General features: G+C 52.2%; 3 protein-coding genes across 15 annotated transcripts; all 3 read left to right on the forward strand.

The window, feature by feature from the left end:
• Window positions 1–9,284: 9,284 nt before the first annotated feature.
• LOC105489478 (microtubule associated protein 1S) lies at window positions 9,285–26,194 on the forward strand. Its single transcript, XM_071087501.1, has 7 exons — window positions 9,285–9,413; window positions 10,730–10,831; window positions 13,892–13,974; window positions 14,814–14,954; window positions 15,647–18,002; window positions 24,875–25,104; window positions 25,947–26,194. Exons 1-7 carry the CDS (start codon window positions 9,296–9,298, stop codon window positions 26,106–26,108), a joined length of 3,192 nt encoding a protein of 1,063 aa, XP_070943602.1. The 5' UTR covers window positions 9,285–9,295; the 3' UTR covers window positions 26,109–26,194.
• An 18,955-nt stretch (window positions 26,195–45,149) lies between these two features.
• LOC105486730 (FCH and mu domain containing endocytic adaptor 1) lies at window positions 45,150–97,168 on the forward strand. 11 transcript variants are annotated; one of them, XM_071086716.1, is made up of 29 exons: window positions 45,151–45,229; window positions 51,738–51,782; window positions 52,013–52,179; window positions 52,539–52,612; window positions 59,858–59,949; window positions 61,485–61,559; window positions 64,122–64,263; window positions 67,610–67,762; window positions 67,972–68,076; window positions 69,656–69,754; window positions 69,844–69,940; window positions 71,643–71,687; window positions 71,801–71,885; window positions 72,463–72,487; window positions 72,861–72,918; window positions 73,387–73,565; window positions 73,650–73,674; window positions 74,038–74,089; window positions 75,547–75,638; window positions 76,007–76,282; window positions 78,488–78,600; window positions 78,709–78,796; window positions 78,967–79,075; window positions 80,260–80,415; window positions 81,354–81,486; window positions 81,975–82,174; window positions 84,095–84,150; window positions 85,183–85,347; window positions 85,784–97,168. In XM_071086716.1, the coding sequence occupies exons 4-29, from the start codon at window positions 52,586–52,588 to the stop codon at window positions 85,804–85,806; spliced, it is 2,670 nt and encodes an 889-aa protein (XP_070942817.1). In that variant the 5' UTR covers window positions 45,151–45,229; window positions 51,738–51,782; window positions 52,013–52,179; window positions 52,539–52,585; the 3' UTR covers window positions 85,807–97,168. The 11 variants fall into 11 exon arrangements, with proteins under 11 accessions (XP_070942825.1, XP_070942824.1, XP_070942817.1 ...); XM_071086725.1 differs by having other exon boundaries at window positions 76,124–76,282; XM_071086717.1 differs by having other exon boundaries at window positions 52,013–52,102; window positions 52,543–52,612.
• Window positions 97,169–100,666: 3,498 nt separating this feature from the next.
• LOC105489382 (UDP-GlcNAc:betaGal beta-1,3-N-acetylglucosaminyltransferase 3) lies at window positions 100,667–121,038 on the forward strand. Of its 3 annotated transcripts, none has more exons than XM_011754258.2 (3): window positions 100,667–100,754; window positions 113,241–113,730; window positions 116,920–121,036. In XM_011754258.2, exons 2-3 carry the CDS (start codon window positions 113,362–113,364, stop codon window positions 117,469–117,471), a joined length of 921 nt encoding a protein of 306 aa, XP_011752560.1. In that variant the 5' UTR covers window positions 100,667–100,754; window positions 113,241–113,361; the 3' UTR covers window positions 117,472–121,036. The 3 variants fall into 3 exon arrangements, with proteins under 3 accessions (XP_011752560.1, XP_011752477.2, XP_070942087.1); XM_011754175.2 differs by having other exon boundaries at window positions 100,675–100,754; window positions 113,112–113,730; window positions 116,920–121,038; XM_071085986.1 differs by lacking the exon at window positions 100,667–100,754 and having other exon boundaries at window positions 112,324–113,730; window positions 116,920–121,038.
• Window positions 121,039–123,191: the final 2,153 nt, after the last annotated feature.

The following is a 123,191-nucleotide window of genomic DNA, read 5'->3' on the forward strand; positions in this document are numbered from 1 at the left end:
GGAAGAGGCTACAGTGACCTGAGATGACGCTACTGCACTCCAGTCTGGGTGACAAAGTGAGACCCTGTCTAAAAGAAAAAAAAAAAAATCTGAGTACTGAAATGTTGGTAGGAAACAACCTAGATATTTGTTATCCAGCCGTTCCAGCCCTGGGCACTCACTAGAGAGAAAGGGAGTATATCACCAAAAGATATGTATAAAAAGGCTTAAAACAGCTTTTTTCTTTACATATTATTTGAGACATAGGATCTCATTATGTTGTCCAATCTGGTCTCGAACTCCTAGCCTCTAGCAATCCTCCCGCCTCGGCCTCCCAAAGTGCTGGGATTACAGGCGTGAGCACCCACGCCTGGCAATCAAAACAACAACTTTATCCACAATTGTCAACACCTTGTTGAGGCTCAGAAAACAATACCCCTAAAATGAAGGCCTCAGAAACAAGAGATTTTCTCTGAACTTCTCTCCTCTGTCTCCAAGGTCCATTCTCCCCCCAGGGTTACCATAGAAACTAGAATTATTTTCCCCAAAATAGGACAGAGAAAACAGAACCCCTTTTCCCCAGAGCCAGCCATAAACCCTAAAAATATGACTAACTTGCCCTCTGACCTTCTGTGTAAAAACTGGCCATAAAGAAATTGGCCAGGCGCATGGCTCACGCCTGTAATCCTAGCATTTTGGGAGGCCAAGGCCGGTGGATCATTTGAGGTCAGGAGTTTGAGACCAGCTTGACCAACATGGTGAAACCCCATCTCTACTAAAAGTACAAAAAAAATTAGCTGGGCACAGTGGCATACGCCTGTAATCCCAGCTAATTGGGAGGCTGAGGCAAGAGAATCGCTTGAACCTGGGAGGTAGAGGTTGCAATGAGCCGAGATCACACCACTGCACTCCAGCCCGGGTGACAAGAGTGAAACTCTGTCACAAAAAAAAAAAAAAGAAAGAAGGAAAGAAAGAAAAAAGAAGGCCGGGCGCGGTGGCTCAAGCCTGTAATCCCAGCACTTTGGGAGGCCGAGACGGGCGGATCACGAGGTCAGGAGATCGAAACCATCCTGGCTAACACGGTGAAACCCCGTCTCTATTAAGAAATACAAAAAACTAGCCGGGCGAGGTGGCGGGCGCCTGTAGTCCCAGCTACTGGGGAGGCTGAGGCCGGAGAATGGCGTGAACCCGGGAGGCGGAGCTTGCAGTGAGCTGAGATCCGGCCACTGCACTCCAGCCTGGGCGACAGAGCGAGACTCCGTCTCAAAAAAAAAAAAAAAAAAAAAAAAAAAAAAAGAGGCTGTGTGCAGTGGTTCATGCCTGTAATTCCAGCACTTTGGGAGGCTGAGGTGGGTAGATCACAAGGTCAGGAAATCGAGACCCTCCTGGCTAATGGTGAAACCCCGTCTCTACGAAAAATACAAAAAAACTAGCCAGTCGTGGTGGCGGGTGCCTGTAGTGACAGCTATTCAGGAGGCTGAGGCAGGAGAATGGCATGAACCCAGGAGGTGGAGTTTGCAGTGAGCCAAGATTGTGCCACTGCATGCCAGCCTGGGCGACAGAGCAAGACTCCGTCTCAAAAAAAAAAAAAAAAAAAAAAAAAACAAGAAATGATCTAACCTACCTTGTTTGTACATCATAAGATGCCCATTCCAGAGAGGGTCCTGCCCCTATTCCCAGAAGGAAGGAATGCTGCTCAGAGAAGCCAAGAAGAATCTAGACAGACAGGCCTTGCAGGGTTTCCCCACTCTGTCTCTGCACATTGAATCTTTTTTGCCCAATGTTTGTTTTTTGTTTTGTTTTGTGTTTTGGAGACAGCCTGTCACCCAGGCTGGAGTGCAGTGGCGTGATCTCAGCTCACTGCAAACTCCTCCTCCCGAATTCAGGTGATTCTCCTGTGTCAGCCCCCCAAGTAGCTGGGATTACAGGCATCCACCACCATGCCCAGCTAATTTTTTTTTTTTTTTGAGATGGAGTCTTGCTGTGTCACCCAGGCTGGAGTGCAGTGGCACGATCTCAGCTCACTGCAAGTTCCGCCTCCCGGGTTCACGCCATTCTCCTGCCTCAGCCTCCCGAGTAGCTGGGACTACAGGCGCCTGCCACCACGCCCGGCTAATTTTTTGTGTTTTTTCTTTTTTTTTTTTTTTTTTAGTAGAGATGGGGTTTCACCGTGTTAGCCAGGATGGTCTCTATCTCCTGACCTCATGATCTGTCTGCCTTGACCTCCCAAAGCGCTGGGATTACAGGCGTGAGCCACCGTGCCTGGCCACTGATTTTTGTATTTTTAGTACAGACGGGGTTTCACCATGTTGGCCAGGCTGATCTTGAACTCCTGACCACTGGTGATCCTCCCGACTCCGCCTCCCAAAGTGCTGGGATTACAGGCGTGAGCCACCGCGCCCGGCCAGCCCGATCTTATCTCTACACCGCTGCCCATACTCTGGTAAACCAAAGCATAAAAATGGACAACTTCCCCGGTGTCTTGGGGGCTTCATTTTGAAAGCTCCCGCATATACACATTAAATAAACTTCAGTGCCTTTTTTCCTAGTAATCAATCGGCCCCACGGCAATGACTTTTCTGTGAACCTTCAGAGGGTCAAGGAAAACTTAACCCCTTATCCCTGCAACCTGGAAACAACCCAACAGCCCACCAATAGGTGAATGGATAGTGAAAAATTGGTACCCAGTGGTTATGCTTTTTTGTTTGTTTTGTTTTGAGACGGAGCCTCGCTGTGTTGCCCAGGCTGGAGTGCAGTGGAGCAATCTTGGCTGGCTGTAAGCTCCGCCTCCTGGGTTCACGCCATTCTCCTGCATCAGCCTCCCGAGTAGCTGGGACTATAGGCGCCCGCCACCACATCTAGCTAATTTTTTGTATTTTTAATAGAGACGGGGTTTCACTGTGTTAGCCAGGATGGTCTTGATCTCCTGACCTCGTGATCCACCTGCCTCAGCCTCCCAAAGTGCTGGGATTACAGGCATGAGCCACCGCGCCCACGCCCAGCCCTTTTTTTTTTTTCTGAGACAGAGTCTTACTTTGTCACCCAGGTTGGAGTGCAGTGGCATGATCTCAACTCACTGCAACCTCTGCCTCCTGGGTTCAAGTGACTCTCCTGCCTCAGTCTCCCAAGTAACCGGGATTACAGGTACCCGCCACCATGCTCAGCTAATTTTTGTACTTTTAGTAGAGATGAGGTTTTGCTAGGTTGGCCAGGCTGGTCTTGAAATCCTGACCTCAAGTGATGTGCCCACCTCGGCCTCCCAAAGTGCTGGGATTATAGGCATGAGCCACTGCGCCCCGCCATAATTTTTTTTTTTAATAGGAAAACCCCACCGAAGTGTTGTTGAGGATGTGGGCATATTAGAACCCCCATACGATGCTGGTGGGAGCGTAAAATAGTGCAGCTGTTGTGGAAAACAGTCTGGTTCTGGCAGTTCTAAAAAAGCTAAACATAGGCCGGGTGCTATGGCTCATACCTGTAATCCCAACACTTTGGGAGTCCAAGGTGGGAAGATCGCTTGAGGCCAGGATTTTCAAGAGCAGACTGGGAAACATAGGAAGTCCTTATCTCTAAAAAAACAAAAACAACAAAATAAAAGTTGAAGGGCTGGGCGCGGTGGCTCATGCCTGTAATCCCAGCATTTTGGGAGGCTGAGGTGGGAGGATCACCTGAGGTTGGAAGTTGGAGACCATCCTGACCAACATGGTGAAACCCCGTCTCTACTAAAGATACAAAATATTAGCCGAGCGTGGTGGCATGCGCCTGTAGTCCCAGCTACTCGGGAGGGTGAGGCAGGAGAATCACTTGAACCCAGGAGGCAGAGGTTATAGTGAGCTGAGATTGTGCCACTGCACTCCAGCCTGGGTGACAGAGCAAAACTCCATCTCAAAAAAAAAAAAAAAAAAAGTATTCAAATGAAAACTTGTACACAAATGTTCACAGCAAAAAAAAAAAAAAAAAAAAAAAGCCAAAAGGTGGAATCACAAGAGCCAATAATCATGATAGCCAAAAGGTGGAAACAACCCAAATGAGGCCGGGCGCGGTGGCTCACGCCTGTAATCCCAGCACTTTGGGAGGCCGAGGCGGGCGGATCAGGAGGTCAGGAGATCGAGACTATCCTGGCTAACACAGTGAAACCCCGTCTCTACAGAAAATACAAGAAAATTAGCCGGGCCTTATGGCGGGTGCCTGTAGTCCCAGCTACTCGGGAGGCTGAGGCAGGAGAATGGCGTGAACCCAGGGGGTGGAGCTTGCAGTGAACCGAGATCGCACCACTGCACTCCAGCCTGGGGCACAGAGCAAGACTCCATCTCAAAAAAAAAAAAAAAAAAAAACCCAAATGTTTATTTTTTTATTTTATTTTATTTTTTTTTTTGAGACAGAGTCTCGCTCTGTCGCCCGGGCTGGAGTGCAGTGGCCGGATCTCAGCTCACTGCAAGCTCCGCCTCCCGGGTTCACGCCATTCTCCTGCCTCAGCCTCCCGAGTAGCTGGGACTACAGGCGCCCGCCACCGCGCCCGGCTAATTTTTTGTATTTTTTAGTAGAGACGGGGTTTCACCGTGTTAACCAGGATGGTCTCGATCTCCTGACCTCGTGATCCGCCCGTCTCGGCCTCCCAAAGTGCTGGGATTACAGGCTTGAGCCACCGCGCCCAGCCCCAAATGTTTATTAACAGATAAATGGATAAAGAAATGTGACCCATCCATACACAGGAATATTTATAATTCAGCCATAAAAAGGGAATAACGCACGGACACAGGCTACAACATGGGTGAAGCTGGAAAACATTATGCTGTGAAGGAAGCCAGCTGCAAAAGGCCACTTACTGCCTGAAATGCCTAGAATGGGCAAATCCTTAGGACAGACAGTTGATTTGTCACTGTGAGGGACTGGGGTCGGAGGGTAGTAGAGAGTTACTGCTGTTGAGGATAGCATTTCTTTTCTTTCTTTTTTTTTAAATTTTTATTTAAAAAATTAGGCTAGGCATAATGGCTCATACCTGTAATCCCAGCACTTTGGGAGGCTGAGGTGGGTGGATCACCTGAGGTCAGGAGTTCAAGACCAGCCTGGCCAACATGGCGAAACCCCCATCTCTACTAAAAATTAAAAAATTAGCGAGGTATGGTGGTGCATGCCTGTAATCCCAGCTACTCAGGAGGCTGAGGCAGGAGAATTGCTTGAACCTGGGAGGCAGAGGTTACAGTGAGCTAAGATGGTGCCACTGCACTGCAGCTTGGGTGACAAAAACAAGACTCCATCTCAAAAAAAATTTTTTTTATGAATAGAGAGATAGGGTTTCCTTATGTCGTCCAGCCTGGTCTCGAACTCCTGGGCTCAATGAATCTTCCTGCCTCCACCTCCCAAAGTGTTGGGATTACAGGTGTGAGCCACCACGCCCAGCCTAGGACAGAGTTTGTTTTTAAGAGGATGAAAGTATTCTGGAACTAGATATTACCAAGGGTGGCAGGACGTTGTAAATGCACTGAATGTCACTGATTTGTACACTGTAAAGTGGTTAAAATGGATGCCAGGTGCAGTGGCTCATGCCTGTAATCCCAGCACTTTGGGAGGCTGAGGCAGGTGGATCACCTGAGCTCAGGAGTTTGAGACCAGCCCGGGCATTATGGCAAAATCCCATCTCTACAAAAAATACAAAAATTAGCCAGCAGTGGTGGCCTGCACCTGTAGCCCCAGCTAGTCAGGAGGCTGAGGTGGGAGGACTGCTTGAGCCCTGGAGGCAGAGGTTGTAGTGAGCTGAGATTGTGCCACTGCACTCCAGCCTGGGTAATCTGACCCTGTAATCCCAGCATTTCGGGAGGTCAAGGTCAATTGCTTAAGCCTAGGTGTTTGAGAGCAGCCTGGACAACAAAGCGATGTCATCTCTACGAAATATACAAAACATTAGCCAGGCATGGCGGTGCATGCCTGTAGTCCCAGCTACTTGGGACGCTGAGGTGGGAGGATTGCCTGAGCCCTGAAGGTCAAGGTTGCAATGAGCTGAGATCAAGCCAGTGCACTCCAGCCTGGGTGATAGAATGAGACCCTGTCTTAAAAAAAAAAAAAAAAAAAAAAAGAGCCTGGGCATGGTGGCTCATGCCTGTAATCCCAGCACTTTGGGAGGCCAAGGCTAGTAGATCACCTGACATCGGGAGTTCGACACCAGCCTGGCCAACACGGTGAAATCCCGTCTCTACAAAACATACAGAACTTCCTGGGCATGATGGCAGGTACCTGTAATCCCAGTTACTTGGGAGGCTGAGGCAAGAGAATCACTTGAACCTGGGAGGCAGAGGTTGCAGTGAGACGAGATCACACCACTGCAGAGAGAGAGAGAGAGACAGAGACAGAGAGAGACTGACTCATTCTGTCAAGCAGGCTGGGTTGGAGTGCACTGGTGTGATCTCAGCTCACTGCGATCTCCACAGCCCAGGCTCAAGTGATCCTTCCACCTCAGCCTCCTGAGTAGCTGGGATTACAGGCGCCCACCACCACACCTGGCTAATGTTTGTATTTTTAGTAGATATGGAGTTTCACCATGTTGGCCAGGCTGGTCTCAAACTCCTGACCTCAAGTGATCTGCCCGCCTCAGCCTTCCAAAATATTGGGATTACAGGTGTAAGCCATTACGCCCAGCCTGACCATATCTATATTAAACCTCAATAAAAATGGTAAAATGAGAAAATGATTGTCACGAGAAGATGAGAATATCCAGCAGTCCTGAGGGTCCAGGGTTCCATTTTCCCCGCAAATGCCATCAGCTGACCCCTCTGGGGATGGTGACCTTGAAACAGTCATGGAGCTGGGCCAGAAACCAGAGACCTGAGTCCCATGCCTGAGATGTGAGCAGTGGTCTCACAGGCTTCTCAATTTCTAGGAAAATGCGCCCCACATGCCCCACACCAGAGTACTCAAGCCTGGGAGATGCTTTGGGACAGGAAGACGTTATCCCCCAAAAACCCAGTGGGGGAGACCTTTGCCCCCAAATCAGATCCCCCTGGTGGAGACATTTCTTCGCACCTCAGGCCCTGTAAGACCAACTAGTAATAGAACTAATACCAACAGGCTGGTGCAGTGGCCCATACCTATAATCCCAGCGCTTTGGGAGGCCAAGTGGGGCAGATGACTTGAGGTCAGGAGTTCGAGACCAGCCTGGCCAACATGGTGAAACCCCATGTCTCTACTAAAAATACAAAAATTAGCCAGGCATGGGGGTGGGCACCTGTAATCCCAGCTACTCAGGAGACTGAGGCAGGAGAATCCTTTGAACTGAGGAGGTGGAGCTTGCAGTGAGCAGGCGAGATCATGCCACTGCACTCCAACCTAGCCTGCTTGACAGAATGAGACTCTCTCTCTCTCTCTCTCTCTCTCTCTCTCAGAGAATGATTCTGGCATGGGCGACAGAGTGAGAATCCGTCTCAAAAAAAAAAAAAAAGCATTATTACCAAGAATCATAACTCAGAGCGTGGGCAGAAGGAAGTGGATAGCCTTCCATTCAGCCTCCTGGGTTCAAATCCTGGACCCATCCATAAATACACAAGGAATGAATGAATGAATGAATGAATGAATGAATGAATGAATGGTAGACCAATAGGCCTTTCAGCCCATTCCAAAAGACTTTATCGTATCCCTTTTCAGATGCCCAAGCCTTGTGTTGCACAAGGCCAGGGCCCCAGAGAGGCCTCAGGCTTCCAAAAGTTTCCAGCCTTGTAGGGGAGATAGTGCCCGAAACAGACACTCTCACCGGTATTACTGCTCACAGCAATGACAGAAGAAACTACAGGCAGGCGAGACACAGGGAAGGGAGCCAAGGGGGAGGGACAAGGATAGAGGAAGGATGCCAGAACCAAAAAGAGAGAGAGGAAGTGTAGTGCAAGAATGGTAGACGGCACGTGGCCAGTGGCTGTTACACACTGGCCAGGGAGGAAGTTGGGCTGAACAACCCAGATAATAAACGGCAGCGGGAGGCTGATTCTCCTTCCCAGATCTTTCCCATTTCTGTCCTGCTTTGCTTTGCATAGTCCCAGAGATGGGGAGCTCACTCCTGAGGAAGGCGGTTCAATCTTTCCTGGGCATGGGCCACTGTCCAAAAGTTCCATCCAAAAGTTCCAAGCAAGATGATTTGTCAAGTAGTAGCTCCTATGCGTCAAAGGGCTGAAGGGGGCCAGGAGCAGCAGCTCACGCCTGTAATCCCAGCACTTTGGGAGGCCAAGGCAGGAGGATCACTTGAGGTCAGGAGTTCCAGACCAGCCTGGCCAACATGGTGAAACCCCATCTCTACTAAAATACAACAATTAGCAGGTTATGGTGGTGGGCGCCTATAATCCCAGCTACTTGGGAGGCTGAGGCAAGGGAATTACTTAAACACGGGAGGCAGAGGTTGCAGTGAGCTGATATCGTGCCACTGCACTACAGCCTGGGCAGTAGAATGAGACTCCATCTCAATAAAACAAAATAAAATAAAATAAAATAAAAGGGCTAAAGGGGATTATCTGGGGGGAGAGAGGTATCCAAGTGTGCAACACAGGCAGTCCCTTGCATAGGCTGGATCGAGAGTAAGACCCACTTGGGTTCAAACCTGCTCTACCACTTAGACAGGCTTGGTGACTTCATCCCTCCAAATCTCAATTTCCTCTCCTTTCCTCTGAAAGTGACCACAGTAACTGTGCCTACCTCATCGCTTTGTGCTTGTATGTAATGAGCTAATGCAATAAAATGCCTGGCGCACGGGAGGTGCAGAATAACTGTTGCCCTGTTCCAGGCAGGCCCAGAGTGCTTCGGTTGTGTCCCAAACACACATGTACTTTCTTACCTCTAAAACTTTGCACGTGCTGTAAACTTCTGCCTCAGGTGCTCTTGCCCCACCACCCACACAAGGCAAACTCCTACACATCCCTTAAAGCCCTACCTACAAGATAGAGCTCTTTTCTCTGTTCAAGTCCTGACCTAGAGAGCTGGGACCATCCATAGGCGCCGGGTTCTGATCCGGCCTACTGTCATGTGATGTGAGTTCCTGGGGGGCAGGAATTCTGATCCACATGCACCAGGCACGCGATCAAAGCTTGTTCAATTAAAAAAAAAAGTGAATGAATGAATGGTCACTTGGGAGAGGCGGCTCCCAAGCGGACACCCGGGAGTCCGCCAACCCCTTTAGGCCCCGCATTCCCTGCTCTCCACGACCTCAAAGGGCCTGTAAGTGGTCGACAAAAAGGGGCGGGGAGGGGGTGGTTCCGGGCGGGGTCTTCAGGCCTTCCGGTGCGGCCCCTTTAAGAGGCGGGGCCTGCGGGGTGGGCGCTGAGAACGCCGGGGCGGCCCGAAGATGGCGGCGGTAACTGGGTCTGGGGTTGCAGCGGCCCCGAGCTCGCTGCTCCTCGTGGTGGGCAGCGAGTTCGGCAGCCCGGGGCTCCTCACCTACGTCCTGGAGGAGCTCGAACGAGGTCGGGCTGGCCCGGGGGCGTGCGGGAGCCCGGGAGGCGGACACGTTCGCGCGTCTGGGCCCGGGGCCGGGGGGGTGGGGCGGCTGCGGCGGGGCCCGGGCTCCGGGGCGGGGGTCGCGGGCCCGGGGTTGGGTCCCCTTCACCGTTAGGCGCCCAACGCGAGCAAAGGCGGGTTCCTGTGGGTGCCCGTGGAGGAAGTGGCATCGGGGCCTGGGCTGGGGCAGGGCTGCCCCGCCCCAACTCCGGGTGAAGATCGGGGAGGGGACACGGGCCTGGGCCTGGGGACCCGTGCAGTTGGACCACGGCTCCCCTTGTCTCCTGATTGGCCCGCCCGGGGGGAGGGCTGGGGTCGCTTTGGATCTCTAGGTCTTAGCAGCTTAGAGATCTCCCGGAGGGAGAAGCAGATATGGGGGAGGCTGGGCCAGGAGCCCCGGGGCCCGCTTTCTGTTGCCTCACAAGGAGCTGCTAATTGGGGTGTGGGCGGGTGCGGCCTGCCCTGGGGATTTGGCACCTAGGTAGGTGAGTCATAGGTGCACCTGCCAGGTTCACCTGCAGCCACTTGGCACAGTGGTACTGGCACAGTGGGACTGGCGGGCGTGATGCGCCCGTGGGTGGAGATGGGTGTTCATCCCCCCATTCCACGGAGCATCTGGACCTGCGCGTTTCATTGCGTGTAAAATGGGACAGGAACACGCACCTCGGTTCATGTGCTTGAGGAGTGTTTAGTGAGCACCTGTTATGCGCCAGGCCTTTGGGCAGTGGGCACAGGGATGTGGCCGGGATGATAGACAGGTTCAGCCCTGCCAGCACAGGTCTGGTGGGGGGATGGACCCAAAGCCAGTGAGGAGATGGAAGAAGCTTCCAGCTCACATGGTGTCAGGAGGCATCAGAAGGCTGCAGGGGACTGCGAGGACAGTCAGTCTTAGCACCCGAAGGTGCTGAGGGGGAAGGGCCCTTGGCCAGTAGGAACAGGTGGGGGCGGCAGGGGGATGGACTTCCAGGCAGGGGGAACAGCTGTTGCAAGGGCGGCGAGTGGAAATGGGTCTGACAGGGCATAGGAGCAGCGAGGAGGTGGAGACGGAGGAGGTGGAGGCTTTGTTGCTGATGAATCTTGCCTGTAAAATGATGGGGTGTGCTCTGGGTGCCCTGGCTCAGCTGCAGTGAGACCTGAAGGTGTTGGGTACTTTTGAGTCTTCAAGCTGTGAGTGAAGGGAGGAGGCTGGGGCGCTCCCCACCCACGGGGTGCTCATTATTCAAATATTCTGGGAGCTGGGAGGCCTGGCTGAACTCCCGCCTTGATCCCTCCTTCTCACCAGGCATCCGGTCTTGGGATGTCGATCCTGGCATCTGCAACCTCGATGAACAGCTCAAGGTCTTTGTGTCCCGACACTCTGCCACCTTCTCCAGCATTGTGAAAGGTGAGGCTGGGGTCCCCCTGGCTGCTCCCTACCTCTTGTTCACTGGGCAAGTGCCAGCCGTGTGCCAGGCATGGGGGGTGGGGTGCGGCTGTAAATAACAACAGTAGTAATACAGCTGAGACCTTTCAAATGTAAGCCCTGACCTAGTGATAACCCCTTCAGTCCTCAGCAACCCACAGTGCAGGAACTGGTATTTTTGTCCCCGATTGACAGATGAGGAAACTGGTACTGAAGGGGGAAGAGGCAGGGAGCTCTCTGAGGAGGGAGTTTTTTAATGATAAATGCTATGACTGGTATGTCCAGTGGGAGGGAAGCGCCCCAGCCAAGACCCAGCAGTGGACAGAACATCTAGAATGGACTGGGCACGGTGGCTCATGCCTCTGATCCCAGCACTTTGGGAGGCCACGGTGGGTGGATCACTTGAGGTTAGTTCAAGACTAACCTGGCCAACATGGAGGAACCCTGTCTCTACTAAAAATACAAAAATTAACTGGGCGTGGTGGCAGGCACCTGTAATCCCAGCTACTTGGGAGGCTGAGGTGGGAGGATCACTTGAACCCAGGAGGCAGAGTTTACAGTGGGCTGAGATTGTGCCACTGTACTCCGGCCTGAGTGACAGAGTGGGAGGGACTCTATCCCCCGCGCCCAAAAAAAAACCATCTAGAAGGTGGAGGGGGCACTGAGGAGGCCCTGGAAGATGGAGTGTGGGCCCCTTGCAGGCAGGGACTGAACTTGGTTCACAGCCACAGGGCTGGGTATACAGTAGGTAGGGAACTGAAAAGGAGTGAGATCAAGGATGGCCCAACTCAGCAGGAGGCTCCCTTCTGGGGTGACCCAGTGTGAGCAGGGCAGCAGGCAGGCAGGCAGGGCTTGGGTTTGCCTGCAGCTGCCCCCTGCTCTTGATGGTCTCTTGAGTCACCTCCCAGCGGCTGCTGGAGAGGAAGGAAGTGTCCGTCATCTCATTGTCCCAGTGGGTCCTTGTGGCTTCCTGACACTTCATGGAGCAGAAAGTGGAGCTGGAAATCCTGTCTGCTGTGTGCGACCTTTGTGGCCGCTTCCCCTCTCTATGCCTTGATTTCCCCACCTGAATGGGGCAATATCCGTGTGTGGCAAAAAGCGTGCTAAGGCTGGGTGGGGTGGCTCTCGCCTGTAATCCCAACACTTTGGGAGGTCAAGGTGGGAGGACTGTTTGAGGTCAGGAGTTTAAAACCAGCCAGGGCAACATGGCAAAACCCTGTCTCTACTGATAATACAAAAACAAGGTGGGCCTGGTGGTGCATGCCTGTAGTCCCAGCTACTCAGGAGCCCGAGGAGGGAGGATCGCTTGAACCCAGGAGGCAGAGGCTCCTGTGAGCTAAGATTTGTGCCACTGCACTTCAGTCTGGGCAACAGAGCGAGACCCTGTCTCAAAAAATAGTTAGACCTGGCACGGTGGCTCACGCCTGTAATCCCAGAACTTTGGAAGGCTGAAGTGGGTGGATCACCTGAGGTCAGGAGTTCGAGACCAGCCTGACCAGTATGGTGAAACTCCGTCTCTACTAAAAATACAAAAATTAGCCAGGTGTGGTGGCAAGCGCCTATAACCCCAGCTACTTGGGAGGCTGAGGCTGGAAAATTGCTTGAACTCAGGAGGCGGAGGTTGCAGTGAGCCGAGATCACGCCACTACACTTCAGCCTGGGCAATAGAGGGAGACTCCATCTAAAAAAAAAAGAGAGAGGGAGGGAGGGGGAGAGAGAGGGAGGGAGAGAAAGAGAAAGCTCAATGTGATAGAGGTGAGAGAGAGAGAAAGAGAGAGAAAAGGGAAAAGAAGGAAAGAAAGCAAGCTAAATGTGATAAGGGCTGGCAATACCAGAGGGTCTTTGCCTCTCCAGACTCAGCCTTGTTTACAGTTCAGTCCTGCCTCAGGGCCTTGGCTCGTGCTGTACCCTGGTCCGAGTTGGCCCTCACTGGCCCTCCCCTGGCTCTGGTTCCTTGCCAGCCTTCTCTCAGTACGGATGTTTAAAACACAGATAGGCCCTGGGGGACAGAGCAGGGTCAGGATCCCAGAAACAGTCCCACTTCAGCCCAGGCCCTTATGCTGCCCCACCCCTAGCTGAGTCCTGCCTCAGGGCCTTTGCTCTGGATATACCCTGGTCCAGGATTGCCCTCATTGGCCCTCCTCGAGCTCTGGCTCTGTCTAAAAAATAAATGTGGCTGGGCGGGTGCAGTGGATCAATCTTGTAATCCCAGCACTGTGGGAGGACGAGGCAAGCGGATCACCTGAGGTCAGGAGTTTGAGACCAGCCTGACCCACATGGTAAAACCCCGTCTCTACTAAGAATTCAAAAAATGAGTGGGGCGTGGTGGCGTGTGCCTGTAATCCCAGCTACTTGGGAGGCTGAGGCAGGAGAATTGCTTGAACCCAGGAGGCGGAGGTTTCAGTGAGCTGAGGTTGTGCCATTGCCTGGGCAACAAGAGCAAAACTCCGCCTCAAAAAAAAAAACAACAAAAAAAAAGAAGGGCTGGGCACAGTGGCTTACACCTGTAATCCCAGCCCTTTGGGACTTTGGGAGGCCAAGGTGGGCGGATCACGGGGTCAGGAGATCGAGACCATCCTGGCTAACACGGTGAAACCCCGTCTCTACTAAAAATACAAAAAATTAGCTGGATGTGGTGGCGGGGACCTGTAGTCTCAGCTACTCGGGAGGCTGAGGCAGGAGAATGGCATGAACCTGGGAGGAAGAGCGGAGCTTGCAGTGAGCTGAGATTGCACCACTGCACTCCAGCTTCCACTGCACAGAGCAAGACTCCGTCTCAAAAAAAAAAAAAAGGAGTGTAACGGTGGCATCACCCACAGGGGTGACAGCTGCAAACCAGGCCCTGCTCATGACGGGACCCTCTGGTTACTGCCTCTCTTAGGCCAGCCGGGGTGGTTGAGTTTCTCTTTCTTGCCTGGTTCTCTGCCGTGCGCCTGTTAATCTCCGTATGTTCCCTGGGTGGGTTCCCAGAGGGGTTCGTGTTCCCTGAGGGTCACACGGGGAGGCAGGATTTGACTCCAGGATGGCCTGATTCCCCCACAGGCCAGCGGAGCCTGCACCACCGTGGAGACAGCCTGGAGACCCTGGTCCTCCTGAACCCATCAGACAAGTCCCTGTGTGATGAGGTAGGGAATGGCTGACATCCTGGAGGGGGCGGGCTGCTGGGACCCATGCCGTCTCTGTCTTCCTGTCTCGTGTCCTTGTCTTCATGCTGCCCCAGATCCTCTCGAGACACCCGGCACCACACTTCCTCGCCCACGAAGCCTTCCCCGTGGCTCCAGCCTCTGCTTCTTCCCTCCTCTGGGGTGGGAGCAGAAAAGCCTGGGTTTGGGAGGGAGGGAGTAAGCACTCCCAGCCTAGGGCCCAGGACAGCGTGGGTCTGGAGCCCGGCAGGCCAGAGCAGACTGAGGTTTGCGTCCCGTGGGTTCCCTCCGGCTAGGCCCCAGGAGTTGTCTGAATTGACTCACTAATACTAAACGGCTTGTGGCCATCTGTATTCCACCAATTATACATCAGGAAGATGACCCAGACAGAGCCCTGGGGCATCCCACTGCACACTTTCTTACAGGTTGATTCCTTGGATCAGAACTTTTCCCTTTTATTCCCTTGAGGAACTCTCAGTCTTTAGGAGACAGAGCGAGACACAGACGCCCCCAGCCCTGTGGCATCAGGGCTGGGCTGGAGGGAGAGGTGGACTGGAGAGAGCCCAGAAAGGGCAGTGAGTGCCTTTAGAAGGAAGGGACATCAGAGTTGGGCTTTGTAAGATGAATAGGAGTTTGCTAGAGTTGCTCCAGGGCCCAGCAGGAGACCTGGAGACTGCCCTCATAGCTAGTTGAGCACTGGGCTGGCTGTGGGGTGAGGGCAGGAGAGGGGTGGTTATGTATCAACTCGAGGCCACCCCAAAGAGGACTGCTGGATACGTCACTGCACAGAACAGGGCCTTTAGTGCTCACCCCTCCCTCAGCTCCGGAACCTTCTGTTGGACCCTGCCTCTCACAAGCTACTGGTGTTGGCTGGGCCCTGCCTGGAGGAGACAGGGGAGCTGCTGCTACAGACGGGGGGCTTTTCGCCTCACCACTTCCTCCAGGTCCTGAAGGACAGAGAGGTAAGCCACCCCTTTGCCATCCCCCACTTTCCCAGCTCAATCCTGGCTTGTCTGCATCGGGCTGTGTGGCCCCAGCGACCTGCTGTTTTCCATGACCTGGTCTCCCCCTCCTCTGTAGGGTGGCAGTGGTGACACGTGCCTCCTGGCTGTCCAGGGTTAGTCCCATTGCCCGGAAAGGGTGTGGTGTGAGCTGGGTCTGTAGAGCAGCTGATGTATCCCAAAGTCCTGATGTGGGATGGAGCCAAATGGGTCTTTCTGGTGCCCACAGTCTGGGCAGGACACGTGGGCAAAAGTCTCTGGCAAACCACATTTTCACACTGGAGTGGGGCACTTAAAAGTGATGAGAAAAGGTTCAGTAGACAGAGGTGGGCCGTGGAGGGTCTCCTTGGAGGAAGCTGTGCCCTGGGAGGAGAGAACGGTGAGTGTAAAGGCCCTGGGGCAGGGAGGCATTTGACGGGGAAGGAGAGGCAGGAGGTGAGGCCAGACCAGAGAGCCTCGTGGCGCTGGAGAGGGTTGGGTTTTGGCGGGAGGGTGCTGAGGAGCAGGCCTCGGGGTGGGGGAAGGCTGAGGGTATCCTCGCCCAGGTTTCCCACTGGGCTGGGTGTTGCCACGGTGGTCCCTTACCATTCCCCCTCTAGGTGGTTCCTTCCCACTAGCTTTAGGTGGTCCCTTACCACTCCCCCTCCATACAGATCCGGGACATCCTGGCCACCACGCCCTCACCTGCGCAGCCGCCCATACTCACCATCACCTGCCCCACCTTTGGTGACTGGGCCCAGCTGGCACCTGCTGTGTCCGGCCTACAGGGGGCGCTCCGGCTCCAGCTGCGGCTGAACCCCCCGGCGCAGCTGCCCAACTCCGAGGGCCTGTGCGAGTTCTTGGAGTACGTGGCTGAGTCTCTGGAGCCGCCGTCCCCCTTCGAGCTGCTAGAGCCCCCGACCTCCGGGGGCTTCCTCAGGCTGGGCCGGCCCTGCTGCTACATCTTCCCCGGAGGCCTCGGGGATGCCGCCTTCTTCGCCGTCAATGGCTTCACGGTGCTGGTCAACGGTGGCTCAAACCCCAAGTCCAGTTTCTGGAAGCTGGTGCGGCACCTGGACCGCGTGGATGCCGTGCTGGTGACCCACCCTGGCGCCGATAGCCTCCCCGGCCTCAACAGCCTGCTGCGGCGCAAACTGGCGGAGCGCTCCGAGGTGGCTGCTGGTGGGGGCTCCTGGGACGACAGGCTGCGCAGGCTCATCTCCCCCAACCTGGGGGTCGTGTTCTTCAACGCCTGCGAGGCCGCGTCGCGGCTGGCGCGCGGCGAGGATGAGGCGGAGCTGGCGCTGAGCCTCTTGGCGCAGCTGGGCATCACGCCCCTGCCACTCAGCCGCGGCCCGGTGCCAGCCAAGCCCACTGTGCTCTTCGAGAAGATGGGCGTGGGCCGGCTGGACATGTACGTGCTGCACCCGCCCTCCGCCGGCACCGAGCGCACGCTGGCCTCCGTGTGCGCCCTGCTGGTGTGGCACCCCGCGGGCCCTGGCGAGAAGGTGGTGCGCGTGCTGTTCCCTGGCTGCACCCCGCCCGCCTGCCTCCTGGACGGCCTGGTCCGCCTGCAGCACTTGAGGTTCCTGCGAGAGCCTGTGGTGACGCCCCAGGACCTGGAGGGGCCGCGGCGAGCTGAGAGCAAAGAGAGCGTGGGCTCCCGGGACAGCTCGAAGAGAGAGGGCCTATTGGCCACCCACCCTAGACCTGGCCAGGAGCGCCCTGGGGTGACCCGCAAGGAGCCAGCACGGGCTGAGGCACCGCGCAAGGCTGAGAAAGAAGCCAGGATCCCCCGAGAGTTGAAGAAAGACCCTAAACCGAGTGTTTCCCGGACCCAGCCACGGGAGGTGCGCCGGGCAGCCTCTTCTGTGCCCAACCTCAAGAAGACAGGTGCCCAGGCGGCACCCAAGACCCGCAAAGCACCCAGCACAGCGCCCAGCACATCCCAGTCTGGCTTCCCGCAGGTAGCAAATGGACCCCGCAGCCCGCCCAGCCTCCGATGTGGAGAAGCCAGCTCCCCCATTGCGGCCTGCGGCTCCCCGGCCTCCCAGCTGGTGGCCACGCCCAGCCTGGAGCTGGGGCCAATCCCAGCCGGGGAGGAGAAGGCGCTGGAGCTGCCTTTGGCCGCCAACTCTTTCCCAAGGCCACGCACACCCTCCCCTGAGTCCCGCCGGAGCCCCGCGGAGGGTAGCGGGCGGCTGTCACTGAGCCCACTGCGGGGCGGCGAGGCGGGGCCCGACGCCTCACCCACAGTGACCACACCCACGGTGACCACGCCGTCACTGCCCGCAGAGGTGGGCTCCCCGCACTCTACCGAGGTGGACGAGTCCCTGTCCGTGTCCTTTGAGCAGGTACTGCCGCCATCCGCCCCCACCAGTGAGGCTGGGCTGAGCCTCCCACTGCGTGGCCCCCGGGCACGGCGCTCGGCCTCCCCACACGATGTGGACCTGTGCCTGGTGTCACCCTGTGAGTTTGAACATCGCAAGGCGGTGCCCATGGCACCGGCACCTGCGTCCCCCGGCAGCTCGAATGACAGCAGTGCCCGGTCACAGGAACGGGCAGGTGGGCTGGGGGCCGAGGAGACGCCCCCTACATCGGTCAGTGAGTCCCTGCCCACCCTGTCTGACTCGGACCCCGTGCCCCTGGCCCCCGGTGCCGCAGACTCAGACGACGACACAGAGGGCTTCGGAGTCCCTCGCCACGACCCTTTGCCTGACCCCCTCAAGGTTCCCCCGCCACTGCCTGACCCATCCAGCATCTGCATGGTGGACCCCGAGATGCTGCCCCCCAAGACAGCGCGGCAGACGGAGAACGTCAGCCGCACCCGGAAGCCCCTGGCTCGCCCCAACTCACGTGCTGCCGCCCCCAAAGCCACTCCACTGGCTGCTGCCAAAACCAAGGGACTTGCTGGTGGGGACCGTGCCAGCCGACCACTCAGTGCCCGGAGTGAGCCCAGTGAGAAGGGAGGCCGGGCACCCCTGTCCAGAAAGTCCTCAACCCCCAAGACTGCCACTCGAGGCCCGTCGGGTGAGTGCTGGAACTGGGGCCCTGGGCTGGGTTAGCAGCTGCTTAGGCTGGAGAGAGCATAGCTCTTCCTCCTGTTTTTACTTTTTCCGTTTTTTTTTAAAAGAGATGGTCTCACTCTGTCTCCTGGGCTGGAGTGCAGTGGCGAAATCACAGCTTACTGCAGCCTCGAACTCTGGGGCTCCAGCCACCCTCCCAGTTCAGCCTCTCCAGTAGCTGAGACTACTGGCACGGCCACCACGCCTGCCTAATTTTAAACTTTTTGGTAGAGATAGGGTCTTACTATGTTGCCCAGGCTGATTTCAAACTCCTGGCCTCAAGCTGTGTGCCCACCTCAGCCTCCCAAAGTGCTGGGATTACTGGCATGAGCCACGGTGCCCTGCCAGTTCTCCTGTTCTTTTTTCTTTTTGAGACAGAGTTTCGCTCTTGTTGCCCAGGCTGGAGTGCAATGGCACGGTCTTGGTTCACTGCAACCTCTGCCTTCTGGGTTCAAATGATTCTCCTGCCTCAGCCTCCCGAGTAGGTGGGATTACAGGTGCGAGCCACCACACCTGGCTAATTTTTGTATTTTTAGTAGAGTCTTGGTTTCACCATGTTGGCCAGGCTGGTCTCAAACTCCGGACCTCAGGTGATCTGTCCACCTTGGCCTCCCAAGGTGCTGGGATTACAGGCGTGAGCCACCACGCCCAGCCAAGTCCTCTTGTTCGTAATTGTGTGACCTCAGCCATGCCCACCCTCTCTGGGGCTCAGTTTCTCCTGTGAAATGGAAACTGACCTCAGTGTTGAAGCACTTGCCATTCTGAGGTGCCTGGACAGGTGAGCATGTATGCCAATTGTGGGTTTCTAGAAGCCACAATGAGTAAAATGAAACATTTGAAAAAAAAAAATTTTTTTTTTTGAGATGGAGTCTCACTCTGTCGCCCAGGCTGGAGTGCAGTGGCGTGATCTTGGCTCACTGCAAGCTCCGCCTCCCGGGTTCACGCCATTCTCCTGCCTTAGCCTCCCGAGTAGCTAAGTCTACAGGCACCCGCCACCACGCCCGGCTAGTTTTTTGTATTTTTACTACAGATGGGGTTTCACCGTGTTAGCCAGGATGGGCTTGATCTCCTGACCTTGTGATCCACCTGGTCGGCCTCCCAAAGTGCTGGGATTGCAGGCATAAGCTGCTGTACCCGGCCCATTTGAAAATTTAAATAGCGTATTTTATGTAACTGATCGGTTAGGAGGACGCGGCCTATGGTTGCACTCATAGCAGAGCAAAATCAGTAAAGAGAAAAGGCACATAGGGTGAAGTCCAAAGGAAGAAGTTTCCAGAATCCTCTCCCAGTAGGGCTGCACACCACAGGCTGCATTTATCCAGTAGCAAGTTGTAACAATGTGTCCCTCATGGAGCTCATTAGAGACAGCATGCCCGGGTTGCTATTGGGCCATTACATAGGCCTCCCTTGCCTGGCACTCACACTCTAGACTCCCCAAAAAGGAGAAATCAGGTGTGTGGTCCAGTCCAGGCATAGGGAGCCCCTCTCAGACAGGGAATGGTGGGAACCCTCTTCCTAAGATCCAAGTTCCCAGACACCAGCCAAAGGCTTACGTTTTAAGCAGGCCTTGTGGAGGAGAGGGTCTCTGGCCTGCTGTGCTGTTTTTTCCTTGGGGTTTTTTTTTTTTTTCCTGAGAGTCTCACTCTGTCATCCAGGCTGGAGTGCAGTGGCACAAACATGGCTCACTGCAGCCTCCACCTCCCGGGTTCAAGCAACCCTCCCACCTCAACCTCCTGAACAGCGGGGACCACAGACACGCACAATAACGCCCAGCTAATTTTTTTTTTTTTTTTTTTTTTTGAGAGAGTCTCGCTCTGTTGCCAGGCAGTGGTGCAATCTCACCTCACTGCAACCTCCACCTCCCGGGGTCAAGCGATTCTCCTCCCTCAGCCTCCCAAGCAGCTGGGATTACAGGCACGCGCCACTATACCCGGCTAATTTTTGCATTTTTAGTAGAGACAAGGTTGCACCATGCTGGCCAGGCTGATCTTGAACTCCTGACCTCGTGATCTTTCCACCTTGGCCACCCAAAGTACTGGGATTACAGGCGTGAGCCACTGCGCCAAGCCTATGCCCAGCTAATTTTTAAATTTTTCCATAGCACTGGGGTCTCACTATGTTGTCCTGGCTGGTCTTGAACCCCTGAGCTCAAGTGATCCTTTGGCCTCAGCCTCCCAAAGTTTTGGGATAATAGGCATAAGCCACCACGCCCGCCTCAATGTTTAATTTTAGATGAACTGCCAGACTTTTCCACAGCAGCTGCCTGACACTAGTCAGTCTAATGGGTGTGAGGTGGGATCTCATTGTGGTTTTGATTTTCGTGTCCCTAATGACTAGTGATGTTGAGCATCTTTTCATATGCCTATTGGCCATTTGTCTGTCTTCTTTGGAGAAATGTCTATTCAATTCCTTTGCTCATTTTTAAATTTTATTTTGCTTTTTAGAGACAGGGTCTCAATCTGTCACCTATGCTGCAGTGTAGTGCAGACAGCTCATTATAGCCTCAACTTCCTGGACTCAAGTGATCCTCCCAGCTCAGCCTCCCAAGTAGCTGGGACTACACGGTGCATGCCGTGGTGCCTGGCTAATTTTTTAATGTTTTGTAAAGATGGAGTCTCACTCCGTCTTTAGCCCAGACTGATCTTGGACTCCCAGCCTCAGGCGATCCTCTTGCCTTGGCCTCCCAAAGTGTTGGGATTACAGGCGTGAGCCACCATGCCTAACCCCCTTTGCCCATTTTTAAATTGAGTTCTTTTCCGTTGCTGAGTTTTAGGAGTTTTTTAAATCATTCTGGACATTAATCCTGTAGCAGATACATGGCTTGCAAATATTTCCTCCCATTTTGTGAGTTGTCTTTTTATTCTTTTGCTAGTGCCCTTTGATGCACAAAAGTTTTTTTTTTTTTTTTGAGACGGAGTCTCGCTCTGTCGCCCAGGCTGGAGTGCAGTGGCCAGATCTCAGCTCACTACAAGCTCCGCCTCCCGGGTTTACGCCATTCTCCTGCCTCAGCCTCCCGAGTAGCTGGGACTACAGGCGCCCGCCACCTCGCCCGGCTGGTTTTTTGTACTTTTTAGTAGAGACGGGGTTTCACCGTGTTAGCCAGGATGGTCTCGATCTCCTGACCTCGTGATCCGCCCGTCTCGGCCTCCCAAAGTGCTGGGATTACAGGCTTGAGCCACCGCGCCCGGCCGATGCACAAAAGTTTTAAATACGAAGTTCATTTTGTCTATTTTTTTCTTTTGCTGCCTGCACTTTTGATGTCAGACCCAATAAATGATTACCACATCCCATTTATTTTTCTTTTCTTTTTTTTTTTTTTTTTTTTTCAGATGAGTCTCGCTCTATTTCCCAGCCTGGAGTGTGGGGGCGCGATCTCGGCTCACTGCAACCTCCGCCTCCTGGGTTCAAGCGATTCTCTTGCCTCAGCCTTCCTGAGTAGCTGGGATTACAAGCACCCACCACCACACCCAGCTAATTGTTTTGTATTTTTAGTAGAGATAGGGTTTCACCATGTTGGCCAGGCTGATTTCAAACTCCTGAACTCAAATGATCTGCCTGCCTCGGCCTCCCAAAGTAATAGTAGGAGTATAGGCCTAAGCCACCGTGCCTAGTCAAATCCAACATTGAGAAGCTTCTACCCCATGTTTTCTTCCAGGAGTTTTACAATTTTCCTTTTCACATTGAGGTCCATTTGGAGGTAATTTTTGTATGTGATGAAAAGATCCAGCGTCATTCTCTTGTATGTGGAGGCCCGGCTTTCCCAGCACCATTTGTTGAAAAGACTGTCCTTTCCCCTTTGAATATTTGGAACCCTTGTTGAAGATCATTTGACTAAACATGTGATGACTTATTTCCGGGCCTCTCTATTCTATTTCATTGGTCTATATGTCTGTCTTTATGTCAGTATCACACTGTTTTAACTACTGTAGCTTTGTAGTAAGTTTTGAAATCAGGAAGTGTGAGTTCTCTATCTTGATTCTTCTGTTTCATGATTGTTTAGTTTCATTTTCACATTGTTCATTGTTCACGTATAGAAATTCAACTGCGTGGCCAGGCACGGTGGTTCACGCCAGTAATCCCAGCACTTCAGGAGGCCGAGGCAGGCGGATCACGAGGTCAGGAGATCGAGACCATCCTGGCTAACACGGTGAAACCCCATCTCTACTAAAAATACAAAAAATTAGCCAGGTGTGGTGGCGGGCGCCTGTAGTCCCAGCTACTCAGGAGGCTGAGGCAGGAGAATGGTGTGAACCTGGGAAGCGGAGCTTGCAGTGAGCCGAGATCACACCACTGCACTCCAGCCTGGGTGACAGAGTGAGACCCCGTCTAACAAAAAAAAAAAAAAGAAATTCAACTGCGTTTTGTCTGTGGACTTTGTATCTTGCTTCTTTGCTGAATTAATTTTTTTTTTTTTTTTTTTTTTGTGAGACGGAGTCTCGCTCTGCCGCGCAGGCTGGAGTGCAGTGGCCGGATCTCAGCTCACTGCAAGCTCCGCCTCCGGGTTCACGCCATTCTCCTGCCTCAGCCTCCCGAGTACCTGGGACTACAGGCGCCCGCCACTGCACCTGGCTAGTTTTTTGTATTTTTTAGTAGAGACGGGGTTTCACCGTGTTAGCCAGGATGGTCTCGATCTCCTGACCTCGTGATCCGCCCGTCTTGGCCTCCCAAAGTGCTGGGATTACAGGCTTGAGCCACCGCGCCCGGCCTTGAATTCATTTTTTATTATTATTATTACTTTTTTTTTCTTTTTTTTTGAGACGGAGTCTCACTCTGTCCCCCAGGCTGGAGTGCAGTGGCGCGATCTCAGCTCACTGCAAGCTCTGTCTCCCGGGTTCACGCCATTCTCCTGCCTCAGCGTCCGGACTAGCTGGGACTACAGGTGCCCGCCATGGCACCTGGCTAATTTTTTGTATGTTTTAATAGAGATGGGGTTTCACTGTGGTCTCGATCTCCTGACCTTGTGATCCGCCCGCCTCGGCCTCCCAAAGTGCTGGGATTACAGGCGTGAGCCACCGCGCCCGGCTATTATTATTTTTTGAGATGGAGTCTCGCTCTGTCGCCCAGGCTGGGTGCAGTGGTGCAATCTCAGCTCACTGCAACCTCCACCTCCCGGGTTCAAGCAATTCTTCTGCCTGTGCCTCCCAAGTAGCTGGGATTACAGGCGCCTGCCACCACGCCCAGCTAATTTTTGTAGTTTTAGTAAGAGACAGGGTTTCACCATGTTGGCCAGGCTGGTCTGGAACTCCTGACCTCAAGTGATCTGCCAGCCTCAAGCCTCTCAAAGTGCTGGGATTACAGGCATGAGCCATGGCACCAGGCCTGATTTTTTACATTATTGTTCATAAAGGCTATTGAACTGTCATTTTCTTGTAGAATTAAATATGTGTGCCTGGCTTTGGTATCAAGACAGTTCTGGTCTTACGAAATGAGTTAGGAAGTGTTCCTTCCTCTTTAGTTCCTTGGAAAAGTTTGAGAGAGGCTGATGTTAGTTCTCTATATGTTTGGTGGCTTCCCCAGGGCTTTTCTTTGTTGGGAGGTTGTAAGTTACTGATTCGTTCTCTTTGCTAGCTACAGGTATATGCTGATTTTCTATTTTTTTGTGATTGTGTCTTGGTAGTTTTTGCGTTTCTAGGAGTGTGTCCATTTCGTTTGAGGGTATGCATTTGTTGGTGTACAGACAGGGGTTAGTATTCTTACCCTCTGAGCTGGGCAGCAGCTGTGATTGTAAGATGCAGGGTCTGGCAGACTTCTCGTGCCCAAGACCCGGCCGTATCCTTTGATTCCGTTGATCATTCACTTGCCCGGGGCTGGTGGCCTTGTTCCCTTTGGCCCTACGGTCAGGGTTTGGACAAGGCCCCCCGAGCTGTCTCATCCCCATCCAGCACCCACACTGATCTTGGACCCGCCTCTCAAGGCTCTGTCCACCTACCCTGGCTCCCCATCACCCTTGGGGCGGGGATTCTGTCTGTCTGGGTCACAGCCCTGTTTCAGGGCCTGGTGCCCAGGAGGTTCTGTTAAATACCCCTTGAGCCAGACAGATGCTGCAGAAGCAGCAGGGTGGCCCAGGCACTGGCTGCTTTCAGGGCTCAAACTCTTAAACCCTCTTCCAGGAAGCATTCCCTGATTGCCACCCACTCGCCCCCTGACCCTGGGGATGTCTATGTCCAGGGACTGGCTGGGGATGAGTCAGGCTCTTGGCACAGAAGGGTGGCCGGTGGTGTTTGTAGAGTGAGTGAAGAGTCACTGGAGTCAAGGCGTGGTGACCTGCACCTGTAGTCCCAGTTACTTGGAAGGCTGAGGCAGGAGGATCACTTGAGCCCAGGAGTTTGAGACGAGCCTGGGCAGCATAGCGAGACCCCATTTCTTTTTTTTTTTTTTTGAGACGGAGTCTCGCTCTGTCACCCAGGCTGGAGTGCAGTGGCCGGATCTCAGGTCACTGCAAGCTCCGCCTCCCGGGTTTACGCCATTCTCCTGCCTCAGCCTCCCGAGTAGCTGGGACTACAGGCGCCCGCCACCTCGCCCGGCTAGTTTTTTGTATTTCTTAATAGAGACGGGGTTTCACCGTGTTAGCCAGGATGGTCTCGATCTCCTGACCTCGTGATCCGCCCGCCTCGGCCTCCCAAAGTGCTGGGATTACAGGCGTGAGCCACCGCGCCCGGCGACCCCATTTCTTAAAATAAGATTCACTGGAGTCATGAGCGCACCAGGGCTCCCCAGAAAACTCTGAGATCAGGCCTCCTGCTGAGGAGGGAGCTGCTCTGAGTGGTGCAGTTCGGAGCCTCAGCCCCTCCCCAACCCCAGGAACTCATCCCTTCCTCCCCATCCCCCTGCCCGCAGGGTCAGCCAGCAGCCGGCCCGGGGCATCGGCCACCCCACCCAAGTCCCCGGTCTACCTGGACCTGGCCTACCTGCCCAGTGGGAGCAGCGCCCACCTGGTGGATGAGGAGTTCTTCCAGCGCGTGCGTGCGCTCTGCTACGTCATCAGTGGCCAGGACCAGCGCAAGGAGGAGGGCATGCGAGCCGTCCTGGACGCACTGCTGGCCAGCAAGCAGCATTGGGACCGAGACCTGCAGGTGCGTGTCACCCCAGGGCCTCTGGTGGTGAGTGTAGTTAGCACAGGTGGGGAAAACCACCCTCGACCCTCAGAGACTAAGCTGTGTCCCCCAGGCCACAGGGCAATGGGGGCAAATATGGAAGTCTCACACATCTCAGCCCTTAGGGGTCTCTTTGGACTCTGATTGTGTCGTGTCACCGTCCTCATCGGCTGTGCTGGAAGCCTGGGGGAGGACGCAGGGCCTTGTGAAGCCTCGTCGTTCTATCCCTTCCCCAGACACCTTGTCACTTAACCATTGTTCCGCTGTGAGAATTAGTTGGGATGGAATAGGTGGGCTGGGTGGTGTCTGTGCGGCTGAGAACCCTCCCCCATGGCTGCATGAAGCTGAGAGACTGAAACCAAGCCCTGCAGGGCGAGGCGCGTGTGGGCAGAGGGAGGACCGCCTCACACCATGGCCCCTGCCCTCTCACAGCTGCTAGGCTGGCTTCAAAGGAGCGTCCCTGTAGGGTGCATGACCCAGGCAAAGGCCCAGAGGTAGGAAAGAGGTTGGTGTGTTCAAGGAGCAGGGGGAGATCCAAGTGAGTAGAGGGGGTCTTAGGCCAAGGAAGGCCTTGCCGAGGAGGAGCTCCATCTCCTGTGTGCTGAGAAGGCTCTTTGGGTGCTGGTTGGGAGGAGCAGAGACCTCATAGACAGGCTGACCACCCATTGCAGACCTCAAGGTGGAGCACAGAAGATCAGGGAGAAGCCTGGAGGGGTCTCAAATGCCAGGAAAGGAAGGCGACTTGGGACCCAGGCCAGAAGGACAAGGGGCACCCCCCTTACTGGTGGTCCATCCTCCCCACACCCCCCCCCCACCTGCAGGTGACCCTGATTCCCACCTTCGACTCAGTGGCCATGCATACGTGGTACGCAGAGACGCACGCCCGGCACCAGGCACTGGGCATCACGGTGTTGGGCAGCAACAGCATGGTGTCCATGCAGGATGACGCCTTCCCGGCCTGCAAGGTGGAGTTCTAGCCTCATCGCCGACACATTCCCCCACTCAGCCCAGCCCGCCCTTCCCTAGATTCAGCTGCGTCAGAAATAAACCATGACTACACTTGGCTGTGGCCTCTCTTCTTTCTGTGATGGGAGACTTGGCATGTACCTCCTGGTCCTGCGGGTGGGGACAGCTTCCGTGGAATCCCCAGCGACCCTGCAGTCAGGCCCACTCTGACCTCCATGTCGCAGATGGAAGAAACACAGGCTTCGCAGGGCCTGGTTTGGGAAGGAAGTGCCTCTCAGAGTTAATGACCGCTGGCCAGTGGAGCTCCTGACTGCGGCCTCCACCCCGACCCAGCAACTGTGAGGGGCCCAAGCTAGAGGCGCGAAGTAGCTACCTGACTACCTGTCACAAACCAGTTGGTGGCAGGGGGAGATTGAATACCCGTCTCTGCTCCAAGGCCATCAAACAAAAGCTATTCTGTCCCTAGAGGAGATGGATGCTTGTTCCAGAAAGTCTTACTCTGCAGGAAGGATTTACAGAGGAATGTGAAACCCAGAGATGACAGAACATCCACTTCTGACTAATGCACTCTGACCCGTCTCTGCACAAATACAAGCACTTAGGTTTACTATTAGATACAATGTCATCTGTACTGGGTTGAATGGCAGCCAACCCCCAAAACACATTCAACTCCTGACCCCTGACACCTGTCAATGTGATGTTATTTTGAAAAAGGATCTTTGCAGATATAGTTTTATTATTATTTTTTGAGATGGAGTCTTCCTCTGTTGCCCAGGCTGGAGTGCAGTGGGGCGATCTTGGCTCACTGCAACCCCTGCCTCCTGGATTCAAGCGATTCTTGTGCCTCAGACTCTCTAGTAGCTGGGATTACAGGTGCCACCACCACACCCGGCTAATTTTTTTTTTTTTTTTTTGAGATGGAGTCTTGCTCTGTCCCTGAGGCTGGAGTGCAGTGGCGTGATCTCGGCTCACTGCAAGCTCCGCCTCCCAGGTTCACGCCATTCTCCTGCCTCAGCCTCCTGAGTAGCTGGGACTACAGGCGCCCGCCACCACACCCAGCTAATTTTTTTGTATTTTTAGTAGCGACGGGGTTTCACCATGTTAGCCAGGATGGTCTCAATCTCCTGACCTCGTGATCCTCCTGCCTCGGCCTCCCAAAGTGCTAGGATTATAGGCTTGAGCCACCGCACCTGGCCTAATTTTTGTATTTTTAGCAGAGGGTTTCACCATGTTGGCTAGGCTGGTCTTGAACTCCTGACCTCAAGCGATCCACGCACCTCGGCCTCCCAAAGTGCTGAAAATACAGGCATGAGCCACGGCACCCAGCCTTTGCTCAATGGAGAAGCTCAAGAGGTCACCCTGGATTGTCCAGACAGGCTCTGCATCCAGTGACATGGGATCCTCTAAGAGACAGAAGGTGCTGGGCACGGTGGCTCACACCTGGAATCCCAGCATTTTGGCAGGCCAAGGCAGGCAGATCACTTGAGCGCAGGAGTTCCAGACCAGCCTGGGAAACATAGCAAGACCCTATCTCTACTAAAAATTCAAAAATCACTGGGCATGGTGGCACACGCCTGTAGTCCCAGCTACTCCAGAGGCTGACGTGAGAAGATCACTTGAGCCTGGGAGACGGAGGTTGTAGTGAGCCAAGATCAAACCACTGCACTCCAGCCTGGGTAACAGAGTAATATCCTGTCTCAGAAAAAAACACAAGGCCATGTGAGGACAGAGGCAGAAATTGGAGTGATGTGGCCACAAGCCACTGTTAGAGACAAGCAAGCTTCCTCCCCTAAGCTACTGTGGAAGCATGGCTCTGCTGACCTGATTTTTGGACTTCGGACCCCCAGGGCAGTGAGGGAAGAAATTCCTGTTTGAAGGTTCTTGGCTGACTGCAACCTCCGCCTCCCGAGTTCAAGCAATTCTTCTGCCTCAGCCTCCCGAGTAGCTGGGATTACAGGCATGTGCCACCATGCCCGGCTAATTTTTGTATTTTTAGTAGAGACGGGGTTTCACCAGATTGGCCAGGCTGGGCTCAAACTCCTGACCTCAAATGATCCACCCGCCTCGGCCTCCCAAAGTGCTGGGATTACAGGTGTGAGCCACTGCCCCTGGCCCTTCATGAGGTCTTATGGTCACAGGGTAGGTGCCCCTGGCCCTTCATGAGGTCTTATGGTCACAGGGTAGGTGCCCCTGGCCCTTCACGAGGTCTTATGGTCACAGGGTAGGTGCCCCTGGCCCTTCACGAGGTCTTATGGTCACAGGGTAGGTGATCAGGAAGGGCAGTTGGAGCAGGGGAGCCATGCCTGTGCCTGCCGCCTCCTGTCCGATGCCTGCTGGCGATGCCAATATTGCTGAGCTCAGCCAGCCACCTCCCACTCCCACCTACCTACTCTCCACACCTCCACAGCGGAAGCTTTACAGGGATGGGAGTCCTCGGAGAAAGGCCCCAGCCTAGGCAAGTGGACACAGCAGTGCAAAGCCAGCCCTGCCCAGTCCCCCATCAGCTAGGACTCAGGTTACGGCCTTTTCTCTGTTGCCAGGGTAAGGACGGACCTCTTCTGGGGTCACCATGTATACATGAGGATGACTCTCCCGGGTTTCTTGTTTTGGCCAAACTGTCTAGTGACCCCTGCTGCCTACTTGTTCTTATTTCAATTGTCCCATTACCAGGGAGGTTTCCTTCTATTTATGGGCGTTTTTTTTTTTAAAAGATAGTTTCTCTCGGCCGGGCGCGGTGGCTCAAGCCTGTAATCCCAGCACTTTGGGAGGCCGAGACGGGCGGATCACGAGGTCAGGAGATCGAGACCATCCTGGTTAACACGGTGAAACCCCGTCTCTACTAAAAAATACAAAAAACTAGCCGGCCGAGGTGGCGGGCGCCTGTAGTCCCAGCTACTCGGGAGGCTGAGGCAGGAGAATGGCGTAAACCCGGGAGGCGGAGCTTGCAGTGAGCTGAGATCCGGCCACTGCACTCCAGCCTGGGCGACAAAGCGAGACTCCGTCTCAAAAAAAAAAAAAAAAAAAAAAGATAGTTTCTCTCTCTTGCCCAGGCTGGAGTGCAATGGTGCAATCTCAGCTCACAGCAACCTCAGGCTCCTGGGTTCAAGCAATTCTCGGTGCCTCAGCCTCCCAAGTAGCTGGGATTATAGGCATGTTCCACCATGCCTGGCTAATTTTTGTATTTTTAGTAGAAATGGGTTTTTGCCATGTCGACCAAACTGGTCTCAAACTCCTGGCCTCAAATGATCCACCCACTTCAGCCTCCCACAGTACTGGGATTCCAGGCATGAGTCACCATGCCCAGCCCGGGCCTTTTTTCCTTCTTTCTTTTGAGACAGGGTCTTGTTCAGTAACCCAGACAACTGCAGTGGCTCAATGATGGCTCACTGCAACCTCTGCCTCCTGGGCTTAAGCGTTCCTCCCACCTCAGCCTCCTGAGTAGCTGGGACTCTAGGCGTGCACCATCAGGCCTGGCTAATTTTTTGTATTTTTGGTACAGACAGGGTTTCTCCATATTGGCCAGGCTGGTCTCAAACTCCTAAACTCAGGTGATCCACCTGCCTTGGCCTCCCAAAGTGCTAGGATTACAGGCATGCAGGCATGAACCACTGCGCCCAGCCCTTTTTTTTTTTTTTTTTTTCTTGAGACAGGGCCTCACTGCATTGCCCAGGCTGGAGTGCAGTGGCATGATCATGGCTCACTGCAGCCTCGACCTCCCAGACTCAAGAGATCCTCCCACCTCGGCCTCCCAAGTAACTGGGACCACAGGGGTGTGTCACCACACCCAGCTAATTTCTTTTACTTTTGTAGAGATGAGATCTCTCTATGTTGCCCAGGCTGATCATGAACTCCTGGGCTCGAGCGATCCTCCTACCTCGGCCTCCCAAAGTGCTGGGATTTATAGGCATGAGCCACTGTGCCTGACTTATGGGCCTTTTTCTAATTAGCTGGTTTGATATTTTTCTCATTGGATATTTGTCTTTTTCTCATTCCTACACAATTTTCTTTTTTAAATTAGGGCTAATAAACTTACATGGTAAATGTTTTCCAAATGTACTTTTCCATTTTGTTTAGGCATGGTTTTGCTGTAAATATTTTTGTGTGGTGGGGTTTTTTTGTTTGTTTTTTTGTTCTGTTTTGTTTTGTTTTTTGACAGTCTCTCTTTCCCAAGCTGGAGTGCAGTAGAGCAGTAGATGGGATCATAGTTGATTCACTGCAGCCTCGAACTTCTAGCCTCAAGTGATCCTCCCACCTCAACCTCCGAAAGTGCTGGGATTACAGGCACGAGCCACTGCACCTGGCCAAACTGCAATTTTTTTTTTTTCTGAGATGGAGTCTCGCTCTGTCAACCAGGCTGGAGTGCAGGGGTGCAATCTCGGCTCACTGCAAGCTCTGCCTCCCGGGTTCACTCCATTCTCCTGCCTCAGCCTCCTGAGTAGCTGGGACTACAGGCACCTGCCACCACGCCCATCTAATTTTTTTTTTTTCATATTTTTTAGTAGAGACGGGGTTTCACTGTGTTAGCCAAGATCGTCTCCATCTCCTGACCTCGTGATCCGCCCACCTCGGCCTCCCAAAGTGCTGGGATTATAGGCGTGAGCCACCACGCCCGGCCCAAACTGCAATTTTAAATGTCTCTCTTTTATGTTTGAGAGGTGTTTCCTGCTGTTGGTACAAATTCTCCTACATTTTTTTCTTTTTCATAATTTCAACTTTTATCCTAAGATTTACTTGGGATTGAAGAGAGGGATAGAAGTTGCCTCACCCCAAAGGCTCCTTGATTGTCCTATGCTGTATACGGATTTGAAATGCCTTGTCCTCCTTAAATAAGGTCCCCTGTGGGTCTGCACCTGTTTCCAAATCTGCTCTAATTCATCACCAACTTTTCTGGCCAAGTCCTTGTTGTTTTCCTTTTTTTTTTTTTTTTTTTTTTTTTTTGAGACGTGTCTTGCTCTGTTGCCCGGGCTGGAGTGCAGTGGCGCGATCTCGGCTCACTGCAAGCTCCGCCTCCCGGGTTTACACCATTCTCCTGCCTCAGCCTCCTGAGTAGCTGGGACTACAGGTGCCCGCCACCACGCCCAGCTAATTTTTTTGTATTTTTAGTAGAGACAGGGTTTCACCGTGTTAGCCAGGATGGTCTCAATCTCCGGACCTCGTGATCCACCCGCCTCGGCCTCCCAAAGTGCTGGGATTACAGGTGTGAGCCACCACGCCCGGCCTGTTTTCCTTTTTTCTTAGATGGAGTCTCACTCTGTCACCAGTCTGGAGTGCAGTGCAGTGGTATGATCTCGCCTCACTGCAGCCTCTGCCTTCCAGGTTCAAGTGATTCCTCTGCCTTAGTCTCCTCCTAAGTATCTAGGATTATAGGCATGCACCACCAAAACCGGCTAATTTTTGTATTTTTTTAGTAGAGTCAGAGTTTCACCATGTTAACCAGGCTGGTCTCGAACTCCTGACCTCAAGTGATCTGCCCACTTCGGCCTCCCAAAGTGCTGGGATTACAGGCATGAGCCACACTGTGTCCAGCCTAGCTTTGCGTATCTTTTTTTTTGGGGGGGGGGGGTTGGATGCAGTCTTGCTCTGTTGCCCAGGCTGGAGTGCAATGGCGCAATCTCGGCTCACTGCAACTTCCGCCTCCAGTGTTCAAGTGATTCTCCTGCCTCAGCCTCCCGAGTACCTGGGACTACAGGTGCGTGCCACCACACCTGGCTAATTTTTGTATTTTTAGTAGAGACAGGGTTTCACCATATTGGCCAGGCTGGTCTCAAACTCCCAACCTTGTGATCCACCCCCCTCAGCCTCCCAAAGTGCTGGGATTACAGGCGTGAGCCACTGCACCCAGCCAAAAATACATTTTTAAATTAGTCAAGTGTGGTGGCATGTACCTATGGTCCCAGCTACACGGGAGGCTGATATGGGAGGATAGCTTGAGCCCAGGAGTAGGAGGCTTCGGTGAGCTATGATCACACACCACTGTACTGCAGCCTGGGAAGCAAAGTGAGACCCTGTCTCTAAAATAAATAAATACATAAATTTGGAGGATGAGAATGAAATGAAGACAGCAGCTGAGAATTTATCTCCTGCAGACCCTCATTGAAGGAAATTCTGAGGAAGTTTTTCAGGCAGAAAGAAAGAGATCTAGGTACAGGGCTGACGTGCAGAAGGAATCGGCGAGCAGAAAAGTAGAAAATTTTTGGGTGTGCCAGGCGCGGTGGCTCAAGCCGGTAATCCCAGCACTTTGGGAGGCCGAGACGGGCTGATCACGAGGTCAGGAGATCGAGACCATCCTGGCTAACATGGTGAAACCCCGTCTCTACTAAAAATACAAAAAACTAGCCGGGTGAGGTGGTGGGTGACTGTAGTCCCAGCTACTCGGGAGGCTGAGGCAGGAGAATGGCGTAAACCCGGGAGGCGGAGCTTGCAGTGAGCTGAGATCCGGCCACTGCACTCCAGCCTGGGCGACAGAGCAAGACTCCATCTCAACAACAACAAAAAAAGAAAATTTGTGGGTGAATCAATAAAAAATAACCACCATTAAAAATAATTATAATGTCCAATGTGATAGGGTTAAAAACTAAACTTCAACGACAATGGCAAATAGGAAGAGCTAAGTGGAGGAAGAAGGTCTTAAAATCTTTGTGGGGAGGTAACATATTACTTGGGTGAGCATAGGAGAAATAGTAAAGATTTTGCAGTAAATACTAGGAGAACAGAACTAGTCTATGACTTCCACATAGTAGAGGGAGTAAAATTAGAATGAAAAAGATATATTCCCACCTAAGGCTCATAGGGAAAGGGTACAAATAGAAAGCCCCAAATAAGATGATGAAAGTACATAAAACTTGCCAGTCATTTCAACAAACGTAAATGGACAAAAATCTCTAGTTAAAAGGCAAAAGGTGGCTGGGCACAGTGGCTCATGCCTGTAATCCCAGCACTTTGGGAGGCTGAGGTGGGCAGATCACTTGAGGTTAGGAGTTTGAGACCCCCAACCTGGGCAACGTAGTGAAACCCCATCTCCACTAAAAATACAAAAGTTAGCCAGGCATGGTGGCATACGCCTGTAATCCCAGGTACTCGGGAGGAGGCTGAGGCAGAAGAATCACTTAAACCAGGGAAGAAGGACATTGCAGTGAAGCCATCGTGCCACTGCATTCACGCCTGGGCAACAGAGCAAGACTCTGAAAAAAAAAAAAAAAAAGTCAAAGAGTAAACTTTGTTGGTATTTTAAGCCATATAGTCTGTCCAGACCACTGAATTGGCTGTTGTAGGCTGAACAGATTACAACAAATGGGTGTGGTATAAACATAGAACCAATCCAATCTGGTTCAGCTTTGTTAGTAACAAAATGTAACAAAATTATGAGTTGTTTTTCAGTGCAATGGACCCCCAGGGTGCAAGTCACATATGGCTGGAGCATTAACAGATGAACAAAGCATGCCCAATGCATAACCCTTGAGTGGAATGAAAAACTCAACCACAGGTAGAACCCAAGTACTCAGATCAAGGAATGGGGATTATGCCGGGCGTGGTGGCTCACACCTGTAATCCCAGCACTTTGGGAGGCCCAGGCAGACAGATCACCTGAGGTCAGGAGTTCCAGCCTGGCCAACATGGTGAAACCCTGTCTCTACTAAAGATACAAAAGAAACTAACCGGGTGTGGTGGCACGCACCTGTAATCCAGCTACGTGGGAGGCTGAGGCAGGAGAATTGCTTGAACCCAGGAAGTGGAGATTGCAGTGAGCTGAGCTTGCACCACCATACTCCAACCTGGGTGACAGAGTGAGACTCCATCTCAAAAAAAAAAAAAAAAAAAAGGAATGGGACAAAATTCAAAAGAGAAAGCTGGGTGTGCTCTCTCATGGCCAGGAGTTGGAGACTAGCCTGGGCAACATAGTGAGACGCCGTCTACAAAAAATACAAAAATTAGCTGGGTGTGGTGGCATATGCCTGTAGTCCTAGCTACTTGGGAGGCTGGGGTGGAAAGATCACTTAAACCCCCGGAGGTTGAGGCTACCGTTAGCTGTGATTTCACCATTGCACTCCAGCCTGGGCAACAGAGCAAGACCCTGTCTCAAAAAATAAAAGGGGGAGGGCGGTGCCTTGTTTATTGCAGTGTGGACTTGAGCACCGAGAACGCATCATCACCCCTGCACATGATGCAATCATATCATCCCCATGGTAATCCTCTGCCTATGAAACCTGCTCCCTTGGCTGGGCGTGGTGGCTCATGCCTTTAATCCCAGCACTTTGGGAGGCTGAGGTGGGCGGATCACTTCAGGTCAGGAGTTCGAGACCAATCTGGCTAACATGGTGAAACCCCATCTCTACCAAAAATACAAAAAATTAGCCGGGTGTGGTGGCAAGCACCTGTAATCCTAGTTATTCTGGAGGCTGAGGTGGGAGAATCGCTGGAACCCAGGAGGCGGAGGTTGCAGTGAGCTGAGATCGCGCCACTGTACTCCAGCCTGGGAAACAGAGACTCCATCTCAAAAAAAAAAAAAAAAAAAGAAACCTGCTCCCAAGCTCCAGCTAGAAGAGACAGATTTGAAATTCGCCTACTGTCTCCTTGCCAGTTGACTCTCAAGAAAGCTTTTTAGGCCGGGTGCAGTGGCTCACACGTGTAATCCCAGCATTTTGGGAGGCCGAGGTGGGCACATCACTTGAGGTCAGGAGTTCAAGACCAGCCTGGCCAACATGGAGATACCCCATCTCTACTAAAAATACAAAAATTAGCCAGGTGTGCTGGTGCACATCTGTAATCCCAGCTACTATGAGGCAGGAGAATTGCTTCAACCTGGGAGGCAGAGGTTGCAGTGAGCCGAGATCCAACCTGGGCAACAGAGCAAGATTCCATCTCAAAACAAACAACATTAAAACAAAAACAAAAACCGTTGGAAGTTCCTCCCACGGGGCAAACAGTGTCAACTGGGCCAACGAAACACAAAGAAGTAACAGCTTATGGTGTGAGGTGTGGGGAGGTGGCACGCGCACCCCGAGGGCTCAGAGGAGGCCTGCAGCGCTGCTGCGTGGGGAGTTAAAGGAGGCTTCCCAAGGATGCAAAAGGATGAGCCTTGCTAGGGAAGGGGAAGGGCGCTCCTGGAGGAGGCACCAGCAGAGGCAAAGTCCTGGTTTGCGGGAGGAACCGAGAGAAGGGTGACACTGAAGCCCCGGCAAAGGGGGAAGAGTGTGGGAGGCAGCTGCCTGGAGGCCTCACTGAGCAGCTGGGACCAAACCCCATGGGGCCTGGGGGAGGGGAGACGCAGGGGAAGCAGGCTTAAAGTGTGGACTTGGGAGAGGCCTGCCAGTGCGAGTGGGTGGAGGCGCCAGGTCCTGGTAGGGCGTGGCCAGAGCTAATTTCTAGGATGATGTCAGCTCTTCCCAGTGAGAGGCAGTGATGGGGCAGGGCGTAGTGGAGCCCTGCCTGATATGGCACCTCCTCCAGGTAGCCCTCCTTACTACCTCTTAGTCCACTGCCTGGACCCTTCCTGACCCCCTCTCTTAAAAGTGTCCTGGCCAGGCCTGGTGGCTCATGCCTGTCATCACAGCACTTCGGGAAGCTGAGGTAGACAGATCACCTGAGGTCAGGAGTTCGAGAGCAGCCTGGCCAACATAGTGATACCCCATCTGTACTAAAAATACAAAAATTAGGGCCAGACGCAGTGTCTCACGCCTGTCATCCTAGCACTTTGGAAGGGGGAGGCGGGTGGCTCACCTGAGGTCAGGAGTTCGAGACCAGCCTGGCCAACATGGTGAAACCCATCTCTACTAGAAATACAAAAATTAGCCAGGTGTGGTGGCACATGCCTGTAATCCCAGCTACTCAGGAGCCTGAGGCAGAAGAACCCAGGAGGCGGAGGTTGCAGTCACCTGAGATCACGTCACTGCGCTCCAGCCTGGGTGACAAAAGCAAAACTCTGTCTCAAAAAAAAAAAAAAATTAGCCGGGCGTGGTGGTGGGCGCCTGTAATCCCAGTTACTCAGGAGGATAAGGCAGGAGAATTGCTGGAACCTGGGAGGCAAAGGTCGCAGTGAGTTGAGATGGCCTGGGCAATAGAGTGAGACTGTCTCAAAATAAATAAATAAAGCCGGGTGTGGGCCGGGCGCGGTGGCTCACGCCTGTAATCCCAGCACTTTGGGAGGCCGAGACGGGCGGATCACGAGGTCAGGAGATAGAGACCATCCTGGCTAACACGGTGAAACCCCGCCTCTACTAAAAAATACAAAAAACTAGCCGGGCGAGGTGGCGGGTGCCTGTAGTCCCAGCTAAGCGAGGTGGTGGGCGCCTATAGTCCCAGCTACTCGGGAGCTGAGGCAGGAGAATGGCGTGAACCCGGGAGGCGGAGCTTGCAGTGAGCTGAGATCCGGCCACCGCACTCCAGCCTGGGTGACAGAGCGAGACTCCGTCTCAAAAAAAAAAAAAAAAAAAAAAAGCCAGGTGTGGTGGCGTGGTGACTCATCCCAGCACTTTGGGAGGCTGAGGTGGGTGGGTCACCTGAGGTCAGGAGTTTGAGACCAGCCTGGCCAACATGGTGAAATCCCATCTCTACTAAAAATACAAAAACTAGCCGGGCATGGTGGCGGGCACCTGTATTCCCACCTATTCGGGGGGCTGAGGCAGGAGAATCGCTTGAACCCGGGAGGCAGAGGTTGCAGTGAGCCGAGATGGCGCCATTGTACTCTAGGCTGGGGTACAAGAGCAAGACTTCATCTCTAAATAAATAAATAAATAAAAATTAAAATTAAAAACTGTCATCCTGTCCACCAGCACATCTCCCTGTTGTATTTCTTTTTAGTCCGTAGCCCTAGCAGACTCTTACTTGTTTACATGTTTATATGTCAATGTGTCAATATGTTTCTATTGATTCCCCTCACTCTGAGCTGCACCCTCTCCATCTTGGTTGTTTCTGGGTCCCCGCTGCCCAGGACAGGACCCAGTACCTGCCCCCACACAGTAGGTTCTTAGGAAATGTTGGTTGTGCCCCAGCTTGGCAGCGCTGCCGGGTGACTTCGGGAATGTTATTTAACCTCTCTGGGCTTCTCCTCTTCCCCAATCTCAGAAATAAGACAGTTGGCCTGAATCTCCAGGAGGAGTAGGGAGCCTTGGGCTGTTTTGGCAACTGGACCCCTGAGTTTTCTTCCCTGGCCTGTTTGGCCCCAGGTACCCCCAAACAGGCCTGCCCTATGTCATCCTGTCCTCCCCACCCCCTACAGCATCCTTTGGGATCTAGGCCCAGGGCAGGTGTGAGCTGTGGTACCAGCACACCCATGTCAAGTCCTGCCCTGACATGTGTTTGCTGTGTGACTTCCGAGAGTAGCTTGCTTTCTCTGAGCTCAGTTTCCCCTGGCCCAGGCTTGGGAGAGGAGTGTCTGGGGGAGTATGGATGCAGTTCAGACCTCACCTGACAGGTGTGGATGGTACCAGGGCCCCTAAGAAGCTCCCAGGCTGGAGGGGGAGGGGGCAATGCCTAACATAACATCCCAGTCCTGGGGGATCAGCACTGGCTTGGAAGGAAGGCCAGATGGGTTTTCAGGAGCCCGGGAAGCCAACTGGAGGGCTTTTTGAAGGAGGGGACCACATAGGAACTAAGAGCTAAAGGTGGGAAAGAAACCTGGGATGCCAGAAGGAGGACTTCCTGGAGGAGGGAACCACATAGGAACTAAGAGCTAAAGGTGGGACAGGAGCCTGGGAGTCCAGATGGAGGGCCTCCTGGAGGAAGGGACCACAAGGGCTAAAGGTGGGAAAGGAGCCTGGGAGGCCAGATGGAGGGCTTCCTGGAGGAGGGGACCAAACAGGAACTAAGAGCTCAAGGTAGGAAAATTACCAGTCAGATGGGCCCTGAGGTGGAACTGCTTTTGTGCCCCCTGCATTGAGGCAGGTAGAGAGAGATGAGGATAGGAACGTAGGGAGGGCTGGACCCCATAAGCATGATGGGCTGCTGAGATGGGTTTGCAGTTTTTACCAAGAGTGTGGGGGAGTCTGGGGAGTGTTTCAAGCTGGAGAAGAAGGTGATCAGTTTCTGTCTGAAACCCTGCTGTGGGTCCCGGTTCAACATTCTGGAATTGCTACACACGTGCACTGCAGTGGAACAGCTGAGCACGTGAAGGTGATGAGGATGAGTGAGCTTCAAAACTGGGGCTTAGCCTGGAAGGGTTCTTGGCTTCACCCAGGAAGGAATTCCAGGGCAAGTCAATTGTGTTAAATAGCAACTTTTCTTTTTCTTTTCTTCTCTTTTCTTTTCTTCTTTTTTTTTCTTTCTTTTTTTTTTCTTTTTTTGATAGGGTCTCACTCTCATGCCCATGTTGGAATGCAGTGCCATGATCTTGGCTCACTGCAGCCTCCAGGAGTCCTCCCACCTCAGCCTCCTGAGAAGCTTGGACCGCAGGCACATGCTACCATGCCCACCTAATTATTTCTTTTTTTTTTTTTTTTTTGAGACGGAGTCTCGCTCTGTCGCCCAGGCTGGAGTGCAGTGGCCGGATCTCAGCTCACTGCAAGCTCCGCCTCCCGGGTTTACACCATTCTCCTGCCTCAGCCTCCCGAGTAGCTGGGACTACAGGCACCCACCATCTCGCCCGGCTAGTTTTTTGTATTTTTTAGTAGAGACGGGGTTTCACCGTGTTAGCCAGGATGGTCTCGATCTCCTGACCTCGTGATCCACCCGTCTCGGCCTCCCAAAGTGCTGGGATTACCGGCTTGAGCCACCGCGCCCGGCCAGAATTATTTCTTTACTTATTTATTTTTTTGAGACGGAGTCTTGCTCTGTCACCCAGGCTGGAGTGCAGTGGCATGATCTCCGCTCACTGTTCCCTCCACCTCCTGGGCTCAAGGGATCCTCCCACCTCAGCCTCCCAAGTAGCTGGGTCTACAGGCAGGCACAAGCCATGGAGCCCAGCTAATTTTTTGTATTCTTGGCACAGGCAAGGTTTCACATTTTGCCCAGGCTGGTCTCAAACTCCTGAGCGCATGTGATCCTCCCACCTGGGCCTCACAAAGTGCCGGGATTGCAGGTTTGAGCCACTGTGCCTGGAGTAATTTTTGTACTTTTTTTTTTTTGTAGAGATGGGGTTTGGCAATGTTGCCCAGACTGGTAAACAGCAACTTTTCTTCTTCTTCTTCTTTTTTTCTTTTTGAGATGGAGTTTAGCTCTTGGAGTACAACGGCGTGATCTTGGCTCAGTGCAACCTCTGCCTCAAGCGATTCTCCTGCCTCATTCTTCCAAGTAGCTGGGATTACAGGAGCCTGCCACCACACCCGGCTAATTTTTTTGTTTTTAGTAGAGATGAGGAATCATCGTATTAGCCAGGATGGTCTTGAACTACTCCTGACCTCAGGTGATCCACCCATCTCGACCTCCCAAAGTGCTGGGATTATAGGAGGGAGCCACCATGCCTGGTCTTTTCTCTCTCTCTCTCTTTTTTTTTTTTTTTTTTTTTTTTTGAGAGAGGTCTTGCTCTGTCACCCAGACTGAAGTGCAATGGCACCATCTCGGCTCATTATAACCTCCGCTTCCCAGTATCAAGTGAATCTCATGCCTCAGCCTCTCAAATAGCTGAGACTACAGGTGCCTGCCACTAGGCCTGGTTATTTTATTTTATTTTATTTATTTATTTTTTTGAGACAGTCTCGCTGTTGCCCAGGCTAGAGTGCAGTGGTGTGATGATAGCTCACTGCAGCCTCCAGCTCTCTGGCTCAGGCAATCCTCCAGCCTGTCTCCCAAATGGCTGGGCTTATAGGCATGAGCCACCACGCCCGGCTAATTTCTGTATTTTTAGTAGAGACAGGGTTTCGCCATGTTGGCCAGGCTGGTCTCGAACTCTTGACCTCAGGTGATCCACCCACCTCGGCCTCCCAAAGTGCTGGGATTACTGGCGTGAGCCACCGCGCCTGGCCCTAAACAGCAGCATTTGTTGACGTGGCTGTGTAGAGCAGCATCAGAGGTGCTGTTCCTTGCTGAGCAAGACTACTCTGCATAGACAGTGCGCCCAGAATAGTAGTTCACAGGCACAGCTGCACTCATATGTATACCCACTTTTAATTGTATGCAAATGCAGGCCAGGCATGGTGGCTCACGCCTGTAATCCCAGCGCTATGGGAGGCCGAAGTGGGCGGATCACCTGAGGTCAACAGTTCGAGACCAGCCTGGCCAACATGGTGAAAGCCCGTCTCTACTAAAAATACAAACATTAGCCAGGCATGGTGGTGCGCGCCTGTAATCCCAGCTACTCGGGAGGCTGAGACGGGAGAATCGCTTGAGTCCAGGGGGCAGAGGTTGCAGTGAACTGAGATTGCACCACTGCACTCCAGCCTGGGCAACAGAGCAAGATGCCATCTCAAAAAACCAAAATGTGTGTATATATATATATATATATATGCAAATTAAGGCAGTTTATGCAGAAACTTCCAGGAAAAGGGTGACAACTTCCGAGTCATCAGGGTTGTTGCCATGGAAAGGGGTGGTAACTTCTGCATGTTGCCATGGCAACGGTAAACTGACATGGCACACTGGTGGGCATATCTTAAAAAAAGCCCCTTCCCTGGGGGTCTGTTTTATAATAGCTAGTCCTCAATTTGGTCCAATGTCACAGCCCCACCTCTGGAGTTGAGTCCTGCCTCCTACTTTGGAGGGCTGGCGGTGGGAGCCAGGTTTCTCGGGGATAAAGTAGAAGATTACAGACGAGCAAGGGGAGGAGGCTGAGCTCATGTTCTGCCCAATATAGATAGTTACAGCAAAATATGTATAGATATGTGTATATACATATATACACACATATGCCTCCCTGCTCTGTCTGCAGACAGGTCCTTCAAGACACAACACCCCAGTAACAACAAGTACACAGGCTGGGCGCGGTGGCTCAAGCCTGTAATCCTAGCACTTTGGAAGGCCAAGACGGGCGGATCACGAGGTCAGGAGATCGAGACCATCCTGGCTAACACGGTGAAACCCCGTCTCTACTACAAAATACAAAAAACTAGCCGGGCGAGGTGGCGGGCGCCTGTAGTCCCAGCTACTCAGGAGGCTGAGGCAGGAGAATGGTGGGAACCCGGGAGGCGGAGCTTGCAGTGAGCTGAGATCCGGCCACTGCACTCCAGCCTGGGCGACAGAGCAAGACTCCGTCTCAAAAAAAATAAAAAATAAAAAAACAAGTACACATTAGCCGGGTGTGGTGGCTCATGCCTGTAATCCCAGCACACTGGGAGGCCCAGGCGGTGGATCATTTCAGGTCAGGAGTTCAAGACCAGCCTGGCCAACATGGTGAAACCCCGTCTGTACTAAAAACACAAAAACTAGCCGGGAATAGCGGCGTGCACCTGGAATCCCAGCACATTGGGAAGCACAGGCGGGTGGATCATTTGAGGTCAGGAGTTCAAGATCAGCCTTGCCAACATGGGGGAACCCCGTCTCTACTAAAAATACGAAAAAAAAAAACCCAAAAAAATTAGCTGGGCGTGGTGGTGCACATCTGTAGTCCCAGCTACTTGGGAGGTTGAGGCAGGAAAATCACTTGAACCTAGGAGGTGGAGGTTGCAGTGAGATGAGATCACATCACTGCACTCCAGCCTGGGCGACAGAGTGAGACTCCATCTCAAAAACAAGCAAACAAACAAACAAACAAACAAAAAACAAGCACACCGACGACCCAGGTCTTGGTTTCTAACACCGTTCTCCACTCAAAGGTACCGGGGCTACTCCTCGGAGAAAAGGCTGATTCTAGAACCAGGACAGGAAATATACAAGAAGAGCCCAGAGCATCTTGCAGTGCCGGAAAATAAGGACATTCTGAAAGAAAAAACAGGCCAGGCACAGTGGCTCACGTCTGTAATCCCAGCACTTTGGGAGAGCGAGGCGGGAGGATAACCTGAGGTCATGAGTTCACGACCAGCCTGGTCAATATGCTGAAACCCTGTCTCTGCTAAAAATACAAAACATAGCTGGGCATGGTCGCGGGCATCCGTAATCCCAGCTACTAAGGAGGCTGAGGCAGGAGAATCGCTGGAAGCTGGGAAGCGGAGGTTGCAGTGAACCAAGATTGCGCCACTGCACTCCAGCCTGGGCAACAGAGCGAGACTCTGTCTCAAGAAAACAAAGAAACAACAAACAAACAAAACAAAAAACAAACAACCCCCAAACCTGACAGATCCCATTACGGCCAGGAAATCAAGGTCAACACCAGCAGAGTAAGGCATGTTGACAGTTTGTACCTTTGATATGGTGTGATGAGATGGGCGCTTCACCTCTGTGGTCTTCCTTCCCCAGATCCATCACCCTCATTTAACTGTGAGAAATACATCAGAAAAACCTCAGTGGAGAGACATTTTATAGAACACCTGACCGCCATGCCTCAAAACTGTCACCAAAAACAAGACAGTTTGACAAACCGTCACACCCCAGAACAGCCTAAGGAGACATGAGGAGTAAATGTCATGTAAGATTCTAGGACAGAAAAAAGACATTGCAACCAGTGGCCATACCAGTGGAAGGTGATGATCATGTGGGAGGCGGGCTGGGCGCAGTGGCTCACTGTTGTAATCCCAGCACCTTGGAAGGCCGAGGCAGGCAGATCACCTGAGGTCAGGAGTTTGAGACCAGCCTGGCCAACATGACAAAACCCCATTTCTACTGAAAATACAAAAATTAGCTGGGTGTGGTGGTGGGTGCCTATAATCCCAGTTACTCGGGAGTCTGAGGCAGGAGAATCGCTTGAACCCGAGAGGCGGAGGTTTCAGTGAGCCGAGATGGTGCCACTGCACTCCAGTCTGGCCAACAGAGTGAGACTCCGTCTCAAAAAAAAAAGAAAAAGAAAAAGATAAAAGACATTGTAATAAATGGACATACCAATGGACGGTGTTAATCATGGGGGAAGCAGTCCAGGTACAGTGGCTCACGCCTACAATCTCAGCAGTTCGGGAGGATGAGGGGAGAGGATGGAGTGAGCTCAGGAGTTCAAGACCAGCCTAGGCAACATGGTGAAACTCCGTCTGTGCAAAAAAATACAAAAATTAGCTGGACGTGGTGGCGCGTGCCTTTAATCCCGGCTACTCAGGACTCTGAGGTGGGAGGATTGCTGGATCCTGGGAGGCAGAGGTTACAGTGAGCTGAGATGGCGCCACTGCACTTCAGCCTAGGTGACAAGAGCAAGACCCCGTCTCACCAAATGAATAAATTAATAATAATAATAATAATAATAGGCCGGGTGCGGTGTCATCCCAACACTTTGGGAAGCCAATGCGGGTGGATCACGAGGTCAGGAGATCGAGACCATCCTGGCTAACATGGTAAAACCCCGTCTCTACTAAAAACACAAAAAATTAGCCAGGTGTGGTGGCGGGCGCCTGTAGTCCTAGCTACTTGGGAGGCTGAGGCAGGAGAATGGCGTGTACCTGGGAGGCAGAGCTTGCACAGCAAGCTGAGATCCTGCCACTGCACTCCAGCCTGGGCGACAGAGAGAGACTCTGTCTCAAATAATAATGATAATAGGCCAGGCGCAGTGGCTTATGACTGTTAATCTCAGCACTTTGGGTGGCCGAGATGGGAGGATTGCTTTAGCCCAGGGGTTTGATACCAGCCTGGGCAACATGGGGACACCCTGTCTCTATTAAAAAAAAAAATTAAAGAAAAAAAAATAGGAGAAAGCTGAGTGTGGGGTATACAGGAACTCTCTGTATTATCTTCACAATAATTCTATAAATCTAAAACTGCTCTAAAATAAAAGGTTTATTTGGAAATAAAATGAACTGGCCAGTTTCAGTGCTTCATGACTGTTGTCTCAGCATTTTGGAAGCTGAGGCAGGAGGATTACTTAAGCCTGAGAGTTTGAGGCTGCAGTGAGCTATGATCATGCCACTGCACTCCAGCCTGGGCAACTGAGCAAGACCTCGTCTCTAAACAACGAAAGAAAGAAAAGAAAGAACATCTGTAGCTGCCTTGGAGAACAGGGATTGTGTAGGGCTGGGATGGAGGGAACAAGAAGCACAAATAGGAAACTGAGGCAGCATCCAGGCTGAAGATAATTGGACCACTGTGGGGTGTAGGAAAACGGACAATTTGGAACTGTTTCAGAGACACTGAATCCACAGGATGAAATGCTGGTGATGAAGGGAAGAGAAGATCCTTAGGGTCTCCCAAGCTTCTGGTCTGTGCTCCTGGGCTGCCCTGACTGAGCCTGGGAGGCTGGTGGAGAGAGGCAAGAGCAATCAGCCGGGTGCCCTGTCCCTAAGCAGAGGGTAGAACGGGGGACTGGCGGGTGTTGTGTAAGTTTATTTTTTCTTTTTCTTCGTTTTGTTTGTTTCTTTAAGACGAAGTCTCACTCTTGTCACCCAGGCTGAAGTGCAGTGGTGTGATCTCGGCTCACTGCAACCTCTACCTCTCGGGTTCAAGTGATTCTCCTGCCTCAGCCTCCGGAGTAGCTGGGGTTACAGGCAGCTGCCACCACGCCCGGCTAATTTTTGTATTTTTAGTAGAGACGGGGTTTCACCATGTTGGCCAGGGTGGTCTCGGACTCCTAACCTCAAGCAATCGAGTTCGACCTCCAAAACAGAACTGTCATATGTCCTATGAGGGGATGACCTCCTGTGCAAGGGGCCGGATCCCGGGGCTGCCCTAGGCCGGCTGCAGACTTGCTGTGTGGCCTCCAAACAAGACCTTGCCCTCTCTGAGCCTCAGATTTTCCACTTGTAAAATAAAGACCAATAACGTTCCGGTTACAGGCTTGTGGGGGGTCATCAAATGAGCCCTACCTGGGCGATGAATAAACGTTGGTCGCTCCTTACCCTTTACCACTGACTCTCAGGGGGAAAGAGTGGCGCCTGTCTCTTTAAATTATGCAAATGGCTGCGGGTGGCGTAAAGGGGGGGACTATTAAAAAGATCCTGGTCTTAGGCTGGACCAATCAGCGCGCTGGGCTGGCGGAGACGGCCGCCTAAATGGCCCAATGGGGGACTGCGCGGGATCAGAGCCCGCCCTGCCTCCTGGCGCCGTCGCGGGGGTGGGGACTTTGTAGGCCACGCCCAGGGGGCGGAGCCAGTCGGCAGCCGCGCCGCAGCCGCGGAGGGAGGGGCGGGGCGGGCTCGGGTGTCAGCGACCGAGCCGCAGGTGGCGGCGAGCGCGGGGCTCGGCCGGAGCTCAGGAGGTGAGTGTTGCCCCTCGGAACCCCCTGGGACACCCTGGCCCGCGCAGCCTCCCACGCGCACCGTGCCCTGCAGCCCCGGCGGCTGCGGAGGGCAAAGGCGCGGCGGGACGCGAGGGATGGAGAGCAGGGGTTGGGGGCTAAGCGGTGGGCGCCCCGGTTTCTTCCCCAAGTGGTAATCGGGGGTCCGCAGGCGGAAACGGGGACCGCTCCCCAAATCCACCGTCTCCTGGCCTAGAACCGAGCGTGCACGGGGGCGGTGACGACGCGAGACCCCTCCCCAAATCCTTTTATTCTAAGCCTAGGTCTGGGTTCTGGGGCTGCAAAGATGGGGGCGCCGCTCCCCTTCCAGCCTGGAACCCTGGGCGGTGGCCGAGATGGGGACCACCCGCAAATTCCCTCTTCCCAGCTCCGGCCTGCAGACCACCGGGGACCGAGGATGAGGTACCCGCTTCCCTTTTCCTCCACTGTGAACCCCTCTCCAGGCCTGATGGCTGGAGGAGCTGGAGGGTCACCTGGCCCCTCCTCTAATCTGCCCCATCCCAGTCCCCCACCTCAAGGATGGGGTGGGAGGCGTTTCACTGGCATCTTCTGTGCGGACCCCAAGGTTGGAATTTTGGGGAGGAGGTCAGTGTGGGGTCCCCTGCCTGGCACGGTTTATCCAGGCCAGGCCTTGAAGGGCCTGGAGCCTGGACTTGGGGGGGTCCCTCTCTTACTGAGGGGCGGGGTGTACAGCTAGCATCTGTTCCTGGGGATTAAAATAAATCGAGGTAAATTAGGATCTTGCCAGAGGCTGGCTGTGAGTGGGGTGCGGAGGAGGTTTGGGTGGTGGGGGGCCCCTCCATCTGCCTTGGATCCCCCGAGTCACCTGCCCCAGCCGCAATGGGGACCAGGAGGCAGAGTCGAATGGACCTGCTTCACTGGTGACCTTGGGCAGGTGACAGCGCCTTCCCAAACCTTGGTTTCCTCTTTTGAAAATTGAGGTTGGGAGCTTCGGACCCTGCATTTTACAGATTCTGAACTCACCCAGCCCACATTTTGTCTGATGGTGATTCACTCTTTTGCTTAACATGTGGGTGGTTTGGGGTCAAGAGAGTATTGGGTTTGGAGACCCTCCCACAGTGCCTTGCTATCCTCTGAGCCTCAGTTTACTGCACTGCAAAATAGGTTGATGATGACACTCTGATATTGGGGCTGTGGGGGCATGGGGGCAGGGAGTAAAACATAGGACCAAGCTGCAATCATTGGGACGGGGCATCACCACCCTGGTCTCACCAGTGGGGCCACCTAGGGCACACCCTGACCCACATACCATCACCCACACCAGGGGCGAACCTGTTCTCGGGCGAGGTCCTGGGCAGGAGGAGGTGGGAGTTGCCAGGCCAGCTCATGCCCTGTCCCTTGGAGCCCCCTCCCAGTGGTGGGCACAGGGCTGGGAGTCTGACACCCCCAGGTTTGAATTTGCCCCTACCTGTGTGTGTTTTCACTTGGTCCCTTGGTTTGTTCTTCTGTGAAATGGGCTGAATTCCTCTGGGAGGATGAGAGGAGTCTGTGGGAGGAGGAAGCTCTGTAAATACAGACATGATCATTATGATATTAATGACAGCATTAGTGCTCTTTAAATCGGGTCACAGCTGACCAGGAGGAGGGAGGGGAAGGGGGAGTCTACCAAGGGCATTGCCGAAGGAGACTCTAGCACCTGGGAAAGCTAGGCATACAGTAGGCATTCGATAGATGTTTGCCAAATGAAGTGAGGAAGAGGGAGGAGACCCATGGGGAGAACAGAAAATTCCTGAGAATCCCTGGCTCAGATCCCCACTTGGTGGCCTGAGTGTGTGACCTGGGGCATGTGCCTCAGTTTCCCCATCGTGGTGCTGGTCGAGATAAGACCCTGCCTTGAGGTGCGGTGGTGAGAATCAAGCCAGATTGTATAAGTGATCGCAGCCCAGGTGGCTAAGCCAAGAGGGGAGACATGACATAGTGGGTCATGGAAACACCATGGTACCTGCCTGAACCAAGTGACCGGTCCGTGGGAAGGATGAGGAAACCGCTGCTACTGGCCCTACTGTACATTCACTGGGGTCCGAGAGAGAGAGGGAAATGGCAGATCCTGCTTCCCAGGATCCTGGAAGCCAGATCCTGGAAGGTCAGGAGTGGCCCAAGGTCACCAGGCAAGACGTCAGTGGCTCTGGACACCCAGCCAGGCACCACTCAATTCCCAGAATGGGAGCTCGGGTCTTGCCTTTGTTGCTGATGTGGTTCCTGCTTTGTTTTAACTGTTCTGGGGCTGCTTACATGTCTCAGCCCCAGGTTTGCAAGACTTGGTGCCGGGAAGGCAGGATGGGGGCCTCTGAGTCAGCTGGCAGTGTGCTGTGTGACCTTGGGCAAGTCTCTGGCTGTCTCTGGGCTTTGTGCTGGCGCCGTACAGGCTGGGAGACCTGGGTTCTAGCAGGGCTGACTTCTCCATCAGACCCAACAAGCCCGATGTCTCAGGCTCACAGTGCTTTTAGGGGTCTGTAGGTTGATGTTTTCACTTCTTTTAAAATCCGAAGGGAAAAAAAATGAACTTTTGGGTTGAAGGAAACATTTTTGTGTGTAATATTAATATATTCATGTTTATGCCAATGTAATTGGCAAATATAGTTTTGTTTTGTTTTCAAGACAGAGTCTCTCTCTGTCGCCCAGGCTAGAGTGCAGTGGCTCGATCGCAGCTCACTGCAACCTCCATATCCCGGGTTCAAGCGATTCTCCCGTCTCTCTCTCTCTCTCTCTCTCTCTCTCTCTCCCCTCTCTCTCTCTCTCTCTCCCCCAAGTAGCTGGGACTACAGGCACGTGCCACCACGCCCAGCTAATTTTTGTATTTTTAGCGGAGACGGGGTTTCACTGTGTTGACCAGGATAGGTTTGATCTCTTGACCTCATGATCTCCCCGCCTCGGCCTCCCAAAGTGTTGGGATTACAGGCATGAGCCACCGCGCCTGGCCATGTCTTCCCCTTTCTGACTGCATTTCCCTCTCTGAGCCTCAGTTTGCCCCCTCTGTGAAGCGGGTATCGGCCTACCTCGGGATGGCAAGATGTTGAATGCCTGGGCTAGGGTTGGTGCTCACTTATTTCCCAATTGTTGTCATGATTAATATTTGTTCGGTAAGAACAGCTCCAGGTTCAGGCTGGGGGGGGCTCCAGGTTCAGGTGCCTCTTGTTTACTCACCCATGGCCTATGTGGTTCCAGGGAGGTCCCACGGGTGCTGATTGGGCGGGGGAGGTAAGGTGGCGGTTGGATGGTAGGCGGGGCGGGGTGAGCTTCCTGTCCCCCCCATGCACACAAGCCTCCAACTTGGTGCTGACGGAAGTGGCCTCGTGGCTGTCTCCTGGCGCCTGCCCCATCAGACGGGGGCCCCATCCCACTCGCTACCCTGTCCGGTGAGTTTCAGCCCTGGCCAGTAGATACCCATCATCTCTCCTTGGCCCCCCTCAGGAACAGAGGGGAGGCCCCCCCTGCCCGGAACCTGGGTTTCAGGAGAAGTAGCAGGTGTCACTTCCTGGGCTGGCCAAAGCCTGATGGGGCCACCCGTTGCCCTGCCCCCCATCCTCCATTCCAGCTGTGAGTGGTGGTTTGGGTTGGGGGGGCGACAGAGGGGGCTTGGAAACCCAGAGAGCCACGCGTGATGGTTTCAAACAGGAGGTCATTGGCAGACAGACCAGGGGCAAAATCACAGTCAGCCGGGACCCATGACTGATCGCTCTGTGCCTCAGTTTCCCTCATAAAGTTGGGGTTGCATCTGAGGGCATGACATGAAGCTTGGATGAGCAGAGGCGTGTGAATAGTTAGGTACAGGGTCGCACACATACTGGTGCTCCGTGTATATCTGTTTGCCAGAGGTGGGGTGAGGCAATCTAATTGAAACTGTAAAAACAGTAGTGAGATTCTTGGTTTCTGGGGAACTTGGGCTCCTTGGTTCCTGGGATCTTCTAGAACAATGTTGGCGGCAGGGCTTTCTCATCTGTGTCATCCATTACAGCAGCCACCAGCCCCATGTAGCTACTGAGCCTTGGAAGAGAGGCTGGCACAGCCGAGGAGTTGGGTATATAATTTTATTTAATTAATTAATTAATTAATTAATTTTTTTTTGAGACGGAGTCTCACTGTGTCTCCCAGGCTGGAGTGCAGTGGCGTGATCTCGGCTCACTGCAAGCTCCGCCTCCCAGGTTCACGCCATTCTCCCGCCTCAGCCTCCCAAGTAGCTGAGACTACAGGCGCCCGCCACCACGCCCGGCTAGTTTTTTGTATTTTTAGTAGAGACGGGGTTTCACCATGTTAGCCAGGATAGTCTCGATCTCCTGATCTCGTGATCCACCCGGCTCGGCCTCCCAAAGTGCTGGGATTACAGGCTTGAGCCACCGCGCCCGGCCTAATTTATTATTTTTAAGACAGAGTCTCGCTCTTTCACCCAGGCTGGAGTGCAGTGGTGCGATCTCGGCTCACTACAACCTCCGCCTCCCAGGTTCAAGTGATTCTCGTGCCTCAGCCTCCCAAGTAGCTGGGACTACAGGTGTGTGCCACCACGCCCTGCTGATTTTTATATTTTTTTGGTAGAGATGGGGTTTTGCCATGTTGGCCAGGCTGGTCCCGAACTTCTGACCTCAAGTGATCCACCCACCTCAGCCTCCCCAAGTGCTGGGATTACAGGCGTGAGCCACTGCGCCCAGCCAATTGTATTTAATTTTCCTTGGTTTAACATTAATACAAAAATTAAGGCCGCGGTGGTGGCTCATGGCTGCAATCCCAGCACTTTGGGAGTTCCAGGCAGGAGGATGGCTTGAGCTCAGGAGTTCGAGACTAGCCTGGGCAACACTAGTGAGACCTAGTCTCTACAAAAAAAAAAAAAAATTAAATTAGTTGGGCATATAGTCCCAGCTACTCAGGTGGCTGAGACGGGAGGATCACTTGAGCCTGGGAAGTCAAGGCTGCAGTGAGCTGTGATCGTGCCACCGTACACTCCAGCCTAGGTGACAGAGCAAGACCCTGTCTCCAAAAAAAATTAAAAAATTAAAAAAAAAATACAAAAATTCAGGTGTGAGCCTGTAGTCTCAGCTACTCAGGAGGCTGCTATTCAAGACTCCCTTGAACCTGGGAGGTCGAGGCTGCAGTGAGCTATGATCGCACCATTGCACTCCAGCCTGGGCAACAGTGTGTGACCCTGTCTCCGAAAAAAAAAAAAAGAAAAATTAAGTCACCACATGGGGCTAGTGGTTCCCACGCCAGTCAGCAGAGCGCTAAGAGATTTGGAGATGCTTAGGGTCCTGGTCATGGACAGAAGCTAAGAAATGATATGGAAATTTAGGGCTTTTCCCCTAGGGATGTCAGTGTAGCATGGTCACCACCCTACCCCCGCCACCAAACTAGGTTTCCTAAGGGGCTGTAGAGGGGACTGAAGGTTTTCAGGGGCCCTGTCATTAACCAGTGCAGGGTTGGGAATGTTTGTTGAAACAAATAATTCCTTGCCCAGTGAACTCCTATTCATGCTTTAAAACCCCAACTCCCATGAGCCCTCCTTTAGTCTAGGCTCTTTTGGACCTTGTCCCTCCATCTGGCCCAGCCCTGACCATGCAGGACGGGGGGATCTGTGTCCAGCTCTGTCTCTCTAGACTGGGGACTCCTGCAGGGCCAGGCCCAGGGCTGAATCAACTCAGGGACCCTGACATTGTCCTAGTCTGGGTGAGCAAATGGGAGCTCTTGGGTGACTCACAGAAGTCCCGGGATTGGAGGCTCAATGATAATGGGTCCAATTAAACTAACTTTCTTCTCTTCTCCTCTCCTCTCCTCTCTTCTCTTCTTTCTCTCTTTCTTTTCTTTTCTTTACTTTTCTTTTTTTTTTTTTTTTTGAGACAGGGTCTTACTCTGTCGCCCAGGCTGGAGTGCAGTGGCGCCATCTCAGCTCACTGCAACCTCCGCCTCCCAGGTTCAAGCGATTCTCCTCTCAGCCTCTCGAGTAGCTGGGATTACAGGTGCCCACCACCACACGCGGCTAATTTTTGTATTTTTAGTAGAGACAGGGTTTTACCACTTTGGCCAGGCTGGTCTCGAACTCCTGACCTCAGTGATCCACCTGCCTCAGTCCCCCATAGTGCTGGGATTACAGGTGTGAGCCACCACTCCTAGCCTAAACTAACTTTCAAGATTAGGTAAACTGAGGCACAGCGAGGGGCAGCCTTGCCCAAGGTCTTGCTCAGTCCTTTCCTGGGAAGGCCCCGGGAGCTTCCCCATCCTGTGGTTGCGGGTCCCTGTCACTCCTGCCGCTGTGCCTCCCAGGCTCCCAGCTGCTACCGAGCTGCCTGTGGGGTCATGAATTATGGATGAGGCCTGCAGGCTCCAGTGACAAGCCTGGCCTCTAGAACATGCCAAGGACACTGCCTGTGCATCCCCTGCCAGGCGGCCTGACCCAGCCTTTTGTGCAGAAACACCTGGGTTTCCCCAGCAAGATCCCTTGTAAGCATTCCTTCTTATTTTGCAGATGGGGAAACTGAGGCACGGAGCTGGACAGTGACTCAGACACCAGGTGAACACTGGCTTTCGAGGGCAGGGTTGGGACTCATGGGGGCAGCAGTGCCAGCTGGGTCGTCACAGTGAGGAGTGAGCTCTGACTCCCAGGAGGGTGCATAAGGTGGGGACTGTCCTAGAGGAATTCAGAAGACCCCAAGGGACCCTCAGGGACACTTCAGGGACCCCAAGCCCTATGTGGCTGATGACAGCCCCTGCATCTATTTCTCTTCAAACTTCTTCCTGCAGGAGCCGCCTGGAGTGGAGTCGAGAGCTCAGGTCTGGGCTCAGCCAGTCCAGAGTACAAATCTACTGTCCCTTCCTAGCTGTGTGATCTTGGCAAGTGGCTTCCCCTCTGGGGGCGGGGAGGGCTCCGTTTTCCCATCTGTGAAGTGGATCAGAGTTTTCCTGCCAAGGTTAGGGGTCATCCAGCACTGCTCCTACCCACTGCTATGAACTCTTACACGTACCTAAAAACCCCACATTCCATGCCCCCTCCTCCAATCTAGACTCCCTCAGCTCTTGTCCCTCCACCTAGTCTAGTCCTGACTCTGTGGAATTGGGAGCATCTATGTCTTGTTCTGACCCCCTCTGCTGGAGCTACTTGGGACCAGCACTGGGGCTGAATTATCTCAGGGGTCCTGGCATGCTCTTAGCATTGGAGCTTTCAGTTCCTCCTTCATCCTTTCTCTCCTTCCTCTACAGGGAGGGACTTTCCCCCCATCAAGCCCACACTGGCAATGACTCTGTAGCTCAAACTTGCCTCTCTCTTCAGACAGGCACTGGACGGGGCCTGCAGGGGTCTCCACAGAGACCATCAGGATGTCGTATTTTGGGGAGCATTTTTGGGTAAGACCGACTCTTATTTTGGCGGGGGATGCTGGCAGGGCTGCAGGGACTTTTATGGAGATGGGGGGACTGGGTGAGTTGTGGGTAGAGTGTTGGACAGGTAGATGGTCTGCAAGGGATGGAAGTTAAAGTGGGAAGAGTCAGGCTGGGTTTGAATTCACACTGATCCCAGACCTCACAGGCCTTACGACCTTGGGCAAGTCATAGCTTGTGTCATAGGGAGACCAAGGCCCAGAATGGGAACGTCTAGGCAACCTGAAGTTGCCCCATGAAAAAGTGCAGAGTCAGTGCTCAAACCCAGGGCCAAACTGAACTTCTAGGACCCAGGGTCATTCCAGCCAGGGAATTTCCACCCCCTTCCCACCCTGGAGAATTAGGGGGTTTTCCTGACCTGGCCTCTCATGGCCTGTGCACCCCTCCACTGTTCAGGCTGGAGATCACCTACTGTAGCCCAAGGGATGCTGACTGAGACAGATTTGTTTTCATTCATTCATTTCCTCTCTCCCTGCCACTGTGACCTCATCCCCAGCCAGCCCTAGGAGATGCTGGGGCCTCCGAGAGAATCCATCCCAGCCCCAGCCCCAAGGGAGGAGTCCTCAGTCTAGGGGACCCAGAGCCAGCTTAGACACCTTCAGCCCTGCAAGACCAGGGCTGAACCCAGCCTTGGGGGTCCTACAGTGGGAACCAGGACACGGAATCGTGTTTGCTGTGGGACAGCCTGGGCAAAAGACCAGAGGTGTGACATTGAGTGGCAAGTTCGGGGAACAGGGACTTCTCTTGCAGAGCCAGGCTAATGGGGTGCCACAGAGGATGGGTAAACAGGGGAGGGCCCAGGAGTCAGGGAAGGACCAGGTCAGAAAGCCCCTTCCCCAGTTGCAAGCCCTGAGCTTGCAGGGAGGAAGCCTGTTGCTAGGTGACTGGTTGCCCCTGGCAACAATCCCCACTCCTGCCCTTGCTCCCTCCCCAGCTGGGGCTCCTGTTACTGGCACTTGCTTTCTTAAAGGGGCCGCACTCCCTTGCCACCTGCAGGGGTGTGACCTCCGCCCTCTCTCCAAAGGTCAGACTCCTCGATTTGCCCCTGAAAGGCTGTGTGACCTTAGCAAGGGGCTACCCTTCTCTGAGCTCCTGTTAGTACTGCTGTGTAATGGAGGTGACCATTTGAGGATCAGAAGTTACCCTCATTTTGGAACCCTGACAATGGCACCTACATTTATTTTAAATCCCTTTTAATTGTGTGAGGCGTGCAGGCTCGCTGCAGAAAATTCAGATCAGCAAAGAGAAAATAGAAACCGCCCCCGACTTCCCCACCCCACCCAAAGATATCCTGGTAGAGAATGGTTAAGAGCTTTGAGTTCAGGATTCGAACTGGGCTCTGCTGGAAGCCCTGGAGCAAATGGCTTTGTCTGCCTAAACCTCCGTTTCCCCATCTGGGAAAAAGGGATGAAATTCCTGCACCACCACTCCCACCCCATGCACCCCATGCACCCCCAGACTCAGGGAGGCCTTCTGTCACTGTCAAGGTTTCTTTTTATCAGTTGCTGGTATTGAAGCCGCCACAGAAGCCTGTTTCTTTGCTGGGTGATGCCGGGGCCCTGATGGCTCAAAGGAGGTTCTCATCAGGGGAGATTAAACCAGACAGGGATGCCCCAGTCTCATCGAGCCAGGGCAGGGCTGAAGCATAAAGTGTACTAGGGAGTCATGGGGGAAGGGTGAGCAGGGGAAGGACATAAATAAGCTCTGTTACAAAGACCACACTCTTGGCTGGGCGCAGTGGCTCATGCCTGTCATCCCAGCATTTTGGGAGGCCGAGGGGGGCGGATCACCTGAGGTCAGGAGTTGGAGACCAGCCTGGTCAACATGGCAAAACCCCATCTCTACTAAAAATACAAAACTTAGCTGGGCATAGTGGCATGAGCCTGTAGTCCCAGCTACTTGGGAGGCTAAGGCGGGAGAATCGCTTGAACCTGAGAAGTGGAAGTTGCAGTGAGATTGTACTACTGTACTCCAGTCTGGGCGATGGAGTGAGACTCTGTCTCAAAAAAAAAAAAAAAAAAAAAAAAAAAAACCAAAAAACCGTTTGGCTGGCACTGAAGCAAGTCTGAAGTCTTGAAGTTCTGGTGGGAGAGACAGACCTGAGACAGCCCCTCCTAGGACCCTCGGCTGCCAGCCCAGTCCAAGGGAGGCAGACGCCGCTGGGGGTTTGCCAGGTCTGGGAAACGGGCCAGTAGTTGGCTCTGAGTCAGACCCAGATGCTGGCCTGGGCGGTGGTGCCTGGTGCAGCCTCACCCGAGGATCTCCTGGGGCCAGCACTGTGCCAGCCTCAGCCCAGCAAGACCCTTGGGAATTGGGTGCTGTTGTTGTCCCCACTTGTCACACAAGGAAGGAAACTGAGGCCAGAGAGACGAAGTCACCAACCCAAAGTGACCCTGTGCGTATAAGGCGATTGGACACTTGAACTTTGAAAGTACAATTCTAAACACAAGAAGAGAGAAAATATAGGTGGCGCACGGTAGCTCACGTCTGTAATCCAAACACTTTGGGAGGCTGAGATGGTGGATTGCCTGAGCCGAGGAGTTTGAGACGAGCCTGGGCAACATAGCAAGACCCTGTCTCTACTAAAAAGACAAAAACTTAGCTGGGCATGGTGGCGTGCACCTGTGGTCCCAACTACTTGGGAGGCTGAGGTGGGAGGATCGCTTGAGCCTGGGAGGTGGAGGTTGCAATGAGCCAAGATATCACTGGACTCCAGCCTGGGTGACAGAGTGAGACCCTGTCTAAAAAAATAAAAAATAAAATAAAAAATAAAATATATTCCTGGCGAGCTGGAGGGAGCAACAGTGAAGTGGGGAGGGGGGTTGAGCAGAGTTAGGGAAGTTTTTAGAGCAGGTGGCAATGACCCTTGAGAAGTGGAAGGATGTGGATGGGTGGAAGGAGATGGAGACTGGAGAGCTGATGGTGGGAATAGCCTGGACAAAGGTGTGGTGGTGGAAGGGCACTGCCTGTCTTTGCTATTTGCTGTTTTGTGGGTGAGGCTAAGAAGAAGCTAGGAAATGAGGCTGGAGTGGCAATTCCAGGCCATGGACTTGAACTTCAGCGTCTGGTGGGCAGTCGGGACCCATCGATGATTCTAGAATGAAGTGTGACCATTGGGAGATTTGGGGTTGAGGCTGACCTGGGTCTGCCCCAATCTTGGCTTCAGTTTCTCCATTGATGCAGCAGGAAACGCTATCTAGCAGTGACTTCTGGCTTTAACCTTCAAGCTTCTGGCCAAGTGTGATGGCTCACGCCTATAATCCCAGCACTTTCGGAGGCTGAGATAGGAGAATTGCTTGAGTCCAGGAGTTCGAGATCAACCTTGGCAACATAGTAAGGCCCTGTCTGTACTAAAAATCAAAAAAATTAGCTGGATATGGTGGCATGTGCCTGTGGTCCCAGCTACTTGGGAGGCTGTGGTGGGACGATTTCTTGAGCCCAGGAATTTGAGGCTGCAGTGAGCCATGATTGTGCCGCTGCACTCCAACTGGGGAGACAGAGCGAGACCCTGTCTCAAACATAGAAAAATATATATAACATTCAAGCTTCCAGGTACCTGGGAGGGTGAACGGCAGGTTGGAGGAGGGCACAGGAAACTACCATTTATGGAAAACCGGCCAAATGCTGCCAGAGGGATGACTTCACTGATGTGTGTTGGGACTTAAATGGCATCAGATCCCTCCACAAGCCTTCTCTTCCAGTATTCTTACAAGACCTGATTTGATGCTAAAATGTCCCCAGTTCCATCAGACCCCAAGACCCCAGCTGATTACCTTTTTTTTTGGCGGGGGGGTGGGACAGAGTCTCACTCTGTTGGCCAGGCTGGAATGCAGTGGTGGGATCTCAGCTTACTGCAACCTCTGCCTCCCTGCTTCAAGCAATTCTCCTGCCTCATCCTCCCGAGTATTTGGGACTACAGGTGCCCACCACCACGCCTGGCTAATTTTTGTATTTTTAGTAGAGACAGGGTTTCACCATGTTGGCTAGTCAGGTCTTGAACTCTTGACCTCAAGTGATCTGCCCGCTTCAGCCTCCCGAAGTGCTGGGATTACAGATGTGAGACACCACACCCATCTAGTCATTGGTTTTAAAGTTGTAATGGTGAGTTTTAAGTCCAAATCTAAAGGTGTCCAATCCCAACAGCGGGCACAGAGGACCAGGTCTGCAAGGGGTGGAGAGAAGTGGGATTAGAAGGTGTGTATGAGGCCAGGTGTGGTGGCTCACACCTGTAATCCCAGCACTTTGGGAGGCCGAGGCAGGCAGATCACTTGAGGTCAGGAGTTCGAGACCAGCTTGACCAACATGGTGAAACCCTGCCTCTACTAAAAATACAAAAATCAGCCGGGCATAGTGGTGGCATGTGCCTGTTAAAGAAAAAACAAATCCCCATGTTTAATCTATATTGGTCTTGCTTTTATCCTCTTCCTCAGTTCTATTAATTTTGTTTATTCTTTTTTGTTTTCTGTAGTCAGTCATATAATGTGGTCTCAATCCTTTTTCTTATCTTACTGCATTGGCCAGCACCTCCACATCAGCATTAAATATTAGCCATGATTTGAGGCATTCCTGCTTCATCCTGAAATATGTTGTGTCTCCTGTTTTACCACCCCCTTTTTTTTTTTTTTTGCAACGGGGGACAGAGTCTTGTTATGTCATCCAGGTTGGAGTGCAATCGCACAATCTCAACTCACTACAACCTCTGCCTCCCAGGTTCAAGAGATTCTCCTGCCTCAGCCTCCGAATAGCTGGGGTTATAGTCATGTGCCACCACTCCTGGCTAATTTTTGTATTTTTAGTAGAGATGGGGTTTCACCATGTTGGCCAGTCTGGTCTCGAACTCTTGACCTCAGATAATCTGCCTGCCTCGGCCTCCCAAAGTGCTGGGACTACAGGCGTGAGCCACCTCGCCCAGCCTGATTACCATTTTTAATGGACAGCTTAGTAGTGTTCAGGCATGATGCCCTTCCCAGGTGACAGAATCTGGCTGGCATTAAGATATAGTTGTTGCCTCATTTTCTCCTACTCTTTTCATGCGGCAAAGGGTCCCAATTTTCCATCGAGAGTGGCAGAAAAAGTTGCCCTTTTACATAAATGTCTTTGGGGGAGAAACATAAGCAAATTTAAAACAAATGCTAACTATTAATAACTAATGTTACAAATTAGCAAAAGCTAGAGTTGCCTTTGGGGCTTTGGGGAGCATTGACATGGATTATGTTGCTGCTTGTCTCATCCCCATGTAAGAGGCGGGTGTCTCCCAGGCTGTAGTGTAGTGATATGATTTTGGCTCATTGCAATCTCCGCCTCCCGCGTTCAAGCGATTCTCCTGCCTCAGCCTCCTCAGTAGCTGGGATTACAGGCACCTGCCACCGTGCTTGACTACTTTTGCATTTTTAGTAGAGACAGGGTTTCACCATATTGACCAGGCTGGTCTCAAGCTCAAGACCTCAAGTGATCTGCCTGCCTCAGCCTCCCAAAGTGCTGGGATTACAGGCGTGCGCCACCGCGCCCAGCCTCCCTGCCCCATCTTAATGAGGAGCTGCTAAAAGCTCAGAGAGGAGCAGTGACTTGCCTGCGTCACACAGTGCAGCCCTAGCCTCCTCCACCATGACAACCCCAGAAATTGGAGTAAAGAGATTTTGTGCAAGGCATTCTCAGGCACCAGGGTAGAAATGCTCAGTTCCCACTGGCACTAGCAGGTAACAGCAGAATCATTTGCTCATTTTTTCGACAAACTCAAATGCCCTTTCTGTCTCTCATTCTGTGCTGGGTTTTGCTGGGTCCTGGGAGAGAACTCAAACCTGGACCCTACTTTGGGTTCTCATAGAGGGAGTTTCCATGTTGACAAGAACAGAAAACACAACTACAGTGACTTAAGCAATGGGGACTGTATTGGCTTTTAAGATCGAATGATTATGGGGGAATGTGGCTTTCAGGGTTGGTTTGATCCAGCAACTTGATTCAACACACCTTTTTTTTTTTGTAGCTATTGTAAATGCGATCGCTTTCTTGATTTCTTTTCAGCTATTTTATTAATGGTGTATAGAAATGCTACTGATTTTCATATGTTGATATTTGTATTTTGCAACTTAACTGAATTTGTTCATCAGTTCTAGGAGCTTTTTGGTGGAGTGTTTAGGCTTTCCTATACATAAGATCATGTCACAAAGAGAGACAATTTGACTTTTTCTTTTCGTGTGTGTGTGTGTGTATATATATATATTTGTTGTTTTGTTGTTGTTGTTGTTGTTTTTCTTCCCGAGATGGAGTCTTGCTTTGTTGCCCAGAGCTGGAGTGCAGTGGCATGATCTTGGTTCACTGCAACCTTTGCCTCCTGGGTTCAAGCAATTCTCCTGCTTCTGCCTCCCAAGTAGCTGGGATTACAGGGGCGTGCTACCATCCCTGGCTAATTTTTGTATTTTTAGTAGAGACAGGGTTTCACCATGTTGGCCAGGCTGGTCTCAAACTCCTGACCTCGTGATCTGCCTGCCTCAGCCTCCCAAAGTGCTGGGACTACAGGCGTGACACACTCCAATTTATTTTTATTTTTATTTCATTCATGCATTCATTCATTCATTCATTCATTCGAGACAGTCTTGCTCTGATACCCAGGCTGGAGTGCAGTGGTGGGCTCAAGCAATCCTCCTGCCTCAGTCTCCCAAGTAGCTGGGATTACAGGCACGCGCCACCACGCCCGGCTAATTTTTGTATTTTTAGTAGAGACGGGGTGAGCCACCGCGCCCAGCTGAACACACTTTTTTTTTTTTTTTTTTAAATACAAAAGCCCTCTGGTTCAGCTTCTTTCTAAGGTTCGCGGTTTCCATTTGACTTACAATATCCCCTGTGGCCATATAATTCCTCATTTATGGAAAGACAGAGAAAAGGGGAGGAGACTGAGACAGAAAATGGCAGAGAGACTCAGAAAAACAGAAAGAGACACAAAGACAGAAGGAGACAAAGACACAGAACAAATGAGATTCCTCCCCAGCAACTACGGGACAAAAAGAAAATCCCAGGCTTCTCTCTGATTGGACAAATTTAAGGTCCATAGACAATACTATGGCCCAGGGGAAATACAGCAAGCTGATTTGCTCAAGTCTGAACGAGTCCCTACAGCCAAGGGGATGGACTTCTGCTCCTTGGCCACGCCCCCGTTGCTAAGCAACTGTGATGCCCTCTCCATTCTTTCTCAGTCTCTACTCCCATCCACTACAGGGCGAGAAAAATCATGGCTTTGAGGTCCTGTACCACAGCGTGAAGCAGGGGCCCATCTCCACCAAGGAGCTGGCGGACTTCATCCGGGAGAGGTGAGGTCCCCAAGCCCCATCCACCAGGGGCCACGCCCACCACCCTGTAGTCACGCCCACCTCATGGTTACGCCCTGGATGGTCCGCGGCTAGATCCCTGGGGATTCCAGAAACCAGAGTGGCTAGGAGATCCTGGAAATAACCGATTCTCAACCCTGTCAGCCCCATATCTCCTTTTAAACAACAATCACCTGATTTCTAAAGCTCCCCTCCTCAAAAGAGGATGATATAACCTGCTCACAGTGGGAATTTTTTTTTTTTTGGAGACAAGATCTCGCTTTGTTGCCCAGGCTAGAGTGCAGTAACCCGATCATAGCTCACTGCAGCCTCGAACTCCTGAGTTCAAGGGATCCTCCTACCTCAGCTTTCCGAGTAACTGCGACTATAGGCATGTACCACCACATCTGGCTTTTTTTTTTTTTTTTAACAGAGGTTTGCTCTGTTGCCCATGCGCAGTCTCGGCTCACTGCAGTGGCGCAGTCTCGGCTCACTGCAACCTCTGCCTCCCAGGTTCCAGCGATTCTCCTGCCTCAGTCTCCCAAGTAACTGAGACTACAGGTGCCTGCCACCATGTCTGGCTAATTTTTATATTTTTAGTAGAGACGGGGTTTCACTGTGTTGGCCAGGTGGGTCTCAAACTCCTGACCTCAAGTGATCTGCCCGCCTCGGCCTCCAAAAGTGCTGGAATTACAGGCGTAAGCCACTGCACCCTGCCTTTGTTTGTTTGTTTGTTTGTTTGTTTTTTAGAGACAGAGTCTCACTTTGTTGCCCAGCAACATAGCTGGGCATAGCTCACTGCAACCTCGACCTACCAGGCCCAAGCGATCCTCCCACCTCAGGCTCCTGAGTAGCTGGGACTACAGGCGTGCACCACCATACCTATCTAAGTTTTAAAAAATTTTTTTGTAGAGAAGGAGTCTCGTTATATTGCCCAGGGTGGTCTCAAATCCCTGGGTTCCAGTGGTTCTCCTGCCTCGGCCTCCCAAAGTGCTGGGATTACAGGCATGAGTCACCATGCCTGGCCTACTACTGTTGTTAATAAAATATATTACGTAAGAAAAAATCTTCTATGAATTTTCAAAACATCCTTCAGAGGGTTGTGTCATCACCCCATCATGGAAAGCCACGGTTCAGGTGTTTAAGATGGGGAAACTGAGGCCCAGAGGAGCAGTGCCTCTCTCAAGGGTGTCTGAAAGCTTCTTCATCTTTTTTGTTTTTGAGATGGAGTCTTGCTCTGTCACCCAGGTTGGAGTGCAGTGGCACGATCTCAGCTCGCTGCAACCTCCACCTCCTAGGTTCAAGCGATTCTCGTGCCTTAATTTCCCGAGTAGCTGGGAATTACAGGCATGCACCACCACACCTGGCTTATTTTTGTATTTTTAGTAGAGACGGGGTTTCACCAAGTTGGCCAGGCTGGTCTTGAATTGCTGACCTCAGGTGATCCGCCTGCCTCTGCCTCCCAAAGTGCTGGGATTACAGGTGTGAGCCACTGTGCCCGGGCAGTTTCTCCATCTTTACCTCATTCTCCTACCCAGGGCAACCATCGAGGAGACCTACTCCAAGGCAATGGCGAAACTCTCCAAGCTGGCCAGCAATGGGACCCCAATGGGGTGAGTGGGGTAGGGGTCACCAACGTGGGGACATTGGGAGCCTCCTCCTTGGTGGACATCTCTTCACACTCGGGGCATGTAGAATAGAGTGTCATCCATCTCAATTATGGGGCTAATTGGATAGAGGAATATATATCATTCATTTACACACTAGCTTATTCATTCCACAAATATTTATTGAGTGCCTTCTGTGTGCCAAGCACCAGCAGCAACCCAGACAGATAAAACCCCAGTCACCTTCATGCAATGTACATCTGGGTTGCATGACGAGACAGATGTTAAACACACACAAAAAAACATTTTTTTTTCTGGGGTGAAAAGTGCTGGGAAGGGGGCCAGGCACAGTGGCTCACGCCTGTACTCCCAGCACTTTGGGAGGCTGAAGTGGGCAGATCACCCGAGGTCAGGAGTTCAAGACCAGCCTGGGCAACATGGCAAAACCCCATCTCTACTAAAAATACAAAATTAGTCGAGTGTAGTGGCGGGCGCCCGGAATCACAGCTACTCAGGAGGATGAGGCAGGAGAATCGCTTGAACACGGGAGGCGGAGGTTGTAGTAAGCTGAGATTGTGCCACTGCACTCCAGCCTGGGCAACAAGAGCGAAAACTCTGTCTCAAAAAAAAAAAAAAAAGGTGCTGGGGAGGGAATGAAATAGGACTATGAGAGGTTGGGCACTTTCTCAGGGGTGGGCCCGGCCTCCCTGAGCTGAGACCTTAATAGAAAGGGGCTGGTAGGCCGGGTACGGTGGCTCACGCCTGTAATCCCAGCACTTTGGGAGGCTGAGGCGGGTGGATCACAAGGTCGGGAGATTGAGACCATCCTGGCTAACACTGTGAAACCCCGTCTCCACTAAAAAATACAAAAAAAATTAGCCGGGTGAGGTGGCGCAGCCTGTAGTCCCAGCTACTTGGGAGGCTGCGGCAGGAGAATGGCGTGAACCTGGGAGGCGGAGTTTGCAGTGAGCCGAGATCGCGCAACTGCACTCCAGCCTGGGCAATAGAGCGAGACTCCGTCTCAAAAAAAAGAAATAAATAAAGAAAGAAAAGGGCTGGCCATGGGGATGTCTGAGGGACAGAGACCAAGGCAAGTGGCTCAGCCAGTGCAAAGGCCCTGAGTTGACAGGCGTGGCATGTTTAAGGAAGAGTGGGGAGGTTGGCGTGGCTGCAGGGGTTGGGCAATGAGGAAAGGAAGTAGGAGGGGAGATGGCAGGGCGAGGCCTCAGGGGCCTGACACACTAATGACTCTATATGAACCTTGTGCCTGGGTGCGGTGGCTCACGCCTATAATCCCAGGATTTTGGGAAGCTGAGGTGGGAGGATCACTTGAGGCCAAGAGTTCAAGACCAGCCTGGGCAGCATGGAGAAACCTCTGTCTCTACTAAAAATGCAAAAATTAGCCGGGCATGGTGGCATATGCTTATAGTCTCAGCTACTCAGGAGGCTGAGGTGGGAGGATGGCTTGAGTCCAGGAGATTGAGGCTGCATTGAACCATGATTGCACCACTGCACTTCAGCCTGGGTGACAGAGCCAGACCCTGCCTCAAGAAAACAAAAACAAAACACATAATGTGGTCCCGATGGCATTTGTAATTTTCTTTGTGGCTGCTATGAGGCAAAAAGTTCTGTGGGGAGGGCAGGAGTGGAGGCAGCAGGAGAAGGCAGGGGGAAGGCTGGACAGGGCTTCTGCTGAGTGGGGCAGGCCAAATTGACTTGATTGGGGCATATGGTGTCTTAGCCACTCTATTTTTTTTTTGAGACGGCGTCTCCGTCTGTTGCCCAGGCTGGAGTGCAGTGGTGTGATCTCGGCTCACTGCAAGCTCCGCCTCCCGGGTTCACGCCATTCTCCTGCCTCAGCCTCCCGAGTAGCTGGGACTACAGGCGCCCGCCACCACGCCCGGCTAATTTTTTGTATTTTTAGTAGAGACAGGGTTTCACCATGTTAGCCAGGATGGTCTCGATCTCCTGACCTTGTGATCCATCCGCCTCAGCCTCCCAAAGTGCTGAGATTACAGGTGTGAGCCATTTTATTTTATTTATTTATTTATTTTGAGATGGAGTCTCGCTGTGTCACCCAGGCTGGAGTGCAGTGGTGCAATCTCAGCTTACTGCAAACTCTGCCTCCCGGGTTCAAGCGATTCTTCTGCCTCAGCCCCCTGAGTAGCTGGGATTACAGACTCCCTCCACCACACACAGATAATTTTTGTATTTTAAGTAGAGACGGAGGTTTCACCATGTTGCTCAGGCTGGTCTCGAACTCCTGACCTCAAGTGATCCGCTCACCTCGGCCTCCCAAAGTGCTGGGATTACCAGGGCCTGAGTTTAAATTCCAGCCCTGATGTTCATTTGTTGAGGGGCCTTGGGATGACCTATAGAGCTCCCTATGCCTCAGTTACCCCATCTGTCACAAGCCCGCCTCTTACGGCTGCAATGGAGATTAAATGAATTAGTATGCATTCATGTTTAGCAGGGATCAGCGCACAGCACATACCTGAGCCAGTGCCAGCGCTGTCCCGGGGTGGGGTGAGCCTGATAAACCCTGGGTGTGACCTTGCCTGCCCCCAGGACCTTCGCCCCGCTCTGGGAGGTTTTCCGCGTCTCCTCCGACAAGCTGGCGCTGTGCCATCTGGAACTCACACGGAAGTTACAGGATCTCATCAAGGACGTTCTCCGCTACGGCGAGGAACAGCTCAAGACGCACAAGAAGGTGTGTGTCGTGGGCGCCGCCCAGCGGCTGGGTGGGTGTGGAACACCAGCAGCTCACAGGACCCCAGATCTTCTGGGGCCTTAAAACCTGCGGATGTGCGCCTCGGATAATTCTGTTAATTGCACAGCGTCAAGCCCAGGGTCTTACGGACCTGAGTATTGTTGAATTTCAAATTTGCAAAATTCCAGACCAGGAGTTAGCACACTGGCCCGCGGGCCACATCCAGCCCACCTCCCACCACCAGTGTTTGTACAGCTAAGAAGGGCTTTTTTTTTGTTTGCTTGTTTTTTTGTTTTTTTTTGTTTTTTTTGAGACGGAGTCTCGCTCTGTAGCCCAGGCTGGAGTGCAGTGGCCGGATCTCAGCTCACTGCAAGCTTCGCCTCCCGGGTTCACGCCATTCTCCAGCCTCAGCCTCCCGAGTAGCTGGGACTACAGGCGCTGCCACCTCGCCCGGCTATTTTTTGTATTTCTTAGTAGAGACGGGGTTTCACCATGTTAGCCAGGATGGTCTCGATCTCCTGACCTCGTGATCCGCCCATCTCGGCCTCCCAAAGTGCTGGGATTACAGGCTTGAGCCACCGCGCCCGGCCTGTTTGCTTGTTTTTGAGAGACGGGGTCTTGCTCTGTCACCCACGTGCAGTGGCATCATCAGAGCTACTTGCAGCCTCAAACACTTGGGCTCAAGCGAACCTCCTTCCTCAGCCCCCACAGAATAACTGGGACTACAGGTGCACGCCACCATGCCTGGCTAATTTTTAAAAAATGTTTGGGCCCAGTGCAATGACTCATGCCTATAATCCCAGCACTTTGGGAGGCTGAGGCGGCAGGATGGCTGGAGCCCAGGATCCACCAGGAGTTTGAGACCAGGCTGGGCAACATAGGGAGACCCTGTCTTTACCAAAAAAAAAAAAAAAAAAAAAAAAACTACCCAGGAATGGTGGCACATGCCAGTAGTCCCAGCTACTCAGGAGGCTGAGGTGGGAGGATCACGAGCATGGGAGGTTGAGGCTGCAGTGAGCCATGATCGCGCCACTGCACTCCAGCCTAGGCAACAGAGAAAGAACCCGTCTCAAAAAAAAAAAAAAGAAAAAGAAAGAAAAGAAAAAAGAAATGGGTTATCACTAGTTTTTACATTTTTAAAGGTTTAGAAAAAATCTAAAGAAAAATAAAATTTCAACACGTGTGAAAATTATATGACAGTCACACATCAGTGCCAGTAAATAAAGTTTTATTGGCACACAGCCATGCCCATTGATGTGCCTGTCATTTGTGGCTGTTTTGCACTGCAGTGACAGAGTCAAGTGTTTATAATAAGCCAAACACATTTGCTATATGTCCCTTTACAGAAAACATTTGCCAACAGCTGTTCTAAAGCATTGGAAGATACAGATATTCATTTTTACTATTTTTACAGTCTTATAAACCTAGAATCTTGGAAGAACCGTCTTAGACTCTTAGAATTCCACAATATTCAAAACTTATAATTGTAGAATCATAGATGCATTGCCTTTACAGAGTTCCGAAATCCACATATTTTAACTCCTGTTTAAAAAGGGAGTTGGTAATACTTTGTTTTTGTTGTGTTTTGTTTTTTTGAGATGGAGACTCGCTCTGTTGCCCAGGCTGGAGTGCACAATCTCAGCTTACTGCAACCTCCGTCTCCTGGATTCAATAAATTCTCCTGGCCGGGGGCGGTGGCTCAAGCCTGTAATCCCAGCACTTTGGGAGGCCAAGACGGGCGGATCATGAGGTCAGGAGATCGAGACCATCCTAGCTAACACGGTGAAACCCCGTCTCTACTAAAAATATAAAAAACTAGCCAGGCGAGGTGGCGGGCACCTGTAGTCCCAGCTACTCAGAGGCTGAGGCAGGAGAATGGCGTAAACCCGGGAGGCGGAGTTTGCAGTGAGCTGAGATCCAGCCACTGTACTCCAGCCTGGGCCGCAGAGCGAGACTCTGTCTCAAAAAACAAAAAAACAAAACAAAACAAAAAGAAATTCTCCTGCCTCAGCCTCCCAGGTAGTTGGGATTACAGGCGTACACCAGCATGCCTGGCTAATTTTTTGTATTTTTAGTAGAGACAGGGTTTCACCATGTTGACCAGGCTGGTCTTGAACTCCAGAGCTCAGGTGATCCACCGACCTCGGCCTCCCAAAGTGTGGGATTACAGGCGTGAGCCACCGCACCCGGCCTTGCTAATTTTTAAATTTTTTGTAGAGAAGGGGTCTTGCTAGCCAGGAGCGATGGCTCACACCTGTAATCCCAGCACTTTGGGAAGTTGAGGCAGGCATATCACTTGAGGTCAGGAGTTCCAGACCAGCCTGGCCAACATGGTGAAACCCTGTCTATACTAAAAATACAAAAATTAGCCAGACGTGGTGGCACGCATCTGTAATCCCAGCTACTCAGGAGGCTGAGACAGGAGAATGACTTGAGCCTGGGAGGTGGAAGTTGCAGTGAGTTGAGATTGTGACACTGCACTCCAGCTTGGGTGACAGAGTGAGACTCCGTCTCAAAAAAAAAAAAAACAAAACACGCACACACACACACACACACACACACACAAAAGGGTGAGTTAAGCAACACAGTCTGCCACCGTTTGTCATAAAACATGGGTTAGAACAAGCATCTTTATCCATATGCAGATTATTTCTAGAGACGTATCACAGTAATAATTGGGGACTTCTAGGCTAGAGGGCCCATATATGGGAGGCATTTTCCTGGCTTAACCCCTTACAACTTTCAGAAATATGAACCATGTGTAAATAGTACTTTTTAAAAAAGTGAAAAATGTTTTGAAACGAAAAACATACAGGCCGGGCATGGTGGCTCATGCCTGTAATCCCAACACTTTGGGAGGCTGAGGCAGGTGGATTGCTTGAGTCTAGGAGTTCCAGACCAGCCTGGGCAATGTAGCAAGACCCCATTGCTACTAAAAACACACACACAGGCCAGGCATAGTGGCTCACGCCTGTAATCCCAGCACTTTGGGAGGCTGAGGTGGGCAGATCACCTGAGGTCAGGAGTTTGAGACCAGCCTGGCCAACATGGTGAAAGCCCGTCTCTACTAAAAATACAAAAATTAGCCGGGTGTGATGGTGGGCGCCTGTAATCTCAGCTACTTGGGAGGCTGAGGCAGGAGAATCGCTTGAACCCGGGAGGCAGAGATTGCAGTGAGCTGAGATTGTGCCACTGCACTCCAGCCTGGACAACAAGAGCGAAACTCCGTCTAAAAAAAAAGAAACAAAACACACACACACATAGAAAAAGACTAGCGCTGGCATGAAGTATTTGGGAGGTCAGGAATTTCACAGTCTACCCACGATCTCCTCTCCTATCCCTGCAGTGCAAGGAGGAAGTGGTGGGCACCTTGGATGCTGTGCAGGTACTCTCGGGCGTCAGCCAGCTCCTGCCCAAGTCCCGCGAGAACTACCTGAACCGTTGCATGGACCAGGAGCGGCTGCGGAGGGAGAGTACCAGCCAGAAGGAGATGGACAAGGTGGGCTCACAGCAGGGGGTTCTGAGGAATTTGCCCCGGGGCAGAGGGGCTGCCTGATGAGTGGAAACACGTCCCAGAGCGACGGTCCTGGAACCTGTGGGTGATCACACCTTGGGTACCCCGAGGAGTCCACCTGCCAGGTGATGGGGCCTGGGGGAAGCCCCCTGAATGTCCCCCTTCCATCCCCATTTCCTCCCTGGGCTTTGTAGGCAGAGACTAAAACCAAGAAGGCGGCAGAGAGCCTGCGGCGCTCAGTGGAAAAATACAACACAGCCCGAGCTGACTTTGAGCAGAAGATGCTGGACTCGGCCCTGGTAAGAACCAGGCATCTGTACCTTTAAGACCCACACATGCCTTTGCCCTGGAGGTTATGGGCTGCAGAAATTCCAGGCAGGGTGTGGTGGCTCACACCTGTAATCCCAGCACTTTGGAAGGCTGAGGTGGGCGGATCACCTGAGGTCAGGAGTTTGAGACCAGCCTGGCCAACATGGCGAAACCCCGTGTCTACTAAAAATACAAAATTAGCCAGGTGTAGTGGCAGATGCCTGTAATCTCAGCTACTCAGGAGGCTGAGGCGGGAGAATCACTTGAACTGGAAGGCGGAGATTGCAGTGAGCGAAGATCGAGCCACTGTACTCCAGGTTAGGTGATAGAGTGGAACCCTGTCTCGAAAAAATAAAATAAATAAATAAAAGCAGATTGGAATCTCAGGATTAGGAATCAGAACTTTTTTCAAGCTACAAGTGATAGAAACTTTCATTCAAACTGACAAGGTGTACATAAAGAGAAAGAACAAGGCTAGGCACGGTGGTGGCTCACACCTGTAATCCCAGCACTTTAGGAGGCCAAGGCGGGTGGATCACGAGGTCAGGAGATAGAGACCATCCTGGCTAACACAGTGAAACTCCGTCTCTACTAAAAACACCAAAAATTAGCCGGGCGTGGTGGCGGGCGCCTATAGTCCCAGCTACTCAGGAGGCTGAGGCAGGAGAATGGCGTGAACCTGGGAGGTGGAGCTTGCAGTGAGCTGAGATTGCACCACTGCACTCCAGCCTGGGCGACAGAGCAAGACTCTGTCTCAGAGAAAAAAAAAAAAAAAGAACAAACCAAAATAAAATTTTAAAAAACTGACATGCTCAGGGAACTGAAAAGTTTTATTTTTGAGTTGTGGAGGTTTCAGTTATAGCTGAATCCAGGTGCTCAAATAGTGCTGGCAGGAAATTGTGCATTTCTGTTTTTTTTTTTTTTTTTTTTTTGAGATGGAGTCTCTCTGTCGCCCAGGCTAGAGTGCAGTGCCACAGTCTCGGCTCGCTGCAACCTCTGCCTCCTGGGCTCAAGTGATTCTCCTGCCTCTGCCTCCCTAGTAGTAGTTGGGATTACAGGCACGTGCCACCACGCCCAGCTAATTTTTGTATTTTTAGTAGAGACAGGGTTTCACCATGTTGCCCAGACTAGTCTTGAACTCCTGACCTCAGATGATCCGCCCACCTTGGTCTCCCAAAGTGCTGGGATTACAGGCGTAAAACACCACACCCGACCACCATTTCTGCTTCTTAAGTCTATTTTCCTCTCTGGGGACATCACTCCCAGGCAGACGTGCCTGTGTGTGTGTGTGTGTGTGTGTGTGTGTGTGTGTGTGTATGCATGCACATGTGTGCATCAAAGTGGGCCCCAACAACTCCCACTTACATCCTATCCACTCATTAGTTCAGAAATGGAAGTGTCTTTTTCTGTTGATTCAGAGAAAGTCCTAGGGCAGACTATCATTGGCCCTTCCCCAAATCAATCAGTGAGCCAAGGGCTTAGGGTGTTCTGATTGGTCAGGCTGAGTCACATGGCCACTCCTTCTTGGCCCTGACGTTCTTTCCACCTGCCTCTCCCGTCCTGCTTCAGCGCTTCCAAGCCATGGAGGAGACACACCTGAGGCACATGAAGGCGTTGCTGGGCTCCTATGCTCACTCCGTGGAGGACACGCACGTGCAGATCGGGCAGGTGAGTTGGGCAGGTGTGAGGAATGAGGCTGGGGTCACTGTTGGGCAAAGGGGCCTTGACCAGTTTCACACCCCGCCCACCTGGCACAGGTGCATGAGGAATTTAAGCAGAACATCGAGAACGTCAGCGTGGAGATGCTACTCAGGAAGTTTGCAGAGAGTAAGGGCACAGGCCAGGAGAAGCCAGGTGAGTCAGGGCAGCCATCAGGGGTCGGGCTTTAGTGCCACAGCTGCAGGTGATGGGCAGGACTCCAGAGGCAGGAGACTGAACCTCCCTGGGGCTTGGTTTCTTTCTTTCTCTCTCTTTTTTTTTTGAGATGGAGTCTCCCTCTGCCTCTGTCGCCCAGGCTGCAGTGCAGTGGTGCGATCTTGGCTCACTGCAACTGCTGCTTCGGGGTTCAAGCTATTCTCCTGCCTCAGCCTCCCGGAGAAGCTGGGACTACAGGCACGTGCCACCACACCCAGCTAATTTTTTTGTGTGTATTTTTAATAGAGATGAGGGTTCACCATGTTGGCCAGGCTGGTCTTGAACTCTTGACCTCAGGTGATCCCCCCGCCTCGGCCTCCCAAAGTGCTGGAATTACAGGTGTGAGCCACTGCTCATGGCCAGGCCTTGGTTTCTTTGTGGGAAAAATGGGATGCTGACGAGTCCAGCTCTCCAGCTTGATCTTACATGTAAATCTCTTTGAACCAGATCCCACAGGAGCCTTGAGTGCCAGGCTCAGCTGTTCATACTTCACCCCCAGGGCCTAAGGGAGCCGTTGAGGGTTGTTGAGCAAAAGAACAATTTGCAAATGCTCAGATACAGGACTGGGGAGGAGTTAAGAGCAAAAGTTTTAGAGTCAGACCTGGGCTTGAGTCTTTTCTTCATCACTTGCTGTGTGACTTAGGACCTGTGCTTTGACTTCTCTGAGCCTCAGTTTCCTCATCTGTAAAGTGAGGATGTTAATAATGTTGTAACGTTCAGTGATTTAATTCAGGTAAAGGGCAAAGGGTGTGCCAGGCACACAGTAGGCACTCACTAAATGCTGGTATACAGTTATGTCTTCAAGTCTTGTTAACCAGCAAAACCTGTTCTTTCTCCCTCCTGTCTCTCTGGCTCGGCCCTGGCTCAGGTCACCCCTCCCTGCATGGGGCCCCACTCTTGCCTTTCACAGGCCCCAGATCTGTTGTGTCCTCCTCCTGCTCACACACCTTCCATGGCTCCCCATTGTTCTTGGGAGAGAGTTCCCACGCCTCGTCCTGTCACTCAAAGCCCAGCCCACTGCACACATGCATGGTTCATCCCCCAACCCAACCCAAGTTCCAGCCACAAATGCTGGAAGTACGTGGAAGTAGCTCATGTCACCCCCTACAGTGGCACTAACCAGCTGGAACCAGACCAGCCCCTTGATCCATCCCACTCCTGATGATCTGGGGCTGGTTCTTGTCTGGGAACCTGATGGACCTTGAGTTCAGATCCAGGTGCCATTTTGTGGCCAAAAGTGTTCTACTCTTTCGAAGCCCAGTCTCCCCACCCTCAGTTTAGTTTCTCTCTCTCTCTCTCTCTTTTTTTTTTTTTTTTTTTAATTTTTTTGAGGCAGAGTTTGCTCTGTCACCCAGGCTGGAGTGCAGTGGTGCAATCTCGGCTCACTGCAACCTCCGCCTCCTAGGTTCAAGCGATTCTCCCACCTCAGCCTCCCGAATAGCTGGGATTACAGGCACCTGCCACCAGGTCCGGCTAATTTTTTTGTAATTTTAGCAGAGACAGGGTTTCACCATGTTGGCCAGGCTCGTCTCGAACTCTTGACCTAAGGTGATCCACCCGCCTCAGCCTCCCAAAGTGCTGAGAATACAGGCCCGGGCCACTGTGCCCAGCCCCGCAATTGAGTTTCTGTCTCCCGTCTCAGGACCTCTGGACTTCGAGGCATACAGCGCGGCTGCCCTGCAGGAAGGCAAGTACGTCTGGGCCTGGATGCCCAGGCTGGACCGTGGGGGTGAGGAAAGCTGATATGAACGTGAAAGAAGGCACCTCCCAGTGCTCAGTTGCCCCCCAATCTATCCTCAGCGATGAAACGTTTGCGGGGAGCCAAGACCTTTCGCCTTCCGGGATTAAGCCGGCGGGAGCGGGAGCCAGAGCCACCTGCAGCTGTGTGAGAAAGCGCCCCTGCCCGGACTGGCCCAGGCTAGCCCGGGATCCCTTCCCCTGCCCAGGCTATCCCGGAAGTCCCCTCCTAGGATAGCCCAGGAGTATCCATATTCCAGGCTGGACCAGGATTCCCTCCACCCAAGCTAGACCAGGAGTGCCTCTGCCCCAGGCTAGCTCAATATTACCGCTGCCCAAGCTAGTCCAGAATTCTTCCTTTTGCCAGGTTAGGCCAAGAACTGCCTGTCGCAGAGTAAGCTAGCATTTCCCCTGTCCGAGCTGGCCCAGGATTGTTCTGTTTGCCAAGGCTAGCCCCGACTTTCCCTACCTTCACAAGGCAGCCCTTCAAATGAGTTCCAGGATTCCTTCCCTCCCAGGCTGTTTGAGAACACTCTCTACTCAGCTAACTTCAGATTCAACCCCCTCCCCAAGCAAGCCTCAGGGTCCCACTGCCTCCAGGGCTAGCTCAGGGCAATATCACAGCCGGGGAGCTACCCCAGCTTCCATGTCCAGTGTTGGGGGCTGACAGGGGGCACCAGATGGGCTGCGGAAGCTGATACCAACATCTCTTCCTCCATCCCCAGAGATTTCCTGGAGCCCGATTCAGGGGTGAGTGACGTGGGAGGGGTCAGGCTGAGCTACAAGTGGAAGGAGTTTGATCCCACTCTTGGCTCCTAGAGACCGGATCCCTACTGGAAACTAAAGAGCCGAGATTGAGGGGCGGGCTGGAGCCTGGGGCTGAGTTCATATCCCACCTCAGCGGCAAAGTCCCGTGGACTACGTGGGTGTGAATAATGTCCCTGCCGAAGCTCAGTTTGTCCCAGGAACCTGCCCACACACCCAGGGAAGACAGTCGTTGCCATCAGGGTTGTTTTGAGGTCTGAGTCAAGGCCTGGGGGCGGGGCAGGCGGTGGTTGGCAGGGTGAGATGGAAGGTTCGATAGTGGGGAGCCTGACTCACCGCTGTCCCCCAACTCCCCTAGACATGTCCAGAGGTGGATGAAGAAGGTTTCACTGTCCGTCCTGATGTGACCCAGAACAATATCCTTCTGGCACCCCCCAGGAGCAGTTGTTGGCACAGCAAGGTCAAAACTGTCCACAATAACCAGTCCACCTTCAGCATGCCTCTCTGGGTACATCCTGGAGAGAGTCTCCCTTGTGGATGAAGCCAACCTAAATGTAAACACCCACTCTATGGAGTCAGCACTGGGCAAGAGGGAGAGAGAAAAGGAAAGCCAGCAAGGCTTCCTGGAGGAGGGGGCACCGGTGTTGGGGTTTTGCAGCTGAATAGGAGTTTGCCAGTTAGGTCTGCACATGCTTGTGCAAAGGCTTGGCTGGGGGGTGGGAGTGCTGGTGGGACATGGTGTCAGGACTGAAGGTGGCACATGGCGAGCGATGGGACTGGGCAGGACCTCGAAGGGTTTGAGCAGGGAGGGACAAGGTTGGACTGGAGAGCTGACTGGGGAGAAGCTTGTGTTGGGATTGGCTTGGACCTTGACTGCAGCCCACGCACGGCCGAGCCCTCCCGTTTCTCATCCAGCGACTCCGACTTCGATGACGAAGAGCCCCGCAAGTTCTACGTGCACATCAAGCCCGCCCCGGCCCGGGCTCCAGCCTGCAGCCCCGAGGCAGCAGCGGCACAGCTCAGGGCCACTGCGGGCAGCCTCATCCTTCCTCCTGGCCCAGGGGTGAGGCATGGGAGGGGTGCCCTGGGTGGTGCTGGCAAGGCTGGCTGGATGTGCTCATGTTGATGCTGCCCACTTTGTCCACAGGGCACCATGAAACGCCATTCTTCACGTGAGTAGCCTTTGGTCTTCAGAGTAGGGACGATCCTAAGGAGGGGAGGCTATGGGTGTGGGCTTGAATCAAAGCTCTGTTTTGTAACTTGGGGCAGGCTGCTTAACCACACTGACCTTCAGTCTCCTTTTCTGTAAAATGAGGTCATTATGAAATTAAGTGAGAGCTGAAAGGGGCAGCTGGGGCCAGGGGGAGCCAGCATCTGGAGACGGGCTCGCTCAGGCTTGAATCTGTGTCTGCCTGATTTGCTGATCACCTTGGGCAACTGGCTGGACACCCCCAAGCCTCGGTCCCTTGGTCCGTGAAGTGGGGAGCATTGCAGGCAGGGTGACAAGAAAGCTCAAGGAGGTACATCTCTTGTAGGGGACGCTGCTGGGAAACCCCAGAGACCTCGGTCTGCCCCCAGAACTGGCAGGTGGGTTCCACACGAGTGGGCAGGTGGGGGCTGTCCCCACCTCCGCCTCCCCATGTCTCCACCTGGTGTTCTCTTGTCTCGGCTGGGAGTTGATGTCATGCTGGGGTTTTTTTTGTTTTTGTTTTTGTTTTGAGACAGAGTCTCACTCTGTCGCCCAGACTGGAGTGCAGTGGCGCGATCCCGGCTCACAGCAGCCTCCACCTCCTGGGTTCAAGCAATTTTCATGCCTCAGCCTCCCAAGTAGCTGGGACTACAGGCACACACCACCACACCCAGCTAACTTTTGTATTTTTAGTAGAGACAGGGTTTCACCATGTTGGCCCGGCTGGTCTCGAACTCCTGACCTCAAGTGATCTGCCCGCCTCGGCCTCCCAAAGTGCTGGGATTACAGGCATGAGCCATTGCGCCTGGCCCATGTTGGCTTTTGAGGGACCATTTAGTCATTCATTTGATGAACATTTATTGAGTGCCTGCTATGTACTTGTGCTGTTCTAGGGCCTGGGTTCTGAGACAGGCGTCCCTTCTCAGAATCACATTCTAGTGACTCAGATTTTAAGAATAGCAAATAAGGCCAGGTGTGGTGGCTCACACCTGTAATCCCAGCACTTTGGGAGGCCAAGGCGGGCAGATCACCTGAGGTTGAAAGTTCGAGACCAGCCTGACCAACATAGAGAAACCCCATCTCTACTAAAAATACAGCATTAGCTGGGCATGGTGGCGCATGCCTGTAATCCTAGCTATTCGGGAGGCTGAGGCAGGAGAATCGCTTGAACCTGGGAGGCGGAGCTTACAATGAGCTGCTGTTGCGCCATTGCACTCCAGCCTGGGTAACAGGAGGAAACTCTGCCTCAAAAAAAAAAAAAAAAAGCAAATAAGTTAGAGCATATTCAATATTTCTAAGTGCTACGAAGAAATGAAAGCCGATGATGCAAAGACAGAAGGAGGTGACTTCCCTTGAGGTGTGGATGGGAACCTCCTCGAGGGGGTGACTTGGAGCTAAGCCCCAAAGAGGAACCAGGAGGTGGCTATGAAGAGAGCTGGGGAAATGGAACTCCAGACTCGGAACAGGCTGAGCACCGTGGCTCACACCTGTAATCCCAGCACTTTGGGAGACCAAAGCGGGCAGATCACTTGAGGTCAGGAGTTTGAGATCAGCCTGGCCAGCATGGTGAAACCCTGTCTCTGCTAAAAGTACAAAAATTAGCCGAGCATGGTGGCAGGTGCCTGTAATCCCAGCTACTCTGGTGGCTGAGGCAGGAGAATTGCTTGAACCCAGGAAGCGGGGGTTGCAGCAAGCTGAGATTGGGCCGCACTGCAGCCTGGCCGAACGGCGAGACTCCGTCTAAAAAAAAAAAAAAGAAAAAAGAAAAAGACCGGAAACAGCATGTGCAAAGGCCCTGGGGTGGGATGAGGCTTGGGAAAAATAGAAGCAGTCCTCTTGGCCTCACCCTCTCTAGCTGTGCAGAGAGATTGCAGTCAGAGGAGCAGGTGTCCAAGAACCTCTTTGGGCCGCCCCTGGAGTCAGCCTTTGACCACGAAGATTTTACAGGTGATGGGGATAAGGGATTGGAGGTCATGGGTGTGGCCGGAGGGAGGATGGGTGGGGCCATTGCAAAGTTAGACCAATCGAGTACCTTGGAGGCCAGGCTGGAGGGAGGACTAGTCCGTGTCAGGGTGGGCGGGGCCAGAGTACAGGTGGGAGGGGCCATAGATAGGACGGGGCCTTGGCCAGTGGGCGGTGACTGGGTGGATGGGCCGGACTTTTGTGTAGAGGGAAGTCACCAGAAGGCATAGCCTTGGGGGCTATGAATGGGGGCCCCCCTGACCTTCCCTCGACGTGGCCGTGGCCTGCAGGAGGATGGGCAGGGACTCCAAGTGGGCGAGGGTCGGAGCTGACCGCCCGCTTCCCTCCCCAAGGCTCTAGCAGCCTGGGCTTCACCTCCAGCCCCTCCCCTTTCTCCTCCTCGTCGCCCGAAAACGTGGAGGATTCCGGCCTGGACTCTCCGTCCCACGCGGCACCTGGCCCCTCCCCAGATTCCTGGGTCCCCCGCCCAGGCACCCCGCAGAGCCCGCCCAGCTGTAGGGCGCCACCCCCAGAGGCCAGGGGTATCCGAGCACCGCCTCTGACAGACTCGCCGCAGCCCCTCGCCCCGTCTCCAGGCCCCTGGGGGCTGGAGGCCTTGGCCGGAGGAGGTGAGTCCAGCGGGTCTGGGCCTGAGAGTTGCTGGAACCCTGGGCGGGTGATTGAGCGCCCGCTGTGGGCAGGGCCTGATCAGGCTGCTGGAGACACAGCTAGGACCAGGCAGGCAGAACCTCCCACCGTTGCAGGGACAACAATGAGATGGACATTTAGCAAGGCAGGCGGGTAGCGGGTGCCAGGTGGGGGCCCTCCCTGAGGAAAGGACATCTGAGCTGAGATTTGAGGGAGGTGAGGACAGTACCACGTGGACATGAGGGGAAAGATGTGCTGGGCAGAGGGCACAGCCCCTGCAAAGGCCCTGGGGCAGGAGCGCGCTAGGCCTGTCTGAAGAACAGCAAGGAGGTCTGCCTGCTGGAACAGGGTGATGAGGGGAGGAGGAGGAAGAGAAGGGGGGTGTGGGCAGGGCCTGATGGGCACAGGGAGGGCTTGTGAGTGTTACCCTGAGTAACGCTGAGGGCCATGAGCAGGGGAGGGGCGGATGGACATCGAGGCTGGGCCTGTAGGTGTCAGGTGCACAGTGGACCCTGAGTTTGGGAAAGGTCAGGTCAGAGCACCTTCTCGACAGAGCACCCCCTCCTTGAAGACGTCATCAAAACAGGAGGAGCAGCCGCCCAGAGAGAGTAGAGGAGAGGACAGAGCCGGGGACCCTGGAGGGGTTGGAGACAGGAGGACAGCAGGTTGGGGGAGAAGGGCGGGGTGGGCTCCTAGGGGCTACCTGAGGAGAATGGGAAGCCCCTGAGTCAGAGCGACTGTGGGCTGTGACCACCTCGAGGTCCCCAGCAGTGCCAACAAGGGCGCTTGGCACCCTCCATAGGAAAGGGCCTGGCTGGAGCCTGTTCAAGGGAGAGCCGAGTGGGTGGAGACCACAGACTGGGGGCAGAAGTTTTTTTTTTTTTTTTTTTTTGAGAAGGAGTTTTGCTCTTGTTGCCCAGGCTGGAGTGCAGTGGTGCGATCTTGGCTTACTGCAGCCTTTGCCTCCCAAGTTCAAGCAATTCTCTGCCTCAGCCTCCCAAGTAGCTGAACTACAGGTGCACACCGCCACACCTGGCTAATTTTTTTTTTTTTTTTTTTTTGAGGCAGAGTCTCGCTCTGTCGCCCAGGCTGGAGTGCAGTGGCACCATCTCGGCTCACTGCAAGTTCCGCCTCCCAGGTTCACACCATTTTCTGGCTTCAGCCTCCCGAGTAGCTGGGACTACAGGCGCCCGCCACCACGCCCGGCTAATTTTTTGTGTTTTTTAGTAGAGACGGGGTTTCACCATGTTGACCAGACTGGTCTTGAACTCCTGACCTTAGGTGATCTGCCTGCCTCGGCCTCCCAAAGTGTTGGGATTACAGGTGTGAGCCCCCACATCCGGCCTGAGCAGAGGCTCTTATCCAACCCGGCAAATTCTGCCCCCCAGGGGACATTGTCAGTGTCTAGAGACATTTTTGGTTGTCACCACCAGGCAGGAGTGGTGCTCCTGGCATTCAGTGGGTGGAGGCCTCGGTTGCTGCTCAGCACCCTACAGTGCACAGGGCAGCCACCACCCACAAGAATGGTCCAGCCCCCAAATGTCTGCGGTGCTGAGGCTGAGAAAGTCAGGTAGAGGGGGGAGCGCAGCCTGGGGTGCAGGTGAGAGGGGAGGTAGGTGGGAGGGGAGGTAGGTAGGTGGGAGGGGAGGTAGGTAGGTGGGAGGGGAGGTGGGTAGGTGGGAGGGGAGGTGGGTGGGAGGGGAGGTAGGTGAGCAAGTGAGCACGTTCATAGATGGAACACAGCCAGAACCCTGAAGAAGCAGGAGAGGGAGGGGAGCTTGGGTGTTAAAGGCATGAGACTCAGACACAGGCCACAGTAGGTGGCTGCAGTCAGGTTCCCGGAGAGGGTAGAGGTCACAGAATGGCTGAATGTTGGCTAAAAACCCTCTGCTGAATCCCCCCTACAGTATACCTGCGTCTTAAGCCTTCAGTGCTTGCTTGCATATCCCCAGTAATGGGGAGCTCACCCCTTATTGGGCCACCATTCTGGCGTCTGGGAGGGTCAGGGGTGTGGACAGTATCCGCAGTGCTGTCTGGCACCTTCTCTGCAACCCCAGGACTTCAGACCCATTGGGGGTCTCCACGGAAAAGCCCATCTCCTATATTTTGGCTGAGTGTGTGCCCCTGGGGAGGCCCCAGAGGCCCTGGGCAGCATCTCAGCAGTGCCTCTTTGTATTTGCTCCCAGACCTGATGCCTGCACCTGCCGACGCCACAGCCAGGGAGGCCCTGGCAGCCCCACCCAGGAGACTCCGCTCTAGGAAGGTGTCCTGCCCTCTCACACGTAGCAACGGGGACCTGGTAGGTGAGGGGGTGTGGCAGGAGCTGGTCTGGGGGTCGTCTCCGGGATCAGCTTTTGGGCGCTGGTCCTGGGGCACTCATAGCCCAGACTGTCTATTTCCCTTCCAGTCGCGTTCCCTGAGCCCCTCCCCACTGGGCTCTTTAGCCCCCAGCACTACCTTGGAACGGCCCAGCTTCTCATCCCAGACAGGACATGGTACGTGAGAGCGGTCCTGGGCCCAGCTTTAGGCCTCAGTGTCACCTTCTCTGGTCTGGGTGGGTGGCTTCTCTGTTGGCAGAGGTGTGGTTGGGCGGGGGGTCTCGAGCCTGGAGCCTGTGTTCATGCTGTCTGTCCGTTGTTCCCCATTCCCTCCCCACCACCACCAGGAGTCTCCCGGGGTCCGAGCCCTGTGGTCCTGGGCTCCCAGGATGCCCTGCCTGTAGCCACAGCCTTCACGGAGTACGTCCATGCCTACTTCCGTGGCCACAGCCCCAGGTACCCGGTGATGGGCAGACAAGGGCCCGTGGGGGGTCTGTGTTGGGGAGGGTCCAGCAGGGACAGCTTTCAGATGTGCTTCATGGTCTATCTTATGGTGAAAGGGCCTTGAACACTGAGCCAAGTGACCAGGCCCCTGTCCTGAGGGCAGTGGAGCCATAGGAGGGCCTTTTTTTTTTTTTTTTCTTTTTTTTTTTTTTTTTTTAACTGAGACAGAGTTTCACTCTTGTTGCCCAGGCTGGAGTGCAGTGGTTCAATCTCAGCTCCCTGCAACCTCCGCCTCCCGGGTTCAAGCCATTCTCCTGCCTCAGCCTCCCGAGTAGCTGGAACTACAGGTGCATGCCACTGCACCTGACTAAATTATTGTATTTTTTGTTTGTTTGTTTTGAGACAGGGTCTCACTCTGTTGCCCAGGCTGGAGTGTAGTGGTGTGATCTTGGCTCACTGCAAACTCTGCCTCCTGGGTTCAAGAGATTCTCCTGCCTCAGCCTCCCAAGTAATTATGGGATTACAGGCACACATCACCACACCCGGCTGATTCTGTGTTTTTAGTCGAGACCGGGTTTCACCATGTTGACCAGGCTGGTCTCGAACTCTTGGCCTCAAGTGATCCACCTGCCTCGGCCTCCCAAGGTGCTGGGATTATAGACATGAGCCACCGTGCCCGGCCATAGGAGAGCATTTGAGCAGGGCTAGGCATTGCTGTAGACTCCAAGGCTGCCGTGGGCATTGAGATGAAGGGAGTGACACTAGAAGTTAGGCCCAGTAAGGGGGTAAGGGGATGGGTTAAGGACGAGTGGAGGGCAGGGGTATATATTGGGGTGGCCTTCAGCAGAAAAGATCTAAAAGTCAAACCATGAAGAAGAGGAGAGTGTCAGATCAAAAACCCAAGCAAAGGACAGCTAAAAAAACTGAACATTTTAATTTGAGCTCCCTGGTGGCCTAGGAGAAAAGAGAACTAGGGAAGGAGATGTTGCTGCCTCCTTCAGCCCAGGGTGGATTCTTCCTGTCCAGGCAGGAATGAAAGAGGAGGAGGTTGGGGGAAAGGATATGGGGGATCATCAGGGCCATCCTAGATCTGAGGTGTCTGGGGAGCCACAGGCATCAGTGGAACCAGGAGAAGGGGGAGGATGAGACACCAGGCAGAGCCCTAAGCCAACACCCAGTCCCCTCATCCTCCCCAGCTGCCTGGCTCGAGTAACTGGGGAGCTGACCATGACCTTCCCTGCTGGCATCGTGCGTGTGTTCAGCGGGACCCCACCCCCACCTGTCCTCAGCTTCCGGCTTGTACACACAGCCCCTATTGAGCACTTCCAGCCCAACGCCGATCTGCTCTTCAGGTACTATGGATGGGCAGTGGGAAAGGGCCTCGGAGGCTGCTGGGGGTCAGGGGCTTCCGGGCTCTGAATTCCCTCTCTGCTTCCTGGGAATTTTTTTTTTTTTTTTTTTTTTTTTTTGTAGAGATAGAGTCTTGCTCTGTCACCCAGGCTGGAGTGCAATGGCGTGATCTTGGCTCACTGCAACTCCGCCTCCCGGGTTCAAGCAGTTCTCCTGCCTCAGCTTCCCGAGTAGCTGGGATTACAGGCCACTACACTCAGCTAATTTCTTTTGTATTTTAGTAAAGACAGGGTTTCACCTTGTTGCCCAGGCTGGTCTCGAACTCCTGAGCTCAGGCAATCCGTCTGCCTTGGCCTCCCAAAGTGCTAGGATTACAGGCGTGAGCCACCACACCCGGCCTGATTTTTTTTTTTTAATTATTATTATTATTGTTTTGAGATACAGTTTTGCTATCGTTGCCTAGGCTGGGGTGCAGTGGTGCGATCTCGGCTCACTGCAACCTCCACCTCCTGGGTTCAAGTGATTCTCCTGCCTCAGCCTCCTGAGTAGCTGGGATTACAGGCATGTGCCACCATGCCTGGCTGATTTTTGCATTTTTAGTAGAAATGGGGTTTCACCACGATGGTCAGGCTGGTCTTAAACTCCTGACCTCAGGTGATCCACCTGTCTCAGCCTCCCAAAGTGCTGGGATTACAAGCATGAGCCACCGCACCCAGCCGCCTCCTGGGATTTGCTGTGTGGCCTGGGGCAAGTAACTTGCCCTCTCTGACCCTTGTTTTCCATCCCTCCTTTACTGCCACCACCACTACCATCCAGGTAGGGCTTTGCTGGGCCCAGGGTGGACCAGGAAATTACATCTTTAGGAAGGGGTAGATTGAATGCTGGGAGCCCTGGGAGGGCATGTCCCGAGGATTGCGGTGATCAGTCCGGGTTTCTGCAGTGACCCCTCCCAGAGTGACCCTGAGACCAAAGACTTCTGGCTCAACATGGCAGCTCTGACCGAGGCTCTGCAGCGCCAGGCAGAGCAGAACCCCACCGCCTCCTACTACAACGTGGTGCTGCTGCGATACCAGGTGTGCCACCCGCATGGGTCCGGGAGGAGGTGGTGGAGTAGGGGACACGGTGAGCTGGCAGCAGACCTGGAGGCGCCTGCATGTTGGTCAGGCTGGTCTCGAACTCCTGACCTCAAGAGATCCAACCCGTGAGAGCTGATGAGCTGGAGGGAGTAGGCAGGGTGGGTGGGGAATGAAGGGTGGAGGAGTAGGCAGTGTGGGAGAGCATGCATCCCCTGTTGCAGATAGCATCTTTATATGAACTAGAAGCAGCCTAGCCCTGGAATCTTTCACTTGAACTTCCCTGGGAGAGTTTGTTAGAATGAGGCGCTCTCCTGCCCCCTGCTGGAAACCTGGTGTAATACAGCCTCTCATCCATCAAATCTCCCTGTGATTGGGCCCCCTTGGGGCGGTGTGCGCATCGCGGGGTCAAGTGGTTGAATAGCACATGATGTGGCAAGACGGGATGGCCCAAGCTGTGTCCTCTCTCCCATTCTCATTCTTCCTAGTTCTCCCGCCCGGGTCCCCAGTCTGTGCCTCTGCAGCTCAGTGCCCACTGGCAGTGTGGGGCCACCCTCACCCAGGTCTCAGTGGAGTACGGCTACCGGCCCGGTGCCACAGCTGTGCCCACGCCACTCACGAACGTCCAGATCCTGCTGCCTGTGGGGGAACCTGTGACCAACGTCCGCCTGCAACCGGCCGCCACCTGGTGAGGGCGTGCAGGAAGCCAAGGAAAACTTAGCAGTTTCCCCCATAACCCCAGACTTTCTCCTTGATGCAACAGTTAAAGGGTGCACCCTAGGCCTGACCGTTAACTGTGAGCCCACCTTCCTTAGCACTGAGGGTGATATTATGAGGGCCAGGCGCTGTGGCTCATGCCTGTAATTGCAGTGCTTTGGGAGGCTGAGGTGGGAGGATCACTTGAGGCCAGGAGTTTGAGACCAGCCTGGGCAATATAGTGAGACCTCATCGCTACAAAAAAAATTTTTGTTTATTTATTTATTTTATTTATTTTGAGATGAAGTCTCACTCTGTCGTGCAGGTTGGAGCGCAGTGGCACGATCTCAGCTCACTGCAACCTCCGCCTCCCGGGTTCAAGCGATTTTTCTCTGCCTCAGCCTCCCGAGTAGCTGGGATTACGAGGGCCTGCTACACGCCCAGCTGATTTTTGTATTTTTTTAGTAGACGTGGGGTTTCACCATGTTGGCCAGGCTTGTCTCGAACTCCTGACCTCAGGTGATCCACCCGCCTTGGCCTCCCAAAGTACCGGGATTATAGGCATGAGCCACTGTGTCCAGCCTTGCAAAAAAAATATTTTAAAAAGTAGTCAGTCATGGTAGTGTGCTCTTGTAGTCCCAGCTACTCAGCAGGCTGAGACAGAAGGATCGCTTGAACCCAGGAGTTGAGGCTTCAGGGAGTTACCCTGGGTGACAACTGTCTCTTAAAAAACAAAAATTGTCACCCCTGTAATCCCAGCACTTTGGGAGGCTGAGGCAGGCGGATCACGAGGTCAGGAGATTGAGACCATCCTGGCTAACACGGTGAAACACCGTCTCTACTAAACAAAATAGAAGAAATTAGCCAGGCATGGTGGCGGGCGCCTGTAGTCCCAGCTACTTGGGAGGCTGAGGCAGGAGAATGGTGTGAACCCGGGAGGCGGAGCTTGCAGTGAGCTGAGATCGCGCCACTGCACTCCAGCCTGGGCGACAGAAAGAGACTTCATCTCAAAAAAAGAAAAAACAAAAATTAAATTAAAAAAAAAAAGTCGGCCGGGCGCGGTGGCTCACGCTTGTAATCCCAGCACTTTGGGAGGCCGAGGCAGGCGGATCACAAGGTCAGGAGATCGAGACTACGGTGAAACCCTGTCTCTGCTAAAAATACAAAAAATTAGCTGGGCGCGGTGGCGGGCGCCTGTAGTCCCTGCTACTCGGGAGGCTGAGGCAGGAGAATGGCGAGAACCCAGGAGGCGGAGCTTGCAGTGAGCCAAGATCGCGCCACTGCACTCCAGCCTGGGCAACAGAGCGAGACTCCGTCTTGAAAAAAAACAAAAACAAAAACAAAAACAAAAAAAAAAAAGTCTGCTGTGAAAAAGCCAGACTTATAGGACAGAATGCATCATCTAAAAGTGCAAGGAAGCCAGACATGGTGGCTTATGCCGGTAATCCCAGCACTTTGGAAGACCCAGGCAGGTGGATCACCTGAGGTCAGGAGTTCGAGACCAGCCTGGCCAATATGGTGAAACCCTGTCTCTACTAAAAATACAAAAAGTAGCCAGGCATGGTGGTGGGCGTCTGTAATCCCAGCTACTCAGGAGGCTGAGGGAGGAGAATCGCTTGAACCCGGGAGGCATAGGCTGCAGTGAGCAGAGATCACGCCAGTGCACACCAGCCAGGGCAACAGAGTGAGGCACCATCTCAAAACACACACACACACACACACAAAAGTGCTGCAAGGCTGTGTGGCTCCGCGGCTGTTCCATATCTCACCCCCATTTCACAGATGGGGAAATTGAGGTGAAGTGGGGGAGAAAGTTTGCTGGGGTCACACAGCCAGGAGGCCGCTGAGGCGGGACCCTGGGCTCTCAGCATCCTCTGTGGGGAAGCCCTGATCAAGATTCTCTCACGGCCAGGAACCTGGAGGAGAAGCGGCTCACATGGAGGCTTCCAGATGTGTCTGAGGCAGGGGGTGAGCTGTGGTTGTGCATGAGGGCTGGGTGGGAGGGACTGGGGTCAGCTGGGAGGCCCTTATTTATGTTGGGGAAGAATTAGGGACATACTGAGGGCGGGCAAGTATGGGCATTGAGGAAGGCTTTAAAAAGCTGGAGGAGGGCCGGGCTGGGTGGCATAGTCTGTAATCCCAGTGGTTTGGGAGGCCCAGGCTGCAGGATCACATGATTCCAGCAGTTGGAGTCTGCAGTGACCTATGATCGCACCACTGCACTCTAGCCTGGGCAATAGAGCCAGACCCTGTCTCTAAAAAACAAACAAAAAAGGCCAGGTGCAGTGGCTCATGCCTGTAATCCCAGCACTTTGGGAGGCCAAGGCAGGTGGATCACTTGAGGTCAGGAGTTCAAGACCAGCCTGGCCAGCATGGTGAAACCCCGTCTCTACTAAAAATATAAAAATTAGCCAGGCGTGGTGGCATGCATCTGTGATCCCAGCTACTCGGGAGGCTGAGGCAGGAGAATCGCTTGAACCCAGTAGGCGGAGGTTTTAGTGAGCTGAGATCATGCCACCGCACTCTGGCCAGGGTGACAGAGTGAGACTGTCTCAAAAAAAAAAAAAAAAAAAGCTGGAGGAGGGCCGAGCACAGTGGCATAGGTCTGTAATCCCAGTGCTTTGGGAGGCCCAGGTGGGAGGATCACTTGAGCCCAGGAGTTGGAGGCTGCAGTGACCTATGACTGTACCACTACACTCCAGCCTGGGCAACATAGCCAGACCCTGTCTCTAAAAAAAAAAAAAAAAAGCTGGAGGAGAGGGCGTCCCAGGGCCAGATGGCAAGACACAGCAGGTGCAAAGGCTCTGAGGCAGGACTCCCTTGCCAGCCACACAAAGCCCAGGGATGCCAGGAGAGACGGATGCAGGGGATTGAAGGGAGGTCTGATGGGGCACATGAAGGCCACAGAACAAAGGGCTTCAGGTGTGGGCCAAAGAGGAGCCTGTTTCACAGCTGGGATGCGGCTGGTGCCAGGGCACAGCTGACTGCAGGTCTCCCCAGGCTCTGGCCGCCTCTCTGCCAGCTGGGAGCCGCTCTCAGGGCCCAGCACACCTAGCCCCGTGGCCGCACAGTTCACCAGCGAGGGGGCCACTCTGTCGGGCGTGGACTTGGAACTGGTGGGCAGCGGTTACCGCATGTCACTGGTGAAGAGGAGGTTTGCCACAGGTACTCCCCAGCCCTGCTCTGGGTGACCTCAGGAGCCGGGACCTTGCTGGGGGCAAGCCCTGGGATGTGGGGAGGGATTGGGGCGTGGGGATCCTTGGGAAGGATAGGTGGGTGTTGGGGCCAGGAGACCCCAGATGGGGGGCACAGGTGGGCAAGGAGTCAGGGCCCCATGTGTCTGGGGCTCGCCCCTGGAGGACATCCTTGAAAGGACCCAAACCAGGGAGCCCGAAGTCCCCCCTGCCATCCCCTCCTCCAGCCCCACCCTGTTCTCCTGCCCCCAACAAGGGGCTCCTGGGGCCCAGTGGCAGCAAGGACAAGAGATACAGGGGTGTTTTGAAGAGGACAAGGATGATTGAAGCATCCCAGAGTCAGAGCCGGGGAACCCCTCCTGTACCCCTTCTCCCCACCGCTCCCCCTCACTGCTGCGCCCCCACAGGGATGTACCTAGTGAGCTGCTGAACCCGTAAATGCTGCCGCCCCAGCTCTACACTGCGCCCTGGTGCTGGCTGACCGCTCCCTACCCTCCTGCTGGACCCTGGGGCCTCCCGCCCCAGTCTCCCTGAGGCCCAGACTCCACGGAGAGGAGCCCCATGCCCAGCCGGCTGAGCCCAAGATTCGCTCCTCCCCCTCATGCCAACCCCCACACAGGTCCTGGCCTTTTAATGTTCTTTGAATAAACACTTTATTTTCTAATAAAATAAAAAAGGAAACCTTTTCCTGCTCCAGGAAGTATCCTTTGTATTGCCAGAGAGGGGAGGAAGAGAAGGCGGATGAATGTGAGAGAACTAACGCACCTCCCTCCCTGCACTGCGTTCAACCTGTACAGGGCCATTCTGGGAGAGAAGGAACCAGACACCGCAGCCCCATGGGCTCAGAGGTGGGCTAGAGGGAGGGAGGAGGACTAGAGAAGCCCAGAAAGGGGTGCCAGGAGTCTTCCCAAGCAGTCAGGAAAACTTTCTAACGAGGGGCCATTATAAATGGGATTTTGAGGTATGAGTAGGAGTTTGCAAGCTAGGCATGGGCATCCCAAGCAAAGTGATAGAAGGTTGTTATTTCAGTGAGGAAGCAATTAGTCAACCTACAAACATTAATTGAGTATCTACTGTATACCATGTAGCGGGGAGAGAGCTGTGAGCGGGACAAAGTCCTTGGAAGCCAGGAAGTGGAGATAGGAAGCCTGAGTGAAGAACCTGCTTGGCTGCCACTGGCTGTGTGATTTTGAGCGTGGGACTTGAGCCTCAGTTAGCGCATCTGCAACTCACCTCACTGGGTATCTGTGGGAGGTCACACACTTAGAAGAGTGCCGACTATAGGGCAAAACCCCCAGTAGTACCAGGCAGCTTTGGGAGCCCTAGGAGGAGGGTCGGCATTGGTGCAGGTGTGCAAGAGTGGCCTGCTGGGGAGGGCAGGACAGAAGCAGTAACAGAGACTGCAGTGGGGAGCAGGTCCGAGCCCAGTGGACAGTCTTAGGTCCTGATGGACATTCAGGGAACCAGGTCCCATGTTCCTGACCTTGAGGCTGTACAGACCCCAGAGAGCAAGCCCAGAATGGACGAAGCTCAAAAGGAAGGAAGGAGGAGGCGGGATTTGGCCTGAGACCTGCTGTGCGCTTTCTCTGATCCTCCCACCCTGTCCTCGAAAGAGAGAGTGCCTCTGGCTGTGCCTTGGTTTCCTTGTCTGTAAGGTGGGAGGAATCCTGTAGTTGGGAGAGGTTCAGGGAGCATTCCTGGCGCAAAGCAAGTGCATAATTAACATTGGCTGAGAGTTGGGCACCGTGGCTCACACCTGTAATCCCAATGCTTTGGGAGGCTGAGGCAGGAGGATCACTTGAGACCAGGAGTTCAAGACCAGCCTGGGAAAATAGCAAGACCCCCTGTTTCTACAAAAATAGGAAAATTGACCAAACATGGTGGCACACGCCTATGGTCCGAGCTACTCAGGAGGCTGAGGCAGGAGGATCAATTGAGCCCAGGAGGTTGAGGCTACAGTGAGCTAAGATCACACTGGTGCTCTCCAACCTGGGCAGCCACAGAGTGAGACACTGTCTCTTAAAACAAAATAGGCCGGGTAGGGTGGCTCATGCCTATAATCCCAGCACTTTGGGAGGCCGAGGCAGGTGGACCATTTGAGGTCAGGAGTTCAAGACCAGCCTGGCCAACATGGTGAAACCCCGTCTCCCCTCAAAATACAAAAATTGGCCAGGTGATAGTGGTATGTACCTGTAGTCCCAGCTACCTAGGAGGCTGAGGCAGGAGAATTCCTTGAGCCTGGGAAGCAGAAGTAGCGATGAGCCCAGATTGCACCACTGCGCTCCAGTCTGGGCGACAGAGTGAGACCCTGTATCAAAACAAAACAAAATAAAAACAACAAAAAAAAAGTCAACTGTAGGAAGGAATGATGATTATAGGAGTTGGGGCATCAAATGGGGGCAGAGGTGGCTGCAGCACCTGCCCTGTCTGGCTACAAACAGCCCAGGGACTTCCAAGCCCTTCATGTCTTCTCACTTGCAGGTCTTAGCATCTAGGCTGTAAATTCAGAGACCACACCTGCGCAGTGGGGCCCTGGGTGTTGGAGAGAGCTGCAGCTTTATAGAGGTGACAAAATCAAAATTTGTTTGCCATCGCCTCCTCATAATGTAGCCTGATCTGGGTGTGGGTTCTTTCCTGTCTCATAAGTGGCAGGTACATGGCACCTCCAAGTAGTTTTAATTGGCCTTCCTTGGGACACACATGAGGCTGGGCACCTTTGAAAATGAAGAAGTCATCTGGGATGGTGACTCATGCCTGTAAGTCCAGCACTCTGGGAGGCCAAGGCAGGCAGATCACTTGAGGTCAGGAATTCAAGACCAGCCTGGCCAACATGGTAGAACCCCATCTCTACTAAAAATACAAAAATAAGCCAGGCGTGGTGGTGGGCGCCTGTAATCCGCTATTTGGGAGGTTGAGGCAGGAGAATCGCTGGAGCCCAGGAGGAGGAGGAGGTTGCAGTGAGCTGAGAACATGCCACTGCACTCCAGCCTGGGAGACAGAGTGAGACTCCATCTCAAAAAAAAAAAAAACACCAAACAAACAGGGCTGGGTGTGTTGGCTCACGCCTGTAATCCCAGCACTTTGGCCAACATGGCCAGGAGTTGAGGCCAGGAGTTCGAGACCAGCCTGGCCAACATGGTGAAACCCCATCTCTACTAAGAATACAAAAGTTAGCTGGGCGTGGTGGCAGGTGCCTGTAATCTCAGCTACTGGGGAGGCTGAGGCAGGAGAATTGCTTGAATCCGGCAGGTGGAGGTTGCAGTGAGACGAGATGGCGCCACTGCACTCCAGCCTGGGTGACAGAGCAAGACTGCATCTCAAACAAACAAAGACAACACAAAAAACACAAGCAAACAATAAAGCGCAGAAGGCATTTTTCCCAGGTGTGGTCTTCTAACTGCCCGACCTTCCAGAGCAGGTGTGACATAACCTGTCTTAGAAGAGTGAATTCCAAAAGAGAGGGCATGGAACCGGTTAAACCTGCCAACCCCGGGCAGGCGTGATTCCATTATTCAGTTTACATGCCCTGGTCTCTTCCACCCGGGTGGCCTTAAAACCTCAGCTGTGACACAGAGTGATCCGTTGGCACTGCGCCATCAACTGGGTCACGTGTCAGAGGCCACCCCCAGCTGGTAAGTGACCTAACTGGATTTTCTTTTGAGCTGAAATTCACAAAACAAAAAATGAACCACTATAAGGTGAACAATTCAGTGAGTTTCAGTATATTCATAATACTGTACAGCCACACCCTTTATCTAATTTCAGCACATCTTCATCCCCTTGGAAAGGAAACCCCGTCCCCTTCAGCAGTCATGCCCCATTTCCCCTCCCACAGCCCCTGGCAACCACTCATCCGCTTCCTGTCTCTCTGGATTTGCCTGCTCTGGGCATTTCATATTGTGGGGAAAAGAAAGAGATCAGCCTGTTACTGTGTCTATATAGAAAGAAGTAGACATAAGAGACTCCATTTTGTTCTGTATTTGAGATGCTGTTAATCTGTGACCCTACCCCCAACCTTGTCCTTGCAAGAGACATGTGCTGTGGTGACTCAAGGTTTAATGGATTTTGGGCGTGCAGGGTGTGACTTTGTTCCTAGAAAAGCTGGGTATTGTCCAAGGTTTATTCCCATGTGATAGGATGAAACAATGTTGCTAAAAGGTTTATCTCAAGGCACAGGATTTTCCTTTAAACTTATTCACGTCACAGATCCTTGTTCTTATGTCTTACTGCTAATTTCCTCCCTAAAAATGATCCTATTGTCCTGCCACTCCCTTATCTTTAAGATGGTAAAGATAATTATCTATAAATACTAAGGGAACTCAGAGGCCGGTGCCGGCGTGGGTCCTCTGTAAGCTGAGCGCCGGTCCCCTGGGCCCCCGCTTTTCTTTCTCTATACTTTGTCTCTGTGTCTTATTTCTTTTCTCAAGTCTCTCGTTCCACCTAACGAGAAACACCCACAGGTGTGGAGGGGCAGGCCACCCCTTCATCTGGTGCCCAACGTGGAAGCTTTTCTCTAAGGTGAAGGTACGCTGGAGCGTGGTCATTGAGGACAAGTCGACGAGAGACTCCCGAGTACGTCTACAGTCAGCCTTGCGGTAAGCTTGTGCGCTCGGAAGAACCTAGGGTAACAATGGGGCAAACTAAGAGTAAATATGCCTCTTATCGCAGCTTTATTAAAATTCTCTTAAAAAGAGGGGGAGTTGGCCGGGCGCGGTGGCTCAAGCCTGTAATCCCAGCACTTTGGGAGGCCGAGATGGGCGGATCACGAGGTCAGGAGATCGAGAGACGATCCCGGCTAACACGGTGAAACCCCGTCTCTACTAAAAAATACAAAAAAATAGCCGGGCGAGGTGGTGGGCGCCTGTAGTCCCAGCTACTCGGGAGGCTGAGGCAGGAGAATGGCGTAAACCCGGGAGGCGGAGCTTGCAGTGAGCTGAGATCCGGCCACTGCACTCCAGCCTGGGTGACAGAGCAAGACTCCGTCTCAAAAAAAAAAAAAAAAAAAAAAAAGAGGGGGAGTTAAAGTCTCTACCAAAAATCTAATTACGCTGTTTCAAACAATAGAGCAGTTTTGTCCATGGTTTCCGGAACAGGGAACTTTAGATCTAAAAGATTGGGAAAAAATTGGCAAAGAATTAAAACAAGCAAGCAGGGAAGGTAAAATCATTCCGCTCACAGTATGGAATGATTGGGTCATTATTAAAGTAGCTTTAGAACCATTTCAAACAGAAGAAGATAGCGTTCCAATTTCTGATGTCCCTAAAAGCTGTGCAGTAGATTGTGAAAAAGAGGCAGGGATAGAATCCCGGAAAGGAAAGGAAAGTTCACACTGTGAATGTGTATCAGAGCCGGCTATGGCTCGGTCAACGCAAAATGTTGACAATAATCAATTACAGGAGGTAGTATATCCTGAAATGTTAAAATTAGAAGAAAAAAATCCAGAATTAGCAGAGCCATCAGAGTCTAAACCACGATGGCCAACTGCTCTTCCAGCAGCTCAGATGCCTGTAAATTTACAACCTCAAATGCAGGTTAAACAAGTACAAACTCCAAAAGAAGATCAAATAGAAAAAGATAGAGTCTCTGTCATGGCAATGCCATTCCAAATGCAGTGTCCACAATATCAGCCGGTAGAAGATAAGACCCAGCCGCCAGTAGCCTATCAATACTGGCTGCCAGCCGAACTGCAGTATCGGTTGCCCCCAGAAAATCTGTGTGGACAGCCAGGAACATTTCCAGCACCACAGGGCAGGGTACCATATCCTCAACCGCCCACCATGAGACTTAATCCTACAGCACCGCCTAGTACACAGGGTAGTGCGTTACATAAAATTATTGATGAGGCAAGAAAACAAGGAGATATTGAGGCGTGGCAATTCCCAGTAATATTAGAAGCAAGACCACCTGGAGAAGGGGCCCAAGAGGGAGAGCTTCCCGTAGCTGAAGCCAGATATAAGTCTTTTTCTATAAAAATGCTAAAAGAAATGAAAGAGGGAGTAAAACAGTATGGACCCAACTCTCCTTACATGAGAACATTATTAGATTCCATTGCTCATGGACATAGACTCATTCCTTATGATTGGGAGATTCTGGCAAAATCCTCACTCTCACCCTCTCAATTTTTACAATTTAAGACTTGGTGGATTGATGGGGCACAAGTACAGGTCCGAAAAAATAGGACTGCCAATCCTCCAATTGACATAGATGCAGATCAACTATTAGGAATAGGTCAAAATTGGAGCACTGTTGACCAACAAGTAATAATGCCAAATGAGGCCATTGAGCAAATCAGGGCTATCTGCCTTAGGGCCTGGGAGAAAATCCAAGACCCAGGAACCGCCTGCCCCTCCTTTAATACAATAAGACAAGGCTCTAAAGAGCCCTACCCTGATTTTGTAGCAAGACTTCAAGATGCTGCTCAAAAGTCAATTACCGATGAGAATGCCCGTAAGGTCATAGTGGAGTTGATGGCATATGAAAACGCCAATCCTGATTGTCAATCAGCCATTAAGCCATTAAAAGGAAGGGTTCCCGCAGGATCAGATGTAATCTCAGAGTACGTTAAGGCCTGCGATGGAATTGGAGGAGCTATGCATAAAGCTATGCTTATGGCTCAAGCAATCACAGGAGTTGCTTTAGGAGGACAGGTTAGAACATTTGGGGGAAGATGTTATAATTGTGGTCAAATTGGTCATCTAAAAAAGAATTGCCTAGTCTCAAATAAACAAAATGTAACTACTCAAACTACTACAAGAACAGATAAAGAGCCACCTGGCCTATGTCCAAGATGTAAAAAGGGAAAACATTGGGGTAATCAATGTCGTTCTAAATTTGATAAAAATGGGCAACCACTGTCGGGAAACGAGAGGAGGGGCCAGCCTCAGGCCCCGCAACAAACTGGGGCATTCCAAATTCAGCCCTGTGTTCCTCAGGGTTTTCAGGAACAACAACCCCCACTGCCACAAGTGTCTCAGGGAATAAGCCAGTTATCACAATACAGCAATTATCCCCCGCCACAAACGGGGTGCAGCAGTAGATTTATGCACCATACAAGCAGTCTCTCTGCTTCCAGGGGAGCCTCCTCGAAAAATCCCCACAGGGGTATATGGCCCATTGCCTGAGGGGACTGTAGGACTAATCTTAGGAAGATCAAGTTTAAATCTAAAAGGAGTTCAAATTCATACTGGTGTGGTTGATTCAGACTATAAAGGTGAAATTTAATTGGTTATTAGTTCCTCAGTTCCTTGGAGTGCCAGTCCAGGAGACAGGATTGCTCAACTATTACTTCTACCTTATATTAAAGTTGGAAACAGTGAGATAAAAAGAACAGGAGGGTTCGGAAGCACTGATCAGACAGGAAAGGCTGCATATTGGGCAAATCTGGTCTCTGAGAGCAGACCTGTGTGTAAGGCCATTATTCAAGGAAAACAGTTTGAAGGGTTAGTAGACACTGGAGCAGATATCTCTGTCATTGCTTTAAATCAATGGCCAAAAAATTGGCCTAAACAAAAGGCTGTTACAAGACTTGTCGGCGTAGGCACAGCTTCAGAAGTGTACGAAAGTACAATGATTTTACATTGCTTAGGACCAGATAATCAAGAAAGTACTGTTCAGCCAATGATTACTTCAATTCCTGTTAATCTATGGGGTCGAGATTTATTACAGCAATGGGGTGCGGAAATCATTATGCCCGCTCCATTATACAGCCCCACGAGTCAAAAAATCATAACTAAGATGGGATATATACCAGGAAAGGGGTTAGGAAAAAATGAAAATGGCATTAAAGTCCCAATTGAGACTAAGAAAAATCAAGAAAGAAAAGGAATAGGGTATCCTTTTTTGGGGCGGCCACTGTAGCGCCTCCTAAACCCATTCCATTAACTTGGAAAACAGAAAAACCGGTATGGGTAAATCAGTGGCCGCTACCGAAGCAAAAACTGGAGGCTTTACATTCATTAGCAAAGGAACAATTTAAAAAAGGACACATTGAGCCTTCATTCTCACCCTGGTATTCTCCTGTATTTGTAATTCAGAAAAAATCAGGCAAATGGCGTATGTTAATGGACTTAAGAGCCGTAAATGCTGTAATTCAACCCATGGGGCCTCTTCAACCCGGATTGCCCTCTCCGGCCATGATCCCAAAAGACTGGCCTTTAATTATAATTGATCTTAAGGATTGCTTTTTTACCATTCCTCTGGCAGAGCAAGATTGTGAAAAATTTGCCTTTACTATACCAGCCATAAATAATAAAGAACCAGCCACCAGGTTCCAGTGGAAAGTACTACCTCAGGGAATGCTTAATAGTCCAACTATTTGTCAAACTTTCGTAGGTCAAGTCCTTCAACCAGTTAGAGACAAATTTTCAGATTGTTATATCATTCACTATATTGATGATATTTTATGTGCTGCAGAAACAAGAGAAAAATTAATTGACTGTTACACATTTCTGCAAGCAGAGGTTGCCAACGCAGGACTAACAATAGCATCGGATAAGATCCAAACCTCTGCTCCTTTTCATTATTTAGGGATGCAGATAGAAAGTAGAAAAATTAAGCCACAAAAAATAGAAATAAGAAAAGATACTTTAAAAACTTTAAATGACTTTCAAAAATTGTTAGGCGATATTAATTGGATTCGGCCAACTCTAGGCATTCCTACTTATGCCATGTCAAATTTGTTCTCTATCCTAAGAGGAGATCCAGACTTAAATAGTAAAAGAATATTAACCCCAGAGGCAACAAAAGAAATTAAATTAGTGGAAGAAAAAATTCAGTCAGCGCAAATAAATAGGATAGATCCTTTAGCCCCACTCCAACTTTTGATTTTTGCTACTACACATTCTCCAACAGGCATCATTATTCAAAACACTGATCTTGTGGAGTGGTCATTTCTTTCTCACAGTACAATTAAGACTTTTACATTGTACTTGGATCAAATAGCTACATTAATTGGTCAGGCAAGATTACGGATAATAAAATTGTGTGGTAATGACCCAGACAAAATAGTTGTTCCTTTAACCAAGGAACAAGTTAGGCAAGCCTTTATCAATTCTGGTGCATGGCAGATTGGCCTTGCTAATTTTGTGGGAGTTATTGATAATCATTACCCAAAAACAAAAATCTTCCAGTTTTTAAAATTGACTACTTGGATTTTACCTAAAATTACCAGACATGAGCCTTTAGAAAATGCTCTGACAGTATTTACTGATGGTTCCAGCAATGGAAAAGCGGCTTACACAGGACCAAAAGAGCGAGTAATCAAAACTCAGTATCAATCAGCTCAAAGAGCAGAGTTGGTTGCAGTCATTACAGTGTTACAAGATTTTAATCAACCTGTTAATATTATATCAGATTCTGCATATGTAGTACAGACTACAAGGGATGTTGAGACAGCTCTAATTAAATATAGCATGGATGATCAGTTAAACCAGTTGTTTAATTTATTACAACAAACTGTAAGAAAAAGGAATTTCCCATTTTATATTACTCATATTCGAGCACACACTAATTTGCCAGGACCTTTAACTATAGCAAATGAACAAGCTGACTTACTGGTATCCTCTGCATTCATAAAAGCACAAGAACTTCATGCTTTGACTCATGTAAATGCAGCAGGGTTAAAAAACAAATTTGATGTCACATGGAAACAGGCAAAAGATATTGTACGACATTGCACCCAGTGTCAAGTACTACACCTGCCCACTCAAGAGGCAGGAGTGAATCCCAGAGGTCTGTGTCCTAATGCATTATGGCAAATGGATGTTACCCATGTACCTTCATTTGGAAAATTATCATATGTTCATGTAACAGTTGATACTTATTCACATTTCATATGGGCAACATGCCAGACAGGAGAAAGTACTTCCCATGTTAAAAAACATTTATTATCTTGTTTTGCTGTAATGGGAGTTCCAGAAAAAATTAAAACTGACAATGGACCAGGTTATTGTAGTAAAGCTTTCCAAAAATTCTTAAATCAGTGGAATATTACACATACAACAGGAATTCCTTATAATTCCCAAGGACAGGCCATAGTTGAAAGAACTAATAGAACACTCAAAACTCAATTAATTAAACAAAAAAAAGGGGGAGACAGTAAGGAGTGTACCACTCCTCAGATGCAGCTTAATCTAGCACTCTATACTTTAAATTTTTTAAACATTTATAGAAATCAGACTACTACTTCTGCAGAACAACATCTTACTGGTAAAAAGAACAGTCCACATGAAGGAAAACTGATTTGGTGGAAAGACAACAAAAATAAGACATGGGAAATAGGGAAGGTGATAACCTGGGGAAGAGGTTTTGCTTGTGTTTCACCAGGAGCAAATCAGCTTCCTGTTTGGATACCCACTAAACATTTGAAGTTCTACAATGAACCCATCGGAGATGCAAAGAAAAGCGCCTCCACGGAGACAGAAACACCGCAATCGAGCACCATTGACTAACGAACAAGCCTTCATCACCATGGCACATTTATATAGAGGAAAAGGGAGGGAGAACGTTGCGGGAAGTCAGGGACCTTGAACACAGGGACTGGCTGAAGCCACGACAGAAAAACATAAAATGTGAAGATTTCATGGACATTTATTAGTTCTCCAAAATTAATACTTTTGTAATTTCTTATGTCTGTCTTTACTTTAATCTTTTAATTCTATCATCTTCTTTGTAAACTGAGGAGGATATATGTCACCTCAGGACCCTGTGATGATTGCCTTAACTGCACAAATTGTTTGTGGGGCACGTGTGTTTGAACAATATGAAATCTGGGCATCTTGGAAAAAGAATAAGATAACAGCAATGTTCAGGGAACAAGGGAGGCAACCTTGAACTGGCCGCCAGTGAGCCGGACGGAACAGAGCCATATTTCTTCTCTTTTCATTATGCAAATGGGAGAAATATCGCTGAATTCTTTTTCTCAGCAAGGAACACCCCTGAGAAAGAGAATGCGCTCTGAGGGTAGGCCTATAAACGACCCCCTTGGAGGCGTGCCGCCTTTTACGGTTGAAGCCGAAGGGATGAAATAAGCCCCGGCCTCCTGTAGCGCTCCCAGGCTTATTAGGATGAGGAAATTCCCACCTAATAAATTTTGGTCAGACAGGTTGTCTGCTCTCAAACCCTGTTTTCTGATAAGATGTTATCCATGACTATGCATGCCCAAAAATTTTAATTTTAACACCATCCTGTGATCTCATCCTGCCTCCACTTGCTTTGTGATATTCTGTTACTTTGTGAAGTATGTAATCTCGGTGTCATGATGACAATGGTGGTTTTGTTGAAAAGAAAAGGGGGAAATGTGGGGAAAAGAAAGAGATCAGCCTGTTACTGTGTCTATATAGAAAGAAGTAGACATAAGAGACTCCATTTTGTTCTGTATTTGAGATGCTGTTAATCTGTGACCCTACCCCCAACCTTGTCCTTGCAAGAGACATGTGCTGTGGTAACTCAAGGTTTAATGGATTTTGGGCGTGCAGGGTGTGACTTTGTTCCTAGAAAAGCTGGGTATTGTCCAAGGTTTATTCCCATGTGATAGGATGAAACAATGTTGCTAAAAGGTTTATCTCAAGGCACAGGATTTTCCTTTAAACTTATTCATGTCACAGATCCTTGTTCTTATGTCTTACTGCTAATTTCCTCCCTAAAAATGATCCTATTGTCCTGCCACTCCCTTATCTTTAAGATGGTAAAGATAATTATCTATAAATACTAAGGGAACTCAGAGGCCGGTGCCGGCGTGGGTCCTCTGTAAGCTGAGCGCCGGTCCCCTGGGCCCCCGCTTTTCTTTCTCTATACTTTGTCTCTGTGTCTTATTTCTTTTCTCAAGTCTCTCGTTCCACCTAACGAGAAACACCCACAGGTGTGGAGGGGCAGGCCACCCCTTCATCATATAAATGGAATCATACAACACGTGGCCTTTTGTGTCTGGCTTCTTTCACTCAGCATCGTGTTTTTGAGTTTCATCCCCGTTGTAGCATGGATCAGGACTTCAATATCTTAACAGGACTTCAGTCTCTCACTCTGTCACCCAGGCTGGAGTGCAGTGGCATGATCTCGGCTCACTGCAACCTCCATCTCCTGGATTTGAGCAGTTCTCCTGCTTCAGCTCCCCGAGTAGCTGGCATTACAAGCATGCACCACTATGCCCAGCTAATTTTTGTATTTTTAGTAGAGACGGGATTTTGCCATGTTGGCCAAGCTGGTCTCGAACTCCTGACCTCAAGTGATCTGCCCGTCTCAGCCTCCCAAAGTGCTGGGATTACAGGCATGAGCTACCGCGCCTGGCCAGGACTTTAGTATTTCTGATGGCTTAATAAAACTCCAGGCAGGGCACAGTGGCTCACACCTGTAACCCCAGCACTTTGGGAGGCCAAGGCAGGTGGATTGCTTGAGGTCAGGGGTTCAAGACCAGCCCGGGCAACATGGTGAAACCCCCATCTCTACTAAAAATACAAAAAGTAGCTGGGCATGGTGGCAGGTGTCTGTAATCCCAGCTATTCGGGAAACTGAGGCAGGAGAATCACTTGAACCTGGGAAGTAGAGGTTGCAGTGAGCCAAGATCCTGCCACTGCACTCCAGCCTGGGTGACAGAGTGAAACTCCGTCTCAAAAAAAAAAAAAAAAAAAAGACTCAAGACTCCACTGATGGACCACATATTGTTTATACATTCATCCACTGGACATTTGGGTGGGTTACCTCCACCCAAACAGCTGAAAAGAGCATTGTGAATCATGCTATGAACTTGTCTATGCAAGCATTTGTTTGAACACCTGTTTTCAGTTCCTTTGGGTAGATACCTAAGAGGGCAATGGCGGGATCATAGGGTCATTCTAGTCTGTATTTGAACCCAGGCCCTTCACCACCAGAATTCACTCTATTGCATCCAGTGAACCCCAGAATCACCCGGTTTAAAAGGACTGGGGGCTCAGGTGTCTGCATGTCTTACACATGGGAAAAGGGTAGGAGCGTTCAGTTTCCTAGGTGAGTGGGGCGGGGCTAGAGCTCACATCCTTCCAGCACCCTCAATTATGGAGAGCCAGCACCTGGTGGAGGAGGGGATGGGCCGGGACCCTGTCACAGGATGGTACTTTTTTTTTTTTTTTTTTGAGATGGAGTCTCGCTCTGTCGCGCAGGCTGGAGTGTAGTGGTGCTATCTCTGCTCACTGCAACCTCTACCTCCCAGGTTCAAGCGATTCTCCTGCCTCAGCCTCCTGAGCAGCTGGGATTACAGGCACCTGCCCACACCTGGCTAGTTTTTTTGTCTTTTTGTTTTTTATGAGACAGAGTCTCACTCTTCTCCCAGACTGGAGTGTAGTGGCATGATCTCTGCTCACTGCAACCTCTACCTCCCAGGTTCAAGCGATTCTCCTGCCTCAGCCTCCTGAGCAGCTGGGATCACAGGCGCCTGCCACCACACCTGGCTAGTTTTTTTGTCTTTTTGTTTTTTTATGAGACGGAGTCTCACTCTTCTCCCAGACTGGAGTGTAGTGGCATGATCTCTGCTCACTGCAACCTCTACCTCCCAGGTTCAAGTGATTCTCCTGCCTCAGCCTCCCCAGTAACTAGGATTACAGGTGCCCGCCAGTATGCCTGGCTAATTTTTGTATGTTTTAGTAGAGAAAGGGTTTCGTCATGTTGGCCAGGCTGGTCTCAAACTCCTGACCTCAGGTGACCCACCAACTTTGGCCTTGGCAGGTGCTGGGATTACCAGCATGATCTGCCCACCTCAGCCTTCCAAAATGCTGGGATTACAGGGGTGAGGCGCCCCGCCCAGGCAGCACGGGACTTTTGATTCCGGCTCCGTTCCGGCTCCTTCCCGGCCAACAACTCCCTTCCTGGGGCCCATGACTTGGAGAACCCAGGGGCCCAATAGGCTGAGCATAGACTCTGAATCAAAGTCCGAGGATTTATCACAGTAAGAGAGTGTGTGCACCTGGTACCACTGAGAACAGTAGTGCCACATTTGACACTATGACATTTCCGGTAATTGCCTTCCATACAGTTTTAATCATGCATTTGCTCTGAGGGTTCACTCCCCAGACCTCTCCCATCTAGAGGACCCAGGAGCTATTTCTTACATTTTACAGGTGAGGAAACTGAGGCACAGCCAGGCCATGAATACATCTCGGCTTCCTCCTCGGGAAGAAACAGGGATGGCTTTCTGAAACCATAGCCCAGCTCACACACCTGGACTTCCCCAACCCCAGAGCTCCCAACGCGGGCTCCAGGCTAGAATATTCTAGAGATTCAGAGGCAGCATAGGGCAGGGTTTGAATCCTAGCCAACCCCAAACCTAAAAATCTACAAATCTGAGGCCAGATGCAGTGGCTCACGTCTATAATTCAGCACTTTGGGGATCTGAGGCAGGCGGGTCACTTGAGGCCCACAGTTAAGACCAGCCTGGGCAATATGTCAAAACCCCATATCTAGAAAAATGACAAAAATTAGCCAGGCATGCTGGCCGGTGCCTGTAGTCCCAGCTACTCAGGAGGCTGAGGTGGGAGGATCGCTTGAACTGGGGAGGTCGACATTGTAGCGAGCCGAGATCACACCATTGCACTCTAGCCTGGGTGAAAAAACGAGATCCTGTCTCTCAAAAAAAAGAAAAAAAGAAAAGACTACAAATCTGTCTGATTTTCGACTTCCAGAACCTTTCCAAATGCCAGGGATGTCTGGGGGCACATCGTAGGTTTTTGGGTCCTGGAATTATTTAAAATATAGAGATGGAATCTCACTATGTTGCCCAGGCTGGTCTCAAACTCCTGGGTTCAGGCGATCCGCCCCCCTCGGTCTCCCAAAGTACAGGAGTGAGCCACCGCGCCCAGCCCTGGGTTCAGGAATCTTTTTTTTTTTTTTGGAGGGGGTTCAGGAATCTTTGAACCCCCTGCAGAGAGCCTGCCTCCCTCCCTCCCCCACGGCCTTATCCAATCATTTCTTCACCGAACACACGTGGGCCAACGCTGACAGGGCTCTGTGCCAGGAACCCGCAAGGCGTTGCTTGTTCATCTCCAGCCACGGGGAGCTCATTCTCCAGATTCCCTAGCAGCGGACCAGACCCAGGGTGGGGTCGTGCGCCCCGAGAGGGGCGAGGGTGGCAAGAGGGAAATGGCAGAGGTGGGGGCCGGGCCCGGGGAGGGGAAGGGGCGTGGCCGGGGAGGGAGGAGCCGGCGGGGTACTCGCCTGGGCCACCAGGAAACTACTCAGCTCAGCTGGAAGAGGGGGCCTGGCAGGAGGCGAAGGCGGAGGGAGGCGGGAAGGCGTGAAGTCCGGTGGGAGGGAAGAATCGGGGGAGGGGCGGGAGCTCTGGCTCAGGTGAAAACTCTTCGGCTGGCGAGCGGAGAGGAGCAGGTAGAGGGGCAGAGGCGTGACTGTCGTCTGGGGGTGAGTGTCGGCAGCCCCCGGAGGATCTGGCGGACCCCAGTGGTGGGGATTTGGGGTTGGGGAAGTTGGGGCTCTGGAAAAGCCCCTGCCGGTCTCCACTGCATATACCCTGAGACTCGGGGCTCCTGAATGTTCCCACACCTATCCGTAATTGTCTCCGGCGTTCCCAAGGCCAGCTCGGACCTAGGTCGGGGAGGAAGCCTCTCCCACGGCTGGCGACCCGGGACCCCGGCCCCCCTCCCAGATTGGGTGGGATCATACCCCGGAGGCAGATGCTGCGCAGTCAGCTTTGGCTGTTACTATTACTGTTGCCTGCGTTGTTGAGATTGTTGGCCCCTTGGGAGGAGCTGGGCAAGCCAGCACTGGGGTCCCCGGTTGGGTTTAGGAACTGCAGGTGACCCCCAGTATCTCCCTGCGGCTCCGGTGCTGCAGGCCCTGCCAGGTGCTGGGCGGCATTCCAGGGGCCCTGGCTGTGTGGCATGGACACACTGCTCTTGTTCTCTGAACCGGCCTCAGTTTCCCCTCCGTGAGGTGGAACAGTGACTCAGCTGGGATGAGGATGCCCGAAGCGTTCAAAGTTTTTGTGATGAGGTGTACTGCTGGCCACTGGGGCCCTTGCGTGAGTGGCGTTAGGTCTCTGAGCCTCAGTTTCCCTGTGTGTCAAGGGGGGGTCTCATAGCATGGGACCTTGGCGACGATGAGTTGAGTGGATAAGAGCTGTGGCCACTCAGTGGGTGCCCAGGGACAGTCAGCTGTCATCATAATTATGTTAATAATAATTATGTCTGTAGCCACTGTTCAGATTCATTCCTGTTCCAAGGATCCTGACTACCTTTTCCTCTGGGTCAGATTTAAACTTTGTTTGTTTGTTTGTTTTATTTGTAGAGGTTGAGGGGTCTCCCTTTGTCACCCAGGCTGGAGAGCAGTGGCTCGATCATAGCTCACTGCAGCCTCAACCTCCTGGGTTCAAGTGATCCTCCCACCTCAGCCTCCCGAGAAGCTGGGACCACAGGTGCACACCACACACAGCTAATTTTAAAATTTTTGTGTGTGTGGAGACAGGGTTTCACTATGTTGTCCAGGCTGGTCTCAAACTCCTGGACCCAAGCAATCCTCTTGCCTTGGCATCCCAAAGTGCTGGGATTTCAGGCATGAGCCACCATGCCTAGCCTTGATTTTTTTTAAATGGACACTTCTCAAGAGGAAACTGAGGTCCCCCCTCAACTTGGGCCGGAGCCTCCTGCAGTCCAGATCTGGGATTCAGGACCCAGGGGCAGCCACCTGGCTGTCTAGGTCTGGGGCCAGCCCTGGGGGCCATCACTTCCTCCCACTGCCCTGTTCTCAAGGTGACACCAGGCAGGGCTGGTATCAGGGCCTGGAGTCAGGAGGAATTAGGTGTGGCCAGGTCAGGTAGCTGGGCCCCCACCTGGCCTAGGTTATCAGTTGGCTGTCTGCCCAGCCCAGCCTGGACACCTTCTCTGACCCTCACCCCTAGGGTGTGGCAGTTCCTGGCAGGTGCTCTGGGTGTGGGGGAACCAAAAGGGCGCCTTGGTGCCTCTGTGTTCCAGGCCAGAGTTCAGGGAATCCAGACAAGCCAGGTCGGCCCAGGGGGAGCAAGTAAGGGCTCACTGAGTGACATTTCCTCCTGCCACCAGCCTCTGAGGCCCACAGCAAGGCAGGAATTTGCTCACTCCCCCAACCCCATGAGCCAGGGAGGATGCCTATTGTGGACCCTTTTCCTGGTGGGAATCTGTCTTGCTTGATTGCTCCTCGTGATGGTGAGCTCACTAACAACATGGCAAACTAAAGGAAGTCTCATCAGCTGGGAGTTAAAGACAGGAACTAGGCTCCCACCCAACCTTTCTTAGATGGATTTCTAGACTTCTCTGTGCCTCAATTTTCCTATCCATAAGCATGGGGCAAATACAGCCCTACTTCTCAGCACAGATATGGAGTTTAGATGGACAGATGGTGGCCAGGCTGCACACAGGACCTGGCGTATTGATTCTAGTCCTGATTATGCAGCTCATTATGTTCTCATTTATAACATGTATCTTTGCACGACAGAAATAATATCATGAATATTTCTGGGCTCTAAGCACAAGGCTTGGAGAAGAGCCCTGATTGGCCTGAGGGCATGGGGGTCCAGAAAGTCCCCAGAGGAGGGGCCCATGATACCTCAGTTCCCCCATCACTCATGGATTGTGGGAAGGGCCTGAGGTTGAACTGCAATGCACGGCCTGGCTTCCCAGCCTCGGTTTCCCCATCTATGGCGTGATCCCAGAGATGTCCTTTGAGACTCCACTGGGCCAGGTCTGGGGTTTATTCGGCTCCTTTCCAGTCTCACACAGATGCCCCAGGCAGTTCCTGCAACGGGGTAGGGCTGGCATGGGTGACGTACAATGAGTCATCCATGACAGAGCCTCGGGACCTAGAAACCCAGGACACCAAGGTCTAAAGTGCGTGTGTCATCTGTTATCCTGCCCCGCCCCACCCCTTTTTCCACATCCAGGCGTTCTTCGGTGTGAATATTGAGTGTATATTGATAGAACTCACTAGCACACATGGTTTCACTAAAGCAGGGTCTGGCCATTGTGAACCTAAATAATTTACTGGGCTATTTCTTCTTCTTTTCTTCCCCTTCTGTTTGCAAAAGCAACTCCTGCTCCTTGTAAAAAGCGACCAGCCCATCATTATTGGGAAACCCAAACTGGTAAGAACAGGTGAGGAACCACCCTCAGGTCAGGGTTCAAATCCCACCAACCTGCCCTGGCGTCAGTCGGCTGTGTGATCTTGGACAGAGGTGCACCCTCTGCCCAGATCGCCCACCTGGACCCTAGGCTCCCCTCTGGAAGGCTCGGTGAGACTCCTCGGGTTCCTCCACAGGCCAGGGGCTCACACCTTCTCCTGCAAGCGTCCCCAATTTCCACCCTGGAGTTTCCTCACCCCCAGAGGTTGCACTCCTCTAGAAAATTGTCCTGTTTGCCACTTCTCTGTCCCCTGTTAGTATATCAGCATCCTGTGCACACGAGTGTTTCTCTCCATCATCTTGGCTGTGTCCTCGGAACCTAGACCCAGATGTGGCACACACTAGGTGCTCAGCACTTGCTCAGAGCAGTAACAGTCACAACTATGTGAGTGATAAGGGTGGTGGCAGTTGCTATTAAATCTCATTGTGGCTGGGCGCGATGGCTCACACCTGTATTCCCAGCACTTTGGGAGACCAAGGCGGGCGGATCACCTGAGGTCAGGAGTTTGAGACCAGCTTGGGTGACGTGGTGAAACCCCATCTCTACTAAAAATACAAAAATTAGCTGGGCATGGTAATGCACACCTGTAATCCCAGCTACTCTGGAGGCTGAGACAGGAGAATCTCTTGAACCCTGGAGGCAGAGGTTGCAGTGAGCCAAGATAGCATCACTGCACTCCAGCCTGGGCGACAGAGACTCTGTCTCAAAAAAAAAAAAAAAAAAAAAAAGGCCGGGCACGGTGGCTCAAGCCTGTAATCCCAGCACTTTGGGAGGCCGAGACGGGCGGATCACAAGGCCAGGAGATCGAGAGACGATCCCGGCTAACACGGTGAAACCCTGTCTCTACTAAAAAATACAAAAAAAAAACTAGCCGGGCGAGGTGGCGGGCGCCTGTAGTCCCAGCTACTCGGGAGGCTGAGGCAGGAGAACGGCGTAAACCCGGGAGGCGGAGCTTGCAGTGAGCTGAGATCCAGCCACTACCCTCCAGCCTGGGTGACAGAGCAAGACTCCGTCTCAAAAAAAAAAAAAAAAAAAAAAAAAATTCATGACTGGGTGTGGTGGCTCACACCTGTAATCCCAGCACTTTGGGAGGCCAAAGTGGGAGGATCACTTGAGCCCAGGAGTTGGAGACCAGCCTGGGCAACATAGCTAGACCCATCTCTACAAAAATGAAATTAGCCAGTGGTGGTGATGCACGCCTGTGGTCCCAGCTACTCAGGAGGCTTAGGCAGGAGGATCAGTTGAGCCCTGAAGTTGGAGGCTGCAGTGAGCTATGATCGTGCCACTGCACCACTCCAGCCTGGGTGACAGAGCCAGACCCTGTCTCAAAAAAAAAAAAAAAAAAACTCATTGTTGGCGCTTCACATATGTGCCACTTGGAGAAAAGGCCACTGCTTGGATCTGCCACTTGACCCTCTAGCCTTTCCCAGGACTCAAGTCCTTATGTATTCAAACAGGATTCTTCCAGAAGCTTCTCTCACCCTCCACTCCTTGCCTTGCCTTTTGGCAGCCTCAGAATGTTCCACACCTCCATCCAAATCCCAATTTAGGATTGGTGAGAATTGGAGAAACAGCGGCCACAACAATGCTGATTGTCAGTTGGTGGCTCTGCCACCATCCCAGCTTTTTTTATTTTTTATTTTTGAGACGGAGTCTCACTCTGTCACCCGGGCTGGAATGCAGTGGTGCGATCTCGGCTCACTGCAACCTCCGCCTCCTGGGTTCAAGCGATTCTCCTGCCTCAGGCTCCTGAGTAGCTGGGATTACAGGTGCCCACCATTACACCTAGCTAATATTTTGTATTTTTAGCAGAAATAGGGTTTCACCATGTTGGCCAGGCTGGTCTCAAACTCCTGACCTCATGATTTGCCTGCCTCTGCCTGTCAAAGTGCTGGGATTACAGGTATGAGCCACCACACCCAGCTGACCATCCCAGCTTTGCAGAGGAGGATGCTAAGGTCTGGGTGGCCCCACCTACTCGGCCCACGTCCCATGGATGGTCAGTAGCTGGGTCAGAAGGTCCTTCCTCAAGGGCTGTCGGGGGTCCCCATGGCTGCTTCAAAGGCATCAGCTCACAGACCAGTCCTCCCAGCTGCAGGCAAGGCGGAGACCGAGAGCCAGCGACTGGGCCAGTTAGGAATATCCGGGCCTGGGAGTAGCTGAAGAGGCATCCAGAAGTAGCCCTAACTGGACCTCAGTTTCCTCATCTGGAAAGTGGGAGTTACACAGGGAGAATTACCTTAATGCTATGGAGACCTCTGAGTCAGTGTCAGGCAGGACATTCCCCGCCCCCCTGTGCCACTCCCCGTCATCCGTGGTCTCCAAACAGTTCTGGGAGTGAGGGGGGCAGATCTAGCCCCGGGTGGTACCAGCAGGGTCCTCGATGACTTTCACATGCCCCACGTCTCTTAGAGACAGTGACAAGAACAGGGTTGAGACCGGGCACAATGGCTCATGCCTGTAATCCCAGCACTTTGGGAGGCCGAGGCGGGCAGATCACTTGAAGTCAGGAGTTTGAGACCAGCCTGGCATGATGAAACGCTGTCTCTACTAAACATACAAAAATTAGCCGGGTGTGGTGGTGCACACTTGTAATCTCAGCTAGTTGGGAGGCTGAGGCAGGAGGATTGCTTGAAACCAGGAGGTGGAAGTTGCAGTGAGCTAAGATCGTACCACTGCACTTCAGCCTGGGGAACAGAGCGAGCAAGACTGTCTCCAGAATAAAACAAAAAAAAACAGGGCTGAGAACGACAGAGGTGCCTGGAGCCACATGCACCTGGGGCAAGAGCCCATCCTTGACTGCCCCCTGAGAGTGGCAGAGGACATGGGGCCAGGGTGCAGCCGCCAATGCCCACGATTCTGCTGGGCAGACAACCCTTCTGCATATTTAGTGGTCGTTAATTTTCAATGAGTCATTAATACTTAGTATCATCTGTGCATTGAAGCATGAATATTCAGTGACCATGAATATGTGGTATCTGAAGACTGTTTATGGCTTGTTAATATTCCTCATGATACTATTAGGCTGGGTGCGGTAGCTCACACCTATAATCCCAGCACTTTGGGAGGCCAAGGCGGGTGGATCACCTGAGATCAGGAGTTCAAGACCAGCCCAGCCAACATGGCGAAACTCCATCTCTACTAAAAATACAAAAATTAGCCAGGTGTGATGGTACATGCCTGTAATCCCTGCTACTTGGGAGGCTGAGGCAGGAGAATCACTTGAACCCAGGAGGCGGAGGTTGCAGTGAGCCAAGATCCCGCCACTGCACTCCAGCCTGGGTGACAGAGGCTCTGTCTGAAAATATATATATATATTCCTCAACATACTATTAATATTAATGTATCATGTATGTGAGTTGCAACTTTAAAAAAAATTCAGAAAGTATATTTGGACACAACTTGCAACTTTTAATTGTTGCTTTGCAACTATTTTGTATGTTACAAATACTAGGCACCTCCTCTGTAGTTAATAGATTGTTAATATTCAGTACTTCACTAACACATAGCACTTTTTTTTTTTTTTTTTTTTTTTTTTTTTTTTTTTTTAAAGACAGGGTCTTGCTCTGTTCCTCAGGCTGGAGTACTGTGGCGAGATCATGGCTCACTGCAGCTTGACCTCCCGGGCTCAAACGATCCTCCTACCTCAGCCTCCTAAGTAGCTGGGACTACAGGCACACACCACCATGCCTGGCTAATTTTTGTATTTTTTATAGAGATGGGGTTTTGCCATGTTGCCCAAACTCTTGGGCTCAGGTAATCCTTCCATCTCAGCCTCCCAAACTGCTGGGATTACAGGTGTGAGCCACCACACCCAGCTGTTTTGTTTTGTTTTGTTTTGAGACAGGGTCTTGCTCTGTTGTCCAGGCTGGAGTGCAGTGGTGCTATCATAGCTCACTGCAGCCTCGAACTCCTGGGCTCAAGCGATTCTCCTGCCTCAGCTTCCCAAGTAGCTGGGACTACAGGTGCACGCTGCCACTGCACCTGGCTAATTTTTAAATTTTTAGTAGAGACGGGGTTTTACCATGTTGCCCAGGCGGGTCTTGAACTCTTGGGCTCAAGTGATCCTCCCACCTCAGCCTCCTGAGTAGCTGGGACTACAAGCACTCACCACCACCACACCAGGCTAATTCAAAAACTGGGAGGTTGAAGCCTCTCAGAGGTGACACTTCAAGAGAAGCCTAAATATGAAGACTGGGGAAAGAGCTGGAAGGAAGGGGGTCTTAGGTGGAGGCAGTGACTGGTGCAAAGGCCCTCAGACAGGGCTGAGCTTGGATGATTTTTGTTTGTTTTGAGACAGGGTCTCGCTTTCTTGCCAGGCTGGGGGTGCAGTCACAGCTCCCTGCAGCCTTCACTTCCAGGGCTCAAGTGATCCTCCCACCTCAGCCTCCTGAGTAGCTGGGACTACAGGCATACACCACCACACTCAGCTAATTTTTTTCTTTTTCTTTTTTTTTTATTTTTAGCACATACAGAGTCTCCCTTTGTTGCTCAGGCTGGTCTTGAACTCTTGGGCTCAAGCAATCCTCCTGCCTCAGCCTCCCAAAGTGCGAGGATTATAGGCATGAGCTACTGCATCCGGCCTGAGCCTGGGTGTTAAAGAATTTTTTTTTTTTGAGACAGAGTCTGGCTATGTTGCCCAGGCTGGAGTACAGTGGCACGATCTCGACTCACTGCAACCTCCACCTCCTGGATTCAAGCGATTCTCCTGCCTCAGCCTTCTGAGTAGCTGGGATTACAGATGCGTGCCACCACGCCTGGCTAACTTTTGTATTTATAGTAGAGACAGGATTTCACCATGTTGGGCAGGCTGGTCTCGAACTCCTGACCTCAGGTGATCTGCCCTCGACCTCCCAAAGTGCCAGGATTACAGACGTGAGCCACTGCGCCAGGCCATGTTTAAGGGGCTGGTACAGCTGGAGCAGATGAGTGAGGGCAGAGATTGTGCGGGAAAGATGGCAGCAGAGAGGACCCACATCCTGCAGCCACACCCCAGGCGGAGGCTTCTGGGTCTTGGCAGAGGAAATAAGTGGCTTTTCTGCGTGCATTTGAGGAAGTGGGTTCTGGAGAATGACAAAATCACACTGGCACGTGAAGGGCAAACAGCTCCAGGCAGAACCGACTGGTCTGGCAGCGGGCGGCCAGGCGAGGGTCCCCAGGAATCAGCGTGGACGTCACTGCTGGACACTGGTGGCACCATGTCTGGCTTGGGGTAAAGTTTCTTCACCCACCTTGAACAGGAGTGCAGGAGAGGCACTGTTACCTGCAGGGAACATCTGATGTGCTCCTCCATCAATCGCCTGTTGGCACCAGGGGTGGTAACTGGTGCCTGTGGTCCCAGCTACTTGGGAGGATAAGGCAGGAGGATCACTTGAGCCCAGGAGCTGGAGGCTGCAGGGAGCTATATCGTCACTGCACTCCAGCCTGGGCAACAGAGCAAGTGAGATCCTATCGCTTAAAAAAAAAAAAAAAAAATTTAAATTAGCTGGCAAGGTGGCTCATGTCTATAATCCCAGCACTTTGGGAAGCCAAGGCAAGAGGACTGTTTGAGGCCAGGAATTCAAGACCAGCCTGGACAACATAGTGAGACCCCGTCTCTTAAAACACAGCACACACAATCAATACCTGTTGAGCCTTCCTGGCTTATAGGCCATCCTGTGCCAATAGTTCTCACCTGGATACCAGACTGAGTCTCCCACTGCCCAGATGTTCCTTACATTCTGTTCCTTCTGGTCCTTCTTTTTCCACCCCCCTAACATCTGGGCTGTAATCAAAACATTGATGAATTTCTTCATCTTATTTTTTCTCTTTTTTTTTTTTTTTTGAGATAGAGTCTTGTTCTATTGCCAGGCTGGAGTACAATGGCGCGATCTTGGCTCACTGCAACCTCCACCTCCCAGATTCAAGTGATTCTACTGTCTCAGCCTCCTGAGTAGCTGGGATTACAGACACCCACCACCACACCTGGATAATTTTTGTATTTTTAGTAGAGACTGGGTTTTGCTGTGTTGGTCAGGCTGATCTCGAACTCCTGAGCTCAAGTGATCCACCCACCTTGGCCACCCAAAGTGCTGAGATTACACGCGTGAGCCACTGCCCCCAACCTTTTTTTTTTTTTTTTCTTTTTTTTATTTTGGAGACATAGTCTTGCTCTGTCACCCAGGCTGGAGTGCAGTGGTGTGATCTTGGCTCACTGCAACCTCCGCCTCCTGGGTTCAAGCGATTCTCCTGCCTCAGCCTCCGGAGTAGCTAGGATTACAGTCATGAGCCACCATGCCCTGCTAATTTTTGTATCTAATTTTTTGTATTTAGTAGAGACAGGGGTTTCGCCATGTTGGCCAGACTGGTCTTGAACTCCTGACCTCAGATGATCCACCCACCTTGGCCTCCCAAAGTGCTGGGATGACAGCTGTGAGCCAATGAGCCTGCCCTTCACCTTATTTTCTAAACCTGTCTACTCTCCTATACCTCAGCAGCCAGCCTCTGTCTAGACCACCAAACTCTTCCACCTAGATGTTACCCAATCTCCCCCCACCTCAGCCTCCCGAGTAGCTGGGACTACAGGTGTACACCACCACACTCAGCTAATTTTGTTTCACTTTTTTACTTTTAGCAGAGACAGGGTCTCCCTTTTGTTGCCCTACCCTGATTGAAATATTCCTAATCCCTTCGTGACCACAGGGAACCTTTTTTTTTTTTTTTTTTTTTTGAAATGACGGTCTCTCTCTGCTGCCCAGGCTGGAGTGGTGTGATTATAGCTCACTGCAGCCTCAAACTCCTGGGATCAGGCCATCCTCCCACCTGAACCTCTTGAATAGCTGGGACTACAAGCATGCATCACCACGCTGGCTAACTTTTGTATTTTGGGTAGAGACGGGGTTTCACCATGTTACCCAGGCTGGTCTCGAACTCCTAAACTCAAGCGATCCTCCCACTTCAGCCTCCCAGAGTGCTGAGATTATAGGCCTGAGCCACCTTGCCTAGCCCACAAGGGACTTCTTAAAGGCATAAATCAATCTGATCCCTCCCCTGCTCATAGACCCTCCATGGCTCCCCATTGCTTCTCACAGGAAACAAGACATTCTTCCTGGCCTGCCCATTCTATTCTGGTGCCCCAGCAGAGTCCCATAATTCCATCATCACCTCCTTTCTCTCCCCCTGTCCCAACCACATGAGCCTCCTTGCTCTGCCACCAACACCCTAAATTTATATCCATCTCAGGGCCTTTGCACGTGCTCCACTCTGTCTGGAATGCCCTTCCCCCCAGTCTGCCCAAGGGAATCCCATCATCCTTTAGGACCTCCGTGATCCTACGTTGCTCAGGTCCCCTGTGGACCTGCCTCAGTAGCAATTAATTTGGCTGTCACTAATTGTTCATATCATTTATAATTTTTTTTTTTGAGACAATGTCTTGCTCTGTTGCCCAGGCTGGAGTGCAGTGGTGTGATCATAGCTCACTGCAGCCATGAAGTCCTGGGCTCAGGTAATCCTCCCACCTCAGCCTCCCGAGTAACTGAGACCGCAAGCGCATGCTACCACAGCCTGCTCATTTTTTGTTTTGTTTTGTTTCGAGACAGAGTCTTGCTCTGTCATCCAGGCTGGAGTGGAGTGGCGTGATCATAGCTCACTGCAGCCTCCACCTCCTGGGTTCAAGTGATTTTCCTGCCTCAGCCTCCCAAGTAGTTGGGACTATAGGCGCCCACCACACCTGGCTAATTTTTTTTTTTTTTTTTTTTTTTTTTGTAGAGAGTGAGTTTCCCCATGTTGGCCAGGCTGGTCTCGAACTCCTGACCTCAGGTAATCCACCTGCCTTGGCTTCCTAAAGTGCTGGGATTCTGGGTGTGAGCCACTGCGCCCAGACTAATTTCTGTGTTTTTTGTACAGACAGGGTTTCACCATGTGCCTAAGGTGTTCTACTTATTATAGTGAGGGCAGGGCTGGCTTGGTCACGGCTGCCTCCCCAGCATCTAGCGTACAGTAGGTGCTCAGTTAACACTCTAGGGCTGCTGAGTCACTGTGACAGTTAACAGGATTGGACTCATGCATATTCACAGATATTCACCTGTCTGTGCCCCACGTGGCTGAGAGTTGGCCAGGTTCTCTTTGAGGGATGTTTGGTGCCATCCATGACGCGGTCCCTTGTGATAGATTCTGGGAGGCCCTGAGGTCTGGGAAGGGAGTCTCCCAGTGACCCTGAGTTGAGGGATGTATGAGGTGGGCATACTGTACCTGTCAAAGTTCTGGGTTCTGGCCGGGCACGGTGGCTGATGCCTGTAATCCCAGCACTTTGGAAGGCTAAGGTGGGCAGATCATGAGATCAGGATATCAAGACCATCCTGGCCAACATGGTGAAACTTCATCTCTAAAAAATTAACCGGGTGTGGTGGCACGTGCCTGTGGTCCCAGCTACTCTGGAGGATGAGGCAGGAGGAGAATCACTCGAACCAGGAGGCGGAGGTTGCAGTGAGCCGAGATTGCACCACTGCACTCCAGCCTGGACAACTCCATCTCAAAAAAAAAAAAAAAGTCCTGGCTGGGCACGGTGGCTCACGCCTGTAATCCCAGCACTTTGGGAGACTGAGGCGGGTGGATCACGAGGTCAGGAGATCGAGACCATCCTGGCTAACACGGTGAAACCCCATCTCTACTAAAAATGCAAAAAATTAGCCAGGCATGGCAGTGGGCGCCTGTAGTCCCAGCTACTTGGGAGGCTGAGGCAGGAGAATGGCGTGAACCTCAGAGGCGGAGCTTGCAGTGAGCCGAGATTGTGCCACTGCACTCCAGCCTGGGCGACTGAGCGAGACTCCGTCTCAAAAAAAAAAAAAAAAAAAAAAAGTCCTGGGTTCTGATACTGCTCCATGCTGAGCCTCAATGTCTCTGTCTGTAAGTGGGGAATAGCTGGATAATTAAGGTAGCCAGGGTGGTGGACTGACAGTCACTGAGGTGGTCACCACACAGCTAATATGTGTCAAGCCCTTCTGCAGTCAGGGAGCAGTGGCCCCATTGTATGTGTGTGCGTGTGTACTGGAGCAGGGAATCTCAGCACCCCCATGTCCTAATAAGAAAACTAAGACTTCACACGGAAAGGCAGGGTAGGGTGGCTCATGCCTGTCATTGCAGCCCTTCGGGAGGCCGAGGCAGGTGGATCACTTGAGGCCAGGAGTTCAAGACCAGCCTGGCCAACATGGTGACACCCCATCTCTACTAAAAATACAAAAAAATTAACCAGGCACGGTGGCACACACCTGTAATCCCAGCTACCCAGGAGGCTGAGGCAGGAGGATCGCTTGAACCCATGAGGTGGAGTCTGCAGTAAGCTGAAATTAAGACACTGCACTCCAGCGTGGGCAACAGAACGAGAGAGAGAGATGCTGTCTCAAAAAAAATAAAAAATTAATCCCCAGCAGGGAGGGCCAGGGCACCTGTCAGAGCCAACAGGGGTTGGAATGCCTTGAAGTGGATCTTGTAAGGGGTGGAAGAGTTAAGTGGGGGGTGAATTTCAATATTTTGCCAACCTGAGCAACTGTACAGGTACAACCAGGTGTTGGGGGTCACAGGAAAAGCACTTTGCTCAAGGTAAGTGTTCAGTGAGTTTTGTTTTCCACAGGAGCCGCCCGGGGGCTCCTCAGGCTGACCCCAGACCCTGGCTGGCCAGGATGAGGTGTCTCCGGCACCTGCGGCCCAATGCCACCCTCATTCTGGCCATCGTCGCTTTTACTCTCCTCCTCCTCTTCAGTCTGCAACTGTCACCACCCACTCGCAAGGTCCAGGAGCAGCCACCGGCGACCCCCGAGGCCCTGGCCTGGCCCACTCCACCCACCCACCCAGCCCGGGCCCCGTGCCAGGCCAACACCTCTATGGCCAACCACCCGGACTTCGCCAAGCAGCCGAAGAATGTTCAGGACTTCCTGCTGTACAAACACTGCCGCGACTTTCCCCTGCTGCAGGACGTGCCACCTTCTAAGTGCGCGCAGCCGGTTTTCCTGCTGCTGGTGATCAAGTCCTCCCCCACCAACTATGAGCGCCGCGAGCTGCTGCGGCGCACGTGGGGCCGCGAGCGCAAGGTGCGGGGTTTGCAGCTGCGCCTCCTCTTCCTGGTGGGCACAGCCTCCAGCCCACACCAGGCCCGCAAGGTCAACCGGCTGCTGCAGCTGGAGGCACAGACTCACGGAGACATCCTGCAGTGGGACTTCCACGACTCCTTCTTCAACCTCACGCTCAAGCAGGTGCGCTGGGTTGGGGTCACCTGATCAGGGCCACCTATCCTTCTTGTCCAAATTGCCACCCACTCCTGAGGGACCCAGGGAACCAGAAGCCCTCATCAGTCCATCACAGCCCATTCTGCCACTCCGCTGTCCTCACTAGCCTCGTGGTGACCCCAAATTGTCTTCTTCCCAGGGAGGCTGGGGGGAAGGGTAGAGGAGCTAGGTTACTAGCACAGAGCTCAAGCCTGATGATGCGGGTTCGAATCCAAGCTCTGCCTCTTACTTGTTGTTCGACCTTGGAAGAGTTCATTCACCTCTCTGTGCCTCAGTTTTCTCACCTGGAAAATGGGATGTGAATGAGTCCCACCCACCTCTGAGGGCTGCTGTGAGGTTTACAGGAGACGGCATTTATAAGGCACCCAGACCAGTGCTGAATGTCCAGCTTATCTTGGCAATGACAGAGACACATCTCCTTGTTTATTTTTATGTTTATTTATTTATTTTTTTAATGGAGTCTTGCTCTGTTGCCCAGGCTGGAGTGCAGTGGTATGATCTGGGCGCACTACAACCTCCGCCTCCTGGTTTAAAACAATCCTCCTGCCTCAGCCTCCCAAGTAGCTGGGATTACAGGCACTCGCCACCACGCCCAGCTAATTTTTGTATTTTTAGTAGAGACCGGGGTTCACCATGTTGGCCAGGGTAATCTCGAACTCCTGACCTCAGGCGATCTTCCCACCTCAGCCTCCCAAAGTGCTGGGATTACAGGTGTGAGCCACTGCGCCCAGCCAACATCTTCTTGTTTATTTGTTCTGGTTCTGTCTCCCAATGAGGCTGGGGGCTGTGTCTGTTTCACTCACTGCTGTGTCCCTAATGCCTAGAATAGATTCAGGTGCACAACAGGTGCTCAGTCGAGACCTTTTTGATGGACAAGAATCCATGAGCGGTAGCTGGGCGTGGTGGCTCATGCCTGTAATCCCAGCACTGTCGGAGGCTAAGGAGGGAGGATTGCTTGAGCCCAAGAGTTTCAGGCCAGCCTGAGCTACATAGCAAGACTTCGTCTTTTTTTTTTTTTTAATTTTAATTAATTAATTTTTATGTTTTTAAATTAATTAATTTTTTTTCCTGAGATGGAGTCTGGCTCTGTCACCCAGGCTGGAGTGCAGTGGTGCGATCTCGGCTCACTGCAACCTCCACCTCCCAGGTTCAAGTGATTCTCCTGCCTCAGCCTCCTGAGTAGCTGGGATTACAGGTGCATGCCACTATGTCCAGCTAATTTTTTTGTACTTTTGAGCAGAGACGAGGTTTCACCGTGTTGACCAGGCTGGTCTGAAACTCCTGACCTAAGTTCATCCACACTGCATTGGCCTCCCAAAGTGCTGGGATTACAGGCATGAGCCACCACACACAGCCTCATCTCTATTTTTTAATAAAAGAACCCAGGAGAGGTGAGAAAATCCCACCCATCTGCAGATGAGGAAATGGAGGGACTCCAAGGACCCCTCCTAGGTCCTTGAGTAGAGCAAGACAAGTAGAGACAACATTTTCAAGGAGGAACAGGGAACTCTGCAGGATCCTGCTTGTAGGAGATACAGGCAGGCCTGGGTTCAAGGCCTCTGGTAGCCGTTTCTCTGCAGGTGACCTTACTGCAGTTTTCTCTGGAGAGCCTCTGTTCCCTCGTCTGTAAATAAGATTGAGGACCACTTCTGCCTCCTAACGGTGAATTCAGGATTCAAGGTAGGTAAGCACTAAGCACAGCACCCAGCAACAAGCAGATACCCAACCCATGTAGGTTACCATAGGGGAAACTGAGGCTGAGGTGGGTAGGGGCCACGGCCTCTCAACGTGCTGTGTTCTGAAAACACAAAAGTGGCCGGGCACAGTGGCTCACGCCTATAATCCCAGCACTTTGGGAGGCCGAGGTGGGCGGATCACTTGAGGCCAGGAGTTCGAAACCAGCTTCTTGGGAGGCTGAGGCAGGAGGATTGCTTGAACCCTGGAGGTGGAGTTTGCATAGAGCCAAGAGCCTGCCACGGCACTCCAGCCTGGTTGACAGAGTGAGACTGTCTCAAAAAAACAACCTGCAAAAGTCTGTGACAAACGTCAACTTGACAAATATGAACTTAGCACCTGTGAAGCACTGGCACTATGCTGGGTGCTGAGGGAGATGGCATGAATAGAAAGAGAGAGACACAGACCCAAGTAGGGAAGCCCAGTGTTTGCTGGGAGAGGTGAGTGTTAACAATCACACAGGCAGGGCACGGTGGCTCACGCCTATAATCCCAGCACTTTGGGAGGCCAAGGCAGGTGGATCACCTGAGGTCAGGAGTTCAAGACCAGCCTGACCAACATGGTGAAACCCCATCTCTACTAAATACAAAAAATTGGCCGGGCGTGGTGGTGCATGCCTGTAATCCCAGCTGCTTGGGAGGCTGAGGCAGGAAAATTGCTTGAACCCAGAGGGTAGAGGTTGCGGTGAGCCGAGATTGTACCACTGCACTCCAGCCTGGGCAACAAGAGCGAAAACTCCATCTAAAAAATAATAATAATAATAAATTAATTTACACAGGGGTGGTGGCTCATGCTTGTAATCTCAGCACTTTGGGAGGCTGAGGTGGGAGGATCCTTTGAGGCCTGGAGTTTAAGACCAGCCTGGGCAGCATAACAAGATCCCATCTCTAAAAAAATATAAATTTTTTAATTAGCCAGGAGTAGCGGCATGTGTCTGTAGTCCCAGCTACTTGGGAGGCTGAGGTGGGAGGATCACTTGAGCCCAGGAATTCAAGGCTGCAATGAACTATGATCGTACCACTACACTCTAGCCTGGGCAATAGAGCAAGACCCTGTCTCAGAAACAAACAAACAAAATTCACACAAATGATGATTTAACAACAGGGCTTGGCCAGGCAGAGTTGGAAGGAATAGCAATAAATGTAAATGTAACAATTTTCCAGCATTTCTTGGTGCTTCATGGAGCATGGTCTCCATGGATTCTCCAACACTCCTAGAGGCACATGATAAGGCCTGTTTAGAGAGTTGGAAACTAAGGCACAGAGAGGGTTTCCCAAGTAACCCCACAGGGCAGGGCTTCAAACCCAGGCCAGATTGTGGACACTCTCTTTCCTGGGCTCACTGGACTGGAGTGGCCAACAGAGACCCAAGGCCAATTTCTCCAGCCCTCAAGCAAGCATGCCCTGCCCACCCTGCCTGCAGGTGCTGTTCTTACAGTGGCAGGAGACGAGGTGCGCCAACGCCAGCTTCGTGCTCAACGGGGATGATGACGTCTTTGCACACACAGACAACATGGTCTCCTACCTGCAGGACCATGACCCTGGCCGCCACCTCTTCGTGGGGCAACTGATCCAAAACGTGGGCCCCATCCGGGCTTTGTGGAGCAAGTACTATGTGCCGAAGGTGGTGACTCAGAACGAGCGGTACCCACCCTACTGTGCGGGTGGTGGCTTCCTGCTGTCCCGCTTCACTGCCACTGCCGTGCGCCGTGCCGCTCTTGTCTTGGACCTCTTCCCTATTGATGATGTCTTCCTGGGTATGTGTCTGGAGCTCGAGGGACTGAAGCCTACCTCCCACAGCGGCATCCGCACGTCTGGTGTGCGTGCCCCATCGCAACACCTGTCCTCCTTTGACCCCTGCTTCTACCGAGACCTGCTGCTGGTGCACCGCTTCCTGCCTTATGAGATGCTGCTCATGTGGGATGCACTGAACCAGCCCAACCTCACCTGCAGCAAACAGACACGGATTTACTGAGTCAGCATCAGGGTCCCCAGCCTCTGGGCTCCTATTTCCATAGGAAGGGGTGACACTTTCCTCCCAGGAAGCTGAGACCTTTGTGGTCTGAGCATAGGTGAGTGCCAGGGAAGGTTTGATGAGTGAATATTCTGGCTAGTGAACTCCTATACATCCTTCAAAACCCACCTGGTACTGTTCCAGCATCCTCTCTGGATGGCTGGAGGGACTCCAGAAAATATCCGTCTTCTTTTTATGGCAGCTAATGGCAGAATTGCCTCTGCTAGGGTTCCAACTGTGGATGCATCCATCCCGTTTGAGTCAGAGTCCTACTTCCCTGCTCTGACCTACTCACAGATGGGATGCTAAGCAGTGTACCTGCAGTGGTTTAATGGTGGATAAGCTCCATCTACAGTTCCAGGCCAGCCAGAAACTCCTGTGTCCACATAGACCTGACGTGAGAAATATCTTTCAGCCTAGGAGCGATGGGTCCTGATCTTAACCCTTTCCTGGGTCTCAGGCAACTCAGAAGATTTGGGGGATACCAGAGAGGTGCTGAAATAGGACCACCCCCTGCTTACTTGTGGGATCAAATGCTGTAATGGTGGAGGTGTGGGCAGAGGAGGGAGGCAAGTGTCCTTTGAAGGTTTTGGGAGCTCAGAGTTTCTGGGGTCCCCATTGGGAGCCCCCATCCCTGTGTTCCCCAAGAATTCAGAGAAAAGCACTGGGACTGGAAGGATCTTTAATGGGCCCAAGGCCAAGAGGCACATGCCCCACTACTGCCTGGAGAATGGAGAGATTCAGGTCCTCCAGCGGCCCCCCTGCCCAGTATGTTTTACAGATTACAGGGGATGAGTGAGCCAGTGACCCCCTGGAGCCCCCAGCTTCAGGCCTCAGTGTCTGCCACTCAAGCTTCACAGGCATTGCGATGGAGCATCCTTGGGGAATTGTCAGGAAAAGAAAATGAGATCAGACTGTTACTGTGTCTATATAGAAAGAAGTAGACATAAGAGACTCCATCTTGTTCTGTATTTGAGATGCTGTTAATCTGTGACCCTACCCCCAACCTTGTCCTTGCAAGAGATATGTGCTGTGGTGACTCAAGGTTTAATGGATTTTGGGCTATACAGGGTGTGCTTTGTTAAACAAGTGCCTGAAGGCAGTTTGCTTGTGAAAAGTCATCACCATTCTGTTAATCTCAAGTACCCAGGGACACATACACTGCGGAAGGTCGCAGGGACCTCTGCCTAGGAAAGCTAGGTATTGTCCAAGGTTTCTCCCCATGTAATATTCTGAAATTGGCCTCGTGGGAAGGGAAAGACCTAATCGTCCCCCAGCCTGACACCCGTGAAGGGTCTGTGCTGAGGAGGACTAGTATAAGAAGAAAGAAGGCCTCTTGGCAGTTGAGATAGAGAAAAGCATCTGTCTCCTGCCCATCCCTGGGCAATGGAACATCTCGGTGTAAAACCTGATTGTATGTTCTATTTACTGAGAAAGGAGAAAACTGCCTTAAAGGCAATGCTGCTCTTTATGCACTAAAAAGGTTTATGGAGATATTTGCATATGCATATCAAGGCACAGCATTTTTCCTTAAACTTATTCATGTCACAGAGATCTTTATTCACATGTCTTTTTTTTTGAGATGGAGTCTGGCTCTGTCGCCCAGGCTGGAGTACAGTGGCGGGATCTCAGCTCACTGCAAGCTCCGCCTCCCGGGTTTACATCATTCTCCTGCCTCAGCCTCCTGAGTAGCTGGGACTACAGGCGCCCGCCACCTTGCCCGGCTAGTTTTTTGTATTTTTTAGTAGAGACGGGGTTTCACCAGGTTAGCCAGGATGGTCTCGATCTCCTGACCTTGTGATCCGCCCGTCTCGGCCTCCCAAAGTGCTGGGTGAGCCACTGCGCCCGGCCATTCACGTGTCTTACTGCTGACCTTCTCCCTACAATTATCCTATTATCCTGCCACTTCCCTTTTTCTAAGATGGTAAAGATAATGATCAATAAATACTGAGGGAACTCAGAGACCGGTGCCGGCGTGGGTCCCCTGGGCCCACTTTTTCTTTCTCTATACTTTGTCTCTGTGTCTCATTTCTTTTCTCAAGTCTCTCGTTCCACCTAATGAGAAACACCCACAGGTGTGGAGGGGTAGGCCACCCCTTCAGGGAATAAAAAGTTTTGTGAAGACTTGGAGATTTTTTTTTTTTTTAAGCAAATTTATAAGTTTCAGCAGACAAGTCCACATGCATCCCTAAAAATCTCATTTTCCAGTAGAAAATATACACTGGTAAAAACAGGGCATGGGGCCGTGGTTCAGGGCTGTAATTCTAGCACATTGGGAGACCAAAGTGGGAGGATCACTTCAGCCCAGGAGTTCCGGATCCTGTCTCTGCACAAAATAAAAAATTACTCGGGCGTGGTGGTGCTCACATGCCTGTAGTCCCAGCTATACTTGGGAGGCTGAGGTGAGAGGATCGCTTGAGCCCAGGAGTTGGAGGCTGCAGTGAGCCATGATTGCGCCCCTGTATTCCAACCTGGACAGCAACACGAAAACAAAAACATAAAATGGGATGTGGGTGAGGCAAAAGCTGCAGGAATTTCTGTCAGGCAGATCTGACCTCATCCCACCCACCCCCTGCTCAGATACCCTTCATAGCTCCCTATTGCTTTCAGCTCATATCCCCAAAGACAGATTCTATTTTTCTTTTTTTTTTTAAACAGATTCTTGTTCTGTTGCCCAGGCTGGAGTGTAGTGGCATGATCTCAGCTCATTGCAACCTCCCGCCTCCCAGATTCAAGCAGTTCTCCTGCCTCAGCCTCCCAAGTAGCTGAGATTACAGGTTACAGGCATATGCCACCATGCCCAGCTAATTTTTGTATTTTTGATAGAGACAGGGTTTCACCATGTTGCCCAGGCTGGTCTCAAACTCCTGACCTCAAGTGATCCACCTGCCTTGGCCTCCCAAAGGTGCTGGGATTATGGGCGTGAGCCACAGTGCCTGGCCAGCCAAAGATAGATTCTTGCTTCCAGCTTGTCAGCAGACTCAGGAGTGGGAGGGACAGGGAGAGCTGTTCTTAGCTGGATTGGACACTGGGCCCACCTTGGCCTCCCGCTTCCAGCAAGGCCCCCTCTGAATCCCATCCCAGCCACCAGCAGTCTCCCTCTCCTTACTAGGCTTGCTTTCCCTGGTTGGAACCTCGGATCTACTGCCCTCTCTAGCTCATCCTTTCCTCCCCTCAAGTATTGATTGTGCACCTACTGTGTGCTACATGCCTTGCCCTGTACTCCTCCTCCCTCCTGTGGGAAGGGTCAGCGGACACAGACCCACCTTATAGCGAGGAAACGAACCTGAAAATGATCAAATGGGAAGTTCTTGGGAGCAATAAAAGCTTTGAGCAGAATATTTTTTTATTTTACTTTTATTTTATTTATTTTTGAGACTGAATCTCGCTCTGTTGCCCAGGCTGGAGTGTAGCGGTGCAATCTCAGCTCACTGCAACCTCCGCCTCCTGAGTTCAAGCGATTCTCATGCCTCAGCCTCCCAAGTTGCTGGGATTACAAGCATGCACCACCACGCCTGGCTAATTTTTGTATTTGTAGTACAGACAGGGTTTCACCATGTTGTCCAAGCTGGTCTCGAACCCCTGGCCTCAAGGGATCCACCTGCCTCGGCCTCCCAAAGTGTTGGGATTACAGGCATGAGCCACTACACCAGCCTGAGCAGAATTTAAATGGGGTGATAGGGCCAAACACAGTGACTCATGCCTATAATTCCGGGGCATTGGGAGGCCGAGATGGGAGGATCACCTGAGCCCATGAGTTTGAGACCAGCCTGGGCAACATAGCAAGACCCTGTCTCTACAGAAAAAAATTAACCCAGTGGTATGGTAGTGCCCACCCATGGTCCCAGCTACTCGGAAAGCTGAGGCAGGAGGATCACTTGAGCCCGGGAGATTGAGGTTGCAGTGAGCCAGGACTATGCCACTGCACTCCAGCCTGGGTGGGAGGGAGACCTTGTTTCAAAAATAAAATGAGGCTGGGCATGGTGGCTCACGCCTGTAATACCAGCAGTTTGGGAGGCTGAGGTGGGCGGGTCATCTGAAGTCAGGAGTTTAAAACCAGCCTAGACAACATAGCGAAACCCCATCTCGACGAAAAATACAAAAATTAGCAGGGTGTGGTGGCTCATGCCTGTGATCCCAGCTACTTGAGAGGCTGAGGCAGGTGAATCGCTTGAACCTAGGAGACGGAGTTTGCAGCGAGCTGAGATTGAGCCACTGCACTCCAGCCTGGGCAACAGAGTGAGACTCGATCTCAGAAAAATAAATAAGTAGGCCGGCCATGGTGGTTCACACCTGTAATCCCAGCACTTTAGGGGGCCAAGGTGGGTAGATCACGAGGTCAAGAGATAGACACCATTCTGGCCAACATGGTGAAACCTGGTCTCTACTAAAAGTAGGAAAAATAGCTGGGCGTGGTGGTGTGTGCTTGTAGTCCCAGCTACTCAGGAGGCTGAAGGCAAAAGAATCACTTGAACCTGGGAGGCGGAGGTTGCAGTGAGCCAAGATCGTGCCACTGCACTCCAGCCTGGGTGACAGAGCAAGGCTCAGTCTCAAAAAAAAAAAAAGGCCAGGCACAGTGGCTCACGCCTGTAATCCCAGCACTTTGGGAGGCCGAGACGGGCGGATCACGAGGTCGGGAGATCGAGACCACCCTGGCTAACACGGTGAAACCCCGTCTTTACTACACAATACAAAATTCTAGTCGGGCCAGGTGGCGGGCGTCTGTAGTCCCAGCTATTCGGGAGGCTGAGGCAGGAGAATGGTGTGAGCCCAGGAGGCGGAGCTTGTAGTGAGCTGAGATCCAGCCACTGCACTCCAGCCTGGGCGACAGAGCGACACTCTGTCTCAAAAAACACAAACAAACAAACAAAAATTAGCCGGGCGCGGTGGTGGGCACCTGTAGTCCCAGCTACTCGGGAGGCTGAGGCAGGAGAATGGCGTGAACCCAGGAGGCGGTGCTTGCAGTGAGTGGAGATCACACCGCTGCACTCCAGTCTGGGCGACAGAGCGAGACTCTGTCTCAAAAAAAAAAAAACAAAAAACAAAAAACAAAAATTAGCCGGGCGCAGTGGCGGGCGCCTGTAGTCCTGGCTACTCGGGAGGCTGAGGCAGGAGAATGGCGTGAACCCGGGAGGCGGTGCTTGCAGTGAGTGGAGATCGCACCACTGCACTCCAGTCTGGGCGACAGAGGGAGACTCCGTCTCAAAAAAGAAAAATAGATGGTTAAAAATGGCTGCTGTGGGGACTGGAGGGAATTGGGAGGCTGAGACATCATCCAAGCAGGACAATCAGGCCTGGATGAGATGGGGCTGCAGGTCTTTCTAACAGGCACATCTGACCTCATTCTGCCCCCTGCTCACACACCCTCTGTGGCTCCCTATTGCCCTCAGGGGAGAGTCCCTGGAAATAGAGTCTTTGTAGACAGAGATGAGGTTATCATGGATTAGGGTGGACCCTGAATCCAATGACTGGGCCAGGTGCAGTGGCTCACGCCTGTAATCTCAACGCTTTGGGAGGCCGAGGTGGGCAGATCACCTGAGTTCAGGAGTTCAAGACCAGCCTGGCCAACATGGTGAAACCCCGTCTCTACTACAAATGCAAAAATTAGCCGGGTGTGGTGGCGGGCTCCTGTAATCCCAGCTACCTTGGAGGCTGAGGTGGGAGGATCACTTGAGCCCAGG

The sequence above is a fragment of the Macaca nemestrina genome, chromosome 20, assembly GCF_043159975.1.
Source record: "Macaca nemestrina isolate mMacNem1 chromosome 20, mMacNem.hap1, whole genome shotgun sequence".
In the NCBI taxonomy this organism is placed as follows: domain Eukaryota; kingdom Metazoa; phylum Chordata; class Mammalia; order Primates; family Cercopithecidae; genus Macaca; species Macaca nemestrina.

Coding starts and splice junctions, on each gene's coding strand:
- LOC105489478 (XM_071087501.1), top strand. CDS start 9,296: ATGGCGGCGGTAACTGGGTCTGGGGTTGCAGCGGCCCCGAGCTCGCTG. Junction 10,832..13,891: donor CTTCTCCAGCATTGTGAAAG/GTGAGGCTGGGG, acceptor ATTCCCCCACAG/GCCAGCGGAGCCTGCACCAC. Junction 13,975..14,813: donor ACAAGTCCCTGTGTGATGAG/GTAGGGAATGGC, acceptor CCCCTCCCTCAG/CTCCGGAACCTTCTGTTGGA.
- LOC105489382 (XM_011754175.2), top strand. CDS start 113,161: ATGAGGTGTCTCCGGCACCTGCGGCCCAATGCCACCCTCATTCTGGCC. Junction 113,731..116,919: donor TCAACCTCACGCTCAAGCAG/GTGCGCTGGGTT, acceptor CCCTGCCTGCAG/GTGCTGTTCTTACAGTGGCA.
- LOC105486730 (XM_071086716.1), top strand. CDS start 52,586: ATGTCGTATTTTGGGGAGCATTTTTGG. Junction 71,886..72,462: donor CCAGAGCCACCTGCAGCTGT/GTGAGAAAGCGC, acceptor CTCCATCCCCAG/AGATTTCCTGGAGCCCGATT. Junction 73,675..74,037: donor CATGAAACGCCATTCTTCAC/GTGAGTAGCCTT, acceptor CATCTCTTGTAG/GGGACGCTGCTGGGAAACCC.